The following is a 144,179-nucleotide window of genomic DNA, read 5'->3' on the forward strand; positions in this document are numbered from 1 at the left end:
AATCACAATCGTCATGGGCGGCGCTGAGTGCCAGATGCAACAACGGTGCCGCTGCAAAATAGCCTCAGGAAGGAACTTGTTTTGGTGGAACACGTGTACGCTCAAAAGTAGTTTTAGTCGTGCAACAGAAAACTCTGTTTGGACAGCTGTCTCGATTTACCCTGCAGAAATTTGACACTGTTATAATAGCTGTTATAATATAACAACTGATGTCTGTGTGTCTGTCTGTCTGTCTGTCTGTCTGTCTGTCTGTCTGTCTGTGTGTGTGTGTGTGTGTGTGTGTGTGTGTGTGTGTGTGTGTGTGTGTTTGTGTCTGTGTTCAGTTCAAGTTTATTGTCATATGTATATTAGTACGAAGTACCACAGCAATGAAATACAATGTGCCTTAGCACTCTCTCAGCACCAGTCAATAATAATTTTAAAACATAATAGCGTTTAAAAACATCTAGAATATCCAAACACAATATACATAAGTGACTAAGTTCAGACCACAGCCCTCCTTCCTGTTGTACTATCTATCGTTCAATAACCTTATCACCTGGGGGTAAAAACTATCCCGTTGGGATGCTCTGCAAACGTCTCCCTGATGGAAGGAGGGAGAAGAGATTGTATGCCGGATGACTAGAATCCTGCAGAATACCTCGTGCCTTCTTAGTGCTGCATTTCCAGTAAATGTGTTGGAGCGATTCAAGGGGAACCCCGATGATTTTAGATGCAGTCCTGACCACTTTTGTCAGAAGATTAAGGTCATGTGAAGTAGCCCTGCCAAACCACACTACAATGTTACCTGTCAGTATACTCTCAATTGTACAGTGGTAAAAGTTCTGTAGAATGTTAAGGGACATACCATACTTCTTAAGACACCTCAGAAAATAAAGCCTCTGATGTGCCTTCTTAATGGCACAGCTGATATGGAAGGACCATGTGAGGGTGTCTGAAATGTGGATGCCTAAGAATCTAAAGGTGTTAACAGTTTCAACTGGAGAGTTGTTAACAAAGACAGGTGTATGTGTGGGTTTGTTCTTTCTAAAATCTATGATGACCTCCTTATTTTCCCCACATTGAGAGACAAATTATTTCTGTTGCACCACATGATCAAATTACTCACCTCATCTCTATAGGCAATTTCATTATTGCTGTCATTGAGTCCTATCACAGCAGTGTCATCTGCAAATTTCATTATTACTATTCATACTCACTATTAGTGGGGTGTTTAGCAATACAATCATAGGTATACAGACCGTATAATAAAGGACTGAGACAGCAGCCTTGAGGGCCCGTTTTTAGCGAGAGTGTGTTTTTAGTGTCAACACCAAATGTGAGGGGGTGCTTTTAAAAAACCCCCCCCCCCCCACAAAAAAAAAAAAGAAAAAGCCCCAACCCCTAAAATAAAAAAAAAAAAAAAATAAAAAAAAAACAACAAAAAAACTCTGATAAATACTATCCTGACATTACATTGCTTCTCTAGAATATAAACAGCTCACTTTTTGATCTGTATGCAAATTGTAATGGATCAGTTAAGGCAGGTATGCTATTGTTGATATATGTCTTCACAAGCTGTTCAAAACACTTCATAATCTGTGTGTGTGTGTGTGTGTGTGTGTGTGTGTGTGTGTGTGTGTGTGTGTGTGTGTGTGTGTGTGTGTGTGTGTGTGTGTGTGTGTGTGTGTGTGTGTGTTATAATATCCCGTAATAGAACAACTTTATACTCGAAATATTTGGACTTTTTTTTCCAGTAGAAACTTTATTCCCATAACATTTATGACAAATGCTATGACTTTATTCTCAAAATCTGTTTTTTCCCTTACAGAGGCCTCAAATACTTAATGCATGCATTTCAGTCAGTTAAATTGTGATTTTAATGTTCACATTTGAGAAGCTGGAACTAGCAAATGTTTGCCATGTTTTTCTTGCCATGACTTGAACCAATAATTGCTTTCCTTAGCTCATTACTAGGATTAATGGACTAATGTTTCATCTCTGATCACATTAGAGGGAATGACATGTATCCCAATCACATTTATAATAGGTTTTATTAGGGTTTATTTTGCTATTTCAAAGTTGAACGAATAAAACAGTTTTTAGAACATGTGCAATTTGAGTCTCGTCACTCTAATAAAAAAACAAGAGAATCCCTCTGGACCACTAGAGGCAGTGCAACAGTCTGACTGGTCCAGCACTTGCTGCCACTGTTCAAAGACAGCCTCCCTGTTGTCGTCTGTGTCTCTCTTTAACGGAGTGTGAGCTGGTGTTGACAGGGCCGGGCCCTGTGTTGGTAACAGATCTCCAGACAGTGGCCCCAAGGTCTCCTGTCTCTGCTTCCTCCTTTCCTGAGGCGCTCTTTGCGAATGCAGCCACACCACGGCCCGCCTTGACATTTGTGGCCAACAAATTGAAATGCAAGTTGTAATAGTCATAAGAATGATTGATGTCTTTCTGCTGGTCTCACACAAGCTGGAAGGGGGGCGGGAGATATACTGTAGGGTGCACATGCAAAACATTTATGCACGCAAACACACAGTGGGAAGCCTGTGGTGGTGAGGGCATAGTGTCAGAGCATGTAGAGAGAAGAAGGGAAAGGGGGTGCTGTATATTTAGGCCATGTTGCGGTGTAGGTCGAGGCATGCAATGTTTTTCAGGGAGTCGGAGGGGTGAGTGACAGAGCTATGATGTGGGATGGATGCGTGGGACACTCCACGCTGAAATTACAAGGCAGCAAAGTAGACGAGGAGTGAGATGACCTTGTTTGCGTTATGCCCCATTGCATGCAGCAGAAACAATGCAGAAATAAAAGGGTCCACAACAACGTGTGTTTAGCTTGAACAACTTTCCCAAGGGAAGCCCTGTTCCGTGTCAAAATGGCAACAATTCATACTCTCAATATAGCCAAACCTCCACTACACTGGCACGCCTTCCTGTAAGCTATATACCTTCCACCTCTGACGACAAACGGCGCAAAATGCTGCAAGGTGTGAGTTTTTTCAATACAGGCTACTGTAAGCTCTTAAATCAATTTCCCATAACCAAATATGAGGTTTGTTCGAGACTTAAGCTTCCTTTAAAAAAAAAAAAAAAAAGGCTCAGTAAAACTTTCTTACATGGGCAATTACCATAAAATTCTTTTTACATGGCATCAGCTACACAGAGGCAGTCATTCTGCCCGTTGCTCGTCCTATTAGCTTCAAATTCTTTCCACTCTTCTCGCTGCCTTTTTTTTTCCTCGTTGTTTTTAGCTAAAAATACACTGGTGGCTTTTTCCTCATGACAGCTGATTGCTGTGAAAGGGGGAAGATTATCTGGTGGAGAAGTGTTTTTGTTTGCTTGCGCCCAGGCAGTTGCTTGCTGGGCTAAAATCCTCATGGATTAAAGGAGGGATAGGCAGTCGGGGGCTTTGTGGTCTTTCTGGAACAAACAGGTGTTACTAATTGAAATAGTTGCATGGGAGATTATTTAAAAATACGCTCGCCCAAACCGTCTGGTTTTCCAATTCAGCTTGAGAATGCTATCTTCAGATCTGTCAGCGGTTGAAAGAGTAATCCTCCTGTCTCTGTGGATTTGTAGGGTTTTTATATATCATTATTTCTAAGATAAATCTCAGGAGCGTGCTGACACAGTCGACCAGATTAGGACGAGATTCTAATGTTACTTCGAAAGGGACATTAGTGTTGCATTAGACACTAATCCCTGCACAAAAATGGTGTTTTCTTACTTAACAATCTTCTCATCTCTTCTCTCTTTCAACCTCTCAGGTTCATTGAGTATGGCGAGTACAAAGGGAATTACTACGGAACGAGTCTAGACTCGATACGCTCCGTCCTCTCCAAGAACAAAGTGTGCTTATTGGATGTCCAGCCTCATGTAAGTGACACAAACCCTTCCTCTCTATCTCATTTGAATCTTACCATCCCACACTTCCCTGTATTTTTAACCTTTTTGCACCATTGCCCCTACCTACCTCAGAAACAGATCTATCTCATCCCTGGCTTTCCTGAGGCCTTGGCTGCCTACTAGGTTAGCAAAGTGGGTTTTAAAGGGGGCATTTTCAGGGAGCAATAACCGCTAATTTCCTCTATTTGAAGATTTCCTCTTCGGCTTATGTCTTGGGTGGTGGCGATCAGACCCTACATAAATGTCCGGCTTGTCGCTGAGCCCCAAGAAACCTCTGAGCATGATTCCCATTAGTCCAGGGTCGGGCCCGTATCATCCAGCTGCTGCCCCATCAGCTCCTTTGTTTGTTTTTGCTCAGTGGATAATGACAGGCACAAATACTTCATTATATAGATTAGCCTGGCAGGTTCTCAAACCACCCCGGTCTGAGCAGCAATGAGAGTCAGCCCCAGAGCCCTCGGCTAAAGTGTGTGAGAAAGAGTCTGCGGAAGCTCATGTGGGTGTATGTACATTTGCGTCTGTGCTTTTTTGCTTTATGAATACATTTGTGGTGTTGTGTAAGCTGACCCCCCCACCCCTTCCTCCACTATGGCAAGGCAAGGCAGCTTTATTTGTATAGCACATTTCAGCAACAAGGCAATTCAAAGTGCTTTACATGAAACATTAAAAAACAGAAAACAATTAAAAACAATTTCAAAACATTAAAAGACAAAAAATAAAATGTAAAGAGCAATTAGAAAACAATTAAAAACAATTTAAAATCATTAAAAGACAAGAATAAAATGTACAGTGCAGTATAAGAATTTTAAAGAAAGAGCAGTTAAAAATAGGTTATTTAAAGAAAGGCAACATTAAAAAGATAGGTCTTCAGCCTGGATTTAAAAGAAGTGAGAGTTGCAGCGGACCTGCAGTTTTCTGGGAGTTTGTTCCAGATATGTGGAGCATAAAAACTGAACGCTGTTTCCCCCTGTTTAGTTCTGACTCTGGGGACAACAAGTAGACCTGTCCCAGACGACTGGGTGAGTCATAGTGTAGTAGCAGATCAGAAATGTATTTTGGCCCTAAACCATTTAGTGATTTATAAACCAGCAAAAGTATTTTGAAATCAATTCTTTGAGGCACTGGAAGCCAGTGTAAAGACTTCAGTACTGGAGTGATGTGATCCACTTTCTTGGTTTTAGTGAGGACTCGGGCAGCAGCGTTCTGAATCAGCTGCAGCTGTCTGATTGATTTTTTAGGGAGACCTGTAAAGACACCGTTACAGTACAGTTTTTCCAAATCCTGCTGAGACATAAGTCCTTTAACCCTTGATATATTTTTTAGGTGATAATAGACTGATTTTGTAATTGTCTTAATGTGGCTTTTAAAATTCATGTCCATGACTACACCAAGATTTCTGGCTTTGTCTGTTGTTTTTAACATTGTCGTTTGAAGCTGAGTGCTGACCTTTAATCGTTCCTCTTTTGCTCCAAAAACATCCACCTCAGTTTTTTCTTAATTTAATTTAAGAAAGTTATGGCACATTCAGTCGTTAATTTGTTCAATGCACATATTCAGTTGTTGTATTGGGCTATAATTCCCTGGTGATAAGGTTATGTAAATGTGTGTGTCATCCGCATAACTATGGTAACTTATTTTGTTGTTTTCCATAATCTGAGCCAGTGGAAGCATGTAGATGTTGAACAGAAGAGGCCCCAGAACTGAGCCTTGGGGAACTCCGCATGTCATATTTGTATGCTGTATAATTACCTATAGACACAAAGTAGTCCCTATTCTTTAAATAGGATTCAAACCACTTTAGTACTGAGCCAGAAAGACCAACCCAGTTTTCCAATCGGTCAAGTAATATGTCGTGGTCGACTGTATCAAATGCAGCACTGAGACCAAGTAATACTAAGACTGAAATTTTGCCACTATCTGTGTTTAAGTGGATGTCATTAAAGACTTTAACGAGAGCCGTCTCAGTGCTGTGGTGTGGTCGAAAACCTGACTGGAAGGCATCAAAACTGTTGTTTAGTGATAAGAAAAGGTTGAGTTGTTGAAAAACCGCTTTTTCTATGATTTTGCTTAAAAATGGAAGATTTGATATCGGCCTATAGTTGCTCATTAGTGACGTGTCTAGATTGTTCTTTTTTAGGAGTGGCTTGATTACTGCAGTTTTTAGGGCCTGTGGAAAGATACCTGAGAGCAGAGATGTGTTTACAATCTGTAGAAGATCAGAAGCCAAACAATTCGAAACATTTTTGAAAACACCTGTTGGTAGAATATCAAGGCAACAGGAGGAGGTTTTCAGGTGTTGTATAATGTCTTCCAGGTTGTTATGGTTGATCGTATGAAATTGTGTCATATTTGATTTTGTTTTGTGTGATGAGCCCTATGAGCCCATGAGCCCTCTGACTCATGGATCAGATCAGTGGCAGTGTCAAAGCATGTTATTGCTCCCATGCTGACTTGGTGACGGCTGAGGAGAGCCGAGATAAATGCTTCCCAGTGATTCTTCTCCTGCCCCTCTTTTGGTTTTTTGACCCATCTTTCTATCCGTTGTGGGTTTGGACCCACTGCCTATTAGCACAGTTGCAAGCCCTGATCACGATGTCAGAACCGGGGGAGAGCCTGAAGCCTGACGCCACCACTAACCAGCTCTGAACTCTCTTATACCCCTTGAGAACAAGATGGGTGGTGTTGTTTAATGCAATCGTAAACCAGAAAGAGGAGACCAGAAGGCAGGGCAGATGCGGACAGAAATGTATCCTCTGCTATCTTCTAAAAGAACCACATGCGCTACACAACCAGAGGCCTAACCCATGCACTCAACCACTGTTTGTCAACTTTTTGGGGCTTTTAACCCTTTAAAATGCAACAACCCATTGTTGACTGGTTTGAACAATAGTTCCTTTAATCATCCCATTACCCCTGACATGTGCCACACCTTGGGGGGGTCCCAGCCTATAGTTGGGAAGCACCTGCATTAAACACACTACTGATGTGTCCCCTCTTTATCCACTTCATGATTATTAGGTTGATAAATGTTTATTAAATTACTTTAACATTCCAATTGTATTGCTGTCCTCCTCTGTTGTTGCTCAATTAACATCTCCTTTGCTTTTAAATTCATATATATATATATATATATATATACATATTTATTTTTATTGTTTTCTCTTTTAAGACCCTAAAGCACCTGCGGACGGCAGAGTTTAAACCCTTTATAGTGTTGGTAAAGCCTCCTACGATCGAGAGGTTGAGGGAGACCAGACAGAACGGCAAAATCCTATCTGGCAAGGACGACAAGGGTTCTGCCAAGCCATTCACGGTAAGAGAACATGGGGAGAACATTTATTTCTCCCACTGAATCAGACATTCATCAACATAATATGTTGTTTAGAGTTTTTTAAGTTGCTTGAAGTACCAGATGGGTCAGGTTTTCCTTGATTTAGACAATGACAGGAAATCAATTTGATATACATTTCAGTGGGTAGCCTGGCTGGTGCTCCCAAATTTCATGATATTTGTAAATGCTTTTCAGATGAGATTAAGGTAAATGAAAGTTTAATGACCCCTCTGAGGAAATCACTACAGCAGAAAATAACAGGATACTGCTAATAGGATATACATTAAGTAAGGATAAAGGGAAATATTGAGCATACAGCCAGGGAGCAAATCAAGTTTTATCGTCAAAAATTGCCAACGTGCAATGACTATAAGATGCTGAAATGTATATGTTGCAAGATCAGACACGTGAAGAGTGTAGCTGGGGCGTGGCCGGGTTGGATCAGTGGTAGAGCAGGCGGAAATATACTGAGAGGTTTATGCCACGAAGCAGAGGTCCAGGGTTCGAATCCGACCTGTGACACTTTCCTGCATGTCTTCCCCCCCCTTCTCTCTCTCTCTCCTTTCTCACCTAGCTGTCCCGTCAAGAATTTAAAGACAGAAAAAGCCCAGAAAAATAATCTTAAAAAAAAAAAAAAATTGTAGCTGGGGAACACACTAAACACAAAGTAATGTGTTACAGTGTAGAAACCCACACAACAGATTAGCAGCAAGAAGAAATAACAGAAACACTATCTGCACTGTGTGTGTGTGTGTGTGTGTGTGTGTGTGTGTGTGTGTGTGTGTGTGTGTGTGTGTGTGTGTGTGAGAGTGAGTGAATGATGAGGTCATCCCTTACACACCTTTATCCCCAGCCTGACGCAGATGAAATCAATTAGCTGGCGTTCGGTGCTGCTGTGAAGTTGCCGAGTTGGGGGAGCATGGATGCGGGGGCTGGTGGTTAGGGTGGATGATGGTTTTCCCAGCCCCATCAAGCCCCGGTGCTCGCTCCCCTGCACGCGTGTCTCGCTCGCCACATGCAGCGTTGAGGCCAAGATTTCGGTCAGCAACACACCACAGATGGCCTGATGGGACCCCATAGGGAGAGAGGGAGAGAGACAGAGAGAAGCTGAATAAGAGTCGGTGCTGTCAAATGAGACAGAGACAAACTAGCACTTTGAGGATGAGTGAAGAAGAGGAACAGCGGAGAGGGTGATGGGGAGTGAGCCGGGGTCTGCAGGTGAAATTCAAAGTGGTGGGCAAAGAGTGGCGCCTTTTACCAGCTGGGGCTTCATTTATGCTATATATATGTATTTATTGAAAACATGCAAATAACATGCACATTAACCAGCTCTGACTGGGGGATCCCTAATTCCATAATCATTTAAGTTTTACTTTTCATTGTCATGTCAGGGTGGTAAGTATTTTAAAGACCTTATGAAATTGGGACTTGAATTTTCCCCAAAAAACACCTGAAAAACATTTTCATGTTCATCTTCAGTGGTGACTTCATGTGTTACTAAGTCACCACACATTTTTGAGCATTCCTGCCTTTCTTCTCATTCAATAAACTTGAGCCGCCTTTCATTGTATAAACACACTGTCACTAAGTTCCCATTCGTTTTCACACAAAACAGAATAAGTACATAAAGTGTACAGATATAATGTTTACAATTCAACACAAAAAAAACAGATAAATACAAGGAGGGTACAAACAAAAAGTTAACATTTCTACATAAAACCTTTTCAGACCAAAATAAATGATGGTTTAGGAAAAAAAATGTAAATAAACAGCTTAGGCAAATAAAGTAGTAAGGGCGGACAAACTGGAGAGAGAGCAAGACAGACAGACATATACTGAACTTTTATACACTAGGCAAAATGATGCTCTGCAACATCTACTCTATGAGCCCGCTACTGTGCGTAAGTTGAATGTTTTCTTCTACCTGAGTTGGTACTTTATCAGAGAGTATTTTTCTTAGATCATTGTAGAATGGACAGTACAGTACAAAGTGACTTTTATTCTCTACTTCAGCATTCTCTACTTGTGTAAATAAATATTGATTGCATCATATTTTCTCCTGAAATAACACTCCACCTAACATGCAGCTCCACTGATTATTGTGAGCTGAGGAAGCAACAACAGCGTAAGCAACAGAGCGAACTGTATGGGGCTAACAGCACAGTTCTTTGGGCTGCCCCAGAGTCGTCCTCCTCCCTGAGCGTGCTGGCTCTGCTCAGTCAAACACACTCAGGTGCTATCATACATGCAGTACAGTGTGCAGCTATACAGTAGGTCACAGTTGAACAGAAACATCCCTTAGATATTTCACTTCACTGTCAAACTTTTAAAACCTATATCCAAACACTATCTCAGCTTGCATTAGCCAGTCAGTGAAATATCATTTCTTAGCAAGGGTTCTGAGAACAATGAGCTTTAGTTGTCTGAAACAGGATGATTGCTAACAAACCATGCTGTTGCTGTTATTACTCACTGTCCCTTTATTAGCTTCTGCTATTCTCTCAAGTAACACAAATACACCTCTATAAAACTGTGTGACAAGGAGGCATATTTCAGCCAGGTTACAAACCAGGTTCTGTGTAAATGTTCATGCACACTGACAGGACATAAGCTACCTCCGATTTGCTATTAAAGGCTCTGAAAGAGAAGCTGCTGGGTGAGTCATCTCAGACATATTCTATTCACCGCCAGCTGTATTTCTCTCTCAGAGAGACTGATGTCTGCTTTAATGATAAAGGCTGAGGAACAGTCGTCTCATTGTTTCAGCAGTCTGAAGAGTCGGACTTTAGCCCCATTGTTTGAGCTTGAGATGATTCAGAGTAACTTTTCAAAGAGAAGCTGAAGCGGGTTTTAAAAGCAACCAAAAACAAGCTGATGCAATGCATAATTCAGGCTATAATGTGCTTAGTGCCGAAAATAACATATTATCTGAAGTTACCACAATCATTTAAAGTGCTCATATTATGCTCATCTTCAGGTTCATAATTGTATTTAGAGGTTGTACCAGAATAGGTTATCCATATTGTTGTTGTACTGCACATTGCAGCAGCTCCTCTTTTCACCCTGTGTGTTGAGCTCTCTGTTTTAGCTACAGAGTGTTCCATCTTGTTGGGAGTCGCACATGAACAGTAGCTAGGTAAGGACTACTAGACAGTCAGAAGCAGAGTATGAGGGCGTGCCCTGACAGTACCGAGGTAAGGACTACTAGCCAGTCAGAAGCAGAGTATGAGGGCGTGCCCTGACAGTACCTAGGTAAGGACTACTAGCCAGTCAGAAGCAGAGTATGAGGGCGTGCCCTGACAGTACCTAGGTAAGGACTACTAGACAGTCAGAAGCAGAGTATGAGGGCAGGCGCCCTGACAGTACCTAGGTAAGGACTACTAACCAGTCAGAAGCGGAGTATGAGGGCGTGCCCTGACAGTACCTAGGTAAGGACTACTAGACAGTCAGAAGCAGAGTATGAGGGAGTGCCCTGACAGTACCTAGGTAAGGACTACTAGCCAGTCAGAAGCGGAGTATGAGGGCGTGCCCTGACAGTACCTAGGTAAGGACTACTAGCCAGTCAGAAGCAAAGTATGAGGGAGTGCCACGCTAGCAGCTAGGCGAGCATTATAACGTGTGTTACAAAGTGACCACGTTTGTCTCTGAAGTAAAGGCTGGACTACAATAGAGCTGTTTGGAGCAGTTTGTTAACAGTGGTTTCTGTTGGAGATGGTAAGTCCCTTTGGGGGGGGGACTTTGGGCTTTTTCACTTTGTAAACCTATAACGTGCACAACAAAGATATATATATAACACAATAAAGGAAAGGGAAAAAGCCAAAAAGCATAATATGAGCACTTTAAAACTGATTTGGAAAGATCTGCTTGGTTTTTGACACAGGTGTGTTTGATTGGGATTAATAAAGCAGGTTTCCCGCTGAGGACATGGTGTGCGTGGTGGTTTTAAAAGATGATACCTGAGGCTGACACATGCTGCTTTGGGCTGAAAGGGTATATATTCCCATAAGGTGAATTTTCCTCTCTAAACAGAATTTACAGTAAAACGAACACAGTAGGCTCACAAATATGATAAATGCAAAAAAGAAAACCATAACAACACAACCATAAAAACATGGCATTGATTCAAGTCTGCAGTATGTGCAGCGTGGACAAACAGTGGTAAAACCAAACTGAGAGTCAATAGCCTCATACGTAATGTGCAATGTAAACTGCAATTTATCTCTGCTGGAACAAAGTACTTAAGCAGGCACACGACGCTACATCATTTCATGTGGAAATTAAGCAATCTAATGGCGGTGGGGATAAATGAGTCCCCGGTGTTTTTCTTCACAAGTTTGGCCCTCCAGAAGTGGCATCAGCTCAAACTGCCCTCTGAGGAGAGCGATCCAGTGCGGATCAGTGGACGCCAAAGAATATCCACTCACTCCTACTTGCCCAGTTTTCCATTAGGCTCTTTTACCTTCATTATATCCATCCCTCTGCCCCTTTTATTTCATCCTACATCTATCTTATTATTTTCTTCCTCTGTTTTTTGATTCTTTTTTCCATCTGTCTACCCAGCTCGCTGTCCCTTAGGGGGCGTCCTGCCGTGATTAATGTTCTTTTACCTGGAATGGTCTAACTAGAGAGAGACGCAGAGACTCGCTGGTGGACATGGAAACATCACACTCACAAAACAGTGTACAGTCTCTCCCAGGTTCCTTTAGTTGCCAGGAAAGGTCAGACGTGTTGTCTTCCTGGCTTTGTGCACAGTGGTCATCTGTAAGTCCTGGTCCAATAGTGAAAGACCTGCAGGGGCTTCGGTCCAGATGACAGAGAATATAGTCCCACTGGAGGACACTTTTCTCCGCAGGTCAACAAACAACTTCTGTCCTCCCTGAGCCCGTCCTTTTTTTTTTTTTTGTCATCCTCCAAGACACAGGCTAAAAAAACAATCGCACGTTCCTCGCAAAAGACAATAGAGTGTGAGATGGTGTGGGTCGGTTTTTGTAAGGTAGCTACATGAGAGCCAGCCGGCCACGAGAAACACAGACAGGGCTTTTGCTGAGTGACACAGCGAGCGAGTGTGTATATTTAGCTGCGCAGCTAATCCATTATGAAGCGGAAAACCACCAGAAACATTCTGAAGTAACTCCTGGCTAGAAGGAGCGTCTCCAAAAGCGCAACCGTTTAGGAGCTTTAAACTTTAACGAGGCTGTGTTTATGTGCGTACACACTGTACGCACACACAGCTTGATCCGGCCTGTTTGTGGGTATGGGTATGTATGTGTGTATGTTTGAGCTCTTGTGCATCTGCGTGTATTTATAATTGTGTGTTTGGCAATGGGGGTTCACTATAAAACCATATCTATCCAGAAATCTAAAGTTGAGTGTTCCCAGTAAAAACATGAGGCTAAATCAGTGCAGCCACTTTAGCCCTGCTGTTGCACCGAGGGCAGGGTCAGCCAGGGCCCACACAGCTGAAACCAGAAAGCCTCAGAGGGACCACCATGGAGAGATACCTGGGTTGTTTCAGAATGCTCTATCTATGAATGCAGGAGCCCCAGATAGCCAATATTTACTCCTACCCTGATAAAAATATGTTATTTGGCTATTCCTCACTGTTAGCACGTGGTTTTATTCTTTACACTGGACAGCTGATTTGCATATTGACTTGGAAAACTCTTCATCCCTTTGGAGCACGCCTGTTTAAATGGTAACCACCGTTTTTTTCAACCTGGACCCTATTTTCCTATGTTTTTGTGTCTTAAGTGATTGATGGGAACAACAATCTTTGACATTGGTCTAGTATTAAGCGAGATCGGTGCAGTCGGCAGCGGCGAAACAAGCTACAATGTTAGTTAATAGGGCAGTTGTCCAGCTTGTATTTACCTTCACAAAAGTGCTTGTTTTGCCGCTGACAGGCTCAGATTAATATTCGAAGTGTCTGAATAGTTAACTTAAAATCTGATTTGCTCTGCTCAGAGGTGGGATAAAGTAATTGTTTTGCAACTCACAAGCAAGTCTTGGCTATAAAGTGCCAAGCAATTATACTATTAGTAAATCTCCTGAGATAAAGATTACTTCACTTTATTGTGTTAACTGTTTAACAACATTTAAAAGCAAACTGATCAGGTGTGCATTTGTGTGTTATCCCTGCAACAAAATTGCAATAATTTGTCATTTCTGAGCTGAATGTTTGAAGTCTATTTTTTGTTGACCGCAGCAAAGTCTTCATGACTCTACATCTAAATGAGATAACCCAAGGTATGATTGTGCCCTGTGATCTGCTGCTGGGTTCATTCAGAGTAAATCCATTGTTAGATAAAATTAAGATTTGATTGGCTGCGCTGTAAACCTCTACACCTAACCCCTGACATCATTTTTCATCTTTGATCATGAGAACATCAGATTTTTCCAAGTCAAAAACACAGAATTTCAAATAAAGCCATGAGTTGAATTGCTTTTTGATATTATTATTATTATTATGTCCATTTTTGACACCTTGTCAACTCCACTAAATGCAACAGGCTGTGCAGCAGGTTCACACGGTCTGATCTCTCAGTCCTGACAATAGAACAGCGTCGCCGCACGCTGTCATTTCCCTATCGCACATATCAAATCCAGACTGGCAATATTGTATGTATTTCTTTTGGGAAATGATGGTTATGTTTTGTCCTCAACATTTTGAGGATATTTTGAGAATATTTTCTTTGAGAATTGGATAACCGTGTGAGGAAATGATGAAAATTCCTTGAGGTCAGGTCGTTGCATGGGGAGGTTTTAGTGCGTGGTCTGTGCCAGGGTTCATGTGTGGGTACCATGTCTCTGGGAGGTTAGAACGGGCTCCGTACCGGCCATTTGATGTTTATTTGTGTGTTCAAGGCCATGTAATTTGTGTTTGCAGTACGTGAATTTATCTTCCCCTCTTGTTTACTGTGGCCAGTGTTTTCTTTTTGCAGCAGATAGGCACCCTCAAATGAACCGTTTTGCCTTTGGTTTGTGCATCTCTGTCATCTTTGCTCTGTTCTCACGTACACACTGCAGGAGGAGGACTTTGAGGAGATGGTGACCACTGCCCAGATGCTGGAGACTCAACATGGCCACCTGTTTGAGAAGGTCATAGTCAATGATGACCTCTCGGCAGCCTTCAGCGAGCTGCGGTTGGCACTAAAGAAAGTGGAGACGGAGACTCACTGGGTTCCAGTCAGCTGGACTCACTCCTGAGATCCACACAGAGTGTACAGGGAGAAAAGGGAAGGGCTTTGACAAATATATGCAGGTATTTTATCTTTTTTATGTCTGCTGTGGCTCGTGTTGGGGGTTGGGTTGGGTTGGTGGGGGGGCAGGATAAAACAAGAAAGCGCCAGACTGCTGTGTCGCCATACCTGAGCTGCACAGAGCTAAGAATAAGCTTTTGCTTGGGATCAGGGTTGGATTTAGACCTCAGCTGTGGTCTGGATGTGAATCTACAGGGCTGAGGCTGAGGGTTTGTCCAGATTATGGGCCTTGGACATTGATCTGGGTCTCAGTCTGGGCCACACAACTACGAGCCACGAGTTTGAGCTCCTTGGTCCAAAACCAGAATGTGGAACGAGCCTGGACCATCACAGCACCAGCAGTCCTGCCAGCACATCATCAGTCGCCAGGCCAACCAGGACTCCGTCTTTAGTGTGTTTATAACATTAGGCCATTAGAAACCAAAGGGTTGACATATTTCTTCTTGGTGGACAACTTACATGCATATGTCTGTAAAAGAACACAACCTCTGCGCGGGCAAAAAGGGAGGGAAAAGAAAACCTATTTGCCTTCTGTCTTAACTATATTTCTGTGCTTCTATAATGCTTCCATGACTGTTACTCCAAACAAAACATTGTCAGGTACACTCAAAAAAGGGCGGTAAGTGTAATTTTATTTAAGAGAAATTAATATATTTTCTAATATCCTCCGGGGTTGTTTTTTTTTTTTTTCATACCTTTTTATATATACATATCTTGACTTTTAAAGCAACCTGATCGCAACTGTAGCCACCTCTCTGACAGCGTTTTACATCAGAGGCGTCTCTTTTTTTTTTTTTTTTTTTAAGTCAAGTGTTTTGATTTTATCACCCTAGTCTAGTTTTCCCCCTACAAAGCACATAGAGAGACATTTTATTTAGGTGTTATATAATCCATTTAGGAGCATTTTGGAAAGCCACCCTTCATATGAAGGTGCCCAGAATAACAGCGTTGCCATTTAAAGTCCCAGAACTGGACCCTTTTGGCTGTCTCCTAGAAGAAAATGTTCACAATTGTGTTTTATTAGGGTGGAGTCTTTATTTTTATTCACATAAAAATGGCTTCAGCAATGCAGCTAATAGAGAGTCCACAGCACACTTCCCTGGTTTTACTCAGTATTTTTCATTTTTTAACTCCCAACTGGTTGTCAAAGCAGCTAGTCATTAATCCTGGCTGTATTATTATCATTAATAATGTTACAGCCCTGGTAGCTCCTTGGTTCTTTGCTTCTAATGTGAACACCTGATGATTTTACACTTTAAAGGAATAGTTTTCCCTCTTATTTGCTTTCCTGCCAACAGTAAGTTGAGAAGATTGATCCCACTGTCATGTCTATGTATTATTTGTGGATGTAGAGCCAAGAGGCGATTAGCAGCACTTCTAAAGTTGTGGTTTTATGATCTTGTTTCGGTTTGTGAACAAGATATTTGTTTATTTATAAGCGTTAAAGGTCCCATGACATGGTGCTCTTTGGATGCTTTTATATAGACCCTAGTAGTCCCCTAATACTGTATCTGAAGTCTCTTTTATATAGGCCTTAGTGGTCCAATAATACAGAAATTCAGCCTTGGTGCAGAATTACAGCCACTAGAGCCAGTCCCACAATGAGCTTTCCTTAGGATGTGCCATTTCTGTGTCTGTAGCTATTGAGGAGGAGAGAGGGGGGGGGGGGCAGGGTGGAGGGTGGAGGGTGGGGGTGTGGCCTTGACCAACTGCCACTTTTCTCTTTTGAAAGCCATGATGTCTCTCTCTCATGGGTGTGCCAAATTCTCTGGGCGGGCAAAGCAGAGAAAGGGGAGGTAACCTTGCTCCTTATGACATCATAAGGAGAAGATTCCTGATTGGCCCATCTGAGCTTTCATTTTCTCAAAGGCAGAGCAAGATACCCAGGGCTCGGTTTACACCTATCACCATTTCTAGCCACTGGGGGACCATAGGCAGGCTGGGGGAACGCATATTAATGTTAAAAAAACTCATAAAGTGACATTTTCATGACATGGGACCTTTAAGGGTGCTGGTACACGCATTTTTTCTTCTGGGGAGAGCCAGAGTAGTTGTTTCCCCATGCTTTGTCTGTTTGCTAAGCTAAAAGCTTATGTCTCAGGCTCCATACTTAATGTGCAGACATGAGAGCAGTATCCATCTTGTCATTTAACTCTTGGGGGGGGGGGATTTGTGTCCATTTAAAAAAAAAAAAGGTGTAATATGAGTGTTATTGCATTTCAGTAATATCACACATTTTAAAGAAACTTTAACACCCGTCACCCCTTTACTTTGCCCCTAGTCTTTTATTCACTTTAGTTTCGCATTTAGCAACCTTTTATATATTATTTTCTTGTTCACCTCTTCATATCTTGTTCTGCCCCTCTGCCATCTATTTTATTGATCAGTATCAGATTTGTACAGTCTCCAGAAAATATTTTTAATTTCTTGCTGTAAAATGAAATGCTGTTGTATGAATTTACATTATTCTTGATAACTGCTACATTTTATATTAAAGAAAATCCAACTAAAACTTGTATTTCCATTGTAAAATGAATTGTTAATGTCTTCAACTGGGCAACGATTGAGAGCTATACAGAAGAGGATTAGGGCCACATGTGAAAAACTTATTTGAGTTCTGAGTTTAAAGTCAGAATTCTGACTTTTTTTAAGTCTTAAAAAGTTATCATTCTGACAATAAAGTTTAGAATTCTGAGAAATGAAGTCAGAATTCTGATTAATAAAGTCAGAATTCTGAGAAAGTCTGAATTCTGACTTTAAACTCTAATTTTAACTAATTTTTTTCACATGTGGCCCTACTCCTCTTCCGTAGAGAGGTGACATTTTTTTCCAGTGGTTCAGGCGAACCAGCATCCTGACGTTCGTTTACAATGATGGTGTAACCCTTATTACAATGTAGTAAGAATGTACCTTTATGAAATAGCTCGTAGTAGTGATATGTAGTTGATATCAGAATGAATTTGGACCAGAATCAGAAGAAAACTAGATTGTTAAGAGCCAGAGAATTGAACGTCAAAATAGAAACTAAGAGACCAGGATAAAGTTGAGAAGTGTATTAATACACAGACATTTAGCATACATACAGATAAAACACAGGTGTGAAAAATAACAAACTAAAAAATAATAACTTGCGCACATAAAAGAAACCCTTTCCAGTTCTATGAGCTCAATTGTTCTTTGATGTGAGTTCAGAGATGTTCAACGTTGGGGCCCTTATGAGTTTTGGTTCGGTTTGTCCTACCACCATGAAGAAGGAATCCAGAGCAATCCGTCTAAGTTCAGAGTCTCAAATCCTGTAGCTCGCCACCCAGCCGACTGGACTGGGAATCTTGAAACTCTGGAAATCTCTGGGATCTCAGGAGTCGATGTGATTCAATATTCTTCTGTGGACTGGACCTCCCCTGCGTAGCATTTCTCAAATCTCCACCAAAAACCTGACCATTTTAACGGCATTCACTGTCTTTAACTCCGTGACGACAGTGGATTCAGACACAGCTCTTTCGCTCGAGTGAATAACGGCAGCCTCCTACGTCCCAATGCAGGCGCCAAAAGGGACTTGAGGAGACGTAAATCTAGTGCTCTAACGCAGCCTAGTTGATAGCTGATTGGTCAGCTCACGGACCATAGCTGATTGGTCAGTTCACGGACCCAAGTTCATCTGTTGGCTTATTCACAAGGCCCATCAAAGCCAACAAAAGAATATGTGAAAGTTAAATAATTTTCCACTATTTTCTCCCATAGCTTTTACCAACTACTTTTGACCACATTTAAATAACTTGGAAAATAAAAGGAATACCTTAAAATAAAATATAGGGGTGTCATTATCAAGCCTGGGCTACAGTGGCTTCTCAGATGGTTCTGTGCAGGGGCGTCGGACTGGGGGGGAAAAGGGGACTAAGTACCCAGGGCCCTCATGTGAGGAGAGTCCAAAAAGATGCTAGAATGAATAGCTGTGGATGTGGGGAGGGGCCCATAGAAAAGGCCTTTCTACAGGGCCCAGAATTTTGTGCTAAACCAATCTGGCCTGTCAGGTAAGGGATTTGTACCCTTAAGTGTCATTCACATCTATCTTTGTTCGGTTTTGATAAGAATATTCCAGCCACATCTTTCAGCTCCCGTCACAGAACTTCACTTCAGAGTGCACAGTTGTGCAAACAGAGTTGACACCTTTCATCTTGTTGTAAATGACAGCGTTAAAGATTAATTGTCAATAACCGGCTGTGGCCATTACAGCTGAATTGGATTTTGACAATATCTGAGTGTTTTTCCCACACTGCAAACGCCTTTAATTAATGAATTTTAAACTGTTATTGGCTTCCTGGTGGCTCGTTGGCCTCTGTCTCTCCAATCTGACCTGTTATATATAAAGATAAAAATTCAGAAAAATAAGTTTAAACTGTATTCTTCACTTCAACTATTAATCTGTCACTGTAGATCTTCACACAACTTGCATATACTGTACCTGTAATTGTATTCCGAAACTATACTAAAGTGCACTTGTCTTAAGCCAAGTTTCTATATAACGTTACATTTGTCCTACATTTTAAACAAATTTACTAAAAATCAGCAAAAGAAAGTTTCCATCCGCTACGGTTATGTGAATATTTGCATTTGGGTACATGCAGATAAACAGCTGGTGGCGCAAATTCTGACAAGAGATGACAATTAAAAGAGCACGAGTCAAACCTAAAATAAATTGAAACGATGCAGAAAATGTGATGGAAATATGACATTTATGTGTGTTTTTTATGTATTAATTTGAGGTATATTAGTCCACTCAGATCATATGTTTTCCTCTGCCGTTGTTTCTCATCTCTTCAGTGGAACAGAAACCTAGTGGATGTTTAAAGGAGCTGTGCTCTAAATACTGAAAAAAAACAGCGGGATGGGATTGCCTCCACACGGCTCTCACAGTGCGTTCCCCAATACGTGAACTACCTACACTTTTCACGGCTACATGCGCTAACATCCGCAGCCGGACCGGCTAGACCAGAGAAGCTCAGATTACAACAAACAGAGGGAGTGTCACTTCATTCTCTGCTCAGAATGTCATTACGCTACTACACACGTGTCAAAGTCAAGGCCCGCGGGCCAAATCCGGCCCCTTGCAGCTTTAGATCCGGCCTGTATATCAATTTGGGTTCACAATAAATTTTGGCCCACCTAGTTGTGCGCCAAAAGAAAAACACAGGAAAGTGTTTTTTAAACTGCAATTACCTGACATTCAAGGCAAAATATGGCAGATTTGCTGACTCAAAGTTCCCCCAGAAGCAGAGAGTTTTCATATTTAGGTTGTTTTTATCATTGTTTTGCTTGATTTGCTAAATTCTACGATGGCTAAGGAACTCTTTTGATAACTGTTGTAGGGCTTCATGTCAACAAAAATGTGACAAAAATGTCAGAAAAAGCAACACATTTATAAAAAGGTGACAAATGTCTGAGAAAGCCACAAAAAAGTCGGAATAAAAATGAGGAAAAAAGCTACCAAAGTTTTAAAAAAAAAGTGACATGCAGTAACAAAAGCACGTCAATAAACTCTACTGTACATGTCTGGCCCTTGGTGTGATTCTCTTTTTCCAGCGTGGCCCTTAGTGAAAATGAGTTTGACACCCCTGTGCTACTATATCTTAGCAAATATTTGTTTGCTGCATTTTAGTGCCTTAATTAGCTTATTATTCTAATTACTCAAATTTAACAACCAAGCTTAATTTGATCCACTAGGCCTATAGATGACATTTCAATCATAAAGGTTCTTAGGAAACAACATTTCTGGGTTTCATATGGGCTGTATAGGGGTTTCCAGTAGACTAAAGGGCCTGACTACTGCTGAAACCGCCAGAGCAGTGCAGCCCAATTGAACCCCAGTGTCCTGCTACAGCTGTGTGCCAAATTACTAACTCAGATGTCCCTGGACCTTTGAAAACAGTGGCTCTGTGAATGGGGGAGTCGGCGGGGGTGGTAAAAGGGGGCTCTTGAGAAATCCAGCATCCAACCACTGGAGGATTCAACGGACCTTCGCTTGATGAAGTTCCAAAAAAATCCCCCACCAATCCAAATCAGGATGCCGAACCTTCACATTTCCTCTTTTACACAGTGTTCACTTTGATGGCTGTGTGGAGCAAGGGAGAATTCCAAGCCAAGGCGGATAAGGTCGCGGTGAGTTGCAGGAGGAGGAGCTGGCAGGGAAGGTCACTCACTCAGGCCGAAGGGAGGAGCGAGTTATTCCACGGGTTGCTCTCGCTTCATGTCTTTCTCTCTCGCTGTCTTTCTTCTTAATTAGGATAACAGAGTGACTGGGGGAGACTCAAAGGCTACCAGCTGTTCATACGGGAAGATGGTGCTGTCCCATCATGCCCTCTGAGCTAAGGCAGGTCGAGTGAGTGAGTAGGTGAGTGAGAAAGGTTTTCTCCTTCAAGCTTAATGATCCACCATGTTTAACACAAGACAAACACCAGCCTGCGTTGTCCTGGGTAGTTGGGCGGTTGAGGGAATGCTTGGACAGGGGCATTCTGGCATAGACATTCTGAAGGTTCTAAGTGAGTGGTAATCGATCCCATTTCCTCTCACGTCGCAATGCCAAAGGTGGACCATTGCTTTTGACCTTTTTACCAAGGATCTCATGAGTTAAGGTGTCCCAGTATCAGACTTGAAGGAGTCAATGTTGTTGTGCTGCTCTTTCCTCTACAGTATTTTAGGTTTGAGTATTTTTCACTCCACGGTTCAACCCATTATACTAAAGTTTGTCTTCACCTACTATCTCAGCCGCTGTAGGGGTTTCTATCTGTTTATTTGACTGATTTAGGGCGTCAAGCTATGTTTTGATAGCTCTCCAATTGCCCTAGAAGGGAGTGATGCGCCACGGACTCCCAAGACCTGTTTCTATAACAAACGATGAGCGCCTGATTCAGTGTCATCAAAGGTAGTGACGGACATGCTGTTTTGATTCTTGGTTCCTTGACGGGTCATCAGCCTGCGCCTTAAGGAGCCCACGCCATTGTCAGAGGGATGGGAGCCCGGATGCTGTGCTTTATTCCGTTTCAACTGGGGACAACAGAAACACATGTTCGCAGATTAGGTTTCCCCTGACTGGATAACGAGAGGAATCGGCCACATATGCCAAGGTACTTTAGCTGAGTTATGATGTAAAACTGAAAAAATACTAGGTGTGTATACAGTACATTAGGGTCTGTGTATTTGATGAATAAAATGGAACTTTAAAAGGCATTGCCCTATGGTAAGTAGTAGCAAAAAAAAAAAAAAGAGACACTCTCTTAAATCTTTATAATTTTATAAAAGTCTGCCTGCAGCCCCGGACTGATTTAAGATAACAAATCCCTCGTCCTCTCTATTCATCTTTCTCTGTCATCTCTTGAAGAGTGAGCTGCCATGTGAGTAGAGGCCAAGCGATGGCTTCCCCAGCTCAGACATGAACACTGGCGCTCACCAAATCAAAGACCTGCTCTCCGTCTTCATGCCGACGCCAATAATAGTTTAACAGTTAGGAATCTGAGGATTTATAGAACGCAAAGTTCAGCTTTTATCTCGGATTCCAGGGATTAATGTTGCAGTAAGGTCTCATAAATTGCTCTCTTTCTTGCATTTTGATGTATTTATTTTCATGTCCATAAATCCATGCATTAACTGAATCCTTTGTTAAGAAGATGAGGGCCAGGGCCAGACAAGCAGGGCAGAGGCAGGAAAAGTGGGCCGGGCAGACGAACAAATGGGGATTAAGTTGTGGAGAAGTCAGAAAGCCAGTCCTCTTCTGAGCCCAGTGACATGTCATAGGGGTTCATACTATGTCCCCCTGACACATTTCGGAAACCATTTAAGCGAAATGTCTATGTCTGGCATTACGATATACGCTGCAAATATTTTTGATTTACTGAGTTAAAATTACAGCATCAGGGCATCCTGAACGCTGCTCAATGTGATAAGTCCTGCCTGTGTAACAAGACAGAAGAGGGTAGGCAGGGTAAGGAGCTTTTGCTGAAATTTCTCATTTTTTTTCATAAGCGCTCGTCCTGAAGGAGCCTTTCTTTTTGAGTATCTGGCTTCTCTTTCTCCGGCGTTCTGCTATCCTGCATTTGCCCAGCCTTTCATGTGGTGACTCAGTCCATCACCATGGCTTTACAGAAGGAGCCAGCCAGCGATGCCACTCTGTTTTCCTCATCCCCGGGTAAATGCCCTTGACCATAGGGAAACTGTTCTATAGACTAATGGGGCTTCAGGCCAGGAGCTTCCGCCCACCCTGGCTCCGCAGCCTAATTAGCCTCACCATTACCTCATGTCTGTAGGCAAAGGTCTTCAGAGCATGTTACCTTGAGCTGTATTTCTTAATTACAAGACTTTAGGAACCAAAGGGTGGGGAGTGGGGATTGAACAGGAGATGCCCTTCATTCCTCCCTGGCCTAAGAACACCTTTTCACCCTGATGAGAATGTGTAGAAATCATAACAACATGCTCAGTCTAATAGCCATAGTGCAGTTGATCATTAATGCAGGGTGGCGTATGTATACACTGCCCGCTGGGGCTGCGCAGGTTAACTCGTCTATGTGTGTGTGTGTGTGTGCGCGTTTGAAAATGAAACCAAAGGGTAAAAGTTCACAGTGGAGGGTCCACGGTGCTGAAAATTCCTCTGACACATGTGGAGCTAAAGCAGGGTACACGGGCCGAGGTTGCATAAAGGCATTGACTATGTTAGAGGACTTCAGAGCTGTCCACCTGTATTTTCTTAAACTTTCAGTGTGGCCTTCCCCCGAGTCTTGTTGGCCTCTATCGAAGCAGTTTTAATTACAGACTCTGAACTGTCATCTTGAAAGTTGGAGCACTCTGGAGGTCAGGACCTTCCTTGGTGTGCTACAAATTAGTCTCAACACTGCCACGATTTCCCCTAGTTAGGGTGAGTGAGAAAGGCAAAAAATATCACCTGCTTTCCAAATGTGTGTATTTTCATTGCGATGAAGCATTCTTTAATAGTCTGCATTTTCCTCATACTGTAGGTTTCCAGCAGCGCTGTCATTTGAATGACTTTGTGCAACTTTGTAAAACCCAATACATGCAAATGTAAGTAGCAAAACAGTGTTTCTACATCTTCCAACCATACACTATTAAAATGGAATGTAGCAGTGCGTCCAGCTGGGGTATGAGAGCCCAGCAGCAGTAGCCATGCTGACCCTGCGTAATGACTGTAAGTGGATTACAAGGAGGCCCTGGTCACTGGTCATTAATATTGAGTCCGCTAGAGTTACCTCCATGTGGCAGCAGCTACACCACAGGGACTGAGACCAGGACCTCCGAGATACCTGAGAAGCTCATTTCTCTGTGCAGGGCCTCAGATGAGCTGACAACCCTCTGAAACTGAAAAGGACCACAGAAAGATTAAGAGAGATTATTGGGGAGAATTTTTGTTTTTGGATGAAGGGTTGATTATTGAGTGTAGTATAGCCTTACCTGTGATGCCCTTACAACTATCAAATGTAGCATTTTGTTCCATAAACATTGCCCCATTTATCCTCTCATTTTACTTGGATCGTTGTGATCAGTGGATTTGCTTGCAGGGTCTTGCAGGTAAATCCAAGTCCAGTTGAACTTTGGTGAACTTTGACAAACAAATTTGCAGCGTGGGTCAATGGCAAACTCGCATGACAGCGGCAACTTTTGAGGTAACAAAGCGCCAGTAGAGAGACCGAAAACGTAAAAACTCCATAAAAGACGCATGGTTTTTAGAAAGTTATGAGACAGGAGTACAAATACAGCTGTGTGAACTTACTGTACCGTTAGCCATAAACAACAGTGCTTGCTAGCTCTCAGAGCTATTGCGACCATGCTTGTGACTGGCTAAAGCTAGCAGGTTCCCAGCTGACTAGCAGGTTAGTCGTTAGCTCACTAGCTACGGAAGTTCACCAATCAGCCTAGGCATGAGCAGAGTAACAATTGGTGAACTTATTTATTGTGGTATATCGAGGCTTTTACTCCTGTACAGTAAGTTACGTTAGTTATGATATCATATCTAGGGTGACCAGAGGTCACGGTTTGACCGGGACAGTCCCGATTTTAAGTTGCTTGTCCTGAGTCCCAACAAAAGCCTGTCGGGACGCAAAAATGTCCCGGTTTACACCAACCACTATGAAATTGTCCCGGTTAAACGGTTAAAATGCTGACAGCTAAACGGTGTAAAAGTGTGACTGTATTGTAGAGGATTCCAACAGCGGGACGTACAGCAGTCTGCCGCTAAAGCTACGAGCTAAAAGACACAAACTAGCTAGCACTTGGTCACAGCTGTTGTCGGAAAAACAACACAGACCTGAATAAAGGTTGCGTTTACTTAAAACTGGTAAAACTTGTGGTGCATTCACAGTCATTGTAAAATACCCTTTTCTCATCTGTTTTTGTCGTTTAACAGCAATTTACTGGTGAAAGAAGTTATTGTTAAAAGTGATTATTAAATTTTTAATAAATCATTTAAATTCCCCCCTTTTTTTGTGCTGATCCGAAAATTGATCCGATTTGTGACTCATAACTGTGATCTGATCCAACTGTGAGTTTTGTGATCTGTTGCACCCCTATAAAAAAAAATAATGTAAGGCAAAACAGGTTATTGAACTCATGTCAATTCCTGTTGATTCATAAGATATAAAGGAATGAAGTAATGCACAAATCATGAATTAATTCATGCATTAATTCATAATTTATGTACCCTTCCCGTAAAGTGTTACCATAACTTTAGTTCAAGCCTGTGGCAGCAGTTCCAAATAATTCATTTAGTGCCATGCAATGAAAAATACCTTTTCACAAGTTCAGTGGATGCATTTTCCAAAAGAATGCTTTAATTCTGAAAAATAAAGTTGGTCCCCCATGAAACTCACGCAATGTCTTTTAATATTATTTCTTAGATATGTAGGCTACATACCAAGAACATTTATGAATATTAAACTGAGATACCCCATTATGTTGTGAGCAGTAGGCCTACATGTGCTGTTGGCAAAATTGTGTCTAATCTGTCTGTGTCTATGTCTGACCTGGGCTGGCACATGTTCACGTTAAAAAGCGTGTGCGTGCACGAGCACTACGGTCACGCGCAAAGTGTCCTGGTTTTAGTTCCGGGAAATCTGGTCACCCTAATCATATCACCTCTACTTTATCCTACGCAAATGGCTGCCCTTGAGTGATATCAAATTGTATTTTTTTAGTGATTTATTCTATATATAGTACCTGGTAATTTGTGAAGGTATGCAACATTTTTGGCCTTTGCACAATAGTGCTGATTGCCAAATATAACATGAAATACATGTGTGGTCTTAATGACATGAATGTGTGAGCTAATAGGAGGACCATGTTGGATTGCCCATAGAAATGTGAAGACATAAGTTTGATTTCACATACTGTATTTCCACAAGGCTACATATCATCACATTATGAATCTCTGGATTAAAGAAAACAGAGCCCTGTTCGTGAATGCAACAAGCACTTCCATGAAACCCTAGAGGTTGATAGAACGTATATATTTTCCCTGATGTGGGTTCATGCTGCTCACAAAGACCTTGTAACAGACATGTAGACATCACGTTGTTATTGACATGTTCTGGAAAACATGGCGACATGTTAGGAGCTCTTGGCATCTCTGTATCAACACTGTACGGGGCTGACAGGGGCTTAACCCGGTCATGTATCACTCAGCTTGTTCCTAGAGCCTAAATGTTAAGGCCTGGTCCCTGAACCTACACACTCCACACACCACACACCATGTTTTGACACATTGTCATCCTTTTTTTGGATGGCTAGGTATGAAGAAGAGCACAGGGTGGCTGCATAGACACTCACTGTGTGCTGTTTCTAATCAAGTACTAGCCCAGACTTGATGGCCTGCCTGCCCACCTGGGAGGTATAATAAGAACTCACATGATCCAAGGGAAGGATAAAAAACAAACAAAATCAGGGCTGAGAGGATTAAATGGGACCAAATGAAAGTAGGGAGAGAGACTTTCTTCTTTGCAAAGGAAGAATAACAATAAGCAGCGTGATTTTGTAATGGGCCATGTCCCTTTATGAGGTGTCGTAATTTCCAATAAAGAGCCAAAGGTCCTGTGAAGAACTGGGCCTATGGATTTGCCAATATATTATGTGTTGAGCAGACAGGAGACTGGGACTACCAGGCCCCGTCTAGGCCAGACCTGGTGGATTGAGGATCTGTTTCACACAACACATTAAACTGCCATAGTGATTGTGACTCACATAAAAGAAACCATGTGACAGGACCCTAAGACAAACAACCCATAAAACGGATCACCTTTGCCAAATAACAACCGTTAGTTTTACACTTTAAGTATGATGACTTTCGGAACTCTGAGGCGTTATTGAGAAAACGCAGCATGAGGTCAGAAATAGAAATGGCAGCCGAAAGGGGCATCTGACAAGCAAGGTGTCAGAAAAAGAAAGAGATGCTTTGGGCCTAGTTAGTCAAAATCCAGAGGCGGGAGAGCAGAAGGGAGTTCTCCCCAGCAGTCAGTTGGAGCCTGTGTGTCATGTGTTAGCAGGTGTTGATGGCGGGGAGTGGTGTTGCAGCAGTCTAGGGAGCAGTTGGGGTTTTGGCTGCAGACAATAGGCCCTAATGAGTGATACTCCGCAGGGGCCTGTGCACAGCCAGCCAGAGGTTGAGAGAACGAAGCACCCCCTTTAACTGAAGCCATCTGAAAGGAGGAAATGCTCACAGTCCAAAGTCTGGCTGCCTGGTACTCTGACCGCTCTGCAGCCTTTCAGAGAGGCTCCTGCCGCGAGGCAGAACCCAGCCCCCCCTCAACCTGTGCAACGGAGCAGCAGCGGAGCTCACACGCAGGCCGCAGACAGACTGATTAGTCCTCCAAGCTTTGTAATTAGACTACATTGTTAACATTGGAAAAGCACAGACTTTGACTTGTCTTTTCGTGGCTTGTTGAAAACCTGTACAGAAACATATTGTATTTCCAAACTATTTAAGCTTCAAAGTGGCGAGTTGGATATTCCCTAAGTGTAGCTGCCCTTTTCTTTGAGCGCTGGAGAGGCTACTGTTCGGGAACAAAATGCAAGTGATAGTCATTACCTGATGCTCAAGCTATGCCTGTTGGATTACATACATTCCTGCTCCTGCAATGACTCCCCCAGACTGTTGCTTAAGGCCTGAAAGAGGATGTGTCAGCCAAAATGTCGAGTTATACAAGGCATTTAATGGTCCTGAAAATATGGTGTCATGTAAATAGTGCTCAAATTGGACTTTGTCTCCAGATACTGGCAACAACCATAAGTGAAAAATACAAATGAGTGAATTAACTAAATATTATGATCTTGAGATCTGCAACTAATTACACTAGAGCATCTAGGCTATTTTAATATTGTTGAGTGTGTTTTACTGTTGCCCAGTACACTTTTTTGTTTCCCTGTAAAAAAACTCTTCTTGTGCAGTAACACAGTCAGCTACACAAAAATAAAACAAACGTCATATTTTATATCTACTGTCAACATCTATGTCATCTCTCCATAAATGACTCGGGCCAACCAAGCCGTCAGTCATGTACAATGACAGTGCAGGCCACCCTGGCAGCCAGTTGATGCTCAATCTATCAATCCATCCATCCATCCATCCATCCATCCATCCATCCATCCATCCATCCATCCATCCATCCATCCATCCATCCATCCATCCATCCATCCATCCATCCATCCATCCATCCATCCATCCATCCATCCATCCATCCATCCATCCATCCATCTCTTCATTCGGGACCCTAGTGGCCTGAGGGTAGATGCTCCTCCTAAGCCTCTCAGTGCTGGCCTGGTGTTTGCAGTACCTTCTTCCCGACCTTAACAGTAAAGAAAAGGTTGTTATCCAGGTGGTTTAGATCTTTAATGATTCTCCTAGCCTTTTTATCCTGCAGTTCTTGGTGTAAATATACTTTAGGCAGGGTAAGGCACTGCCTATTGTATGTTCAGACAAGCCACCCACTCTTTGCAGGGCCTTGCAGTCCTGTTCAAGGCTGTTTCCGTACCAGAGGAAAAGGCCAAGTGACGGTAAGACATGTTATGGAATTCAGCATGATAAAACTCAACTCAACTTTAGACAGGTTTCATAGTTGTTTTCCCATCTTAAACATTCACACTTGACAATTACAATATGCCATCAAAATTATGTTTGCTTACACTTTGTAAAACTGATAGTTTTGATGTGCTGCCTTAGAAGTGCTATAGGATGGCAAAGGTAGATTTTCTTTTCACTATTTTGCTTCCTTTGTTACTTTCTCCAGACAACTGAAAAGCTCTAGATAGACAGTCTCAAACCTCCCCTCATGTGTTACAATATGATTATTTGAGTCAGAAACAAAGACAAAAAAATCTGCCACACAAAATGAAATGAATACTTCAACATTTGGGAAAATAAGCTAATTTACTCTATTGCTGAGAATGAGATGAGAAGATTGATACCACTCTCATGTGCGTTAAATACATAGACTGTTAATATTTACAGTCTATGGTTAAAAACTACACAGCTAGAGCTGTGGAGCAGCTAGCTTAGCTTAGCATGAAGACAGCAGGTCTGGATTTCTCCAAATGTAACAAGTCCCATTAAAACTACAAAGTGTCATTTTTACATTTCAGTTTATGTACAGATTAAATGGACTGCATTTTTTTTTAAACAAAACAAGCAAGATACAACATGTTAATTATAGTGAGCTTTGGAGGTTTTAGTAGGCAAAGCTAGGCTTAACGTTACCTATTATCACAATTAATAGACATAAAACCTGGGACAGGTCACAAGTAAATATTACTTTTCTATAAGGGGTCACAAGATTTAGATTTGCTAAATGAAATGAAACTTTATTACAGATCAAAAATGATGCAACTGCAGTGTGAATACCACCATCATTACTCTGCCACTACTACTGCAGTACAAATAATAATACAAAGAAAGTAATGAGTTACATTTTAAACTTACTTTAATTGGATTGCTTGAAAATAACAAAAGAATAACCAAGACCATACAAAGCAGTTACAGAGGTGTACAGTGCTGTGCTAAAAAGAAATGATGTGATGAACAACAGAGTTGTCTCCAGGCCAAGTCCTCTCTCAATTGCATTTGTCTGTTCACAGGGAACGCTCTTTTTCTTTTCATGCCTTGCACAAGGATGTCTCATTATTTCCAAGGAGCAATATTCCTCTTTCTTTCTTTTTCTGATTGGCCAGACGACGCCAGCGCTGGAGCTGCACCAACATAAAGGTCTCAAGCAGCACCTCCTCTCTATTGATGGGAGGACAGGGGACCTCTCACTACACTTAACAAGCAGTCCTCTTCGTCTGTTCCCACTCTCTCTTCCCATACCCAGCTTTTCCATTTCCATCCTCCACTCAACATCTATCTTCACCTCATTTCACTCTTTTTACCCATCTGTTCTTCTTCACTCCTTTTCCAAAAACAGGCCTACCACTCACTCCTCTTCTTGCTCTTTATTACCTCTTGCATTGCCCACTCTCTCCTCTTCAGCTGCTACCTCAGCTCTCCCTTCATCCTGAGACAGGGGAGAAAAGGATCAATGGGCCCCTGATGTCTTCCTGGAGAGGTTATACAGCAAAAGTCAAATTGTATTAGAGCTCTCCAAGCATTAGCGAGAGAGGCAGTGCCAAACGTGGACAGCCTCTCAGACCGCACTTTCAAAATAATAATTACACTGTAAGAGATGAAGCGAGGGAGACAGAGGAGCAAGGATGTAAAGACAGGAGGAAAGAAAAAGAGGGAAGATCTGTGTTTTTGTTTAAGCGTGCTGAACGTCTTAAAAGAGTAAAACCAGCTGCTAACTCTGGGCGAGGAGAAGGGGGAGCGGAGGCAACACAATCAGTCTAGATAAAGAACGGATTTTGCCAGCTCAAGGCTATTAAGAGGGCTTGTAAACAGGTCAAGGAGGGGCCACCATATCCTTGCAAAGATGAATCTTAAAGTAATTGTTTGGGCATTATTGACATTGTTTTGATAGTGGACAGTAAAGAGGTGTCAGGAAATAAAGGAAGAAAGAGGAATGACAGGCAGCAAAGGCTTTTACGTCCGTTTTGGTGAACCCAGAGGGAAAATATGGCATTTTAAAAGTAGCCTACATTTACGGTAGCTAGCTAACGGTAGACTACAGAGAAAGGGGGATATTTTTACGTCCATTTCGGAGCGACAGAGGGAAAATATTTCAGTCGACACATTAAGTGGAACCGAAATGAGTGCGTTCTAATCCGCTCTGATTCCTACCGGTTGCGTAGGAACCGGTTCCATAGTGGAACCGGGTTTCGGTACCCAAACCTAGTCCTGAGGTCCCAGACCTGAACATGCCAATTGATTTTGGTGATTTAATTTCAATTTCTTCTTATTATTATTATTTTTGCAACATGCAATATCAACTAAAGTGGCTCCTAAATTTTTGGCCCTGTCTTGCAAAAAGGCCTTCAAAATCTATGATGTTTATAAGTAGGCATTCACATCAGGGAGCTTGGTCCAGATCCAAGTACACTTGACCCCAAAAGTCTAGTTCTTTCAATTTGTGTGAACACTTTGTACTGTGCCCAGGCAGGGATTGACAAACCATGCCAAGGTTCAGTTGAAAAGGTGGTTCATGTGTACTTGGGTACGGTTTCCATCAGGTGTGAAAACTAACTGTACCAAAACACAGAAGTGGAAATTTAGAATGTCTAAAAAAGTAATTTGACTGGCAATCTCATCCTTGAACTACACCACCACGGGTGATAAAGTGGGAAGGCAGGCTAGAGGGTTCTTCTTGACATTGTACATGCCATTGGACAGAGATAGTTTTGACTTTGACTTCTGCAGTTTGGACACATCCATCTGAACCTGGAGGAGCCCCGCCGAGCCCCGCGGATCTCAGTCAGGGCAGCGGCATTTGGTTGTCCACTAACCCAGAAACAGTGACCGCAGAGCCCCGCGGGCTGCCGATATCTCTGTGCCCGAGTAGCAGTGCTTCGGCTGTAGCCTACTTCCACCCAATATAGTCCCAAGTCAATATCTGCCTAGGAAATCGTCTTAATCTGCATTGCTATTTTTACTCGTTGTGAATACGCAGGCCACAAGAAGTAATTAGGTTTTGTTTTTGTTGTTGTTGGGTCACTTTTACTCACGACATGCTAACGGCAACAAAGGATTCCATTCATTACGCTAAGCTAAGCTAGCGGCGGCACCGCCGGACTAAGACAATGCATGCACTGAGACAAAAATGCATTTGCCCACCTATATAAATATAGAGGAGACGGTGAATAACACTATTTCAACAAACGGTGGCGTATTCCTTTAAGGTTGCAGGTTTGGTAGATGATGCTGTATGTAACTTGCCCAGAACTTATTTGTCAAAGTGTGACAATGGAACCATCTTTCCTCCTTCCAATCAGGTCAGTGTTGGCGTATATTGCTTGTGGGAGGGAAGCGTCCCGCTGTCCCATTAACAGCATATTTGGGGTGACAGGATCAGAGTCAGCCACGTTGGAAGATATGTATCCCAACCATTTGGAGTTCTACATTCCCTCGACCTCCACCAGTACAGTGTGGAATACTGGTTCAGGGACAGACTAGTCTATATCCACGACAATCCACTTGTCCACAATTCCGCCCCCACCGTATGTCCTTCTTTTCGGCTGGATTTCCATTACCTTCTGCAACCACACGGGGAGCCACTTTCTTTTTTTCTGTATATTTCCAGTAGTAGTTGCAGTGTAGTTGCTGCTGAAGGTCAGGAGCCATGTTCGAGAAGCCTTGTTATAATTCTGCGCTCCCACCTTTAAGGTTAGTACCCTGGTCACAAAGGATCTCATACCAGAATCTGATAATAATAATAATAATAATAATAATGATGCCTGAGATGGCTGAAGGCTGATGTAAGGTGCAGGAAACGACAATGAATGAAGAGAGGAAAGAAGTGGGCGTTGCAGTTCGAGGTAAGGCACCTGTGACTCCGGCAGCAATGGAGGTGGTTTTCTCACTCTCAGTTGATGAGACTTCAACTCTGTCAGGTCACACTGCAGTCTCAGATGAGGCAAGAGGAAGATGATCCTGCGATAATTTAGCGATTCCTCCTACAACCCCAACCAAGGGAGATGACAAGGGGAAAGAATGCGAAGGTGCTACACCATACGCTGTGTTTTGAGGGAAAGTAGAGGTGCAGGAGTTGTTAGTCCATAAGAGGCTGAAATCCAACGTGGCTTACTCCAGCTCACTCTCTGCCTCTGGGCCCTAGAGCTCTTGAGGAGAAGGTAATCAAAACAACATTTAAGAAAATCAACTCAAAGGATGCCCACATGGTTGAGGTGGAAAAGAATGAACAAAGGGAGGAAGGCTGTCTATATAACCTCTGATTGGGGTGATAAATTGCACCAAAAGGGGGCTGTTCCTTCCCCATGCAGGAGTGTTCGATTTAACCTCCCTACTTTAGGTGTGGTCAGGTGGCCTATGTTTGGGGACTTTTATCAGGTGCTTAAATGTGAACGTCAACTCCATTGTATGAGCTTGGGATGACTGCCTGCCTTTATGCAAAACGTGGTTTTGGTGTACAATTAGGTGATTGAAGCAATATGGTACATAACAGGCTAGGCAACTAACAAAATAATTTTTCACATTAAAGTTATAATCTCAAAGATTTTCATTTAAATAAGTGTCTTTTAATCATTATCTATCGCCAAATGAGCTAGCATAATGGAGATTGAGCCTTTGCATTCACAGTATTACGAACCGGGTGTCTGTGGCGACATTCCTGGGGGAAAATCACAAGCGGGACACAGTTAATGATGTGTTTTACATCACCCAGCAGTGGGTGTTGGTGTATGTGCACTGTTTGTTGGAGCGTGACGACCTACATTTCGTTGCATATGTGCCTGCACATTGTGTCAGTGACAATAAAGTTGAATTGAATTGAATTAAATTGGTCTGCCAAAGAGGATAGGTGGAGCAAACGCAACAGACTCGCTCTTCAACTCCCTTGTGTGTGAAGCAGCATACTGCTTCTTCCTGGTCTCTACTAGCGTTGCCAGTAAACGGTTACTATGGCCGTACAAACAAAGGATAGAGTGATGATTACAGACAAAACTTCAAAAACAAGTGAAAGTGAAATCCAAGTGAAATCCAAAAACACGCCTGCAATCACCTCATATTGCCATACATGCTGCCAAAGATAACAAAACAGAGATCTTCGAGATTGTAACTTTAATTCATGATGTAAAAATCCTGTACTTAAAAAAGTAAAATCCATGCATGTTATCTGTTCCATATTGAAGCATCACATGTGCTCATGACATCCATGTTGTTAACATGGCTTGATATTTTATATTTATGTTTTTACATGTAATGACAACCTGCAGTTTCAACGAAAACACTGTATCAGCCAGTCAGAGGTGCTGCGAATATTTGAGTTTATGACGTGATTTTTTCTAAGATATGTTTTGTGGTCACATGTGCTCATTCAGCTTTTCTGGAAATACATAAAAGCTCTTGTAAAGTGCCTCGATGATTTCCCAAGAGGAGCCAACTGTCGCCTTGCAGAATTGCAACCAAAATAAACATAATGTGTTTTAAGGCATGTAGATGTAGACTTTGTCATTGGTTTTCCCCAGATGCCATATGGCCATAAATCTTGAGTTACTTCTATATTTGACAAGCTTCCGTCCACTCCAAAGAAAGCACTGGCACTAAGCGATCGCCACTTGAAATACATAGTGTACACAATATTTGAAAACCACAATTGCAGGTTTATGTCCATAAGAAGCTCAAGCAATGATATTGTTGCAAAAAAATATTCTCAATAGTATCAGGTTTTGTTTGCTGAGACTCATTTAGAACATCTTTTGATTAATTTTCATGTAGTGAAACTTTTGCATCCAACATTTAGGACAATTTGACACATTTGTATAAGCCATAGATATTTTCTTTTTTTGGTTATAACCAAATGTGAGATTGCTCAATTTTGATGCGTAACATGACACAATAATGGGTTGATGTGGAGATATTCTCCAGGCTGTGTGTGTATCAGGAATAATTAGGTTGAGTTTTCTTTGGCACTGCTGTCTTTGATTCCGTTTTCGCTCTTTACAGTTTGAGTTTCCATTGGCCTCTTTTGCTAGTGCCTATTTAAACAGTCAATAAACCAGGCAATTACTTATAATGGCAGAGTGATCTCATCGTTGTCTATCAGACTGATAAAAAGGAAAAACAAAGATAAGTGACCCAGAGTACACTAAAGAGTACGAAAACGTGTGCCATAAACTGTTTATTGGAAGTAAATTATACGACAGGTCTGCAGCTTCTTGTCCATCACAACTCACCCATGCTGAATAACATTTAAAAGCACTTGCACCTTTTTTTCCATGCCTAAAAACACAGAGGATTATGGGAAATGACATGAGGGATTCTGGAGGCTTTTACAACCAGGGGATGTGGTCATGGCCTCTTGTTAGAGTTTTACTGTTTTCTATTTTAGAACCACACATGGATTAGTGCGACACATCTCACAGGTGCTCATTACAATGACCAGTGTCACCCCCCACCCCCATTTCGTTTTCTGCTTTAACCGCACAACAATGAGCCATGCTCAACTGGATTTGACGTGAAGCTGTAAAAACATCATTTCTTTGGAGGATGTGAATCCAGGCCTGAATACAGGGGGATACGTACAGGAGATACGCTCTCCAGCTCCCTTCAAATCAGGAACAGGAACAGTAGTCTGCACACCTCCTCATCATCACTCTTGTTACTCATGCACAGCTTTTGTGTATGTTAAATCTGAGTGTTAATGGAGTGTTGTGGAGATTGGACACACTGTGAACGGATGCAATCATGATGTCCATGTGTAAAGAGGCCAGGCAGCAGTACCTTTCTGAGCATGTCATCGGCATGTTTCCATGCAGTTCAATCAGCGACTGAACTCAAGCATTGGAGAAAAGGCTTAGAGAGCAGTTGTGTTTATTATGCTGTATTAAGTTTTAGTCAAAGAACATCTAAGAGCGAGCAGGTGCTTCTGAGCTCGGAGCCTATTTGTTTTACTTTGTAAAAGACCCAAACTGGGGGAGAGGTTTCATTTAATCCCTTTTAACGAACAGCAGTTAGGCTCGCTAATGAGACCCTGGGTTAGATATATAAAATGAATTTGTTTATCCTACTTTCCTTTCCTTCCCGTTTTTTCTTTTATTCTCCCATCCCTCTGCACTCTGTTTTTTACTGCTTCACAGTCAATTTTGCCCTTCACATCCACCTCCTCTAAAAAAACAAATGCACATGACAGAAAGTAGTTAAAATCTTAAGAGAGTAAAAGATCAATATGATTTATCCATCTCTACCGTATGTAGGTTAAAAATAGTTTTTTCTTTAACCAGAATATATCATTATATTGTATTATATTTAAGAACTATAAGATATACAGTATAAGTGTCCTATGTGACTGACCTTTCTTAACCCTCCTGTTGTCCTCGGGTCAAATCTGACCCATTTTCAAAAAGTTTCTGTATCAGAAATTTGGGTTTCTTTCAACCCAAATTTTCACAAAAAAAATAACATGGATGGTTCCATACAACGCTCTTCGCATAAATGATAAATAAATGATCAGTTCACTATTTTCATTGAATTTGGGTGTTTTATTCAATTTTATAGTGTGTAAAGAAAAATTTATAATAGAACGTTGAAAAACGTAGGAAAATCTTTTCAAAAAAGCACGTAAAAAAGTGACAAAAAACTTGGAAAAAAGTGACAGAAACGTCTGGAAAAGTGACAAAAACATGGGAAAAGCTTTAAAAAACGTCAAAAAAGTGAAAGAAAAGAAAAATATTTTTGGGGGGAGGGGGGCTTTTCCACCTTTAATGGACATGACAGCTAGGTGAGAAAGGGGAGAGAGAGGAGGAAGACATGCAGGAAATCGTCACAGGTCGGACTCGAACCCTGGACCTCTGGACCAAGGACTTGGTCCTCACCAGAACATGTCCTTTCATCTATTTATATTTTATATAATTTAGTTCAATTAAATTATAATCAACTGAATTCCATGTAAAGCATTTATATTCAAATGTGATAATGTGATTCAAAGCAATTCAAAAAATCTGTTAAATTCAAATCATTTCAATTCAAATCAATTCAAATCAATTCAAATCAATTCAAATCAATTCAAATTTTTTAATTCAAAGCAATTCATATCAAATGCAATTCCATTCAATTCAAATAAAGTCCAAGCATTTAAATTCCAAGCAATTAATAAATTAAATTTAAATAAATACATAGCAATTCAAATTAATCAAATCAAAATTCAAAAGATTCATAGCAATTCAATTTAAAGAAATTCAAAGAAATTCAATTCATAGTTATTCAAATAAATTCAACACAGTTTAGCACAATTAAATCAGAAAAATTGAATTAAAAATCAAGTTAAAGACAAAAGCGCTTACCTGCAGACTTACCTGCAGGTTGAGCGGCTCTCTTGCGCCCCCCTGCTCTGGTTTCTCCTGTTCATTAAAAGCTTAATGTTCTTCACCCACTTCTGCTCAGGGCCCCTCCATAATGGCTGAGGCGCACTGGGTGCATCTGGTCTTCTAGAGGGGCCTGCTTTCAAAGGTGAAGTGGGTACCTGAGGTTGGTCAGAGTAGGTCACCCTCTTCAGCGATATTTGAGTGATCTTGGTAGGATCATCTGACAGCCTACAGGTCCAGTATCCCTCCTTTAACCAAGTCCAGTCAGTGTCAGAGCTACATGGGGAGCCACTTGAAGAGCCAGAGTCAGAGCTACAAGGGGAGCCACTTGAAGACCCAAGGTCAGAGCCAGGTGGGGAGCCACTTGGAGAGCCAGGGGCAGACTTACCTGCAGGTTCAGCGGTTCTCTTGCTGCCAAATGGATTTACCCTCTTTATCAAAAGTGTCATGTTCTTCACCCACTTCAGCTCTGGGTTGCTCCATAACAGTGGAAGCTCACTGGAGCCAATAGGAGAGCCAGGGTCAGAGTCATGTGGGGAGCCACATGGAGAGCCAGGGTCATAGCCACGTGAGGAGCCACATGGAGAGCCAGAATCAGAGCCATGTTGGGAACCACTTGGATAGCCACTTGGAGAGCCAGGGTCAGAGCCATGTGGGGAGCCATTTGGAGAGCCAGGGTTAGAGCTAGAAGGAGAGCCAGGGTTAGAGAAATAGGCCTTGCAATGCACGACTAATGTCGGGTTCTATTTACCTCGGAACTCGGTTTTTACTAGGTCAAAGTCGGAAACACGCCCCCTGACCTCGGATTTACGGATTTACCCCGAGTTCAAAATCCAACATGGCTGCCCCCTGTATCAACAGTTGTGAAAGCTGCAGTAACATAAAGTTATAAGCACTTCTGTCTTATTCACACAGGCATGTCCAATTTCTATCTGTGGACATGTTGTTACGCTGTTTGCATGCACAAAAAACGGCGTAATGCGTTGTTATCAACTGGTTGCTAACAATAGCTAACCCGGGCTAGAGCTAATGAAAACAATGAAAATCCGACTTTTAAATAGAACGCAATCAACTCGGGTAGGACGTCATTCCCAGTTCCGGCTCCCGAGTTCCAAGGTGAATAGAACGCGGCATAACACACCATTGTGGTGACAAACAAGGGGGAAAACTTAGATAAAATCTGGTCATTCCTAGGTCACAGGTCAGGGGGTGAGAAGATCTATTCGGCCATACACTAACAACCAAACCTGTCCTTTGTTCAAGTATGAATTTATGTATGTCACTACAGCTTGAGAGAGTCTAGGCTGATAAGGGGATGTTGTCTTCCGGGACCGTCTCTTTTCAAAGGTCAGCGGAAACAGGGTAAAGAGGCATCGTATACACCTCAGCCTATTACCAAGTGATATATATTAGGGCTGCACGATATGAGGAAAATATGCGATATGTGATAACGTTGTTGAATATTGCAATAACGATATTACATGCGATAAATAAACAAATATTAAAGTAACTCAGTTCTGCATTTCAACTGCTTTTAGTATTTGGCTAAAATATAACAAATTGCTTGTTGAATTTTAAACAGATAAAAGAAAATCATTTTCAACAGTCTTTTAGTGAACAAATTGAACATTGAATTAAACATAATGTTATGAAAAGGTATGCTCTCTCTCTGTGCCAAATGTATGCATTTCTTTCACAGTGTTATTATTGCAGTAGGCCTTATGCCTTATATGTGTATGTCAACATACAGTAGAAAAGTTTTCCTTTTTTCCACTGGGAGCCAGAGTCAGACTTACCTCCAGACTCAGCAGCTTTCCAGCTGAGCAGCCAGGGTCAATGCCAGGTGGGAAGCCACTCTGGGAGGCTGGCGCTGGGATCCTATGTTGGATGAGCCGTGGGCTGCTGGGCCGGTTGGGGTTTGGAGCAAAGGCTCTTGTCCACTTGTAGCGTTGGTCCATCTGGAGGTCAAAACAAATCCAACCCTCAGACCACTGCTCCACATCCTGTTAACACACCATGGACTGTTTTTCATAATGACTCTCTGGAAAAGTCATGTCATCACATATTGAATTAAAAGGATCAGTATCACAATGCAATAATACTTTATTAAAAGTAAATGTCATGTATTAAATTATATTAGAAAAAGTATAGAGGAGAATCTATCTATCTATCTATCTATCTATCTATCTATCTATCTATCTATCTATCTATCTATCTATCTATCTATCTATCTATCTATCTATCCATCTACTCTATCTATCTATCTATCTATCTATCTATCTATCTATCTATCTATCTATCTATTATCTATCTATCTATCTATCTATCTATCCATCTACTCTATCTATCTATCTATCTATCTATCTATCTATCTATCTATCTATCTATCTATCTATCTATCTATCTATCCATCTACTCTATCTATCTATCTATCTATCTATCTATCTATCTATCTATCTATCTATTTATCTATCTATCTATCTCTCTTTTTTAAATTCAAAAGGGCTTTATTGGCATGAAAATTCCAATAACAATGTTGCCAGTCTAAATATTCAGACAGAATACTATAAAAAGTAATATGAAAATTAACAAAACAAAACATTAACATTGATCTATCTATCTCTCTATCTATCTATCTATATCTATCTCACACGTATCATAACATCCAGCACATGGGCACATAGTCACCAACACTGATAAAGTTGAATTGTACAGTTTAGGCTAATATTTCTGACTGCATGTTAATGCCATCATTAAATTGTAATCACAATCTACTTACGAAACCTAATTAAAATTACACCTGACCTCGGCTGATATTAAGAATATATTTTTTTTATTCATAATAAATGAGTGAAGGATTAGGCTGTATGAAGATAATAATCTGCCATGTCGTCAGATCCTATTGTCAGACCGATGGATTCAAAGCCATGTCACTGTAATGTAACAACTGTAATGTTGGGAGAACCACTGTAAATTCAATTATTCAAAAATTTCGTCAGGAGAACAGGTGTGTATAAATGGACAGTAATTCAGCACTAAACAATCTGCACTGCACTACTGTCATTGTGTCATACATGAAGCTTGCAGTGGGACAATAACTTGTCACTGTACATTATACATTTAGACGTACAGCTTTACTGCATCACACATTTAGTGTATTGTAGTGTACAGTAGTGTTACAGTAAAGATTTGCCATATTTACTGTAATTTTGCTCTGCACCACACAGGATTGCAAGACAACCTTGCAGAGGTGGAAGAGGGCGTATTTTTATTCCACAACAAGAGGAAGTCATTTGTGCAATGGTGATTGCAAACAATGCCATAAGGTTGAGAGTGATACAAAGTGCTGTTATAGAGGATGACAACGTCTTTGGGAATATTGAATCTTTTTCAGTCGCTACAATTGACAGTGTGGTCAGGAGGAATGAAATGCGCATGAAACAATTGTACAATGTGCCATTTGAAGGGAACAGCGACAGTGAAGGAGATCCGTCACCAGTATGTACAGGTAAAACATGTAAAACATTCTATGCATATTGTAATGTTCAGTGCTGTAAACTGGTTACTTTGTGTAGTGTCATGCACTACACTTACATGACAGTTCTGTGTATGTGTATTCACAGTGCATACTGTACAATATGTTGTCCAAAATGCATTATGTTACACAGGAAAAGTTGTCATAGTTTTTCTCACTCCCTCTTCTGTAATAAAGCATGTACTGGAGCTAGAGGCCAGGGAACCGCTGCACACATTCATATACCTTGATGAGGCGGGTTTCAATCTGGCAAAAGGTAGAAGACGTGGAAGGAATCGCATTGGACAGAGAGCAACCATTGATGTCCCAGACCAACGAGGAGGGAATATTACTAGGTGTGCCGCCATCTCAGAAAACGGCGTCCTCACCCATATCCCCCGTCTTGGTCCATACAACACACAACATCTGCTGACTTTTTTAGACACTCTTTACAGGGACATAATCCCTGAGAATGAGAGGGGTCTAACTGGAGACCATCTGAACAACCATGTTGTTGTTTTGGATAATGTGCGTTTTCACCACTCAGATGTTATCAGACAGTGGTTTGCAGCACATAATATGATGCTGGTGGAATATCTCCCTCCCTACTCACCATTCCTAAATCCAATAGAGGAGTTTTTCTCTTCCTGGAGGTGGAAGGTATATGACCGGCATCCACATACCCAAATGGCCCTGCTAGCGGCCATGGATGCAGCATGTGATGACATCACAGCAGAGTCCTGCAGAGGGTGGATTCGCCACTCGAGGAGATACTTTCCTCGCTGCATTGCAAGAAATGATATTCGCTGCGATGTAGATGAAAATATGTGGCCAGACAGAGAGGAACGTCTGGATGTTCATGAATGATTACAGTACTATGTATGTTGTATGTTCAGTTCAAATATGTACTGCAATATTGTTTACCGTTGTACATAGCTGTACCCAAAGGGAGTTTATGTTTGTTATAAATAAGGGTGTATTTTTTCTTTTGCACAATGCTGTGAACAAATTAGAATTGCAAAGAGCATATGCAGTAAAAATGTGAAACATAGATATTCAGTGTCTTGTACTCATTTACCTCACTAAATACAGTGATGTGTAACTTTACTGTATTTTTCAAATGGCTGTGCAAATAGTATATAGTGCTGTCTTGAGCATTTTCAGGTAGTGTCACCAAGATCTGACTTTTTTGCATTGGAAAACATTTACAGAGTAAACTGTCATAATGAAAACATGACAAAGCCATTTGACTATCTTGTTCATAAACAATGGTGTCAGGACTTTTCATCTTGATGACACTGACACTTTCATTGACATGAATACTTGCTTTTGAGGAATGAGCTATCCATTTTGAGCAAGTGACACGCTTTTGCAGGTTATCAACTAGGTTTTTACAGTTTGTACTAATTGTTTTGAGAACTGCATTAACTGTCAATAGTGATGTGAGAAATGCACTAAAGCGACTGAGAAAAACTGTAAGTCAGATCAACTAGTCCTCCATTGCAGGAACAATGTCATTTGTTAGTTTGTGGCAATTTCATTAAATACAGCTTGGTGGCAATATCCAACATGTGAGCAAGACATAGCCTAAATTAATTAAGCTCTTAAAACTACATTTTGACTCACCTTGTGACCTGTTTATAAAATTAGCTAATAATGTTTGACAAACATGTTCCTGCCGCCACCACAAAAACATGCTGCACTTACTGCAAACACTGTCTTAGAAGTGTGCATGTATGAATTTTGAGGATGGATATAGTAGGCCTACAGTATAATTAAGGTCAGTTAAAGGCAAACTTAGACACACACAGATGCACACACTTTACGTCAGCTCTGTCTGAGCTCCATTGCCTTCAGCCCCCCAGCTCCCATTGCAGATTCTCAATGCTTCTTAATTTAGACAGCTTTCCCCATGTTCCAAATAAAATACCTGGAGGGGAAGGCAAACTCATAAATCCACTCTTCTAAAAACAACAACATCCAGAGTGATCTCTCTTGATACTAGAGATGAGCTACTACTTCTCCCCCCGGGGAATCCTTGGTGATTGATTTACATGCAGGCTCGGTCAAACTAAACGCGAACGGTTTAGGAGACAAAGTAGTTCCACCTGCTGTGCCGCCGTGCACGGCAGGCTGAAAGGGATAGGTCTCTGTACCATTGGTGCTCCTGGCAGACAGTGTGCCAGACAATGCAAGTACCAGAGGAAATCAGTGGTTTCATTGGCCATGGGATACCATTTCTCTCAGTCAACCTCGGGACATCATGGATGGGCCACTGCGAAACATTAAGGACACACATTTGTTCTTTAAGAGGGAAGGAATTGAATCACATTGCATGAAAACAGGTGTGCACCACATTTATGAATCATGTTTTTGGGGCCATGCCTTAAGATATCTTTATGTTTCGGTTTCACATCACTTTTGAGTGAGTGTGTATAGTAAAGAGTGCAAAGAGGATTTTCTTGAACACTGCCTTTGTTGTATGTAATCATTCTCATTATAGTTGCTGTCCTCATCCACTTTAAATTGATATTTGAGAAAATATTGTGCTAATTTAAAAATGTAAAAGAGAGAACAGAGGTAGCCTGTTTATACATTCAAAAGTACAATGTCTGTATTTTCCATGCACTTGAAAATATTTTATTTACCTTTGCATCCCTATTTCAAGAATAAGGCGTAACATGCCTGTGTTGATTGGCTTATTAACTTTGAACTGAGTGAACTTATATGCAGTGCCTAAACAGAGAGTGCCCCCCAAATAGACTGTTTTCACTAGCCAATGTTTGTCTGCATGACACTGCCAAACCAGTAGTGAGAGAGGAAATAGGCTCTCAAATATGCGGTCATGTGGACACTCTAAAAGGAAAGCACACAGGGATTTTAGTATAATAACAACATTTGTCTTGACATTTTAGAGTCTCTGACTATGCAAATCACAACACTTGCATATCCAAGGTTAGACTTCACACAGGTAAATTGCATTTGCTGTTAGGAAACATATTTAATATAGAAAAGAAATGCACACTAAAGGTTGTAGGTGCTAATCACTGGAGGTAGACTTGAAAATAAGAAAAAAGTGTAGCACATATATTTCTTATATGTTATCTTTTTTTACTCTTACTCTAGTCTTATTTTTAATTATTAAGCTTGTTATTATTATCCTGTATTGCTCACTTGCCTTTTTAGCCTCAAGACTATATCACCCTGCATTTCACTGCGCATATTGTATGAGACAAAAAAAGATCTTTGAATCAATATGTTAATTCCAAACTGTCTAAATAATTGTTCATTTCTTATACTGCACTGTAACTTTTATTCTCATATTTGATCTGTTTTTATGTTTTGTTTTTTATTATTTTTAACTGCTCTTTAATGTTTTATGTAAATCCCTTTGAATTGCCCTGTTGCTGAAATGTGCTATACAAATAAGCTGCCTTGCCTTGCCTTGCCTTGCCTAAAGAATAAATACAGAACGATATAGTAATGGCAGAGTTTTGGTGTTGCGTAGCATTACGTTGCACTGTGGTCATGTTAAGTTATCCCCTGTGGGGTTATGGACCTTTTTCACAGCAGATATTTTGACTTGTCATAGTAGGAAAAGCACAGCTGAAATTGATAACCTTAACGATGGCTCAATTCCATCAAGTGTCTCAGTAAGCTATTTCAGTGAGTCAGCATGCACAATACATTGACTGTTAATACTAATAATATACAGTCTATGGCACAATACCAGGGCCTCTCCTAAGTGGAATGCAGCCATCATTAATGGTTTTGAATACACATGTGCTTTTCCTACTATGACATGTCAACATGTCTGCCGTGAAAAAGGTCTATTACGCCCATAGACAGTATATAGATTTATTACGCCCCTGTGGACCACAGAGCTTCTGTGGGTGCATTATATTAACGGTTAAATTTTGATATTTCAATGTTTGTGTTTTGTGTTTTTTAACCCAACTCGCGTTCCGTTGTATTTGGCTGTATCATAGCAACCAACGGGGGCGGTTTAGGGTTTAGTCATAGGGTTTAGTTTGGCTCTGCAGCGATGATATGGCTGGGAGAGGAAGCGTGTGGTTTCCATGGACACCGTTGATACCAAACTGTCGGTGAAAGTTTGGAAACAGAAAAGGAATTTCAAATATACGCATATACACATATACATATACGGTAAGTTTTCTCTTAAGTACATTTGTCGACGTAACAAATCATTGTAGAAACATGTAACATTAACGTGTGTTTTATTGACGAGGAAAAGCGGAAAATTAGCTAAAGAACGTTATATCAGCGTTGCTAACGGCACAAACGCGTAACGTTAACTTTAGCTAGCTAGTCAGTGTTCCGTTTAGTTAGCTAGCTAAACGTCCAAATTAACGTAAAGGCGAAGAACTTAGCAAGTAAGTTCACGCTATAAATATTCAGCAAGAAGTTAACGTTAACTAGAAAATGTTAAAGTTACAAAAAATACTGTTAACTGTTAACCCATAACGTTAGATATTATTGAGCACCATATAGCTAGCTAGCTAGCTAGCTATATAGCTAACCCATGCACTATTATACATATTTATGTAATATTCACTCAATGCACGGTAAAAATATATATCCACCTCTCAACAAACAGGTGTGCTAGAATTGCTTGAGAACATTAACTAGCTAGCTAGCTAGATATCCAGTACAGTTTGTAGTCTGACAAAATGTTACCTGAAAGGTAAAAAAGGCTGAGCTTATAGTTTTGTAAGAATTTGTTTGAGTGACATTATGTAAGGCCCTTGGGCTAACTATATCATTTAGATTTAGATCTTTCTAAATCTTTTAATGGCTTTTTAAACTATTTTGAAGATAAACCTCTTATGACCTCAGCAGCGTTTACTTTCTAAAACAGTGGTTCTCAAAGTGGGGTCCGGAGACCCCCAGGGGTCCTTGAAGAGGTTCAAATTAAAAAAATAAAAGTTGTGAAGCATTATATGAGCCCATATTAAGCCACACACTGTTTAAGATAGTGTTGTTTTTATTTTTAGTTTCAGAATATCCCAGCTGGTGCTATGGGGTTATCACTGACGAGGGCAGCCCAGTGGACCACGGCCATCTCTGGTACTGGCAAACTTGAGTTCACGCCAATGAATATGTTCTTGTTGAAAGAAATCCTGCACTTTGTAGAGCAGTTCAGCTCCCAACACCCACAGGAGGCAGAGCATGTGTTCGAGGAGCCCCTCCATTGGAGTACGACTTTAGTGGCATCTGATTTCAAAACAGACTATGACATCAGGTTGGTTTAATCATGAGGCAGGCGGCTGGTTGGCCATTGCTTTCAGTATTACGTGTCTGTGCAGCATATGCTGTCACCATAGTGTCCAAATGCATTTTACCTTGGCTACATTTTAAGCAGTAGGCTATAATTCATTTGTTTTTCAACTTCAGTTAGACTGAGTACATTCCATTTTTTTTCATCAGAAGTTCTGGTCTACTTTCAGTGTGTGATAAGCTTTGTATCTCTAGCTTGGAAGCGGAGAAGTACAAAAACAAAAATACAGACTCTAACCTTCCTTAAGTGTCTTGGCATTTACTGTATTATCTAATACAAAATATGTATAATAGTATAATGTGGATAACACTGAAGTATTACAAAAAATTCTCCTCAGTGATTCAGATGTACAGTCCCACGAGAAAGACTGTGAAGGGCATCCATTGTTGCAGCTCTCCCCTCCTACTGTTTATGTACGCAGCTTCAGCCAGCTCTCTAAACTAGTTCATCTGGCAGATGATAAGAAGCTGGAGGAGGTTCAAGCATGTCTAGAAGGTAAGCATGATGACCACAGGATGAGATTTGAATCTAATTTGCATCCTAAGTAGTCCAGCCACCAGCATACCTCCATAACCCACAGACTTGATTTGTTTGCCCTAGTTATTCTCTACAACCATCCAATTATGCTGCCATTGGTAATTCTATACAGGATATGTATTTACTTTAGGAGCGCTGCCAAAAAGAGACAAGTAAGGTAATATGTATTTGTCTGACAGAAGAACATATGATGAATTCATAGAGAGAGAGAGAGAATGTTGAACTAGTTTGTGAAAAGAAATGTGTGGAAAAAATATAGTGCACATGAGGCTTGCGGTATTGTAAGTTCAAAATGAATTTGTGATCAGCATCTGAATCTGAAGATTCGCTAAGGCTAACCTCTTTCATTGTTCAGAAAATAGAAAACCTGTGGTTAAGATTCTTGGTCCCAGCTTTGTCAGCACCCTGGAGAAAGAAGATGCCCATACAGATGTAATAAGTCTGGTAGACAAAGTGAAAGCGAAAGATCAAGGCAAGGACCCGGAGGTTAAGGTCAAGCTGTTCCTCTTGCTTCAAAATATGGATAACCAGCTCCTTAGCAAGTGCCTCAAAGAGATAGCCGGGTAGGTGCTTCTTCTATCTCCAGCACTCTCAGCATTCATTCAGATTATCTCTCCATCTTTCACGGCTATGCTTATTCACTCAGACCTAACCAGTTTCACTGTGATATGTGGTTGTTTTTGATTGGAATAGGCACTGGGGTTTAGAAAAGAACCCATGAATTGAATGAGATAAATTGGATGTTTGTTTTGTTTTTCTACATTTTCATTACAGACAAGACAGTCTGGACCCCACCGCAGTGAAGAATGAAGTGGAGTTGTTGAAAAAGTTCTGCAGTGAAGGGGAAAGGAGGGTGTTGAAGTTGGTTCGATACACATCAGGTTTGAATTATCTCCACATTTCACTGGGTTGCAAGGAAAGCAATTGCTATTAACACTAATGCTGGATGTTCCAAAGAATAAAAAGGCTGTTCTCTGCCCCTACAAAAGACATGGAAGTCATTATATCTGTTTCAGTTTTCTGTGATTCCAGTTAACCAAGGTGTTAGTCATTTAGTCAGTTTTATGCTTCTATGTAGGGTATTGATCAGAAAAAAAAGCATGTGCACACTGAGTGGTAAAACCAGTCCACATTTCTCATGTTGAATTTTCAGTCTATGGAAATACTCTCCCATCCAACAGCTCACTAAATAGCCTTACTAAATGGCTCTGCTTTTAGTAGATGATTTATATGGAAGTGAAACTATATCTCTACCCTAGGCTCATGTCTTAGACCTGTACTCCTAGGAGTACTAAGTCATCCTCTTTAGCAGGCCAGGCATTTGTGATGATTTCTCTTCTGCTCCACTGTTTTCCTTCCTACTTTGGAGACGTTGTTGTTGCTCGCAGGCTGCAATACTATTAAATATTATAATATAACTGCCAACCCCTTTTTTTTCTTCTCTTTTTTCTTTTTAGATTATATATTTTCAAATGGCTGCCGCTCCCCTCTGTGGAGACAGGTGCATGGTGAGATTTGTTACCTTGTGATTGAGCCTTGTGACACTGAGACCCTCTACATCACCTGCAGCACTGCTGGAGTTTTTCTCAATGGGGTAAGGCTAGAAAGATAAGGCACTGTGGACTGCATCAGCTGCAACATTCAACATTATATTGGTTCCTTTTTCTGTTAGAGGAAATGTTCAGGGAGGTTACCTTCTGGAAAATATTTTCTGATAGGCCAATTCATCATTGTACAGTCAGTTAAGTGGCGGCAAATTCACCTCTGTATGTTTGGTATGTAGTGCTACTGTGATTTTGAAAATATTTTTTCCAAGTTCCTTTAATACTGTTCTTGAATCATAAATCTTAAGTGTAAGATATATATACCTTACAAAATTTGGCTGTTACTGTGTGTATCCTCCTCCCCAACCACTTTTACAATACCAACCTTATAGCAACAGCACAGCACACAGTTGTCAGTTCAGTTAAATGATCTCAATTATTTATGAACAATCTATAATATCAACTTCTGTACCTCATATACTGTTTATCCCAGCATGCATTCCAGGGAAAGCAGGAAAACAATGGATACATGTCACCACTATAGCTGTCGCTCAGGCCATTATATCAGCTAGATACATAACTGATTAAACCACACAGCTGTAAAGTTAGACAACCAGCATAAAATTAAGTATCGAACAGTAAAATGCCCCTATAGTATAGCAATCTCATGTTAATCTCTGTAATTATGAGAAGTTTGAAAACACATGATCTGTGATCCTAATGTAAACAATATCCAATATCCACCAAAATTAAAAGCATGTTTTGAAGCAGCTGTTATTCTCTATTTGATTGACGTAAACATTTTTTTTCATTTTTCCTTTGAGGTTTGTTGAGATTAAAATCTCTTTTTCAAGAGAGACCTAGCCAAGAGGTCATGAAAACATGGTTACAGCAATAAATCAAACAACAACTGTCACATGCTACAAAGGAGTATAGACAATATGCAGTTACAGATACATAAACAATGATAATGAGTTTCCAAAACTAGTAACATAAAATTAAAAACAATACATTTAGTAGCAAAGGCATTGACAAAGAGTGTTATTTTCAAGATCCTTTAAAGCTCACTCGAGTTCACCAAGAGTAATCTCTTCTGACATTTGTAAGTCCCCCTGTACATTATTCCAGCTGGAAGGGGTGTACAGTGGTCTACAAGATAGCTACACCCAGTAATAAAACCTAGAGCATAGTGGTATGCTTCATCCAACATCTTTAGACTCTGGCATGTGCAGTCATTAACGGCAGATCACCAATAAAGTTACAGTTGCAGATACAAGTTTGCAATACATTGACTATCACTAGACAACAACAAAATCTAATGTTTTATGTTGCTGTTAAAAGATTCTTATCATAAGTCATGTTTATATCATGAATAAAACAGGCCTATGTTTTTACTTATGAACAGTTCACAAACTCAAACAACAACTCAAATTTTTAAATTAGATTATATCTCATCAATATATCTCACATTTGTCTGGTCTGGTCAAAACAAAATCACATGTCTGACTTTTAAGTGTCCACTGAAAAGTCTTTAAGGCTACATTTACATAGCTACGTTTTGGTTTAAAAATGAATATCTTTTGCTACGTTCACACCTTGCATTCACATTGCTCTGGCGTTTCCGAGCCCCTAAACTGGAGACATTTGAAAACACTTCTAACCCTCTCTTGGTTTGGAATCTCCGCAAACGCAGAACTTTGGCAACACCAACACGGACACCAACGTTTTGCCGTCCAATTGGGTCATGACGTCTCGGTCTCTGAGACTAAGCAGCTAACGTTACCATGGCAACTACCGGCAACGGGCGGAGTATACATGCTGCCTCCTGTTTACTAACCCGGCACACACATGCCCAGTATACGAAAATGTTCATGAGATATGCGATTTGGGCATGTTAGTTTAAACAGAGATTAGTTCTTCTACTGGAGCTAAAAGTTGTGCTAAAATTTACACGGAGATCGCTTTTGGATCAAAACCTTCGCTTAAAAACCAAAACGTAGCAATGTAAATGTGGCCTAAGTCTACTGTTGCATAGAAAGCTTCCAAATACTTACCAAATTCCAGGAATCTTTCTGAATGTGTTTGCAATCATTTCTAAGAGAGGATTTTGCATGCTGCAGCACCTTTCACTCTTTCAATGACATTGCTGACAAGCCATAGGTTTCCTGCCACTGTTTCTTCACCTGGAAATGGTTCGAGCAAGGTGAAAAACTACAACCTTAAACTGAATGGGTGACATTGATGCAAATAAAACCTCAAAAAGCAGTAGTGTCTTAAACCTAATTTAGCGGTTTACATGGTTTTACACTTCCTCTTTGAGGCTGCCTGGAGATACTCTGAGCCTTCTAACCTCAGCTATTCCAGCTGACATGTGGGTCACATAATTGTGGTTTTTAGAATTAATGAAGCTGTTTTTCAATTTGTTTTCACAGGGCATAAAACAGGAGGAGGAGGAGAGTGGCTATGAGCAAAGAAGTGATATGTACAAAGACCTGGTAACACTTTTGAAGAGCAGATCTCCACATTTTGCTGAGAACATAAACAAGCAGGTACAGTGGATTACAGGCAGATGCAATTATCATCAACACATTAAGACCTCCTTTTTCTAGCCCTGACTTTTGAAGGATGTGTGGGTGTTGAAATACCTCTTTGTCCCATGAACAAGGTCCTTCTCCCTAAACCTCTGATTTGATCCCTGATGCTGTGTGACTCATATGCGTAAACAGAGTTAGAATTGTGTAATCAGTGTCTGTGCTGGTCCACGCTAGTGAGCTAGTGTCTGGTTGTCACTGTGTTGAAAAATTCCTGAAACCGACCTCCTCCGTGTTCCAACATCAAAACAGCACAGCTACATCCCACCCACCACCCACCCTCTCAACACACACAGCCATGACAGACAGACAGATGGACAGACAGACACACACAGGCTCATTTCCAGACATTGAAATATGCGTGATCTATTCAGTAGTGCTATTTCCTGCTTTAGTAATTTGACGACATAACCGATCGCTTCATTAATAGATTCCAGCTGCACCCAACAATCTGTTCATCATTTAAAAATATTATCTTTTTTTTTCCTCACACTGTTTTTTGGAAAATTGGGCATCATCAAAACATTTAAAGACAACTTACTCCTCACTGCCTGCTTTGTATCGATCTTGTATCTATAAAAGAATTATTATTTAGATTTGTTTTGTTTTTTTAGCTATAATCTCAATCTCAGTAAAATAAAATGCAAATCTCGCTATCAAAGAATCAAAAGTACAACTGTCTGAGTAATAGCATTTACAAAGATGCATTTTCCCCAATGTATTTTCAAAACGATTTCTCAGAACTATATTGCATGTGAAGTGCCTGCTTATTGAATTGTCCCATGGGATTTTCCATGCTAGCATTGTTTAGTACAGTCACTGCTGTACATTAGTGTAAGTTGTCCTTAACAGCCATTAAGGTGCAGACTTTTTTATTAGCCACGCTAACAGCATGGCTCTATCTATGAATATCTGGACCGCAATGTCGGACAGCTGGTCCACCACCTTGGTCCAGACGGAAATATCTCAAGAACGATTGGATGGATTACCTGTTTTTTTTTTTTTTTGCATACATTCATGGTCCCCAGAGGATAAAGCCTAATGACTTTGTAATTTCCCGACTTTTTCTCTAACGCCACCAGCAAGTTTTCACTTATCCAGTGACACTTTATGGTGGATTGGACAAAATCTGGTACAAACATTCACGTTCCCCTTAGGAGAAATTGTAATAACTTTGTTGACCTGACTTTTTATTTAGCCCCATTATCATGGTATCATATTTTGAAATGTAAACATTCTGACGAAACTATGCTTTGCGTAGCCTATTATTCACTCCAAACCAGTTAATCGAAGCGTGCCTAATACAGATTTCTTTTTTGCGACATTTCAGAAGTTTGCTTAGAATTTGCTTGGCAATGGAATGAAAACATGACTTGTATAGTGTCCATAATAAAATAGTGCTTCCATTATATATGTGAAGTTATTATTGGTTCATAGAGTAGGCTGGAATGGGGTTTGTGAGGACTTTAATAAACCAATGAATGGTGCCAGCTTGAAGCGTGTCAAAAAAGACATTAAGGCTTTTATGTTTTACGAGTCCTGTGTGAAGATTGATGCTTTGAGTCTGAACAATCTAAAAGTGATGGACAGCCGCAGTAAAAATTGCTGTGAAGCAGTTTGTGGAGGCACAAATCATTGTCAAGGTATTTTTCTTCTGGATTCTGTAACTCCTTTGATATGTGCCTTGCCGTGTCCTGAAACTTTTGTTTCACTCTCACTGCTGACTACTCTCTGCCTCTATTTGGGCTATTCATATGATGGGGTCAACTTCAAAATGCATTGCTTTGAAATGTATTTGATTGATTGCTGACAACAGCAATCAAGTGGTGCATTATGCATCCTATGTCTGAGATATTAAGTTATTGCAGTCATTCTTGTGGATATGATCCATTCCAGTTTTAATTTGAGAGAGCAATAACAGCAGTGTCCGTCAGAAACACAATCTCGCATAGCTCCGGCTCAGTTCCTTGATTGCAATGCAGAGAGCTCAAACTTGGAAGGCGATAGCCAAAGATAACAACACCTAATCTCCAAACATATCTGCTTGTTTCCAAAGTGAGGAAGCAGGTCTTTTTTAACAGTTCTATTAGATTAGACAGCCTCAATCAAATGAGCAGAGGCAGCCAAAGGAGACCAGGGCTGCAACACAGGGAGGAAGCAGACTCGCCTTCTCTGTTCAGTATTGTGGATTCGTTTTGACATCACAGCATGATTGGAAATTGGACATGTGGTGTATTTGCATGCACAAGACACTCACTGAAGAGCAAAAACTCCCTAGGTTGTAGATTTGTTTTTGTTATTCACATCCTGAAATTAATATAGACTGCCTCACTGTCATAATCAGTCAGTGGAGACGGTTTGAATCTTGCCACTGACAGATGTTTGATGGCCAATGGCTTCAGATTTGCTGCCCTGCTGATTTTCCATCAGTATGAATCAAGTAATTAGATACAAGTCTACCCCAAACACATGTAAATAGTTGGAGTTTAGGTTTTAGCAGTCAGATCAAGAAATAAGTAAAGTTCTAATGATTTATTTATTTAGAACTACAGGCGTCTGTCCTGCTTAACACAGCATTTGTCTCCAGGCCTGTAGTCTTTTCAGATGCAGAAAGGCACCTGTAATATTTTTTTTTTTTACTGTGGCATGTCATGAATGTCAAGTGTTCCCTTCCGTGTATGCGGTGCATGTACTTTGTCCATTTCACATGTAATAGAATTAAAGAAGGTTGGTTAGCCTAATAAAGTCAGACTGTGGGTCTGTGGTTGGGTGAATTGACTTGTATGTTTCCAAAAGCAGGTCACTTTGTGTTTTATGAAAAACAAGTCTTTGGAAAAGTAATTGAGCATGCTTGGCTCCAGCTTGTGTGCGAACACAAGCCATAGGAATAGATCTTAATTCTTTTTCCCTGCCCTTTAAAAATGTTGAGCCCCTAACAACCAATGACAGTCTGAACTATTTCTGCACAGCAGGTGTCTGTGATTAAAAATTCTCCTGCCTGAAAGCCATTCATATGTGTCTTATTGGCATTCGTATATAGGTTGTAAAGTTTGGTATAAAGACCTTCAAAACTTGAATAACTGTGACACAAAGGCGTTACTTTGTCAGTGCCAAGCTGCAAGGTTTCAGGTGGAGAAATGTACAGAAACAATAAACTTTTTGATATTGTTCAGCCAATTAACAGAGGGGAACCTCTGCTGTGTAAAGCATTGGGAAAGTGTTATTTTATTCCAATGGCTTTATAAAGACAGAATTGTTAAGCAGGTCTGCTTATTGTTGAGAAAGGGCTTTTATATGAAATTTTATGTTTTTCATGTGTCACAGATACTGCTCTGTAGTTTTTATATGCCTCTTCTCGGAGTGCAGTAGCCAACACTGTCAGACATTAACATGTAATGTGTCTCAAATAATGAAGAAAGAGCCATCATATCAGATGATAGGTGGAAAATATGGTTTAGCTTCACAAGAAGCAAAGATGAACATCAGAATCACTATTTCGTTTCAATAAGCATTATAAAAAAAAACAGTACACACAGTTTTCCAAACAAAATTTGTTGTATATGTCACAATTGTGGTGCGAATTGAAAGAGGTCTTTCTCCTCACTCTCCAGTCTATCTTTTTCCACTTACCAACAGGATTTTGCAGTTCAAGAACTTCCATCAACACAAAAGATCCAGCATGTGGAATTGGTTGATGTGGAGGAACAAGGCCAACCCCAGAGGTCTTACGAGCAACAGGAAAAGAATGTGCATGAGAAGGCGAGGCAACAGCATACGCCGAACAAGGCAGGCGGCGAGAAGAAATATGAACCATGTCCGAGATGGAAGAATCTTGGTCTCATGTCTCCATGTGGGTATGTGGTGATTCCTTACGTAAGATGTGTCCTGAAATATCTTCAAGCTACCACGTACTATGCATAGTGGGAATCCCTCTTGTTGGGGGGGATGAGCTTTACATGACAGTGATGCCAAGCCTTCATCCTCAGTGAGTCTGCCAGCTGTCACACATAAAGATATGGTTATATGGGTTATACATTTTAGGGCAAGTGAAAATATTCCTTAATACACAATGATCCGAGTTAATGGATACGTTCACAGTGTGGAAACCCTTTCTGCCCAATTACAGACAGAAATGTTAGGGAAAAAATTCCCCAAAAGCTTTGTCACATATGGTCTTTGATTGATAAATAGATCTAGCAAGGGCTGAGCTGTTGCAGCTGTACCTTGTGATAACTATACCCATTTGAAGAAAGAGAGAAACTGGCTCAAGATAAAAGTATCTGAATTGCTAAAAAAAAAAAAAAAATGCCAGCTGAACCCTTGTCTTGAATTGTTAAATAATGATTTTGTAAGTAAAATAATCATTTTCAAAATAGAAGCAGGCATAATGACTCTTATTCCACATCATTATAGTAAAGCTGAGGAAAACAAACCCAGTAAGAGCTCTGGAGAGGAGAAGTCTGGTGAAATACAGGAAAACCTGGGACCAGGAGCCAAGAGCAAAATGAAAGCAGAATTCTCTGTGTCCTCTTTCCCTGGACGCCTTTCCTCCCAGAAAATGTAAGTGTCCCAAATCAGTTCTCCTTTGTCAGAATCTATCTATCTAGGACTATTTCTTTTTCTGAAAAGGAATTGAGTCTATACAAGATTTAGGAACCGATAGGAGCTAAATGCAGTGTGAAATTTGTAGTGAAAAGTATAACCTGCAAATATATTAGCCACTGTACTGAAGTTTTTTCTTCTCCGGCTGTAGCAGACAAAATATTCTCCAGCTGCTATCAGTTAGGTCGGCCTGTGGCTTTCTAAACCTAAAACAATTTTCATATTCTCGCAGATGTAAATATTGCGTCTGATACACAATATGTTACTAGTTAAGTGACATTCCAATATTGAGTGTTTGTAAACATTTTCATAATTTACATTTTACAATATTCATAATTTCTATCTTTTTTTCACATCTTTCTGAACAGTCACAATGACATAATTCACCAAACTGCTTTTAAAAAGTGTCCCCATTAGTGCAACCTTTCCCCAATGCTTCAGAATTGTCTTTCTATTACTATTTATGTAAAAGTACTGTAGATTACCAAGCTGAGCGGGGACCTTGACACACATGGTATTGTGTTCAGCCCTCATTAAGGCTGCTCCCCCTCTGCTGGGCAGTAACAGTCCGTCCGGCTGTCTCACACATGCACTGTACGTCCGGCTGTCTTGCTAATGAGGTGACCTGCATGCGCTAAAGACGTCACGTGCAGCACACTGACGTACAGAAGTAAACATGGAGGCCACTGTGCACTATCCTTCGGTGAAATGTTCAGGGTGACAAAGACGTAAAGTAAGTTAAAGGAACATGGTGCATGATAGGTTGATATGTTAGTCTTTGGCGATTAGACTCTATCGCAGTGTTAAATTATAAGAGATATAGAGCCTGTGGATATATAGGAATATCCCCCTGACGGAGTTGAGACACTGGTGGAGGTAAAGAAGGGATAAAGGAAGTCTGAAGATCTGAATGGATGTGACGTGAAGCTGGGCTTCTGATGGAGGAACCCTGGGCACTGGGAATGATGGGAACTGTAGGTTAATGGGAGGAGGGTCACATCAATTTTGCCATGACAACTGACAGCAGCAAAGAGTAGACCGATTTAAAGTTTGAATGCAACAACACGATAGCTCACGAAGATTGTGGAAAAATCTGGTTGGTTTTACTGAAACAGTAACAACCCACATTCAGCTGATGACAATGCAGCTGATTAGCTTGGGATAGAGAGAAATGTGTATTATAGTAGGCTTTCTGAATGAACTCGAGCAGGACCACGACAGCAGCCGCAGCCACGGACCAGGTGCCACCATAATCCAAGGAAATCTGCAAGGCAAGAAAACAAGGACTCCAGGGAGAGAGGAGCTCAGTGTGACGTAGGAAGTTGCCCGGTAGTCTAAGCCTATAGCAGCAAAACTAAGGGCTGGCCCAAGGCAAATCTAAGTATAACCTTTATCAAAGAGGAGAGTTTTAAGCTTACTCCTAAATGTGGAGACGGTGTCTGCCTACCTAACCAAAACTGGGAGCTGGTTCCACAGGAGATGAGCTTGGTAGCTGAAGGCTCTGGCTTCCATTCTACTTTTGGAGACTCTAATAATTGGGTATCATCTACAAAACGTTTATGGAGTGTTTCTCTGTTAATATTGCCCAATATTGCCTTTTCCCCCAGCTTTCCCCTGCTACCACAAATAACTTACTTCCAGTGTACGAGCCAGTATCTGCTCATGTTGGGACACCCTTGTCTCGAATCATTAAATCATGATTATGTTAGGAAAATAACCTTTTTTTTTTTTAAATAAAAGCAGGCATAATGACTCTTATTTCACATCATTATAGTAAAGCTGAGGAAAAGAAACCCAGTAAGAGCTCTGGAGAGGAGAAGTCTGGTGAAATACAGAAGAGAAAGCTGGGATCAGGAGCCAAGAGCAAGATGAAAGCAGAATTCTCTGTGTCCTCTTTACCTGGACGCCTTTCTTCCCAGAAAATGTAAGTGTCCATAATTAGTTCTCTTTTGTCAGAATCTATTAGGACTATTTATTTTTCTGCAGTACGAGTAATCTATACAAGATTTAGGAACTGATAAGGAAGAGCTAAATGCTTTTTTACCAGTGGTGTAATTTGTACTGGAAAGTGTAACCTGCAAATATATATTAGCAATCGACTGAACAAGGCCCTATGTAAAAGTTATTTCTTCCTCCAGCTGTTGGCAGCTACAGCTCCTCAGCTGTCCCCATATTTACATCTGCCAATGTATACAGACTTCTATCATCTTAAATTGACACTAGCCATTGTTCACTGATGGCATTCTTTGGTGCTCATCAGTTAGTGTGTAGGCCTGGCAGCTTTGTGAAGATTCGGTGTTTATCATGTTGCGTTCTGGAAAATACTCCCTCATATAGACTGGCTCCTGTTGATAATACGCTCCCCTGGAAATGCTATTTGTATGTACATGGGAACTGTCCCTCAGGAGCCCCATTTGAATATGTACCATATTTCATTGCTCCACAATGCCCAATTTTCATGATACAGTTATTGAGAAACTTTAAAAAGCCATCTGCATTTCTGTTTGCATCAATAGCGTGTATGATGATGACGACTCCCATGACATTATTCCAATCTTTATTTTCCTGCTGCTTAGATTCTGAGGAAGTTCAAACTTGACACTTGAATTTCAAAATCCTTAATGGGTCTCCTTGTGTGGGATGACCATGCTGTTTTTCCATTTAAAACACTGGAAAAAGAGATTTCATGATATTCTATTCCATCCCTTTGTCTGGCTCTGGATTGTCTAGTTGTTACACTATCCCACACCTTTGTAGATTGTTATCTGGGGTCAGAAGCACACTGTTATATCTGCTCTTTTTTGGTTCAGTAAGACCCCAGCAGGATCCATGCCCGTGGAAGCTTTCAGTGAGAGTTCATCTGAGAGTGAGGAGGAGGAGGAGCAGCCAGAGCGCCGTCCAGAGAGTAACACAGACCTGCCTTCTGAATACTGGCAGATCCAGAAACTGGTCAAGTACCTCAAGGTATGGGAATGTTACCTTGCACACCACTGTTTCCTTCCTCTCATGAATTTCAACCCAAAATAGCGATTTGTACAGAGAGCTGTACTACCGCAGGCTAAAGCAGGCCACAACTGACAGGAAACAATAAAGTCCATGCTCTTTTCCTGTCATCTGTTCAAGAATTTTGATGCTCTCCTGAGTCAGTATTCAAATTTCTAAAACTTCTTCAGAATTGCAATGCATGGAAAATAATATTAAGTCATGGAGGTACAGGAGAATTTAGGATAGCCAGTGTCATGAAAGGTCATTTTCCAATCAAATAATCCCACTGTCTGTTTTGCCTCAGTCATACTGTATCCAGAGGATGTGTATAAATAAAGTATATATATTTTAAGCGGCGCTTCGTAGGAAGATGCTTATTGAAGTTGTTGGCTCCACTCGTGGATTCCTGCTTCCTGACACAGGCCTGTTTGGTTGCACGTGTGAGCCAAGGCACAGGGTAAAGAGCTGGCACTGTTTGCCCACACCACAGAAGCATAAAAATGAAGCGCGCCCGTGATAGGTCTGACAGGGCATATGGTGAATATTAATGTGTCAAAACATGGAAGGAAAAGAAAAGGGGATACAAACGCCAATGACCCAGACTGGCTGGGAATACCTCCGACCACTTGACTTCAGAAATTACCCTACCTCCCTCAGCAGTCCCTATTATCTATTTATCTGGACAGTATCATTCAGACAGATTATATTAAAACAGACTGCGTTTTCTCTATTTTGACAGTAAAAATACCTTAAATGCTGCTTCAAAGTTATTTCAATGTGTAATGATAGTCTAGTCTACATTACATATTTTCATAGAGTATGGGATTTCTTGATATTACAAACAGATTTGTGTTCTGTGGCTTTAATGTGAAACACTGGCTAAAACAAAACCCAACCTGTGACTACTGATCTCTGATTATGCACTTGTACCCTCATGCACATGGACATGTACACACAGATAGAAGAATAGATTCACATAGATAAACGTACATACATTTCGGGCATCGCTGAATAGTATCTCCTACGTAGGAGAAACTATCTTGTACTTACGACTTAAACTTTTACTTCTTTATAACAGTTTTGAAGGCGAGGCAGCCTTGCTGAAGCCCTTAGGGCACGATACAAATGGTATTGAAAGTTCGGCCAAATGCAGCATGAACAAAAGGTTTTACCTTCTTAGTTAACAACAAATGTCTACTGTAAAACATAATGGAACTGTATATAGCGCCGACTTTAAAAAAGTGTGTATATATAGCACACGGCTATATTATATTCACTTGCATGTAGGCTGATGCCGTTACGCGCATGAATATTAAGTAGCCAACTGCTGGTAGTGAGAAAAAAGATGCTGGTTGCTTGAGCAAGCTGCTGAGTTTACATGAATTTGCTTTGTAACAGTTAAACAGATAAACAGTAGCCTACTGACTACCGGCACCTCTGATTTTTGTCCACGAGTTCCACACTGCGTACCGCCACCTCCTGCCGAGTAGGTACTCACCCCTAAATGCCTGCGCAACTGCATCTCTCACATAGCAGCTTAACGCTGAGAAAACAGCGCTGACAGTATCCTAGTTAACATAAATATTTGTAGTGGATAAACTACAAAACATCTAAAAATATTGTAACCCTGATCGCTGGGTCACTGTGCCACCGCCCGACACAGGAGGACATGATCTGTCCGCCCCAGCAGTCACCGAATCCCACGCACCAGACCAGCAAGCCGTGGCGGGTTCAACCAAGGCAAGGGTTGCGTTTGTGGCAGAACAAAACATTTTGACAAGAGGACTGTAATGAAGTCGATGTTGCGTGCAGCAGCACAACCGACTTTTGCTGTGTACGCTCTGCTTCTTGTCACTGGGGCGCAAGAAAATACTCTTTTAATGTCTGTGTCCTAATCAATTGCATGTTTTCTTACAAAAGGAGCTTTACACGTAACGTTATCTGGTATATATGGTAACCCTTCATTTTACAGTCCCCTAATTACCAAGTATTTACATAGTAATAATATTACATTATAAGATAACTACCACCGGTAAGAGGAAATAGAGAAACTACAGCTGAAGTATGAGGTAAAACCTCAAGTATTACTAAATAACTACCATATAGTTCTGACCGGTTTAGGATGGTAATAACTCAGATAAAATTGTGTACTTCCTAAAAAAATAGGCATCTAATCTTTAGAAATAGCCCCTCAATTACCCAGCAATAAAAGGTACCAATTTAGTTATCCAGGGTTTATTTTGTAACCGCTCAGATTTTATTTTATGTACTTTTCAATTAATTATTTAGTTTTATAAAGTTATTGTTCATGGCTATATAAGCTTTATTTGATTTACCCTAGAAAATATGAAAAATGACATCAGTACTGAACTGGTAATACCCACTGGGTGGACAGTTTATCTCTTGGGTAGTCATGATAGAACATCTTCACTGGTATGTTCTTGTAGATGGGTTCACAATTTACTCAGTACAAAAGCTGAAACTGGACTGTAAAAGGAAGTCTTGTTTGTTTCCAGATTATTACCAGGATATTACCATATAACTTGCAATAGATTACTCCCTTTGTTTGTGCAGTCAAGGTTCCACAAAATAACTGTGAAAAACATAAATATATTTAAACTGTAAGACTGTAAAAGGAAGTCTATTTTGTTTCCAGTTTATTACCAAGATATTACCATTTAACTTGTAATATATTCCTCAGTAGCACTTTACATTACTTTTCTGGAAGTTTCTGTGTAATAAACATATTCTGTGCTGCTAATGCAAAATGTATTTCATTTCATAGAAATTTTAGATTAAACAAGTCCGTGTGTGCTAACTACTCCTAACGTATGCTAGCTACTGTAGATATCCAATGAAAGCCGCAGACAATATTGCATTAAGTTGCTGTGAGCTGTAAACTCACCACTTCAAAATATCAAACAGTTATAATAATAATAATACCTTCTCTTCTATTTAATTACATTCAATTAAAAATACAACTTACACACAGTAACAGTTATCGTATCGTAACACCGTAAGAGCTGATTGAGAAACAAACAAAAAAACTGTCATAATGCTGCTCATTCCATAACCCTTTATTATACACTGCTTCTCATGCAGTGTGTCGAAACTCTTAGTTAAACCGCTGCCAATGAAGACAAATTCACTATCGCACTTCCTCAATAACATGCTGGTTAAAACTGTAATAAATATATACAGCCTCTGTTCTTAAGTAAACATCACATTGGTCAACATATGCATTGCTTTCTTGCACAGTAGTTAACTGTTACCATGACTACTAACATTGCTGTTAGCTTGAATACAGTTATAAGTAAACATGTTTTTTTAAATAACTTATTAAACATACTTTTTATCAAAAGCCTTACTGGTATATTATCTTTAACATGTTCACTGTCAAAAAGATGAATTTACGGCATTGCCTCTAAGATGCTTCCCAGTGGATGCAAGTGGAATAATGTCAGAGCATGGGTTTTTCTGCAATAACAGGAAGTGGCGGAGCCGGAAGTACTAAACAGGAAGTGACATCATTGTATGAACAGTATTGTTAACTAATAATGTTTTTCATATTATGTGAGACCTCTGGTTCACTTGATACACATTGAAATACGGTGTACACTAAACACCATGTCACTTGTACACCATCTGGCTCATTCCTTTCATCTACACACATACAGTTTAAACAAAAATGTAGTTAGTAAAAAAGTTTAAGTTTAATTACTAATGTTAACTAGCATTTTAGTTAGCAATAATTAGCCTGTGCCTATGTTATCTCCTTACATATACCTACGCTCTCCGTCTCTGCAAGATTGGGAATGATTAAGATTTCTCTTGGCACAGCTACCAGAAGACTTCCAACTTTCAGACAGGTTGTTCACGTCACATCTACGTCGTCAAGCTCAGTTGGAGGCTGTGCAGTAACGTTCAGCCATCACCGGAAAAGTGCATCTAATAGCCTTCACTGGTCTCCGTCCAGAGCAACGGGATCTGTTGGTCCATTTATTTAACGGTCTATGAATACTTCACACAAGACTCTACTGGAAAGTTTGGTGTACATAGGTGCTACATAGGCTGAGATGTTTATACTGGAGAATGACATACAACTCATTTTGAGAAAACTGCATTTAAAGATTTAAATAGGAGAATTTAATACATTTCTATTGGAAAAAATTGCTGAAAAACAGAATAAATGCTCAGGCCCTTAGTAATAATATAGAATATTTCAAGTTCATGAAAATTGATTATTTAATAACATGGCAGGAATATAAGGCCTACAACTGCAGTAACTCAATTAATTAACATTGGCGTATCATGCACAAAGTTGCAGAAAAAACCCACACTAGACAGTTGTATGGACACAGAACAAGACCAACAGTAGATGTCACAGCTTTCTAAAGTCTAATTGTCCATTCCAGCGCCATATGTATTTTAGCTGTGCTTAGACTCTTGCGCCTATGTTTTACACTGTCAGTTGTGACGGTCTCAGCTTTCGAGATCCTGAGCATATTAGTTTCTCTCATTGAATTGACCATCACAACTGTACTCTGAAGCCACAACTTTTCCATAACAGCAAGCATGGCAGAGGCACCTTCATAGAAGGTGGAGATGGCCATACTTGCTGCTGCCTCAAGCTTACTTTTCCCCACAAAAAGTCCCCTCAGTCAGCTGATGGTGAAGCTAACTAACCAGGCTCCCATCAGCACTGGTTCATAACAACACAACAGAACAAAACTAATTATGAATCATTCAAAAGACCAATATTTAGAACATTGGAAAGCAAACAAAGTAGACTAAATTATTTGCCAGAGTATCTGCACACTGTCAGAAATACGAAGAAGAGACGGATCCTGACTAAATACAGGCTCAGTGACGACCAACTGGGTCAGACAGAGAAACACTTCCTCCTACACTGGGAAAAACTATCTTCACTAAGAGATTTACACCTTGGAAAAATAGCCAAAAAAATAAAACTTCCCAAAGTTAACACCAGAAAAGAAGCTGGAAGTTCTAGGAGAGGGGACAACTGCTCCACTGACAGCTAAATATGGATCTGCCTGCCACAGCCTGACTCACAACCACTTTAGGTTAGGAAAAACTTTTGTTGTGCAATGTAATTGTTTTGTAATATTGTTGTATCGCGATCAGTATAGTGTATATATGTGAAACATATATTTAATATATGACGTAGGCTATGAATTTCTGTAAACTGCTTTAAGTGTGTGTGTGTGTGTGTGTGTGTGTGTGTGTGTGTGTGTGTGTGTGTGTGTGTGTGTGTGTGTGTGTGTGTGTGTGTGTGTGTGTGTGTGTGTGTGTGTGTGTGTGTGTGTGTGTGTGTGTGTGTGTGTGTGTGTGTGAGAGATTTTTCTGAGAGCTGTATATCCCAAGCCTAATGCGTGAATTATACTGGCCGTTCCCAACCTGGTGCGCGGCATGGTGACGTCAAAATGACGTAGATCTTGCCGGCGCGCCCGGATTTATAGCGCGCGAGCCAAGGTCGCGCACCACTCTTTTTTTTCTTTTCTTTTTTCATTTCAGCGGTGCGCGACAAAGCGGAAACAGGAAGCATGAACAAGCTCCTGGGCAACCAGATGCCAGGACTCTCAGAGTGACTGCAAGTCTCTTTTTGTAAACTTACTGGGTTAAGATGAGTTCTTTTATGGTGAATGAAAGGCGTGATCTGACCAAGTAGGTCATTGATGTCAATGCTGCTGCCAGTTTTGCCGTTGTTTATCTTTTAAAATATAAATAAATAATAATTCCTTCAGTTTCAATAGGGCTTTCGCTGCTGTCGGCATTCGGGCCCTAATTAATTGTAAAATCATTGGTTAAACTCCGCAGTTTGCTTAGGCAATCAGCATCTTTTTTTCTTTGGTGGCTACTTAATATTCATGTGAATGACGTCATCGGACTACATGCGAGTGAATATTGAGTAGCCATGTGCTATGTATCTACACTTTTTAACCAAAGTCCTTTTGTGCTTCAGCACGGCTGTCTCACCCTGAAAACAGCTTAATAAAGAAGTAAAAGTTGTAAGATGTAAAGATGTACGTACAAGATAGTTTCTCCTACGTAGGAGATACTGTTCGTGGCCAAAACCTAAGTTTAACTTGTACGTACAGGTAGGGTTGGGCATCGAGTACCGATTCCTAATCGGAATTGTTTCAAAAATTACGATACCATCGGAATCGTTTCTTTATTGGAATCGTTTTGGAATCGTTTGGAGGATTTGGTTTCATATCCGATTTGGGTTTCCGTAGCGGCCAGGTGCTTGTTGTGTTGCAGCCATGGAGCACAGTAAGTGGTGCTCTAGTGTGGCTTTATTTTACGTTGAAAAAGCTGTAAAACCGCAAACCACCTTTGAATCAAAATAAAACTTTCCTCTTATTTGTGAAAATAGGCATGTGACCCGTTTCAACTCCACCCCTCAAAGAATCGGAATCGAGAACCGATAAGAACCGGAATCGAAAAGAACAATCGGAATTGGAATCAGAATCGTTAAAAAAACGATGCCCAACCCTACGTACAGGTTAAACAAAGGTTTTGGCCGACATTTTTTTTTTCACCTTGCCTTCCAGGGCTCACGTAGATAGTTCAGTGCAACTGAGTAATCTTTCATACAAAACAGTGCTGTAAATTCAACTCTCGGTAGATATTTTTAGCTTAGCAAAACAGAACATAATGGAAGGAAATTCCCACTATGAAAGCAGGCTTCTACTAGTTCCAGAAAGGGGGGAAAAGAAGATGTAAATGATATAAAAAGGGCAAATTCAGATAAAAAAAAAAAAAACTCATTGGTTTGTATATTTTGTACTTTTCAGTGGGATTGTGGCATGAGCTTTAGGTTTGTGTGAGCGTTCCTGCTTCAACAAGATGCAGCATTGCACTAACCAACATGCCCCAGCTTTTTATCTGTCTGGAAACCACACAGCACAGTTATTTATGGGGTTTGTCCAGTAGTCATTTTATAATATCATTACCATCAGACGCTGAAACTTACCATGAGCCAAGTTAAATATCTGTTTTATTTTAGGAGGAGACCTTTTTTTCCCCCCCTTTCCCTTGCACTATAGACAGCCGTTTGTACTCTAGGAAGTTTAATACTTTCATAAAGCGATACATTGGATGTTCTGTTTTGTGTTTTAATGCTATTTATGTAGAAATATTTGCCTAGGGTTCTGATGTGTTTGTTTTTATACTTGTATGACTGGAGGTCTGTACCTGAAAAATGTACATGATTACATGTTCTCTCACAAAATCCAGCATGCAGATTTCAGTCTGTCTAGCAAGCATTTGTGTTTTTGTGTGGTGTATGTATGTCTGCAAAACAGTGACATGGAAAATGAGTATTAACATAATTCACCATCCTTCTCCCAGTCTGCAATGCATCAGTGCCACATTATAAGCAAACATGTTTATTATACTCTATATTTAAGCGTATTTTCTATAGGCTGTATTCTGTAAATAATAGGCCTTCCATAAACCAGACTGGAAACAAGACAAGCTAAGTAACAACTTTGCTAATAGGACTGAATAACTTCACATGGTAAGTTAAGCAACTAAGCCACAAAAGGTCATGTGAGTATTTTGTCTTAGGTTAAATTATTTAAATATTCTCCAGCTGCCATCAGTTAGGTTGGCTTGTGGCTTTCTAAACATAAACAATTTTCATATTCTCACAAATGTAAATATTTTGTCTGATATGCAATATGTTACTAGTTAACTAATAAACATTCCAATATTGCATGTTCACAATTTACTTTTTAGAATATTCATAATTTCTTTTTTTTTTTACTGAGCAGATGATTTTTCTCATCTTTTCTGAACAGTCACAATTAAATAATTCACCTGACTGCTTTTAAAATGTGCCTCTATTGCTGCAACGTTTCCTAATTGTTAGAATAGAATAGAGTCAGAATTGTGTTTCTATTGCTATAAGTTTACTTTAAATGTAAAAGTACTGTAGATTAACAAGCTGAGCAGGGACCTTGACACACATGGTATTGTGTTCAGCCCTCATTAAGGTTGCCCCCCCTCTGCTGGACAGTAACAGTACTACTGCCCTGCTCTGCTCTCATGAGAACCATTTTACTAATTGCTACACTAAAACGTATCCTGTCTCCATTGTACAAGAGCCAGTGTCAGCTCATTTTCTCAACAGAAGTGAATTTGTAGCTAATTATATTCTAAGTAGTTAAGCCTTTTTGATGCTTGTTTTAATAACTGCAACACTCAAAACATTTAATTTTAGAGCCTGTAATGCATTTGCAACATGTCTAATCTGGGGAATTTACTTACAAGAATAATAGCATAATTTTATTCTCATGAGTTAAGCAACTTTTCAATTCAAAGACCCGACTAGACATTTGCTCAGCGTGCACTGCACTCATTTTATGACATAAAGGCCTATTAAGTGATCAAGTTTTATGTTATAGGAGATACTATGTCAAATATGAAGCAAGAAACAACCAGTAATCATTAATTATATCCCTGCAGTACCTTTCCCATAATAGAGCAGAAGATTGGGTTTGTTCTTGTCATTAGTAGCCTTCCCTCTAAGTCTGCTGTAGACTGCAGTGAAGTATAAAACCTCATGCATCTTCTATGAGTCGACCTCTGCCAAGACCCGCTACTTCTCTCTTACTACACTAAGCTCTATGAAGCGCTGTCATTGGCTTGAGTCTGCCTGTCACCAGTCCAGCATTGCAGACATACACTCTCATGTATCTGAGTACTTATACTCAATATGTATGTTTACCTCTGCTGGCATACAGTCCAAGCCACACACTCCTCCACAAAATATCTACAACAAAACGTTGAGAAAAGGGCCTGATATCAACAGGGTATCATTGACAGCCCTATTCACCCCATTTCTGCTCCCACATACTTAGTGCTGTGATTTATAGTGGCTCATGCAGGCCAGTCTGTGTCTGCAGAATCCAGTCTGCTGCTCCAAAGGAACCACACAAGAAAAAGACCTCCATTCAGTAGTGTGAAGGCATCTGCTATTTAGTAGCTCAGACTGAGACACCTGCAGTAAAGGAAGAGACAAAATGCGTAAAGCATCTTTAAGTGGCTCATACTGCGTAAAGCATCTTTAAGTAGCTCATACTGCTTAATCTCTTCTAAATCAATTTCTAATTATGTAAGTCTGTCAGACAAGGCGATAAGCATTTAAAGTAGTATTGTTATTGACTATAGTTGCATAATTATTACTATTTAGGGATCATTTTGACATATACCCTGTCATTACTGTAGATATGGATTTTCTGTCACTTATTATTTTGCATTATGAGTTATATGTATTATTTTTTTTTATCCACACGTGCTGTGTGGCTCTATTTAAAACAACGTCAATTTGTGGGTGTGTCCAACTTTTGTCCAGACTTACATGTCTTACTTTAAGTTCATGCACATTTAAAAATACATAAGCAAAGCAAAGCTAGTGAATAATATACTGTGCAGGGACAGGCAGAAAACCTGTTATTTGAAGCTTCCACCTAAATGTTTCACAATTAAAGTTAAAATTTCACAATGTTCTAGAGAAATATCTCAATCTAAATTAATATTGGATTGATTGCCATTCAATTTTGTGCAGACATGCGTATACTTTGGTGATCCCCTAACTATAAAATTAACTGGAATAAATCTAATCTTCTTTTGTTGAACAACAGGCATGTGACATAAGCCATTAATGTTACAGTACCAACCCAAAGCAAAAGTACATGGGCATCACCATACACGCGTCGCTACAGCGTCCAGGACAACTATGAAACTATATTAAGTAGTCTGCTGGCATCACTACGGTCCAGGATTGCTGTTGTTTTAAATAAACATAGTTCCTCGTGTGAATTTCTTAAGTACAATGATCCCCCTACCCCCACCAATACATTTCTGGAAGAAACTTGATACCTTAATTTGGCAGTATATTTGGAATAATAAACAACCTAGGCTAAAATACTCTACCCTGCAACATACCACAAATACGGGAGGCTTGGCCCTCGCTAACCCTAAAGAGTATCACAGAACCTTTCAGCTACGGCCCCTTGGGGTGTGGATGGACCCATCATCTACAGTTGTGTGGATGGACCCATCATCTACAGTTGTGTGGATGGACCCATCATCTACAGTTCCATGGAGAGAAATAGAGCAAAACCTCACTGGAAGTCTAAGACTGCAAGACCTTGACTTTGCAGTAGGCCTGCACAATAAATCATTATAAAATCGCGATCTTGATTTACCCTGTTTTGTGTCAGTTTAAAAAATAAATAAATAAATAAGTCACGTGTTTCACTCGTCAGTTCAGGGCTTCACCCTCACCCAATGACAAAGCACCTTTTAGTCACATGTTTCACTTATCGAGCGTGCGCGGTAGTTCGGAAATAAACCAAATGGATATTGATGAAAACCCAGGTACTAGTGACAAGAATCAGCCAACCACTCAGTCTCAAATGGAACTCGTTTTGGTGGTGTGGAAGTATTTTGGATTCAAGCAAGACGACGATAGCCTGGGTAAACTCTGACGAACTTCCGGCAAATTTGAGATTTGCTCTGCAAGTCAGTCTGGCGAAGAGCCCATTCAAACCCATTTCCAATGTCACCAAAATCAAGTCACCAATCACAACCGCTGAGGCGGGCTTTACACCAATCACAACCGTTGAGGCGGGCTTTACGCGACGACGATAGCGCAGCGACAGCAACCGAAGCCGTGCTTCACGTGCTTGGCCATGACCGGTGACCGGCAGGTCAGTCTGACATATGACGATTTCATGCCGGTCAATGGTACAATTAACTGACAACATAAATTATACGAGTTACAGTTCTCAAGGACGCACGCACATACGGATGCGACAGCACAGTCTCTTTTTCCTTTCTCTCAACTTTTCCGCGTGTCCGCGCTATTCTCGCACATGTAGGGAACCTCGTGAATTTACCTGCAACATGTCAGCTGTTTGGAAATTCTTCAGCGTGTGTGCAGAAGATAACAAGTTTGCAATATGCAACACCTGCAAGGAAAAAGTAGGGCATGGGGGGACGACACCAAAAACCAAAATCAAATTTTTTTTTGTTGGATATTGGATGTGAAAAGCGTCACCAAGATCGTTGGTCTGATTGACTATCCAATTGTGCCCAGAGGTATTTGTGCGGCGTCCGTTGGTGACGCCCCTTTGGAAATGAACTGTCAATGAACCTTTCCCAGACCCACTCTCAGTTACAACTGAGAAGGGTCTGGTGTCAACCAGGCTAAGACGACGAGGGTCAGTCTGATGTGATTTGCAAGGCATGTTTTGCCCTTGTTGCAGCACCGCAAAATAACACCACAAATCGTGGCAGAGAATTGTGATATCAGTTCTAAGCTAAAAAATCGTGATTCATATTTTTCCCTGAATCGTGCAGGCCTACTTTGCAGGTGTGTGTCCAAAAAAGTGTATGCTGGCCCATGGCCCTATTATCACTAACACACTGACCAACTTTAAACCGGTGGAGGAGCAACTACGCTACACCAATAAGTGGCATTTGAATACCCCAATATGGCACAATGCACACTTACTGTCTGGTAACAAACCCTTTGCTTGTAAGCAGTGGAGTGACAGAGGTATTTATACTTTATCTGTGCTTAAGATCAGCCCTAAAATGTTATGCAGTGCCATGGGGAAACCACCCAGTCATTAAATGGTTTTTTGATTTTCCTGTGAGAGGATTAGTGTCTAAGATTTATGCTCAACTGATGCAAATATCCATAGGAGAACTCCCAATAGTAAAGAAATGGGAACGAGAGCTGAGCCCTGAGGGGAACACAATTAATTGGGAGACAGTTTGGGACAACATTTTCCGCTGTTCCAAGAACCCAAATCACCAGTATATCCACTTCAACATATGCCATAGGACATATTGGACTCCTCAGTAGAGATCCGTCTCGAAAGCCATTCCCACTCCCTATTGTACATTCTGTCAACCTGAACAAACTGGAACTTTCCTACATATGGTCTGGGAGTGTGAACAGGTACATGAGTTCTGGCATAAAACAACATCAATAATATCTGATGTGATAGGATATCTAATTCCTACTGACCTGATTGTTTTGTTACTTAATGATGACTCTAAGGCCCTGTTTACACGATGATGCTCTCGGGAGAAAAAGAAAAAATATTTTATCGGATGTGCCTTTCGTTTATACGGCGACGGCGATTTTGGGGCTTAAAAACGCAAAAAAGTGAAACCACCCTCCAGAGTGGAAATCTTAAAAATGCTCCACCGTCGCGTTACCGTCTAAAGCCGGGCTATTCAATTGGCGGCCCCCGGGCCGGGTCCGGCCCCTGTGGGATTTTGTACCGGCCCTTGGAGTGAAGTGTAGTTATTACATATGGGTAGTCTCATACATCGCATGACTATGGTTAATTGTACATTCTTTCGTGCAGTAGGAGGCGGTATGCACCCCTTTCAGCCATGGTGGCAAAACAGGTAGATTAGAATATCTACCTGTTTCGGCCGGACATATATTTTGGGGGACCACACATGACCAATCAAAGTCGCCCATTCGCGCGCTCTAGTGCCGCGTTCTGACTTTCTTTCAAGCCAAACACAAAGTTTGGCTAACAAGAAAAAATGTCTCTCTCCACCTTAAAAAAAAGAAAAGTTGACTCAGAGAACAGGCAGTTCAAAAATGAATGGACAGAGAAATACGCGTTTATTGCCGTTGATGTGAATCCTGTGTGCTTAATCTGCAACGAGTGCCTCGCCGTGTGCAAAGAGTATAATTTGAGAAGGCATTTCAAGACAACGCATGCTAACTTTGATGCTACTTTCCCTCCGGGCTCCGCTGCTCGGAAGCAGAAGATAACGGGGCTTACATCTTGTTATGAGCAAAGACGACGCATTTTGTTTCGGGCCTGTACAGATCAAGAGAGAGCAACTGCGGCATCGTTACGAGTGGCATGGATATTGGGCAAAAAGAAAAAGCCGTTTACAGACTCAGAGACAGTCAAGGAGTGTATGCTAGCATCCATTGAGGAGGTGGTAACAGATGAGAAAACCCGAAAAAACATTATCGATTCGATCAAGCAAATTCCAATTTCTGACACGTCAAATATGAGGAGAGTCGAGTCCCTTGCATCGGACGTTTTTGAGACGCTTTTGGACAAGCTGAGGAATGCCGAGGTGATGTCTTTGGCCGTGGATGAGTCGACTGATAACAGTGATGTTGCACAGCTGTGCCTCTGTGCGATTTTTGATGGGGAATGTTTTCGTGAGGATCTGCTTGGACTAATTCCAATGGAGGGGCATACTACCGGTGAGATTCTCTTCACAAAAATTGCTTCATTCTTTGAGGAGAACAACTTGGATTTGGCACGCGTCAACATGTTGGTGACGGATGGTCGCCTCGATGGCGGGCAGGGATCAGGGGCTCGCCGGAAGGATGGCAGCGCGGTTCCGCAGGTGAGATCTCTGCGTGCCTCATCCACCAAAGCCTCCTGTGTGCCAAGCTGAGTGGTGAGTTAAAAGAGACCATGGACTCTGTTATGGCAATTATAAACTTCATCCGTTGTACCTCCAGTTTACAGCACCGCCTTTTCCGCAAGCTGCTGACTGACATGTCTGCTGAATATAAAGATTTGCTCATTCACAATGACATTAGATGGCTTAGCAAAGGGAACGCTTTGAAACGTTTTTGTGAACTAAAAGAGGAGATTCTGGTGTTTCTCCGGTCTTCAAACTTGAAAAAAGCTGGCAAGTTTCTGTCTCTGATGGAAAATGATGAGTTTAATGCCGCTGTTTGCTTTTTGAGTGACGTTTTCCATCATTTGAACCAACTCAACATGGAGTTGCAGGGCAGAGATAAAACAGTCGCAGAACTTGTGGAGAAACTTCATGCTTTTCAAAGAAAGCTCTCAGTCTTTTCTGCTGATCTTTGTCCTGCCAAGATGCTCCACTTCCCCACATTGAGAAAATCTGGCCTGCAAATTACCGAGGTGATGTCAGGGTTTATTGACTCATTGAAAAACAACTTTGCCACTAGGTTTGAGGATTTCAGCATCTCCAGTGAAGTGATGAGATTTGTAAAGGACCCTTACTGTGTGAATGTTGAGGCAGACTTTGCATTGAAAGGGAAGGAGCTGGTATCGTCATTGGATGAGGGGTCTTTACAACTGGAACTCATTGACATTCAGTCGTCAGATGACTTGCGACAGTCATTGCAGCAGGCAGGTTTTGAAAAGTTCTGGACCCATGAAGTCAGCCGAGAGAAATTTCCACATTCAAGGGGTCTTGCACTTTTTCTTCTGACAATGTTTGGCTCAACATACACTTGTGAGTCGTCATTCTCACACATGAATGCCATTAAAACTCACAATCGCATATCTCTCACTGACCAGCATCTGCAACACTGCTTGCGCATTGCCCTGACAACATATACACCTGACTTTACTGCTCTTGCAAAGTCAAAAAAATGCCATTTCTCTCATTAGATGGCAAATGTTGGCAAACTGCATCCAAGGTAACAGGCATAACTAGTCAAGCAAGAAATGAGGATTGATTTTTGAACGGTATGATGCAATTAACATGTTTTTCACTCCACATTATGCACTTAATGTTTTTCTTGATGTGGTCTTATTGTTGAATGCAGTTTGAAATGTTTTGCCTTGATAAAGTGCCATGCACTGTTATGTTGTTTTAATTTTATTCTGTACCACACTATGCACTTTGGTTTTATTTTTGTTGGTGGAGATACATTGATGTTGCCTGTCATTCAAATGAGTGCAATCTTAAATATCTGTGATATGACTGACCTAGACTGATTGTTAAGGTGTCTGATTTATTTTCAAACTGGACAAAAGTAAGTACAGTATTATTTTGTTAGAAGGGAAAAAAAGTGTGTGTTGTAATCAGCACCATTTAGCTCCATTTCTGTTTTTAGCCTGTTGAGAAGGGAGACTTATTTTTCTGAGAATGATTTCCCTCTTTACTAACACTGAAATGTATCTCCACATTGTCAATTGAGGATAACGAGCTGTAAAGTTGGTACAGTTATGTGCAATTAAGTGGATGTTTTCTGTTAGTGAATTGCATTTCTCTAATTGTCTGTGTCTCTGATTTTTCAACATTGTATTGCCATTTGAATGGAACAATGCCTTGGGCCTATGTGTCTTAGTGCATCACAATGTGCATATGTTGTTCTGCATTTACAAAATAGAATATATTGACTCCTTCAGTATGTTGTTGTAATTTCTTTATTTGTTACTATAATTACTCATATTCTCCGGCCCCTTATTTTGCCTCAGTTTCATGACCTGGCCCCAATTCCAAATTAATTGAATAGCCCTGGTCTAAAGGGTAAAAACGCAAAAGTCTGAAGACAGAGGTGTGGAGAGAGACGAGAAAAAGGCGTCTGTTGTTACGGAGTAGGCTACAGAAATTATAGGCTCCTGTTAGAATTTCAATGTAATGGCTCAATATTTAAATGATTTCGACAATGTGGATAAGGTTGTTATAGTTCGATGACGATATGTAGGCTATTCATTTGAGCCAGAGTAGGCGACAACGTTGCAGATGAAGAGAGAGAGAGAGAGCGAGCGAGTGGCAGCGGCCAGCGGGCAGAGGAGGGTCTGCTTCAGCCTCCTCTGCCCCCTGCCTCTCGCTCTCAAGCAGCGGCTGAAGGGCCGCGAGGCTCAGGGTATTGGTAGTGCTCCCGTGGGTGCTGTGCTGTGGCTTATCACGGTCAACTGTGCCGGTCATCATCAGACAAACATGCAACTCCACCTCCTCGTCTTTCCAGACAAGCTTTTGTTGTTCGCTTCGACATGTTTTGGTTTTGCGCTACTAAGGAGAGAAGTAGAAGGAAGGTTCTACGCAGGCGGGTGCCTTGGTGATGTTGTGTGGCAGTGCCACCTAGTCACCTGGAGTGCATACTACATCGAATTTCACACACTTTTGCGTCACCATATGCACGCAGATTCCCCCCCCATAACGCTCGTCTAAACGCAGAATAAAAAGTGATAACGCAACGCCACTTTTGCGTTTTCTCTCCAGATCGTTTCCATGTAAACATAGCCTAAATTACACCTGCTTGAGAGACCGAGGAAGATTTGGCTAGCTGGCTCAACTGCAACCAAGAAAATGAGAGCTCAACGCTGGCTCCCCCTCCACTCGCTTTGTATAAAACAGTGGTTAGCGTATCTCCATTACATTATGCTTGAGCTCTCTACAGCAAGGATTAACAAAGCCAAACCATCAACTGTCAGCCTATGGGAAAGCGCAGCAGCACAAATATCAGACCTAATGACCTCAACGCCACAAGAACTAGAGGAGAGCAACTAGGCAAGGTGTGATTTCTGTTTGTTTTAGTTTTTTTTCCTCGAGACCACAGAGGGTCGGGGAGGGTTTTTGTTCTTGTTCAATTTGTGTTCATCTGTTCTATGCACCACTTGACATTACCTGGCACGTATTGTGGAATTTGTTTTGCATAAAGTTTTGCATAATAAAAAATAGATTTTCCAAAAAAAAAAAAGCCTTGAAAAAAACTCCAAAAGACAACAAAACTCCTAAATAATAAAGTCGAGGACTCGGAGGGCAGAAGACGACGTAATAACGTACTTATACTGGGAAATATATAAACCCGAGAAAGAGGAAGGCTCCGACCCCTGCTCTTACATGCAGGGGCAATCTGTTGCAGCACACACAACTAGAAACATTAGCATCATACAGCCATAGATGGAAGAGAAAAACGTGACTTTCCAAAATTGTGATTGCTTCCACTTTAGTTTCCTTCTGCCTTTAATAATTTGATTGTGTTTTACCAGCTCTCTTTTTAATGCTAACTGTCAATGTTTTGCTGTAAACAATCTGTTTTCTTTGCTCCGCTTGCTGTCTTACAAGCACATGTCCTCTCACGCAATCATAAAGGTGCGTCATGATCTGTCAATCAAATACAGCTAGAGGCGGGACTTGACCAATGTATCGCTCTGAGTAGTCACAGCGCTGCGGAGGAGGGACTGGCTAGTCCACACAACATTCCCAGATGGTAAAAAATGTGCTCTGGTTCATTGGCATTTCTTTAAACCAATCACAATCGTCTTGGGTGGCATCAAGTGCCGGACGGAGCAACTGTGCCTCTGCAAAATAGCCTTGGGAAGGAACTTGTTTTGGTTGAACGTGCTCTTTCAAAAGTTTGTTTTAGTTGTGCAACAGAAAACTCCGATTGGACAGATATTCTAGCTAGCTGTCTGGATTTACCCTGCAGAGATCTGAGGAGCAGTTAACCATAGTCCTCATAAATCGACCGCCTTTTAGAAACACAACGAAAGCGGAAGGTGACGGAAATGAGGAACATCTGGCAAAATTTCCGGAGGCACCTGAACAATCCTGAAAATGAAACGTCGTCGATATAGACTACTCTGTAAGTGGCTGATGCCTCTCCATCCGTTCAGATAAACAAAGCAACACCCATAAATACATAGGCTATTTTAACCATTTTCTGGCATTCAGTTGCACCACATTGATTTAAAATATTAGACTACAATGTATTACAACCATGAGAAATACATGATCCTTGCAAAAAGTAATGTCGGTGAGTGACAAGCTCACTTTACAGGTGAAGTAGAAATGGTTTCAAGTATTATCTATAATTTGAGTAAATAGGGCTTATATTACATTAGTGAAATGTCCACCATTCAGTTGTTCTTTACCAAAAAGTGGGAGTACTCAATTTCTGACCAGTTAAATCCGTGTCTATCTCTCAATGTTAATGAGAGCAAAAAATAGTTTGTGTATCCGCCCTTGATTCAGATCTGCTCCAAAATTGTATGGGTTCTTTCTTAGCCCATGCTACACCTTTCACCAACTAAATTGGGCCACTAGTTTTTCTGTAACCATAGGAAAACATTTATGAATTTTGAAAAAGGGCGTAGTTCCCCTTTAACTAGTAGTGGTATTGCATTTTGATTATGGAAATGCCAAGCCAGTCCAATAGCGGTTGAATTGTTTTCACTTTCATCTGTCCCTATCATGCGCAGAGAGTCAAAGATCTTTCACCATAAAAGATTGTCAGATGTTGTCAATGTTTTAAAGAATGTCGACAATACTTCAAGACCAAAGCTAACAAAAATGAAAGCACATGATCTGTTACTGTTCTCCCAGCTATTACTCCTAAACATAGCTTTTTTTGTTGTTTTTACAAGGTATGAACCTTGCCTGCCGAATCCTTTGAAGAGTGAGAATGAAGGAGACAAAGGAAGCTCTAGATCCACTGCTGTTAATGTGGCAAATGGTTCAAATTTAGGCTAGCATCATGATATGGAGAACACATGTGGCTGTTATCCTGCTGTGTCAGAGCACTGGTTTGTGAGGGAGATATGATCAAACACCACTTGAGACTCTGCTAAGGCCTACACTGATGAGCCGGCCCCTCCAACAGCTGCATGAAACAGATTATTGCCCGGTCTTCTATGAAGTGATGGGTTATTTTCTACTCATATGGGTAGCTGATAGCAGGACATGCTACATTTTTATGTTTGGTTGAAATAATCTGTTTAGGATGGTCCTGCCATCTTAAAATTGCTTATGAAGCTTGGAACAGTGGAGACGTCCTTGAATTCACTTGATGAGAATTATATCTGTGGCACATTCAAACTAATGCAAAAAAGAAATAATATTTGATTGTTCACTTGCCAAAAGATTTTGGACTGGATGTTTCAGTGTCACATATCAAAGCCATGTAGCAGGTCTAGTATTACAGCAGCTAACTGTTCTAACTGTTGCATTTCCAGGCCATGAGCTTCAGTTTTATCTGACTACCGATTTTTTTCCCCCTTCTCATGATCAAAACTATTGCATGTCAACAAGGTTTGTTATGCAATTGCATATGATATAGACTAAATATGGAAATATAAAAACACCATTGCTGCATGCCATCTTAAAGCACCAACCCTAAGACTGGTATTTTAAGTGCTATAATGCTGTCAACATCCATCCACAGCTAGGACATTATGTGGATTTATGCATTGTGATGGGAATCTGAACAAAGATAGTAAGTAAGAAAGTATTTGGACACTAAATTTAGGAGAAAAAAGTAAAATAGAGTCATGGCAGAAACACACCGCGAAAAGCTGTGAAGCAGAGCTATTTTCTTTTTGGCGCCCATGTTATCCAATCTGTCTGGCTGCGATCAGGTGAACAGGTACGGTGGCCCTGAGAGGCCACAGCACACACAAATAAGACAACACATGCAACTAAACCACAGCACACACTAATAAGACAACACATGCAACTAAACCACAGCACGCACTAATAAGACAACACATGCAACTAAACCACAACACGCACTAATAAGACAACACATGCAACTAAACCACATGCGTGCTGTGGTTTAGTCGCATGTGTTGTCTTATTAGTGCGTGCTGTGGTTTATTTGCATGTGTTGTCTTATTGTTGCGTGCTGTAGCCTCTCAGGGCCACCGTAAACAAGTCTTAAATTACATTTCCATAATTTAAACGTCTTATTTTTTAATTAGGGTAGGTCTTAAATTTTGAGGTGATACCTAGTTAAATTACAAATAGCTCCCCACAGGATTTGCTTATTTAAATATGGTTTGATCTTTGGTCCAGTCTATCTCTTTCTTTTTTTGTAATATTTCGATTGGTTCTCCACAGGCCACCTGCTTTCACAAATAGGATTAAAGAAGTATACAAAACATACAGGTGACAGTTGGCCAAGGGTTTTAGAAAAGACACAAAGCCTTAATTTTTCTGATTGTTGATATAATCTGGATAATTAGGTTTTTAGTACAGACAACGCTACAAAACAATAAACTATTATACGTGAAGTAGAGGAGCGGACTTTTAATTTAGTGGCTGCATAGCTGGAGTTAATAATTTACTTGACTGTTGAAGTTGTTGAATGGTAGATATACTGTAACGTGTAGCCCCCATGTCTTAATGTGAAGAATTAACTATAGCCTACTCTGTGAGTGTGAGAACAACCAGAACAGCCTTAACAATTCCAAGAAAATTGTAATTAAAATGTAAAATTAAAACTTTTTAAACAGTTTTATCTGTTGTATGGAGTTCTAAAAATATCCAGAAAATATCCTTATTAATGTTGTCAAGTTGATATCAAACACAAAGCTCAACCCTAATGTGCATTTGTTTTGCTGTGGAAATGTATGACATTTTCTCTGTCGAGGTCCATAAAAGGTCTTTAAAAAGCAAAACATTTGATTTTAAAAAGTGTGCAGCAAGGTTTGACCAGACATGCCCACTTTTAAATATGTGTATTCTTTATGTTTATAGTAAACACTTAGAGTGGTAACAAAACTTAATCAGTTTTCTGCCCCATGTGTGTTGAGGGGCTTGAATTTAAATCAAAGAACATATTTTTCCCTCTCAAAGCACTTGCTGACTTAGTAGTGTTGTAGCTACTAAGTTGCTAATCACTGCATGGGTCCGTTTCTGAAAGCAGAGGCCCGTTCCAGAAAACAGGTTTAGTGAAAACTCTGAGTTGGTTAACCCTGAGATGAGGGAAACTCTGGGTTTTCCGTTCCAGAAAGAGAGGTAACTTAACCTCAGAGTCAGTTACTATGGTAACTGAGTCTGTGAACCTAACCTGGTCGGGAGCAGGTTTTCTTCAAGAAACCTTGAGTTTCTCTCAGTCTCCTCCCGCTGAGAGGGAGGAGACTGAGAGAAACGGGGAAAAAAACTCGAGTTTCTCTCATTCTCCTCCCTCTCAGAGGGAGGGGAAACTCATTTCCTCATTCATTCAGTCTGTATCAGGCGCATTTTAATGCAGTTTGTTATCTGCATGAATAAAAAAAATTATTGGTTTATGTTAGGCAGACTATAAAATGTTTTTTTCTCAAACATATCATGTCCTTTTGTCGACGATCCCGTTGATGAAAAAGCTGTATTAATTCAGAGTTTACGTCGGGAGATGATATTGAATCCCGACTAGATTTTTTTTCATTTCCGCATAACCGATTTGAGTGGTATTTTTTATCACAGTCTATTAGATATGTAGATACCTTATCCTTCCACTAGTTCAACACCGTGGACAGGCTTTAACATCCCAGCAGATTCTTTGTGTTTTTTGCAAACGGCAGTTTTCTTTATAACAGCAGCGGATCATACTGTAATAGTAAAGCCACTGTATGTAGAGCCGTCAGAAAAGTGTGATCGCTCTGAAACGTTTTTTAAACGTGTTCCCTGGACAAAAACCACTGAGAGCCATTAAAAAGAAATAAATGATTATACTTATAGTTCTGTTAATGATCATGGTGCTGCAGCCTCAGAATGGGAATAGTATAGTTAACTTTTTCGCCCGCAGGATTGCACCTGAATAAAATTATAGGTGTAGCCTACAATTCCAGTTTTCACCAGTAGCCTAATATTATAAGTTAACTGTGATTAAATATGAAATTAATACACTGTTAATCGCGTACGACACTTAAGCAGCAATTTTCTCCCACACAAATTCTCTCTCTTTTGCAGCAGCAGCCGCTGTCTTGCTTTTTTTAACGAAATGCATGTTCAAACTCGCTGTTTGTGCGCATGAGTATTTCCGCCGACCCGTTTGTTTGTGGTTGTTACCATGGTGAATCGTAGAATCATGGCTCCATTCATACTGCCTTATGTGCACGCGCGTAACCCTGAGCGAAACTCTGAGTTTCCCATCTCAGGGTAAATCAACTCAGAGATCAGGGTTAGACTCAGAGTTTGTTAAACCTCCTACCTGGAACGGACCTCTGGTTTAGTGAAAACTCTGAGTTTGTTAACTCTGAGATGAGGGAAACTCTGGGTTTTCTGTTTCAGAAAGAGAGGTAACTTAACCTCAGAGTCAGTTACTATGGTAACTGAGCCTGTGAACCTAACCTGATCGGGAGCAGGTTTTCTTCTCTCAGTCTCCTCCCTCTAACACAGGACTCTTTCATTTCCTCATTCATTTATTCAGTCTGTATCAGGCACATTTTAGCGCAGTTTGTTATCTGCATGAATAAAAAAACAGGGTTGGTTTATTAACCATGTTAGGCAGACTATAAAACGTTTTTGTTCCGAACATGGCATTTCCTTTTGTCAACGATTCCGTTGATGAAGAAGCTGTATTACTTAGTTAGCTAAACACACATCGGGAGATGATATTGAGGCCCAGACTATAGATGTATTTTCATTTCCAGATTACTATCTATTTGAGCGGTATCGTTTTTCTTCCCAGTCTATCAGATATGTAGATACCTTATCCGTCCTCATATCACTAATGTCACCCATTTTGGACATGCTCTTACATCCCAGCAGATTCTTTGTGTATCACATTACGTTTTTTTTTTTTTTGCAAAAGGCAGTTTTCTTTACAACATTGTTATTAGTAAAGCCACTGTAGCAAAGCGCCGTCAGGAGAGTGTGACTCGCTCTGAAACATTTTTTAAACGTTTTTGTAGTTTTCCCTGGACACAAACCAGTAAGAGACATTAAAAAGAAATAAATGATTGTAAATCATAATTCTGTTAATGATGGTGCTGCAACCTCCGAATGGGTAGTAGTAGCTTACTTTTTCGCTCGCAGGATTGCACCTAAATGAAATTATAGGTGTAGCCTACTACCATTCCAGTTTTCACCAGTAATATTATAGGTTACCTGTGATTAAATATGAAATTAATACACTTTATTAGAGCTTACGCATTGACTCGAGCAGCAATTTTCTCCCACACCAATTCTCGCTATTTTGCAGCAGCAGCCGTGTTGCTTTTTTTTTTAACAAAATATATATTCAAACTTGCTGTATGTGCGACCAGTTTGTTTGTGGTTGTTGCCATGGTGAATCGTAATATCATGGCTCCATTCATGCTGCCTTTTTATAGTGGTGGTGCACGCCCTTAACTCTGAGTGAACCTACTCTGAGTTGATTGAACCAACTCGAATAAGCTGTTCTGGAACCAAAAACCCAAAGTTTCCCATCTCAGGGTAAATCAACTCAGAGATCAGGATTAGACTCAGAGTTTGTTAAAACTTCCTGAAACAGCCCAGGTCTAAAATGATATGTGTGTATATAGCAACTGTCAAAACATATTCTCATTTGAAATGCAAACTCATCATTAGTTTCAGGTTTTCAGCACTAATCGTGTTATTTTTTTTATCTTATGCGCCATTTCTAATGCTTTCTGGGCTTGGTGCTGTTGTCAGAGCTCAGTGCTCTGTTAGCAGATAATTTCTTTCCATCATTGTTTACCAACACAAAGCCAAACACTTACCAGGCTGTGGTTTAAACAAAAAAAAAAACAGCATGAGTGGTATTATGGGGGAAACAACCGAGGGAGTAGCAGTGTGGGTGAATGGAGGGAGGTTTGTATTCTCCTCCCTTTTCCAAATCATGTCTGCTTAATGTTGCTTAATGTAATTTTCTCCCCACTCTTCCTTTTTGTCTCCCTTTTTTATTCATACATGTTTGGCATTATTATTTCAGGGAGGCGACCAGACGGCCACTGTGCTCACTCTGTGCGCCATGATGGACTTTAATTTGATGCAGGAGACGTGCCAACTGGCCATCCGGGACGTAGGTGGCCTTGAAGTCCTCATTAACTTGCTGGATACAGATGAAGTCAAATGCAAAGTGAGTAGCTGTGCCAAAGCTGGACCTGGATGGCCTGTAGGCATAAACATTGCTGGCCGTGTGTGCCAGCCTGTGTTTCAGTTAGAGAAGTACCAGTGCTGGGTAGAGAGCATGCCTTTAAAGACACGGGGTAGCAATTATTCTCCAGTGTGCTCTAATGACTCAGTTCTTTTTAGCCTGATTTTATTACAGCTTTTTGTCCTGTCTATTTTTAGTAGAAATGTGGGTAAATGTTTGGCTACTAGATATTGCTGTATGTACTCTTAGTACAGATGGACACCTCATGTTGGAATAGGCACAACCGTTTATTTTCCATAAAACCTATCATTTTAAAATATGTTTTTAAGTATGAACGTTTTTCTTGTGTGTTTTTAGATTGGATCTCTGAAAATCCTGAGAAAGATAAGTCACAATGTGCAAATTCGTCGAGCCATTGTTGACATGGGAGGCCTGCAGAGCATTGTGAAGATACTGGACTCACCAGTCAAGGACCTCAAGGCCTTAGCTGCTGAGACCGTCGCTAATGTGGCCAGGTTCCGCAGAGCAAGGACAACCGTCAGGCAGTATGGCGGTATCAAAAAACTGGTGAGCATAAGCACAGAAAAATGTAACTTCAGGTTAGTGCAACATGAACAGTCACTTAAAAAGTCTCTGTAATGCTCATCTGAAGAGTATCAGGTGAGAAAACTGCAGACCAGAATCTGATCTTTCTGTATTAATGTCAATGGAAAATGTTATGTCCTATGGGGGCAGATTTTCTATTAATTTAAACACGTGTCTATGTCTGTGCCAGTTTGTGATTTAGTTCAACCTTTTTTGTACTAAACCGCAGACACCTTGGAACCTTTGGAAAAACAGAATGGTGACTTATTGCGATGTTATCCACATACAGTACTACCATTACTATTTTATTTAAAGTGTAAAACACATATCCAGAGTTTACTGAACTACGTTTTTCTGCACAGCAAATCAATTACCCATTCATGCCCGTTTCACACTGTATGTAATTGCCAGATAGTGGCCCATCCATCCTTTTTCACCCAGTCTTTGAAACCAGCAGAGTGGGGGCTATGGTAAAACAGATAGAATGTCCCCTACATCCTCTGACCTGCATTCATGTTTGTTGACAAAGGGACCTGTGATTAAAGCCTCCATTCCTTGTATATTTTACTCAGCCCCAAATCGGATGTTCTCATGTGCAAGTCACTTACGGAGGCAGATTAATTTCACGCTATGCTATGAGACCACCTTTGAACTGTGCTGTGTGTAATAGCTTTGCGTGCTCTGTCTCACTGGCCAGGAACTATGGATTAGAACACTGAATGATGTCCATAAACTGTCACACTGGGCTTTTCAGGCCTAACATCAACATCTATCCTGACAGTTTTCCACTCCTAGCATCGCTGGCTTTTTCGTCCTTGCAGACCCAGTGGTAATAGAATTTTAATTACACCCTTAATCACAGCCAACAACTTTCTTTTCCCATCTGGAACCATCCATTATCACTCCAGTCCTGCAAGCAAACTTTTCAGAGTCCTTGAATTTATGACAGGTTCACTGAGTTTGTGTAAATGTGTGCATGGAAGTTTTCTGCTTAAACATGTGGGGTCTGGCTGCTTATTTGCACACAGTTTCATGTTTGTTTTTATCCACATGCAAGTCTGGGTCCCTCGTCTCTCTGCTCAGGTAAAGCTGCTGGACTGTGTCCCTAATTTAGCTGATCTGACTGCAAACCAGGAGAAGGATGTAGAAGTGGCTCGCTGTGGTGCTCTGGCACTGTGGAGCTGCAGCAAGAGTACTAAGAACAAGGAGGCCATCCGTAAGGCTGGGGGTATCCCTCTGCTGGGACGCCTGCTAATGTCTCCGCATGAGAACATGCTTATTCCTGTGGTGGGCACCCTGCAGGAGTGTGCCTCAGAGGTGAGAGAGGCACAATACTGTATATTGTCTTTAAAGGTGACATATTATGCTTTTCCGTGTTTTATGTCATATTTACAATGTTATAATGTTGGACTACATGTTTTTTCGAATAAATTTTTTTTTCGAATAATGAAGTAAACGTATTTTAAACAAATCCCTGTGAGCTAAAACTTTCAGATTTCCAACTGTTGTGAATGCTCCGGTTTGAACAGTTTTTTCTACTCTCGGCTAAGTGTTACGCAACTCTAAGCCGGCCTTCTATGATTGGTCATCTGCTCCAGATAGTCAGGACTGGAGAGTGTTTGTTTTTTTAAGCCACTGCGGTGTTAACCTTGTGGTTCAATTCTTCCCAATTCCGGGTCACATTACTCCTGAAACATTTTCTGTGTAGTATTTGGTTTAAATGCCTTTATTTCCATTTTTGACGGTAGAAAGTGCTGTTTCGTTCCACTACTATCTAACGTTAGCGTACTGCTAACTATTAAATAGCTACATGCTAACTCGACATAGCTGTAATGTTGGCCAATGCTGGTCATTTCTCCCCAAATTCCGGTCCCTTTACTGCTGGGACTGCATGACCGGTTGTGTAATATTTGGTTTAGAAGCCTTTATTGGTGATTAATCACAGTACAAAGTCCTGCTATATACTCCATTGCAGTCGCTCCAGCTTCAACTAGTGAAACACGGAGCGGAGGCTCTGGAGATTCCAGAAAACACGCCGGGCAATCAGAGCAGACTGGGCTTTGTCGGGAGGGGGGCTTAAAGAGACAGGTGCTCCTACAAAGTGCTCATACAGAGGGTGTATACAGGTGCAGCAGCCATGGGCAGTTTTTTTAACATTAAAGCATGTAAACATGTTCTAGTACAAACACAAAATGCAAGTATAATCCTGAAAATGCTATATAATAGTTGCCCTTTAATGTGGTATAAGTTGTCAATAATGTGTAGTAAAACCTACAAGTCTGATTCTATAAGACATTAAAAATACAATGCATTGATAAATAAATAGTGTATAAATACTGTTGATATTCAAACAATTGTATTGTCTACTCATTTAATGAAAGACCCAAAGCAACAATGAATTGATCCTATCAACCCTATCATTTTAACTATCATAATGAGATTGCAGCAGGGTCTACAGATTATCAAAAATGGTGCATACTGAATAAAAGAGATGTAAACATATGATTAACATAAAAATATACAAAATTCTGAAATATTTAAGGGTGGAAAATAATGATAAAAGTATACTTGCTATATGAAAGAAAAATACTGGAAACATAAAATATATAGTAGCAATATATGTGACATAATTGTTGGTGCATGTCAGTCAGTTCATGTGGTCTTTTTAATTGTTGTGTCACTACAGGAAAGCTACAGGATTGCCATTCAGAAGTTGGACATGATCAAGGATTTGGTCAAAAACCTAAGCAGTGACAATGATGAGTTACAAATGCACTGTGCCAGTGCAATCTTCAAGGTACCTTTCCACACTTCTGCGCTTGTCGTATGCATAGTCTATGAAAAACTCAACACCAGAGGTGTCACGTGACCTAATGGCGGACTAGTTGGGCGAAGGGCGAGCTCCGTTTAGTGCACTGCTGTTTATCCTTTTAAAGATACTGACCAGAGATATTTGTGCTCAGCCATGACGAGAAACATTCTGGATGCCGAAAATGTGGAAATCCAAAAGTTAGCGGCCGGTGGAGATATTAAGCAGCACATGCTCCGTGGTGGAGACGTGGCAGAAAGCGTGGCGCTGCTGCTGTGACCGTGGTAGAAAAGCAACAGGCTAACGACATGAAATACAAGGGCAAGAACTAATTCTGGCAGGCTAACATATATGCACCTAATGTAGATGATCAGGCATTTTTTATAGATTTGGAAAAGAAATTACAAACTGTAGGGAACCACAATATTGTTCTAGGGGGCTATTTTAATTTGATACTGGATCCAGTTTTGGACTACAGTGGGGTTGCAGCACGCAGGGCCACCAGAGTCTCTCTCACATTACAGAAGATGTCTAAGATTTTAGGTTTGGTTGATATTTGGACAATTATGAACCCAGCTGGGAGAGACTATACATTCCTCTGCTATAGGATGTGTGATAGGAAATATCGTAATCTCTAACCATGCGTGGGTGTGCCTAGACCTGCTGCCTCAAAGTGAGAGAAGGTGCTCTTTATAGGTGGTGCCTTAACTGCTCCCTTTAACAGGATCCAAAAAATATAGAATGGCTTAGGTCTGAGCTAAAAGATTACTTGGCGATCAATTGGCCCTCGGTGTCGTCTTCAGGGTTGGCATGGAAGGCCTTAACGGCTGTGATCCGGGGGCGGATTATACAACATGCTTCATTTTGTAAGAGAAATAGTGCTAAAGCACTATTAGAACTAGAAAGTAAAATCAAACACACGTTATCTGCCTCTACTGATGAAGACATGTGTTCCTTCATAGAGCCACTAGGGCTTCCCAAACTGACCGAAGAGCAAAGAGAACTCTAAAGGCGGATTTGACTAGATTTGAGAAAATTTAAGAGGTAATGGGGGCCCTGCCTGTGGTTAAGGCCCCAGGGTCCGATGGCTTTACAGCAGACTTTTTAAAGAGTTTTGCAACTAAACTGGCTCCACTTCTGTTAGAGGAATATAGAGAGGCACTGGAGAAGGGCACACTGCCACCAACATTTAGGCTGTGATAACTTTGGTTCCTAAGAAAAGTAAAGACCCAGGAGACTGTAAGAATTACCGCCCAATTTCCCTAATGCAGTTAGACGTCAAGATTATTTAAAAAAAATTGTCAAATAGATTAAATAAGGTTATTAATTGTCTAGTTCATCCTGATCAGGTGGGGTTTATTCGCAGGTGGAGCTCGTCAGATAATATCAGGTGTCTCAATAATATTTTATGGTCTGTAGCTGATAATCCCCAATAGCTGCTGTTTTCCTTGATGTCGAAAAGGCATTTGACATGGTTAAATGGGGCTATATGTTCATTTTTATAAAGTGAATTAAGGTGCTGCATAATCATCCAGAGGCTATGGTGCAAACTAACGGGTTAATTTCTGAATATTTTGCTCTTGGAAGGGGAACAAGACAGGGCTCACCTCTTTCTCCTTTGGTTTAGCCATAGAGCCGATAGAAGAGGTTTGGGTCAAGGAAATGTGTTGTATTATTACTTTGCTTTTAACTTAAGGCATCTGGCCCACTGGTCACTTCCTCCTGAGAGAGCCCCACCCTGGTATTGTATGGAGAAATCTGTTCTTGCCCCATTATCGCCCTTACAGTATGTTGAGGTAAAAACACATCCAATAATCTCTCCCCTAAATGTCGTTTGGACCAAAAGTAGCCCAGTTGTTTAAACTGGATCAATATCTAAGTGTTTGGCGGAATCCAAATTTATGTATTGGTAGATCTCCCCTTTTTGAGAGTGATTGGTTGGAAAAGGGAATTGTTACACTGGGGGATCTGTATCTCGGTGGCATATTGAAATCCTTTGAGGATGTGGTACAGCAATTTGGAATTTTTTTTTTTTGGTATTTGCAACTTTGCCATCTGTTAGTTGAGATTTTTGGATCCAGTTCTTCAGCCCTGAAGGCACCAGAATGTTTAGAAAAGGTGTCGAAATATGGAAAAGGTCATGAGGCTTATGGGTATTATTCTATGCTCATGGACCTGGCAGATGGAGCCTGGACAGCCCTCAAAAAGACATGAGAAAGGGATCGGAGTATTACGCTGGATGATGAGGAGTGGTACAGAATCTGTAGGAATATTAAAACTATGTCATGCAATGTGAGGGTGCGCCTCATTCAGTTTAAGATGATGCATCGCTTCTATTGGACTCCCTCCAGATTGTTTAGACTTGGTCTGAAAGTCACATGAAATTGTTGGAAATGTAAGACAGAGGACGCCAATTACTTCATGTCCTATGGTCTTGTGATAAGGTCCAGGGTTTTTTGGACCGGGATACATGATAACCTATGTCGGATTGCAGGGACCCAGGTTCCTTTCAGCCCAAGATTATTTGTTCTGGGAGATGGGTCAATCCTAAGCGGGATGGATAAGCACATAAGAAGCTGGGTCCAAACTAGTTTAATGATAGCCAGACAGATTGTTTTAAGAGGATGTAAGAATGACGGAGTGCCATCAATACAGGAGTGGGCTGGTGAGACGGCTAGGGTGGTGGCATTTGAAAAAAATGTCATATAAACGGTTTGCCAGATTGGATGTAAACTAGAAAATGGGGAAGGTACCTGAGCTTTCTAGAGGGCTCCTAGGAAGCTTTGTGCTGGGGAGAGACGTGTATGACGGGCTTATGGTGTTATCATTTAATATTGAATATTGTAGTTACTGTGTCATCTTTTCTTGATTTTGGTCTGGGTGGGTGGTGATGATGAGATGGGCGTGGGGGGTTGGGGGGGTGTATGTTGCAAATGTTATGTTTTGTATTTTGTTAAAAAATAAATATTGTTAATCACAAGAACAAATCCACAAAATTGGAGAAAAGGACACAGAGATAAATAGTTTTTCTTAGACCATGTCTCTAGAGGACATTATGTAGATCTTGACCCTCTCTTTTGCTTTGCAGTGTGCAGAGGACAAACAAACTCGTGACCTGGTGCGTAAGTACAGCGGTCTGCAGCCGCTGGTTTTACTGTTGAGCAAGTCGGACAACAAGCTACTCCTGGCTGCTGCCACTGGAGCCATCTGGAAGTGTTCCATCAGTATGGAGAATGTGGCTAAGTATGCCGGGACTCAGGGTCTCAACTTATTACCTCTCATTAACACACATATCCTCTCACACACACACTTAACATACCAGGGTTACAGAAACGCATTGCAGCCATATCTTTTGGGATGTATGACTATGTGTTTGTAATTAGTAGTAACAGATTAGTTTGACTTTGATAACTCAATCATTGTTCATAGGAACAACAATCTAATAAGCCTCAGTGTAAAAGGGTGTTAATAACAAAAATGCATTTCACCCACATGTGCCCATAACTTTTGGAAAAGATGTTTCCTAAGATAATGTGGTTAACAGCAGTGTTGAAGCATGTGAAAACAGAACACCAATAAGGGGTTTAACCGACTTGCGTGCATTATGGCCGTCATGCCATCATCACATATCTTACTTTTATGGATGGCTCTTATTCATTCAAGACTAGCTTTGTCACTTTTTCCACTCATATGCTGTTGTCATATCTCCCTTTCCTTTACCATTGTTTCTGGTTGAAGTAATTCGTTGTATAAAATGTAACGTTTTTTTAAGGATTCTATTAGCTCTGATCTTTTATGTGAGTGTTTGCTGCTAGAATTCAGTCTTTTCCACCGTTAACAAAGGCACAAGTCAATGTGCTGATTTTATAGACTTCAGTGATGTGTTAGTCAAGGCCTGTTATTGACCCAAACGTAGGCATACGGAAAGAATCAGCCTTGAAATGCTGATTTTCTAATATCCAAAGACGCAGGCTGACAGAGTCCTTAATCATTTGTCATGTAAGGCAGTGGTTTATTTAAGTGTCATTTAGCCTGATTCCTTCAGCAGTGACATTTCTGGAATGGTTTTTGACTTGTACTTTAGTGTCAGATGAATGAGTAATTTTCCCTCTAAAATAAATAATGCCCAGAGACCGTGCCCTGGCAGCCCCATACATTTCCACTAGCGCTCCTTGAAAGAACGATTTAGATGTATTTATTTTCTTATACAGTGTGAGGCCGGGCACATAATATATAACCCACATGCAGTAATTAAATAGCTTGGTAACATATTAATCAATTCAAAACCCTTTTTTCTCCAGTGTAGCCAATAAACTAATAAGACATTGTCTTTTAATATTTTAGTGAGTATTTTTGAAGTTTAAGGCTGTTCGCTGAGGTGAATATACCTTACTTCTGACTCAGAAATGCTGTATAGTTCAAATTGCAGTGACATTCTAAAAATAAGAAAAAGGAGCAGTAGCACTCACACTGATCTTTCTTCACTTCATATATCATAACTGACAGAATGATATCCTACATTTAAAGTCTAAGTTAAGTCCTTCCAACTGGAACTCAGTGTCTCCTGCCGCATCGAGTTAAGAGAGGATTCCTTCACAGGAGCAGAAGCATGACAATAACATTCCTGTAAAGCAAGATGGATCAGATCAGATCACTGTCTATTTAACTGACGTCATGAAAGAAAATCATTTGGGGAAATATTATTTATTTAAATGATTATTATCATTAAATGCTTAAAGATACTGGCATGGCTATTACTATTTAGACAGACAGTTCTGTTTTCAAGGTACAAAAAAACAAAACAAAAAACAACAACAAAATTGGCACGGATTGGAACCCGATTGACTGCAGCATGGCGTAATGATAAAATAAGTTAACTACACTGGCCATGCTTAATGTGGCAGCTTAATACGCCAGTTCAGGCTCTCTGCCATATGTAATGACTTGTCACACTGTTGCTATGTAAAATACTTATATTAATTCTGATGATAACAATAATAGAAATAATTACAATGATGCCATTAATCACATGTAAACCACATTTAGTGACACTTCATTTACAAACACTAAAAAACACTTTAGTTTCCTTCACTCTAAATTTAACATGTCATAGAGGTATGTTAGTAAGAGTGCAATAATATGAATAGAGTTCTCATTTTGTGGTTTCTTTCCTGTGTGTGTTGTGTTTTATTATGTTTTTGGACGATGTGGGCAGTTGGGTGTGAGTGAAGGTTGCACTTTGCCCACCCCCTTAAGAAGAAACCAGCATGATGCACAGCAACTGTTTTTAATGCACACTTCAATGTGTAAGTGGATCTGTTTATTCACACTCTCTCAGGCTTATTTTAATCACTTAAAATGTCTAGGTCTGGCAAAAGCCTGGAATATAGTGACCAAGTCATTACTGTCAAAAAGGAAAGGCTGCTAATGGTAACAGGGTTTTAGGGGCATGCGCTTATTTCAGAATGAATCATAGGTGAGTGGTGTACTGAAATGAAAATCATTTTAGAATATTATTTTGCTACAGCAATAATAAGAGGCAGTGTTTTTCTCTTTTCTTTCACTAAGTAAATGATCCAATGAAACAGACCTTGTGGCCTATTGCAAACATGATATTTTCTTTTATGTGAGTGATGATTTGTGTGGTCTGGACAGTATAGAGGTCGGGGGGACCTCCACTTAAGACAAGTAGTAGCATGTGTTAGCCATTTTCCTGATTAATGATGCATCAAAATGAGAGATGATTGATGCCCCAAAATATAATTACATTTATAACTTAAGTGTGTTTGTTTAAAGACCACATAAGTGTATGTTTTTCGTAGGACTATTACAGAGAGGGCTATACCTGGGCCAAGCTTATATGTACTATGAATTCTGAGTATTATGATGCCTTTGTTAAAGTCCTGATGGAAACACTGAAACATTATTTTGTGCAGATTTATAGACAAATCGATATGTGGTCCCTTGAGCCTGTATACTGAGGTGCTATGGACACACAACACTGCTGTAAAAAGCCTTAACAAAAGACTGAGGGAATAACTTTGCAATGGAAAGTCACAACTGCCAAGTCTAAGACTATATTTGCCAGCGCAGTAATGTTTGGGGTCAAGATTGGGTGGTTCGCTTCCAATTACTGACTACCCCACCATCTTACCTCTGTTCCAGCCCTATGATGAGCACACCATAATTGCCCCTCCAAATGTTACTTCTCTTTCCCTCACAAAGGTTCTGTACTCACCAAAGTTAGTCACTGCTCTGTTGTTTCTTTCAAATGAAATAGATCTGTCTGTTCAATTTTAGGTTGAACAAGCAACTATCTCTCTCTTTTCATGGTCATTGCTAAGCATCTCCCAGTCCCTAACATGTCTTACTTGTACTTGGGCCTTCCTTAAAACACTAGTAAAAGGCAGCATTTAAGCTTTTCCGCACTTCGTTGAGTGTTACTAGTGTAGAACAATGAGAAAATGAAATGGCACAGAATCAATCATAAAAATCTGCTGCACAGAAGCCCCACTGTGGTTCCTGTGTCTTCTGACAGGCTCTAATAAGCTTCCTCTTGTGTGGAACCCAGTGTTTGCAGTAGAAGCCGCTTCAGGCAGCCATGCGTAATGCTACTCTTGCCATCACGGAATTACTTTGGCTGGGATTGGTTTCACAAAAATAGGCATGACTTACTGTTCATTTATCAAAAGTTATGTCTGTGATTACAAGATAATTCTACTGTAGTCAACTGCAGATGACACTTCAGTGATGGCATAGGAAAACCATTGTTTTTCTTGATGGTGAATTTTACTAAAGCTAACTTTGGCAGATCCTCTGTTCATTAGCAGTGTTTTGACTTGCAAGAATAGGCTGTGTGTCGGTGGACCCTGACCAAAACCAAATGACCTTGGCCATCTACAATAGCTTACGGACCATGATGCCAGCAACCGTAACTGTGAATAAAAACGTTGTAGAACTTAACTGTACATCAGAGGTTTGTTGAGGTTTTTAGCAACCACATTATATCCCTTTTAAACCTTTACTGTAGTTTACCACTCTATAGCATTGGCAAACAAGGCAAAATCACAGGAAAAGAGGGGGTGAGAGTTTCCAAGCCACAGCAAAGCTTTAGTTATGCAAAATACGTACAAGGGACAACTGTGAGCAGCCGTGGGAAAACTGCCTGTACTGCTGGGTTACAGTAAGAGATCTGTGCCTATTTAGCTGAGGGCACTGTAGCTGCTAGTTGTCACTTAAGGCCCTTTCACACATGCCATCTATCCCTGAAATGTTCAGGAACATTTCCTGCATTGGGGCATGTGAGAATGAAGGCAGGGCAGCAGCAATTTACCATCTCAAGCCCTTGTCACGTTTTTCAGGAAGTTGCAGGTTTGGACCCAAATGCACAAGAGGAGACAAGGAGGTAGCAGGACGAGTTCCAATGATTTAATGACTAAAATAAACGTATAGTCAATGTAAGAAGGCAATAAATAAAAATTAAAAAAACAGGGAAAAAAAACAGCAACACTAGGAAACAGCACTAGAAAACAGGCAGAACGTCTTGACACCAATAATACATACTACGATGAACTGACACCAGACAAAGGGAGTACACTAGGAGCTAAACACAAGACCACAAGACAAGGCCCAGATGGAGTGGGCAGGGAAGTGGAATAAGGAGGTAAACACTGATTGGGTAACATGACAACGAGGACTGGCAACACAAGGGCAGGCTAAAGAGGTTAGACACAAAACAGGTGTACAAGGGAAGACATGCTGGGCAGGGCTACATAAGGTACACACAGCGCAAGAAATACTGTCACAAGTTCTTTAAGGGCGTTTTCACACATGAAAGTCCGAACCAAGGTCCGTACCAAGGTTCATGTTTTTGTTACATTGTATACATTTGATCCGGTAAGTTTTGGTTTCACACTGCAGTTTTGCAAGCGCACTAAAGATCTATACGTGACAAAACTACGTCCTGCCGTCATCACATACGTGAGCTGCGTCTCCAGATACTTAGAACTGATTGGTTTGTTGACGGGCTTCCCGCCTCCTCGTATCCTCTCTCTGGGTCCGAGTTTAGGCTATTCAACTGACCGCTGCTCTCCCCTACTGCCGCGGCTCTTTTTGTTTTGTTGTGAGAAGCAAGACACGGGAACTTTCTTTCTGGAGCATTTATTCAGAGACAAACTGAAACCTACACTGTACATTTACTACCACTTAACAAATAAACTGCTGATGTATTCTCTGCTCTGATAGCCGACAGCTGTCTGCTCTGAGCGCATTTACCGTCTCTCTCTCTCTCTCTCTCGCTCTCTCTCTCTCTGTCTCTCTCTCTGTCTGTCTCTCTCTGTCTGTCTCTCTCTGTCTGTCTCTCTCTCTGTCTGTCTCTCTCTCTCTGTCTGTCTCTCTCTCTCTCTCTCTCTCTCTCTCTCTCTCTCTCTCTCTCTCTCTCTCTCACTAAGCACCGAGCTGTTCCTTAAAGGAGCTTCCCCGGTCTTGTAACACAAGGAGAGCCTGCCAGAGCTTCCTGTATTTGGTCCGAAAGTCCGAACCATCCAAAAAATGCTTTCACACTATCAACGAACCGGACCATGGTTCAGTTTGGTCCGGACCGAGACCACCTCTTTTTGTCGGACCAAAATTTGGTCTTTTGATCCGGACCGTGGTCCGGGGGAGGTTTCACACCTGTAATTTTGGTTCGGATAAAACTAAAAAGTCCGAAAGTCCGGACCAAACGAGGTATGTGTGAAAACGCCCTAAGAGACCATTTCAGGGAAAATGCCGGTACGACTGTGTTCAATTCAATTTTATTTATAGTATCAAATCATAACAAGAGTTATCTCAAGACACTTTACAGATAGAGTAGGTCTAGACCACACACTATAATTTACAAAGACCCAACAATTCCAGTAATTCCCCCAAGAGCAAGCATTTAGTGCAACAGTGGCGAGGAAAAACTCCTTTTAGGAAGAAACCTCAGAAAGACCCAGGCTCTTGGTAGGCGGTGTCTGACCGTGCCGGTTGGGGGTGTGATGAACAGTGGCAATAATAGTCACAATAAAGATAATGGAACAGTGACTAGAAATAGTTGTCGTAGTAGTTCATGGCATAGCAGGGCACTGCAGGGTGTTACAGGATGTAGCATGGCACAGCAGAGCATAGCAGGACGTAGCAGCATACAGCAGGACACAGCAGGACACTGCAGGGCACTGCAGTGCGTAGCAGGGAGTGCAGCAGGACCACGGCGACAGCTGCAACAATGATTTTGGTGCCAACCTAATCCAAGGAAACATGCTGGGCAAAAAAAACAAACATAAGGACTCTGGGGGTTAGTAACAAGCATGTACTGGCCTGCCTCCCTCTATTTTTATTATATTATTGATTATATGGTAAATTAATCTGACGACTATGAAGAGAGCAGGTGGGCCGGGTTAGGCGGACGCTGCAACCCCTCCCTAACTATAAGCTTTATTGAAGAGGAGAGTTAATCTTAAATGTGGTGATGGTGTCTGCCCCCCGAACCCAGACTGGAAGCTGGTTCCACAGGAGAGGAGCCTGATAGCTGAAGGCTCTGGCTCCCATTCTACTTTTAGAGATTCTAGGAACCACAAGTAACTGCATTCTGGGAGCACAGTGCTCTAGTGGGACAATAAGGTACTAGGAGCTCTTCAAGATATATTGGTGCTTGACCATTTAGAGCTTTGTAGGTCAGGAGAAGGATTTTAAATTCAATCCTGGATTTTACAGGAAGCCAATGCAGAGACGCTAATACAGGAGAAATATGATCTCTTTTCTTTGTTCTTGTCAGAACACGAGCTGCGGCATTCTGGATCAGCTGGAGAGAGCCTTATTTGGGCAACCTAATAGTAAGGAATTACAGTAGTCCAGCCTGGAAGTAACGAATGCATGGACTAGTTTTTCAGCATCGTTTTGAGACAGGATGTGCCTAACTTTGGCAATGTTACGAAGATGAAAAAAGGCTGTTATTGAGGTTTGTTTTAAGTGGCCGTTAAAGGATATATCCTGATCAAAAATGGACCTTTTTCACAGCAGACATTTTGACTTGTCATAGTAGGACAAGCACAGCTGAAATTGATAACCTTAACGATGGCTCAATTCCATCAAGTGTCCCAGTAAGCTATTTCAGTGAGTCAGCATGCACAACACCAGGGCCTCTCCTAAGTGGAATGCAGCCATCATTAATGGTTTTGAATACACCTCTGCTTTTCCTACTATGACATGTCAACGTGCCTGCCATAAAAAAGGTCTATAACTCCTAGATTTCTGACAGTAGTGCTGGAGGCCAGGGCAATACCATCCAGAGTAATTATATCTTTAGATAATGAGGTTCGGAGGTGTTTAGGGCCCAGCACAATAACTTCAGTTTTGTTTGAGTTTAACATCAGAAAATTGTAGGTCATCCATGATTTTATATCTTTAATGCATACTTGAAGTTCAGCTAACTGACTGGTTTTGTCTGGTTTGATTGATAAGTATAATTGGGTGTCATCCAGTGAAAGTTAATTGAGTGTTTCCGAATTACATTGCCTAGAGGAAGCATATATAAGGAGAATAGAATTGGTCCAAGCACTGAGCCTTGTGAATGAAAGCAGTGACATCGCAGGGACAAGCACAAAAAGGGTTACGCCCATCTGACGAAAGATGCTTTCATGTGGAGCAAGTGGACGAATCACAAGGCTGATGACATATTTCAATCCGCGACTTGTTTTAGATTACTTGTCTCGCAAACTTGTTGAATAATAAATACATTACAAGACCATACGCACCTGACAAAAACAGCTCTTCGCCCGCCAATTTCCTGAAAATACCAAGATACGTCCCCCACTGCGTAAATCTTCTTCTGTTGAGTTTTATGGCGGTTGGCATCCATAAGTGTTGCATTATTGCCATGCGCTGGACTGTCCCGGCTTACCCAATCTATTCTGACATTGCCATGGCATGTGTGAAAATACACAAGACGGAAATGTTCACGAATGTAATACATGTGTGGTTAAAAATCACTAGATACTGTAGGTAGATAGATAGATAGATAGATACTTTATTGATCCCCAAGGGGAAATTCAAGTGGTGACTCAAAGGTTATCCCAGTAATTTGCCGGAAACCATGTCTGAAAGAGGCTTTAGACAAATAGCATTTTTAGCCACACAAATGTTGTGGCTCTAGGGATGGCAATATTGTCTGTTTGTAAGTTAATCACAGTAAATTTAAAATGGCCAACTTCCTATTGGGTTTAGGGTATGGCTCCAAGAGGCCTTTTTTAAAGCCTTGACATGATAAATTTGCCTACCAAAATGTCATTGATCTATGTGAAATTTAAAGGTGGGTACACCTGCACGTTAGCACGGTCATTGTGAGCATGCTGACGTTAGCCATTACCTCAAAATACTGTAGGCTGTCCCTATGCACGGCGTCAGAGCTAAAAGCACGGCTATAGACCTTTTGTCTTTTTTCTTGTTCATTGATGTAAAACGGTTAGTTAATATGATGCCTGCCCCTCTTCTCCACCCTTGAAAGGTTTCAGGAGTACAAAGCCCTGGAGACCCTGGTTCGCCTGCTGACTGATCAGCCTGAAGAAGTTCTGATAAATGTAGTGGGAGCTCTGGGAGAATTTGCCCTGATACCAGCTAACAAGGCCAACATCCGCAAGTGTGGAGGCATCAAGTCGCTAGTTAACCTGCTCACTGGAACAAACCAGGCAAGTTCATTTTTCTTTTGCTGCATACAAGATTTTTTAAACCATGCTCCTACAGTATATTGATTCACGCATGTACTTTTTATTTGTGTTATTTTACCAGGCGCTGCTTGTGAATGTAACCAAGGCAGTTGGAGCCTGTGCTACAGATATGGATAACATGGCGTAAGTCTCTATCTCTTCCAGGGCATCCAACCAGCTAACATGGTCTTTGTACAGTTTACACAAGGCAAACAGCTCCTTGTGAGGTGTCTCTAAAAATGTCATTAGTGGCTTGCTCACTATCATTACTAAATTACTTCCAAAAACATATTCTTGGTCTTGTATTTATGTCATATGTTTTGACAAGGGAATGACACCAATTCCAGTATCCAAACAGTATCATTAACCTGTCATGGGCTGATGCTTAAATACATTTTTCTTTTAATTTGTAATCATGCAGGTACTTTTCTCTTTAATCCCTAGCTTAATGACAGATTTAAAAAGCTTTGTTTATTGTACCTGCTGTGTTAAATATGGTTGTGGTGTAATTCCCAGTGCTTTACTATAGCTTTGTGGTCACTGTCAGGACTTGAGCTGGTCAGGCGAACATACCTAAAGCCCTACCCTGTGCAAGACTGGCTGGGAAAGCGCAGTGAACCACAGTCCAGAGCAGTCTTTGTTCTGTGTTCATTTAACCTCACCCTCAATACTGCAGAACATTGTGGAGCTTCCATCTGTGTCTCATTGCTTTTACAAGGCTGTTATGGACTACAAGACCCTTCTTAATTAGCACTGGACATAAATACAACTCAATGTCTGAGTTTACATTGTTAGTTAGCTGTTAAGGCTACCATATGAGCCTATTACATTTGTTTGGAGGAAAAAAACAAGGGCTTCAATAAAAACTGGAGCATGTAAAAAAAAAAAAGCCACTAACTGTGGTAAACTTCACACAAGAGGAGAAGTGTTTTACGTTGGTTCATCATGTTCTCAATGTTTTCTCACGTTATGTATATTTTGGCCAGACCTTGTAATTTTTCAGCCTTCACACTTAGCTGTAAACAGAAAGTTCTTATTTCAATGGCCGCATGTATGTTGTGTATGTTTTGTGGTGATGGCTTATTTTGAGACATGTATGTGTACAGTAGTTTGCTGAGCAATGATCATAACTCACATTTGATTGTTTCCTGCTCCAACCCAACACGGTTTTTCAGATTCCCAGTAATTAGATGGTATTTGGCTAGCTGACAAATATGATGATGATGTATGCATGATACCACACATTTAGCTACAACATTCTTGTCAGTTAACATTACTTCATTTTACCAACAGAAACATTTTCTCTAATACCACCTTCTGTTGATCAGTGCAATCATTCTCTCATCATGATTCTGACGCAGGTCATCCATAACTACTGAAAGCCCAAAACAAACACCGATCACTTTCAAGTTTTCCATGAAATACTCATATGTTTGTTTTCATTCTCAACCAGTAGGCAGTGTGTGGTTAATGACATAGCACTTCCTCCAATGAATCCTGTGTAGCTACAAGAGTGAACACACGTTGTTTAATGCCTCGAGGGTTTGTGGTCTCCTCCTCTAATCCATCACTGTCAGCTGCAACTTCTTTGCTAATCTGTTTCATACCTGTTTCATGGAAAGACGGAGCTGTTTTGGCGGATGATATGACGCTTCACTTTTGTTTTTGGTCTGGATTTAAGAGGCCCTGCAGACTGGAATCTGATGTTATGATCCCTGTAGACTGATTTATGTGCAAACGGAAGACAGATGGCGCAGGGGACGTCCCTGATGAGTGTTCGCTCGTTGCCAGTCACGGAGATACTGTGATTAGAGAGTGTTTAAGTAATTATGACAGCATTCAATGTCGGCCTTGTTGGTGGAAGCACACATGGGGAACACGTTACATGTTATTTATACTAGACAACGGGTGCACTGTGGCGTAATTCTTTGGGTTCCCAGACCCTGACTGCAGTTTTGACTACAGTCATGTATACGACATGAAATACAGTTCATGCCTAAGTAAACTTCATTCAGATCCTATGAAATATAGAGCGACCTGTCTCTGGCTCTGTTTGATTTGGAAAGAGGTCCTCTTTTTGGCTTTGGTTGAAAAACATACCACCAACACAAAGTGTAAGTTTGTCTCAGTTTCTATTTATAAATCAATGTATGAAGTACTATACACAGATGTATGTGCGCCAACCTCTGGCCCTAGAAAACGCTGAGCTTTTCCACAGAGAGTGATTTGAGTGAGCAGACAGTGGGTGGGTTTTAGGCCTGGAGAGGAACTGAGAAGAAGAAGTTGTGATTAAAAGCCAATGCCAAAGCCAAAATCGATCAGCGCTTTGTTCATACTTAGCTGTAGTTGTGTTGAGCCTGCTGCTGGCCTCGCTGATACAGCCAGAGCTCTGAGAAACAAATGAACAAATGAAATCACAATGTAAAACTTGTTTTGGTCTTGCTCATTCTGTCCTTGTCTATTCCTTTCTCTTTTTTCTCCCCTCTCACACTACTTTCTGTCTCTCTCTACGTACAGAATCATTGACCAGCTTGATGGAGTCCGCCTGGTATGGTCCTTATTAAAAAACCCCAGTGCAGATGTTCAGTCCAGTGCTGCATGGGCTCTTTGTCCATGCATTAAGAATGCAAAGGTACAGTACAGTGAGATACACTTGTCTGTTGCATTAAGAATGCAAAGGTACAGTAGTGAAGTACACTTGTCTTCTGCCTCTGTCCTGTTTCTATGTGAGTGAAGCACACAAAAGGCACATAGATTGCCTCTAAATCGAAGAGGTCTGCAGAGTTCGTGTCATTTCAGAATTAATGGTTATCCCACTCACAAAACAGAAGCCTGCTTATATCACCATGCTTGTCTCTTAAGCTCTCCCTCTAACCTGCTGCTGCTGGGAGGTTAGCAGGGGCAGATCTGTGTCAGAGAGGGCTTACATGAACCTAGGGCTAATATGAAGCAGAGAAGCCTCCTTGGCACACTGGCATTGGTGAAATGGGAAGCCAGCAGGGAGAAAGAGTGAATAATATCCTGTGACATGGCTTCTGATGTCCCAGCTGAATATCTTCCCTCAACATGCTACTAGTTAGAGAGACACACAATCCACACATACAATAGAGTATATAGGGTACCAGGCAGTTTCAGTGAACCCACTTTCCTAATGAAAACACTGCCCAATGCCTTGCAAAGAAACCCACAACATGGCCATGAATACTACCTATAGAATGTTAGATATAACTATGCATAGAATAAAATAAAAAGTTCGAGGTCCACATGGCACATTTTCTTTAAAGAAAACTCCACCAATTTTACACATCAAAGTCTGTAGGTATTGGGGAGTACTATTGCATATGTAAAATAATAAAATGTATATACGTATTTTGTGTCTCCAGAAGTAGCTGTGCGAAGTCTGATAAATGTCAGTGTTGGTTGGGGCTTAAGGCTACAAGTTTGAAAATGAAAAAGATCTTGAAATGTGGATTCAGAAAGAAGTGAGCTTATGTAGCCCACTCCTCATCTCTGCTTGAGGCAAGAGACTCCAAGGTACATTAGCCACTGCTAAAGGTGACCAGATTTCTGAAATGAAAATCTTGGACATTTCCAGTACAGCGCTCAATATACTATTAAAATATTATCTATGAAAGAAAAAATGGGGACAACTGCGGGTTCTTGTATTTTGACCATGGTAACTGTTGTATTGTCCTGTAATAAACTGGGGTGCAGACAGGCTAATAAAATGTGTTACTAATTAACTTACATGAACTCACAAAGTGATATAACCTTTTCAGAATTTGGGCTTTAAATATTTGAATATTAAAAACACTAACGAATGAAATTCTAAAGGTATTATAAGGGAAGACTGACAGCTCTAAGGAGTACAATGCTAAATCAGTGGAATACTGTTTTAAAACATGAACTCCTTTATGCCATTGTCACAGGCCTAGTCCTACTCGGCAGTGTTATCAGTCAACTCTAATTTCAGTTATGCATTAACAGGTCTTTGATCCCCTGTGCACTTATATCATTTCCAACTACAAACGTAATGTTGTTCTATTAGATTATCGCTGTGATTAAGGTAAACACCTTGTCATGGGACAATTTGGTTAAGTTTAAACAGATATTTTGGGCCCAGACAGGTGTCTTAGGGGTGAAGCCCTTTTTTCTGGTTGGAATTTCTCTGGCCCAGAAGTGTAGCGGAAATTATGCATGGCAACCATATGGAGGGAGAGGGGGATGGGGCACCCACTATTGAGCACTAACAAAGTTTGACAATGTTTGTCTGGACGTCAGTGTGCCAATTTCGAGGGAAATTCGTGAACATGCTTTTTAGGTGATTTTTCAGGGATAGGGGCAATGACAAGAGCTAAATAGTGCTCTCAGCCCATCGAGTTGAGGAACCTGATACAGCAGCTTTGGTGCAGTCGTTATTTAGATAAAAACCCCATGTGGTTTCTGTTAGCAGTTCCATAGTGGATTTATGAGCGAGCCATGGTATAAATGCATCTGCTGGATGCTCCATACAGTACTGCTGCCCCTCCACAGACAGACAGAAGCTGTGCTCTATGCCCGCAGGTCCACAGCTTCACAAACTCACACACCATACAATTGCTGTAAAGACTTAGTAGTGAATCATTCAATTAGCTTTTTTTGTCCAATCAAGGAAGTAGAAACCTCCTAGTCACACGTAATGGGGTGTATCATTAATTTGCCTGGACGCAGAGGCACATTTAGATGCTTGATTTATTTTTCCTTTACATTATAGCCATGTATGTTATAGAAGCCTGATTGCTTCAGAGAAGGGTTCAGGGCACGCTTCTGCCATTCTGAGCTTGGCTTGCTCCCCTCAGCTTGAGATCACGCACAGCAGATAATGTGTTTTCTATTTCATTTCATCCTGGGTAAGAGGAGGAGAGAGAGAGGACAGCGAGAAAGGCCTTTCCGTATGCAGCCTCATAATGTTGCGGTTTTCAGATCTGGGGGCCTGGCCAGGCCATGAAAGAGATTCTGGCTAGTCTATAGCAGCTGGTGGCTTGAGAGAGCTTCCTCTGTCGCAGGGACTCCTGTCCAGCCGCCATTAGTATTCCTGAGGAAGGGCTTCCTGTGTGTCGGGGGGTCAGCTCCTGGCCCCGGCACCCCCCTCCCTACCCTGCACTGCACACATGGCTCATCCTCTGGCACAGCATCACAGGGCCCATACACCGCACCCTGGCCTGATCTCAGATGTGAGCTCTCTGTTAGAGAAAACACGACCGTGCATCCAGCTCTCCCAAAGTAGCGGTACACTAAAACATCCACTGCTTTTCGTCAGTTCTGAATTTAATGAAATCCTTTAATTTATAAAATGAAGAACAACCATACAGTGCAGTGCACATAATAAATTATGTGATTACTGTACTTTACAGTGTTGTGCTGAGCCATACATCAACTCTGGACATGTAGCTTGACAGTGAAATGGACTCAAATTAAGCATGCTCTGTGATTTGCATCCATAATTGTATGCTTTTGATTTCTGTTCTATTTTCAAAGCACTCAACATTACAGACTCGGCCACCTTAATGTATTCTTCCATGGCTGGCGATACGGTGAGTTATGATTTTAAACAGCAGCCTGATGTGCCAAGCCATACTGAAGCCAGTGTCTCTGCCAGCTATTCCGCTGTGGTTCTCTCAGCACTCTCTACCAGCCTGTTGGTTTGGTAGACATTGCCCCATAAGTGGCTAAGAGTCCTGTGGTACTAGCTGGTGCCATGAACTCAAATCATGAAGCATTGAGTCTACACCGTGTGTGTCAGTCTGTGGCAAAAGTTTTGTGTCATCTTCATTATGACATGTTAGGGTGACAGTAGGAGAGGTTGACAAAGATGTCAAATTGTTTGCTTGTTCACCCAGATCCACAACACAGTTCCACTGTAGGAGAGGGTGTTGTTATTTTTTGAAAGCATCTGTTTTACACAGATAAATATAGTTCTATTGGTTGGTTTGCACTGATGGGACTTTGATTGTTGCCTGATGAAAATACTTTTTGTACTTTTCATAACTGCAAACTAGTCGCTTTTTGGTGAAAATCACCGTTTTGAATGGGAAAATGTCATCCACGTGAATCGTGTAGATCTGAAGAATTTTATCGGGTACAATTTCCCATTAACAGGAGTTTCAAAAACGTACTGTGGTCTTCTTCATAATAAAACATCTTTGATAACGCGAGTCATTTGGCCAATCACAATCACTGACATTAGTTTTGAGGTAGAGTGCTGTTATCTGCCAACAATCTAATCTAATTTAATGTTTAACATTAACGTTATAATAGAAAGCAAGCTTGTCGGCTAGTTGGCTTGTCAGCGAATTGTGTTGTTAGCCTCTAATGTTAGTTCAATATTAGTAATGTTATCTGGTTTTTAATGTATATATTGTCATAAGATATGAGCAAAATGAAAACGAACACATAATGAAACAAGACCCATTGGTGTCTGGTTTAACGTTAATGAGTAGGGTTGGGTACCGAGACCCAGTGCTAATACACTTGGCAGCAGGTAACGTTAGCCTACCGTTAGCTTGCAGCTGGATTAAACACGCGTTTAACAGGAATTTAATGGTTTAATAAGTTATTGTTATAAGTTATTATTTCATTTTTAATAAAACATTTAGTTTTGATCCTGTGGCCTTAGCAATAAACAAGCCATTCTTTAACTGTCGTTTTAAAAAAAAAAAAAAATATATATATATATATATATATATATATATATATATATATATATATATATATATATACACACACATACACAGTACAGGCCAAAAGTTTGGACACACCTTCTCATTCAATGCGTTTCCTTTATTTTCATGACTATTTACATTGTAGATTCTCACTGAAGGCATCAAAACTATGAATGAACACATGTGGAATTATGTACTTAACAAAAAAGTATGAAATAACTGAAAACATGTCTTATATTCTAGTTTCTTCAAAGTAGCCACCCTTTGCTCTGATTACTGCTTTGCATACTCTTGGGATTCTCTTGATGAGCTTCAAGAGGTAGTCACCTGAAATGGTTTTCCAACAGTCCTGAAGGAGTTCCCAGAGATGCTTAGCACTTGTTGGCCCTTTTGCCTTCACTCTGCGGTCCAGCTCACTCCAAACCATCTTGATTGGGTTCAGGTCCGGTGACTGTGGAGGTCAGGTCATCTGACGCAGCATCCTGATAAAGTTCCCTTGGCCTTTGGAATTAAAATAGCCCCCCCACATCATCACATATGCCCTTCACCACACCTAGAAGATTGGCATGGGGTACTTTCCATAAAATCATCTCTCAAATCAAACCAGCTATTAGGCTAACCGTCATAAAACCATGCCAATCTCTAGGTATGGTGAAGGGTATGTGATGATGTGGGGGGGCTATTTTAATTCCAAAGGCCAAGGGAACTTTATCAGGATGCATAGTATCCTGGATCCATGAAATAACTGGCCTTTAAAAATAAACATCTTCCTGTCTCTATGGGAATTTAACATAGGGGTGTACTCACTTTTGTTGCCAGCGGTTTAGACATTAATGGCTGTGTTGAGTTATTTTGAGGGGACAGCACATTTACACTGTTATACAAGCTGTACACTTCATACTTTACATTGTAGCAAAGTGTAATTTCTTCAGTGTTGTCCCATTAAAAGATATAATGAAATATTTACTAAAATGTGAGGGTTATACTCACTTTTGTGAGATACTGTAAAATGTGTCACCTTTTTCAGCCCTTCTGAGTTTGCAGGTATGTTATTTAGTGTCCTTTGTTTTATCTGCCTTGCTCAAATGCCCCTGTCGGCCTCTCCTCTTTCTGCACTCATTACAATTTCTCCCTCTTCATTATCCTCCGTGTTCATTTTGACAGAGCACCAGCTAATAACAGACTCTTTGACTATAGGATGCAGGGGAAATGGTGCGCTCCCTCGTCGGTGGATTGGAACTGATTGTTAATTTGCTGAAGTCAACAAACAACGAGGTGCTGGCAAGCATTTGCGCCGCCATCGCCAAAATAGCCAAAGACAAGGAGAATCTGGCAGTCCTTACTGATCACGGGGTAGTCCCATTGCTGGCCAAGTTGACTAACACGGTAAGAACACCTCACTGCTGAAGACAAACAACAAGGTTTTACTATTCAACAACACTGCAGTTATTGTCAATATTCATAACTGTCTTTACAATGGATTTTAGTTGACCTTTTCCTACTCTATGGAGCATAAAACCCAGCTAATGAAAAGAACATAGTTAGATTTTTGCCAAGAGTCTCTTGCAGAGCTGTAGTAGAGCTTGTTATTCTCTACATTGTAAAGACTGGTCTCTGAGGACCAAAAGCATCCTGTTCTCCTCTCCACAGACTGATGACAGGCTCCGTCGCCACCTGGCTGAGGCCGTTGGCCACTGCTGCATGTGGGGCAGCAACAGGGCATCTTTCGGTGATTCCGGGGCCGTGGCCCCCCTGGTGCGTTACCTCAAGTCAAAAGACGAGGCAGTCCACCAGAGCACAGCTATGGCCCTGTACCAGCTGTCCAAGAACCCCAACAATTGCATCGCCATGCACGAGAAAGGGGTGGTCAAGGTCAGTGGTAGTGCTGCTGAAGCTGGATTTATGACTCCTTACTTCAATTTTTGTTGTAGCTAATTTTCAAAGTAGTCATTTCTTTAGTTTATTTGGTGCTTTTGAGACTAAATCTGGCATAATTACATTGAGGAAAATGTGCTTGGCCTCCCATCACTCTTGTTTAAGCGATGTGTGAAAAACACTGAGTAATAAACTTTGAAAAGCTGTGACTATTTTCAGAGCCTTTGACCAATGGAGCAGAAACAAAGTGTGTTTTATTCGGTGGCGGAAATATGACTCCACTTTCTAGCCGTCATGGGAATTCAGAAAAGCAAACAGCTCAGTGTGTGCGCATTGCCATTTCTCCGGTAGACCCTAGATGCCATTACAGCTCAAGTCAAAGGGCTGTAGCTGGGGGTAACTGTTGCTAAGGGTTGTTCCTGGACATCAGGGTAGAATGCAGCAGTGTTATGGCTCAGGCCAAAAAGTGGGGTCAGAGCTGTTCAAAGCAAAAAGAGAACAAGGTTGTTTTTTTGACTCTGTAAAGCTACATCCGCCTGCTTTCTTCATTATTGAGTTGTGTAATGCTCTTCCAAAAAGAAACACGCATTGTTTTGTCTAACATTTGAGCCTGTCGGGCTGTTTCCATGCTGAGCTCCAGAGACTGTTTATGTTGGTCTCTGACAGTGATGTAGAGATTTTATGTTAAGATTACGCTGTAATTGATGTCTTGTCACAGATGATCATGTACCCATATTTTAGCATTTTGGGAAAACATTGCTATCTTATTCTCTAATTCAATCATGTTTCACATAGGAGGACTTTCACATGAGAAATCTTTTTGTGGCCACAGTGAGTTAAAGCTATCACCCCCTCCCTAAATAACAACTGCAATAGAAATTATGAAGTGGTTATGCCATTGCAGCCAGATATTTTTTTTCCCATGTTCATTAAATGGCTTGATCTGCTGTTACAGTGTATGTGGTTCAACACCAGCCATAATTGGTAGCTGGACGGAACATTGGGTGCTCCAAAAAAGTGATGTCCAATTTGCAAAGCTGAATGCTTTTTGTAGTTTGAGCCACGACGAAAACTGGACATGCCCACTTTTTAGCTCTGTGTGTGTGTATGTGTGTGTGTGTGTGTGTGTGTGTGTGTGTGTGTGTGTGTGTGTGTGTGTGTGTGTGTGTGTGTGTGTGTGTGTGTGTGTGTCTATATTTAAAATTCTAGTGTGAGTTTTTGTGTATGGGCGTGTGTGCAAATGCAAGACATACCACCCTTTTTAATCTGTCTCTGTGTTTGCCCTTATTAATGTACCAGTTAAGAGTTGCAACACTACTCCATAATGTATTTTGGGACTTTTAAAGAGCTTAATAACCAAAGGCCACGTGACTTCACCAGAATTGCATTTGTTCCTAATCTCCGACATGGAAACACAACACAGGCAGCCTCATTGTTCAGTCTGACCTCTGTCTCAGCCAGTCTGGGAGGGAGGCTGATACTTACCTGCCTGACCCCGGAGGAAACATTACAGTGGGAGAGCTTGTCAATCTCCTCGATTCAGTGTGCACTGTAATGTTCTGCTTCATGATATACAGGTAGGGAGAATGTGTTAAAACAACATCCCCAATAGTTGTGAATAGGTTGGAGAGGGTTTGTCGAGGATTGATACAGCGCCCTGTATCTAATTTATATCCCTGTGTAAAATTCTGGACTGCCCATTTTATTATTACAACCATATTTCAAAGAGCTTTTTCTTTGCCACTGAGAAGCTCTCAAAACAAGTTCACGCATGTGTAGTATACGAGCACAGGTCTCTCTTACTCCAAAGTTGGTTTAGAAAGTTTGATTTTCTCTCTAGCCCACTTAATGGTGAATGGCCCGGCCCTTTAGATTCACAGGGGAAATAAAGCATTGAAAAGAAAGTATTTCACACTGGAAAACACATTAGTGGCTTGTCTTTGTCTTTGACCCCTTCCAAAGCCTTCACATTTGGTCCAGACTCCAGAATCAATTAAAATATTTAATGTACATTTAATTATACCTCTTTAAATAAAACACTTTGATTTGTTTTGGACACAACCTACTGTCATTCACATTGTCTTTAGTTGCCTAAATTTTCTGTCAGCATATTTTCCTGCTGGCCTCTCAGGTCAGACCTTGTTTAAGAAAAGGGATTCAAGTGCTTGCTCTCACAGGAAATACATACCAGGTAAAAGAGAATTCTAGCCTGAGAGATGAATCACCCTCACCGTTTGATTTGACATCCACTCTTGGTATCTCACAGTTTTATACAGATGTGCTTCATTTTGTGTCATGTACAAAATCAACATGCCTTCCCCCTGTGCTTTACATCGCTTCCAAAAGGACTGGGGATTGTTTGTTGAAACCATAAATCCTTGTAGACAGCTTTAGCCAGCTATTTGTATTAAAGAGGCTCTTTCATAAGAAAAGCTTTGTGAAGTAAATTGTTGAAAATTACAAAATGCGAATGGTAATTATTGGTAATTTTCAACTGAAGGTATTCCAGAGCGTAGCTTTTGCCAGGTCCTGGTATGTATTTTAAGAGAAAAACTTTTGCACTTTTGTTGCCATGAGCACACTTCTGGCCCGGCACAGTTAGTGTTTGTTATAATTAGTTTTCTCGGTCAGACTTGATTGAAAGTGCACAGTGAGGCTGTGTGTGTGTGTGTGTGTGTGTGTGTGGGGAGGGGGGGAATTTGAGGATAGGAATAAAAAGCAAGGAGAGCATCACAGGTTTACTTCTACAGTTTCCTGTTGGTTTGTGTGTAACATAACTTCAGGTTGTGGGTGTGGTGAGCAGATGATACAGGCAATGTGCACTGCCTGATCTGTTATGACTACCATGTATTTGAGATCCATGAAGTGTAATGTTTTAGAGCAACTTCAGCCTCTCTCCCCCACGCCTGGACCAGAAATGCCAAGCCATGTTCTTTAGCTTGCACAGGCTCAGACTGAAACTTTCCCCTTAAAGTCATTGATTTGAAAGCAGGCCTCCCTCCTTTTCCTCTTCCTCTTTAGAGAGACAGAAAAAGCAGCGTAACAGTCTCTGGCTCACTGGAGGCTGGAGGGAATGTTGTTTACCTTGACTTCCCTCACCAACTTCCCCTTAGCCCAGCTAAACACTGCTGTCTGTTTGTGCTGTTTGCCTCCACAGGGGAGGCTAAAACATGGGAATGCTGTGATGGGGTGTGGATGCCCCTAATGGCTCTCAGACCTGGCACAGGAGAATTTAAACCTGAACTCCTGCAGACAGAAGTGGTCCAACAGAGCACACTTAACACCATGACACCTCCATGCACGATAAGGTGTGTGTGTGTACACATGCAACAATATGTGCAGCCCTCCCAGACTGCACGCCTGCTCCTCCCCCTCCCCCATCAGCCTTGGAGGTCAGGACTCACTGGAGCTCTCTGAAGTGCAAAAACCTCAAAAACTCACGATTCAGTTTTCAAACGTGGGGCAAGTGTTCATGTTACCAAAGTCAGGCAATATCTAACAAGTGGCATATTATATTCCTAGAGAACCCAGCTGGGAGGAAAGGAGCAAGCTAGAGAAAAAGGCAGCAAAGAGAGAGACGCTTATCTTAGCCTAGTTGTGCGCTTCGAGAGACCTTATTTGGCGACGTCTGAATAACATGCTATGAGGTTGGCAAAATAACGCTGCCTCTGGTGCACTTCTCAGGCATCCTCTCTTTTCACAAAAGAGATTTGTTTAGTGAGCAGCATGTTTTCTGGAGCCTGTGGATGTAAGTTTGCTTTTAGAGGTGTTTTGGATGCAAATCATATAAAACCAGAGGGCAAATGTTTCACATATACAGTATTTCTCGATCATCATGGACTGCTGTATGGCTTTTTTTCCCCCACAAAATGATGTGATTATAATCAGGAGGAAGGATATTATTTTTCTCAGTTTTTAACTGGACTCATACTGTAGGTTCACAGCCCTTTCGTGCTCATGCACACAAGCTGGCTCACCTCATCTTTCATCTGTTTTCCTTTCACTGTTTATCTTTGCGCTGAAAAGCCTGGGAATGTCTTTCCTCTGCTTCTTTGGCTTCTTTGGTTTGCTAACCACACAAATGTGCGGTGCTGCTTTTTTAAGTTTGTATGTAACATGGAGAGGGGTCAGCCTCAGCTCTGCTCTGAGAGGCATTATGAACACACTGTTTACAGAGAGGAAAACAGTCTCAAGTTTGCACCAAGATTAGGCTAATTCTACACACAAAATATTATTGGAAATGATACGAGTTGAGAGTGACATTTAATTTGAGTGAAACCATTGAAGGAATCCCATCACTTCCTATGTCGATATGTGGAGTCAGTGCTGAACAGGATGCGAGAGTTTTGAATAAGAGGGAGACATGGGGAGAAACATTGAGAAAATTGAGATTAGCCAGACGCTTTTAGAATCATTCTGCTGCCTAGAACTAAATCTGAATCAGTGGCTGGAGGTAGGTTTTAAAGGGGCTTTAGTTCTTGGATCATTTCCTTTGACAGCGACAGTCTAGATATTGTCCTCTGTATTCCTCAGGATCAACAGGGATGTGACATTACTGGACTGAAACCAGGGAAACCGTCCCAATGGTGTTCAAACACCACTTGTAAGCCTGCTGCAGCATTATCTTAAAAAAAAAAAAAAATCTTTTTCAAAATCCTTTTTCATTCAGTGGAGAACAAGGCTTTGATATATGGGGCTTAAAAGTGCCTCCGACATCTCAGCAGTTACTGTATTTATCGAACCTTCATTATGTTTAGGAGCAGGGAGTCCTTAAGTGCTTAGTTGAGGGATGTCATGTTGCCGTTGGTTCATTATGGATATAAACAAGACAATCCGAAATAATTGCAAGTGTGGCTTAGGAAACCTCAGCGGCACACCATTGTGATTTTACCAAGGAGCACACATTGAACAAATTTAGATTCATCCATTGCACCAGAGTATTTATGCTCACATTTACTTTTATTTTGATGCAACCCCCACAGCTGCACACAAACATAATGTAGTGATTAGGCTGTAGATAAAATAGGGGGAAAAAGCTCACCCTTTCAAAACACATGCCACTCAGTGGTATTCCATATATCTAGTAGTTATTTCTGCACAATACACAACTCTTTGAACAAACGGAAATCTTTTAAATGTTCAGTTTTATATAACCAAAAAATAAAACTTCCAAAGCTATATATTTCTGTAGAGCGCACTGCAATAAGATCTAAAAAGATCTATTACACAAGCCACTAATAGTCGGATATAATCTGACCTTTGGAGCGGCGGAAAGGCTTACAAGTGGTGTGGTTCATGCTCAGGTTTTTAATGTCGAGCCTGCCCTGCACGACTTTCATCTGAACAAACTTACAGAAGCATGTGCGCTCGCAGCTGTAACCCCTTTGCTGAGGCACGGTTTGGAAGGGTAAAGCGGGGACACACACACACACACACACTGTATACACACACGCACGCGCACACACACACACAGAGGGACAAATGCAGCTTGATACTGTCGTCACACAGCCACTGTGTGTCTTTGCAGGCCATGCTGGTGGTAGTGTGCAGTGACACGGCAACATGTGCAGCAAGCTACCTATTTGCCCACTAGATGTGGGATGTAAGGTGTTTTAGTACACTCTTGTAAAATAATGATTCTTTGGCAATCTTCTTCCTGCTGCCAACTGTAACCTCTGTCCTTTGTACTCCCGCAGCCCCTCATCCACTTCATGGGCTCTGATGATGAGACACTCCAGGAAGCTGCTGCTGGCTGCGTGCGCAACATCCGACTCCTGGCCCTGGCTAATAGGAATGCCCTATTATTTCGTTGACGCTTTTATTGAGTTAGTTTCAAATGTATTTGAAAATAGCTTCAAATAAAGTGTTACAGATATACCACAAGTGTTTCAAAATACGTTGAATCAAATCATCTGAGAAAGGTTTCAAATAAAATGTTTTATCTTGATTGATGAGTTGTGTTTATTTGCGCTCTGGCTTCCGTTCTAGCGGCCAACTTTTATCCCGAGCTCCATGTTTACATCAACTACCTCATCAGGAGTTCATACAAACATTTTAGGAAGCCCTCTACTCGCTCTCTGACTGTGATGATAAAAATAAACTCTTCTTCTTTATGTTTGATCGTACGCCAAATACGTTGTTCAGCGTGAAGCACTCGCCGTTCTCTGTAGTTAAAATTCCTTAAGTAATCCACACAAGACCACAATATCTAAACAAGATCCACATCTACTTGAGTTGCTCAACTTCCTGTTATACAGTCTGTACACTTCCGTACTTGCAATGAGACATTTAGACAAACAGAATAACTTGCTGTTGGTTATGTAGCACTATCGTGGATGTTCTGTATGAATACCAATAATATGAACACAGAACAAAAAATATCTACAATTAGGTATAGTAGTCTGTCCACAGATATTATGTAGAAGAATTAATTTAAATCAGGTTTTTCCACATTACTCACAACTTATTTACTGTAATTTTTACATTTTGTAGGGGTATTTATTATAGATAATGAAATATATTTTACAAACAAGCTCATTATTTTTGTCAGTAAAAGCAAGATGTTGTAGATATTTTGCCAGTTGAAATTATCTCTGTACCAAAGCACTTAGTCAGCAGCAACTATAAAACAATCTAATGAAGGATTTTTGGGAAAATGCAGCACATTGCTCAGCTTTTACATAAGTAGTTATTTTTTGTTGTTTTTGTTGCTGAATATCTTTTTTAAAGGCTTATATCTTTTTCTATACTGTGCATATTTAGACAGCTTCCACAGTAATGGTGCGTGTGCACCTCACTGCAGTCGATCCGGTCTCGTCTGATTCTTTTGTCTTCTGTTCCTGTATTATAAACAGGCCATGTCAGGCCTGACAGCCTATTGCACAGCAGGTTTTAGTAAAAGACTGTTGGCCTCCACGTTTGTCAGTCTCTGTCTCTCTGATCCCAACTGTCCTGGTCCCAGTTAGCTTAGATGCTCAGCACTCAACCACAGAAGCTGCCACAAAATCTCATGGGACTTTCATCATTAATACCAGCCACGTGCTAAAATAGAAAATTAGCAAAACATTGAAAATATGTGGTTGAAAATCGTCATCACTCTTTGAAGTTTAAACACTACCAGCTGTTAGCGGGGGTCAGTGGAAAAGCGGATGGAGGAGAGTAGATGAGTCAACTTATTACTCTGAAGAAGCAACTTCCTTAAAAAAAAAACTAAACTAGGAGCTGAAGGAAGCCACTGTCTCCAAACCACTCAGAGCAAATTAACTCAATGATTAATGGCTCTTTAATTCCATGCAGAAAGCTTTATCATCTCTGCAACATGCCCAGTGTCAAATCTGATACTGTTTCATGGAAAAAAAACAGTTAGTCACCTCAACAAACAATGAGGGAAACAATGTTTTCTTCTCTTTTTTTGCGGAGCTGGAGCGAATATAGTGTGCCAGCTTACAGTGGCATGAAGACTGGAACCAGGGGGGAACAGCTAACCTTGCTCTCCCCAAAGTAAAAATACTTGTCTAGCAACATCTCTAAAGCTAACAAAAAAAACAAAAGGGTGTTGTTTTGGGTGTGTGACTAGTGCTGTGCCCGTTCTAATTCACCCATTTACATACACCGATGGTGGCAGAGCTGGCATGCAAGGCGCTGGCCCATCTTTGTTGCGGCTGCCACAGTCACCTCTCTTTGTCACTTCTGACTGAGAAGCAGTCTCAGGCTCGCTGCTGCTCCTCAGTCAGAAGTGACCATGTGCTCGACGGATAATACTGCCGTCTCTCTCCTACAGAAAGTCGCTGGATTTGTCGCTAGTTGCTTTTTTAGAAAAAAAGTTGCCAAGGGGCTCTAAAAAGTCGCTAAATTTAGCTACAAAGTCGCTAAGTTGGCAACACTGCACCCACCCCCGCTGCTGTACAGGGGCTTGTACAATAGTGTGGTGCACGTACAGTAGTCTCGCATTGCCAGACCTTCCTCTACAGCACTGCAGAGGAGGGTCTGGCTAGTCCACATAGCATTCCGGGATGGGAGAAAAACGTGCTCTGGTTTATTGGCAATTCTTTAAACCAATCACAATTGTCTTGGGCGGTGCTAAGCGCCGGACGGAGCCACGGTGCCTCTGCAAAATAGCCTCTGGAAGGAACTTGTTTTGGTGGAACATGTGTACGTTCAAAGGTTGTTTTAGTCGTGCAACAGAAAACTCAGATTGGACAGATAGTCTAGCTAGCTGTCTGGATTCACCCTGCAGAGATCTGAGGAGCAGTTAACCATAGTCCTCATAAACCCACCGGAGTTTAAAATTACAACACAAAGAAAGCGTAAGGTAACGAAAAAAGTGACATCCGGCTTTTGCACATGAGGTATTGTTTGAAAGACACACACACAAAAATACACACGCACACAGAGGTTCCTCGAATTATTGTTAGATTTCTAAAAAAACAACTGTTTATTGTTACCAGTACTTCTCTGCTCCTGACTGTTGTTTGCCAAGAATTCATTTTAGAACGCAACTTGCCCTAAAATCACAACTTGTATTGATTAAAAAACAATGCTAATTAAACAACATGCTAATTAAACAGCTTCAGAGGCTGGAAGGCATTTGTACACAGCCAGGCTAGCTGTTTTCCCCTACTTATGCTAAGCTAGGCTAACCACATCGCTGCTCCAGCTCCATACGTAATACTCCATACTTATAGCAACATTGTGTAACTATATTACCTTAAAATAACAGCTTTTAAATTAATTAAAAGTTGATGCTACACTAATTTGTAGGTGAGAGTGGTGCTTCTGTCATTCCCACTCTGCGCCCGAACACCTGTTCTCTACGGCACTTCCACTGATTTTGGTGAAACTGGATCATATTTTAGGACCAAAATGTTTTCTGGTTTCCCTCTGATGTCCTCTGGCTGCTCTGCTTCGACTCTTGGTGATTTACGGAGTTTCTTGATGGACAGAAAGCTGTACTTACTCTTGCAAAACTCTACAGTGGTTAGTGCTCAGGCTAACCACTAAACTGGTGCTAACTGTAGCTGCCGTTAGCTAGTTAGCTTAGTTAGTCATGCTGCCACTATGGTGCTGGCAGGACTGGGAGCGCTGAGCACCAGGGGGGTGTTGATGTCTACACCGCTAGCACAGGAGCTTTGGGCTGCAGGGAGGAGGAGGTTTTCATTCTCCAGGTTGGGGAAAATTTTGGCAGGGAGCAATGGTGTCATGCCTCATGGGAAAGGCGAAGAGACCGAAGAGGACACGGTAGAAGCTAAGAAGAGAAAAGCGGAGAGAGTAACCAAGCAAAGGTAAAACTCGTACTGACTTTTAGTCCTTGGCGAGAGCTACACCGAATAAAAGGCTGAAAGACAGACGCCGAGCTGGCCATCTTGCTGTTGGACTACTTAGTAATATTAGCTGGCTTGCTATGTCTTGTGTTGTTCCACTTGCTTGATGTTAGCTGTGTAAGCCAAGTTGTGGACTCATTAGTTCTTGATCATAAGTAATGCAACCATAACAAATGCAGTGTATAATTAAATTGCACTCTGAAACTGTAGGTGCACCAAATCGCAAAATAAATCTAATTACGCAATGTTGCTTTAACGCACAAACGTGATTGATACAGATTTTATCATCTCTTGCTCTCTCTCTTGGAAAAGAAGATGTGCAGTTCCATTGTGTTTTAGTCATTCAGGGTTACTTTTGGCTTTCTGCAGCAGTAACCTGATTTGGCAAACGTAATGTAAACAAGAAACCTGTAGAACTCTGCACATTGGCTTCCTATCATGTATTCTGAACTTGATGAGCCTTGATTTGCAATATTTACAACACTTGTAAGGGAAATGCTGTAATACCCTCTCCGAACCTCTTAGTAAACCTTGCAGAGCTAAGGGAAGTTGGTTTCAGGAGCCTGGCCCTCAGGCCCATTGGTCATAAAGCCACAATTGCGTGTATTAGCTGAGCCACAAACCCTCCGAGAACAGAAACTGCCACTTTCTTTGGCTGGCCGTCCGACACAGGGACATTATTCACGAGAAATAAGAGGTTATGCCTCCACGCCTCTGCATAGGCAGCAATTACATCCGGCTCTGGCCTTTCTGGTCACCATTCAAGATGCTTCTCATCACTTCACTGAAGGATGGAAATAGTGGAGGGAAATCCCTGATGTTGTTGCTCCTGTTTTGAAGTAAAGTGTGGGCTTCTGCCACACCCCTGTATCTCAATTGGTATGTCCCACCGGTGGCCTGACCTTCACCCTGTCTGTCCAGACGCCAGCAGAGGTTTCCCATAGGTCAGGGTGATGGATGCAACCACACTTGATAACTTTATTACACATTACACAAGACTTATGTGTGGACCTTTCAACAGTCATGAAAATTGTCTGTGCACATTTTGGGTGGACAGAGTAATAAATATATATATCGCTTATTTTTTACAGTCATGCAGTCCTTTAGAGAGTGTGCGGTGTATAGTGATACTAGCTCAATTGTTTTTAAATGGAACAGCTCTTTTGAAGTTTTTTAAAGATCCCACATCTCCTCAAGCGTTCTGCAGCAATATTTCATAAAAGAAACTAATAAACAGTAAAAGTTCTTTCCAAATATTAGAAGTGGCTTTCTGTCCCCTTCAGTGTCTAAGGACCGTTTTTAATATAAAATCCCAAACTGTTGCACAGCAGCGGCAGCCGAGTGGTTTGCTTGCAATGTTGCCATTAAAAACATTCGTATACACAGCGGCCTCTCAGAGCTCCATCCAAACAGAGAGCAGCGCTTTCTGGTAGCTGAGGACGAGGGGGTGAACACAGCTTCTGTTGTCAATCTGTAAATTAGCTTTTATATCATTACAGCATGCTTACACCACCAGGTCTGTTGGAGTAAGCCTTGCATGTCAGGCTCACACGCTGTTTGCTGCCTCTCTGCATCTGCTTCCTTCTTTCAGTCGCTCACAAGATCTCCCAATTTTGTACTCCTCAGAAGGTTAAAGGGCTGTCATGTGATCCCTGTGCATTTGTCAGTTTAAAAAAAAATGGGCTTTCACTGCACTAATGAATCCTGACATTCCCTTCCATAAAGTGTAAGTAACAAACTGGTATGACAATAAATAAACATGGACATGTGTTGGCAAATACCACAGCGGCTCAAGGCTGCAAGAGTAATGTCTCTACAGAGGTCTCACAAATAATAATACTATCATTGCACATTTTATGTGTGTGAATATTTTGCTCCTGGAAGGGGACCAAGACAGGACTCGCCCCTTTCTCCTTTGTTGTTTGGTTTAGCCATAGAGCCTTTGGCAGCAGCCATAAGGGGGAGACTAATTTCCCAGGTGTTATTGTAGAAGGGGCGGTGCATCTACTTATGCTTTATGCGGATGATATTGTACTTTTTGTGTCCGGACCTAGCAGATCAATACCCTGTCTACTCTTCAGTGACAATTTTTTCAAAATTGTCAGGTATAGGGTAAATTAGCTTACTGCCCCGTGCCCCCCCAATCAGGTGGAGGGGATGGTCACCTACTTTGAGAAGGCGGAGGTAGGCCTGGTCATTAAATCTGACCCACTCGTTTTATATACAAGAGGAGAAAAAGAGAGAAGATTGTCTTTTCTTACACTTCGGAGATCTGTAGACCAGGGACACTTATTTATGTTTGATTAAAACATGGATTTTGCTGATGACACAGCTGTGGTGGGCCTGATCACCGACAACAATGAAAAGGCCTACCTGAAAGGAGTAAAGGACCTTTCCCGTTGGTGTCAGGACAACAACCTACTAATGAATGTCAGCAACACTAAAGAGATGATAGTGGACTTTGGGAAGAAGCAAGGAAGGAACTATGCTCGCCTTATTATCGACAGGTCCTCAGCAGACCCTACCCTGCCGCACATTCTGCTTTATGATGAATCATGCACAAGTTGAAGTAGCATTACATATCACTGGAATTGTACCACTTATGATTCCATGTGACCAATACAATTTATTGAATGATTGACAAGCATTTAAAATGGCTAAATTCCACAGCTAAATCAGTTCATTCCAATTGAAAATTATCAGTTATTTGCTTGCATGGACAAAGTAAAGTGCTGACCTCTGAGGAAACAGAGAAGCCGAAGAGACTAAAATGGAAGACGATATAATAACTTAACAGCCATTTTGCTCATACCGGTTTTACGCCTACACTGTATAAATTCAACTCAATAGAGGCATAATTTTTAGACAGTAGCCTAATGAGACAGGAGTCAATGGTACAAACATGTCTTTTGGATGAAGAACTTGTTTCCCTCCTTCAGTAACTCTTTATCGAATAAAATGGTGTAGTTTACAACGACAGAGCAAAAAGCTTGGAGACTTATTGTGACTCATTTGCACTATTATCGTATTAGCAGTTAGCTTACCAAGTACAGTAGTTTACCAGCCCTATGAGAAGTCACTACATCACCTTCTAGCTTCTAGAACCACATATTTTGTAAAGACGCAGGGATAAACTTCGCAGTGCCATATTATGGTTTGACAAGGCCTTAAGGACTGTGAGCCTTCAATAACCAGCCCAACTTTCATTCTTATCAAAACCCTGACATTTTTCTGCCATTAATACTCCAGGCAGAGCAGATTTGAGGAGTCTCCGTGAAGAATTGCTGTTAGATTAGTCATCCTGGCTCATCCTGAACTGTTACGGCCCTCAACTTCTAAGCATTTCTAATGAAACAGTCTTTACTCACCGGATCTGATGTGTGTTTGTTGAAGTCAGTGTAACTCAAAAGGATGGGGGTGGGGGGGTAGGATATGCCTGTCAACCACATTAACAGATCATAGCTTTTTTTTCTGTACCTGACCTTGAAATTGAGGAAATTGTGAAATCTTAGACATCACTGCTGATTTGATGAAACTTGGAAGGTATGACTCTAGCTTTAATACAATCACACTGATTGGACTCAAAAGGTAACTGCATCTTTTTAAAGCAACAACATGCTTGCAGTTATTTTTTTGTATGCTGATTTGCTGTCTTTCTTACTTCTTGCAGCTTTCTTTGTAATGTGACATGTGATGTTCAGAGTACTTTTCAGCTTTGTGTTCACAAAGGTTTTTGCATGACCTACAGCCTTTCTGGACCTTTCCTTCTTGCAGTTACATCAAACTGGAAGTGAGAGGGTACTGATAGCCAACAGGCAGTTATATTAATCTGCAGACAAAGGATAATGTCTAGATAAGATGCTCAAAAATGCCAAGTTCCTCACACAGCAGACAGTGATGAGTTGGCACACGCTCCCAGCTGCACAGCTGTGAACCATACGCCCGGCCAGGTTTCCCTTGCTGGATCATGAACCAACCTGAGAGCTCTGTATGGCACCCCACCAAAAATTATATTATCCCAGAGTTTTCATCACAATCTTTTCATCAAGCTATCACAAGTCTGGACCTAAGGGGAAGACATGCAACTGATGGGGAATAGCACCAAATCAACAAATCATCAGCAAGGCATAGAACATCCTATAATCTGTAACTGATTGCACACTTTGAGGCATGAGCACAAAGTATAAAACTGTGGTAGACGCTGCCGGCTTAAGTTTCTTGACAGAATTAAGAGTATTATTTGTAAAAGTGGTCAATTAGGCAAATGTTCAAAATGCATTTTTCTGCTTCGGTGCGGTGGTGTTGTATCCTTTTTATGTGGCATTCTCTTCCATTTGACCCCTCAACTCCAATGTTTTTTACGTCCTGCTTTAACTCTGACATTAATAAATGTCCTTTCCCTCCGCGCGATGCATAAATAACACTGTGTTCCAGTCTAGCTCACTGCTTTCTGTCAGTTTGCCCAAGCACTTCCAAATAGTTCAGAGCTTTGCAACTGTCTGCTGTCAAAGAAAAATACCTGGACACTCAACAACCAAAGATAGCACGACCAGAATTATAGAGGCGATGACACTCGAATAACTAAAACATCTGAAGTTTTTACACTGGCATTATAAATGAGAAAGGCAAATATGCCTCTTTGTTATTTTAACATGAATGAGTAGTTCTGGCAAGGCTTAGGCGCAGAAAAAGCACGCTTTGTCTGAGTTAATTCAACTTTGATCGCCACTGCAACAAAATCAGAGGGTCCGGTTCACAATGAAAGCATGTTCTCTGACAGATGTATCCATCACTTCCATGTACACTGAATACTGAACTGGCATCTCCACCCTAAAGTAGTATGTGCCTATCTAGTAGCCATTTGTGTATTCTTGGAAAGCCATATTTAGAGAGACAACAGAGGATGGGATGGTTAGAAGAGCATTGGGTGTTCCAAGTTGCAATTATTCCCCACTGTAATTTCAAGGAGCATTTCCAGTGACTTCTAATGGCACTTGGTTTTGACTCTTGATTACTTTCAGTAGACATGGACAGACAGTACACGTTTCAACAGGCTGATTAGTGTCCCAAATGTTTAAAACCTCTCTGAAAACAGTAATTGGGTCATTTTAAACAACTTGCAAATTTTCTCCTCAGTCACATTTTCCACCAAAGCTGGCAAACTATTGAACAAATATGTCTGTGGCTTTACAAGTAGTCCGTGCGCTACAGTATGTAATTCCAACTTGGTTTACACGGCGAAATTATGTCCAAGTCTGGAGTGAAAACATCATCTTAAATGAGGGGCAGATTATGGTGCAGAGACTGGGGTTTTAAAAAACAATTTGGATTGTAATGGCGTAAGGTGTTGACATTGAGCTAACACTGATTTTAAGTAATGGCCACCTTTCATAGCCAGATCCTTTAATACACATTGAATGATGAAGTACCCCAAGGCACAAACAGGGTGTTGCCTGCTGGATCCTTGATATATAACGAATGCTTTTCAATTTTGCATTCACTGCCTCAAAAAAGACACAAGTCTTCCATTTCAGGCTGTCCAATGTTGATCTTCTGCTGCCTATTTACTACAATATTTTGTTTAATAAAAAGCAAAAACATGTTAGTTGCTCCGTAAGTGGTGTGTTTTCTGTAAAAGTCAGATCAGAGTTAAATTGTAGAAAACAAATGTTATGTGTGTGTAATGAAATAAAACTTTTACTAATCCCCCCTCTGGCAGGCCAGACCAAACCCACATACAAATAAACTCCAGTAGTTGTGATATAAAACAATATAGTGTGATTAGCATATGCTTATAAAAGTAGATGCAGTAGATGTAAGAACAAAGCTAAATGTTCCAAAAATTACACTGACGTATAGCATTTATATTAAATCGATTTGGATGAAGAAGGTAGGGTGACGTTAGACTGAGGTTTCCTTCACGGCATTGTATGAAAACAAAGCTCCAGATGCTGGGATAAAGAGCGTAAGATATCTGCAAATGCTGATATGATGATGTAAATCAATATATGGATTGGAAATTAGGCCTTTGTTAAGGGGTACTCCACTAATAACCCTAATACAATGATTGTGGAAAAAAGCAAATGACAGATTAAAAAACAATGGTGAAAATCGGCAAAGGCCAAAATATCCTGACTTTATGGCCCGGTCACATCAGCATTTCAAATGGTGACATTTAATTTCGCAGATCAGTTCACTGCAATTGTATCACAGCAATCAACAGACTCATTTACAAGGGCAAGGTAAATACACACAAATGTTGTGTGTTGTGTTTAACTTTGACACAAAAAGTTGCGCCGTTTACCATAGCAACCCATCTTGACAGTGCATGACCTTTAAGGGAACAGAGAGGCGGAGAGTCCCGAATGGACAAAGCCATCGTTGCTTAGCTGTGTTTCACCATCCATTTTTAGGTAACACTCTTCGGCCAGAGTAGGTGCTGCAAAGAGAGGAAAGTTTTTTTAGGTAATGAGACAGGAGTCAATGGGACAAATATGTCTCTTCAAGATACTGTGTAAAAATCAATTGCTGACATTAGGAGAAACTCATAAGAGGTAAAAACAGGAGGGTATACATCAAAAGGGCAACACATCGGTTGTAGAAAGGTTTACACAGAATCTTGAAGAGACATACATGTCCTGTAAGGGATTGGGCTAACAAGCTTGCTGACTGATAGTTAGCAAGAAAGCTAGCCTAGTGAGCTAGTTTCTCCTTCTTAGGTAACTTTTTATTGAATTGATTGATTGATTTTCAATCATAGGAACAAAATGCCAGGGGAGTAAATGGCCCAGCACAGAGAAAATAAAAAAGAAGCATAGAAAGATGTTGTGATTGACTAGTGCTAGCAAGTTCCAGGTTTATGGTGTGTTAGCTGTTAGCTTGCCAGTTACAGTGGTTTACCACCTAGCCCTGCAAGTAATCCCTTATCACCAAGCTTTTAGGACCACATATTTGATAATATCATATAATAACGCATAAATGCTGCTGTGACCAGCCCTTTAAAATCCCTTGTAGGAGTCACACTCTAAAAACACTGCATTCTTGAAACAAGTCCATAAATCATCCCCAAGCTGTAGTTTAAAATAGTCCATCGCTCCCACCTCTAAATCTAAACTGGCAAGAATATATCCTAACATTGACCCCACTTATATTTTGGGCTTGCCCCAGCCTTCGCACTTTCTGGGAGGCAATATTTGGATCTCTAAGTTAAGCTTACGGCATCCCATTACTGCCTTGTTAATGCAAATTGGTCATCCAATATGCATCACAACACTTCTAGACCTCCTTGCCACACCAGATGGCTGAGAGATGCAGGGAAGTAAGTCCAAGTTTTATATAAAGTATGAGGACCTTGTTTGAGTTATTTTGATAACTTGAAGGATATAAAAGACTGGTGTTTTGCCTTCAGGTTAAGTGAATTAACCCCCTACCGGCCCTTTGAATTTCTTTTAGTTTGATATGCACTTTGACCCAGAACAGGAAGTCTGTCATTTTAGTTTTTAGTATGCAGCCATATTTTCGCTGAATGGACTCACATCTCATCTGCTAGCCTGGGAAAACTCTGACAACCTTCCGGCAAATTTGAGATTTGCTCTGCAAGTCAGTCTGGCCAAGACTAGGGTTGGGTACCGAAACCCGGTTCCACTATGGTACCGGTTCCTACGCAAACGGTAGTATTCAGACCGGATTAGAACGCGAATTTCGGTTCCTCATTTCGGTTCCGACTGAAATATTTTCCCTCTGTCGCTCCGGACAGCGGCAGCCTCTTTTTTTTTTCTACCTTTTCTGCCGAGTGGCGCACGTGCCCGCTCGCGGTGTGAAGCGCGTGTCCGCGCTATTCCCCCGACATGATCTCTACAATCACAGCTGATAGACGGCTTTTTGTACACGCTCTGAAACGGACGTAAAAACATCACCCTCTCTCTGTAGTCTACCGTTAGCTAGCTACCGTAAATGTAGGCTACTTTTAAAATGGCATATTTTCCCTCTGGGCTCACCAAAATGGACGTAAAAGCATATTAACCATTCACTGCACGGGATCGCTAGTAAACATATTAAACTTACTCTGTTAGTCTATCGTTCAGGACAAGACCCTGTAGCCTGGTGGTGGGGGAGGCGAGACAGCCTCCCCAAATTGTCTGCCCTTTCAAACTCATACCTGTGTGTACAGACCTCTTGGACACCGTCTGAGAGAGTTTTCTCCTATGCAGTAGGCCTACATGCCATAAGTCATTTTTCTGCAAAAGAACTGCTAAAGTTTGAAGCTGGTTGGCATACCAGCTCAACATTTATTTTGTTGTTACTTGTTAATAGTGTAACTGTTATTTGTTAAATTATTGTAGTTGTGTGTTAGGTGACTTAGGTTTACTTATTTTATATTGAAGTACTTTTAAACGTTAATATATTGTTAAATTTAAATAATTTTCAATAAAAAAAAAAAACCTCCATAAAAAGCCTTTCTTTTATGTCATTTTTCAGTTTTTCAAGAATCGGTTTAGGAATCGTTTAGGAATCGGAATCGTTTTAAAAGTACCGGTTCGGCATCGGAATCGTAAAAATCCAAACGGTACCCAACCCTAGCCAAGAGCCCATTCAAGCCCATTTCCATTTTTTCCAAATCGAGGCACCAATCACAACCGTTGAGGTGGGCTTTACACGATGACGATAGCGCAGCGACAGCAAGCAGCTTTTTGTTTACATTCAACATGACGTCACCTGAAGCGCAGCAACCCGTTGATGCCGCTGTCGCTGCTACGTCACCCAGATCTTTGGTCTGATTGGTTGAAGGACTGTCCACTTGCGCCCAGAGGCATTTGAGCGGCGTCCGTTGGTGACGCCCCTTTGGAAATGGGCTGCAAATGAACCTTGCCCAGACCCACTCTCAGTTACAACTGAGAAGGGACTGGTGTCAACCAGGCTACTCATCTGCTGCAATCCTTCTTTTGTTTATGCCTTCGAAAGCATTGTCTGTAAGTACTAGTTTAGCACAGACCATAGAACAAATATATGGACACATTTGGGATGAATGTTTTACTAAGCCTAATTTCTGTTAGTAAATCGTAAGCTAAACCACATGTATGTTAGCAAGTTATCAGCTTAACTGCATGCCATGTATACTGTATGCTTAAATCACTATACAACTGATGCATAGTACCTATGTGGAGTTTATACTACAGTGTATACTTTGATTGTTCATCTTACTTATTGTATATTGTATACTTATTGTGTATCTCTCCTATTCATACTGTATATGACGGTGACGCCAAATACATCACCAGGAGCTTGGATGCTGTATCCTGACTCCCGTATTCATTTGAATGGAGTTTGGCTTACTGCTGAATTGTGTACACGCACACACACAAGTAGAGCAGCATAGTGAAAAGACGGATATGCAGCTGGCTAAACAACGCTACAGCAGTAGATCGCAGTGAGTAAACAAAACATAACTATTGTGGATGACAAGTATTTCCAGGACCCTAAGGAATCTCGGGGCTCACAAGATGGAGCACCAGTTCATAGTTCCCAGCATTCTTGTTCATCACGATCATCACAATCATCAGTGGGTGTTTCAGCTGCACGAGCAAGAGCAAAGGCAGAGGCTGCACGAGCACGTGTTGAATTTGCAGAGAGGGAGATTGCAATTAAAGTTGACAAAGCTAGACTAGATGCTAATTTGGAAGCTCTGCATCTTGAAAAGGAGGCTGCAGCTGCTATTGCCAAGGCAGAAATATTGGAGGCAGCAGCAGAACATAAGGGTAAGGATTTTCACAGCGGAAAAAGCTACCTAGCGTCAGGACAAGGCACACAGGAACGCGTGTCTGATCATGTAAAGGACCAAGCTACGCGTCTGAGCCAGCAATCTGAGTCAGCCTTAAACTGCCAACATGAGCAACAAGCAATGCACCCAATTGGGCTTACCTCTCCATGTTCTCTGAATGCTTTGGAGGAAGATGGTAACCAGTATGTTGAAGGTGATGCCTGCCCCTTACCACTTAACCAGCAACGATGGTCAGAGAAACCCCAGACCTCACAAATACCTCACAACCCTCAGTCATCTGTCCAGCTACAAGAAAGAAATCCCCCTCAGGTTAAAAAAGAGACCTTACATTTTGCATCAAAAGCCCAGGTTTAAAGGTCCCATGACATGGTGCTCTTTGGATGCTTTTATAGACCTTAGTGGTCCCCTAATACTGTATCTGAAGTCTCTTTTATATAGGCCTTAGTGGTCCCCTAATACTGTATCTGAAGTCTCTTTTATATAGACCTTAGTGGTCCCCTAATACTGTATCTGAAGTCTCTTTTATATAGACCTTAGTGGTCCCCTAATACTGTATCTGAAGTCTCTTTTATATAGACCTTAGTGGTCCCCTAATACTGTATCTGAAGTCTCTTTTATATAGACCTTAGTGGTCCCCTAATACTGTATCTGAAGTCTCTTTTATATAGACCTTAGTGGTCCCCTAATACTGTATCTGAAGTCTCTTTTATATAGACCTTAGTGGTCCCCTAATACTGTATCTGAAGTCTCTTTTATATAGGCCTTAGTGGTCCCCTAATACTGTATTTGAAGTCTCTTTTATATAGACCTTAGTGGTCCCCTAATACTGTATCTGAAGTCTCTTTTATATAGACCTTAGTGGTCCCCTAATACTGTATCTGAAGTCTCTTTTATATAGACCTTAGTGGTCCCCTAATACTGTATCTGAAGTCTCTTTTATATAGACCTTAGTGGTCCCCTAATACTGTATCTGAAGTCTCTTTTATATAGACCTTAGTGGTCCCCTAATACTGTATCTGAAGTCTCTTTTATATAGGCCTTAGTGGTCCCCTAATACTGTATCTGAAGTCTCTTTTATATAGACCTTAGTGGTCCCCTAATACTGTATCTGAAGTCTCTTTTATATAGACCTTAGTGGTCCCCTAATACTGTATCTGAAGTCTCTTTTATATAGACCTTAGTGGTCCCCTAATACTGTATCTGAAGTCTCTTTTATATAGGCCTTAGTGGTCCCCTAATACTGTATCTGAAGTCTCTTTTATATAGACCTTAGTGGTCCCCTAATACTGTATCTGAAGTCTCTTTTATATAGACCTTAGTGGTCCCCTAATACTGTATCTGAAGTCTCTTTTATATAGGCCTTAGTGGTCCCCTAATACTGTATCTGAAGTCTCTTTTATATAGACCTTAGTGGTCCCCTAATACTGTATCTGAAGTCTCTTTTATATAGGCCTTAGTGGTCCCCTAATACTGTACTGAAGTTCAGAAATTCAGCCTTGGTGCAGAATTACAGCCACTAGAGCCAGTCCCACAATGAGCTTTCCTTAGGATGTGCCATTTCTGTGTCTGTAGCTATTGGAAAGGTGGGGGGGAGGGTGGGGGGTGTGGCCTTGACCATCTGCCACTTTGCTCGTTTGAAAGCCATGATGTCTCTCTCTCATGGGTGTGCCAAATTCTCTGGGCGGGCAAAGCAGAAAAAGGGGAGGTAACCTTGCTCCTTATGACCTCATAAGGAGAAGATTCCAGATCGGCCCATCTGAGCTTTCATTTTCTCAATGGCAAAACCTCATGAAGTGACATTTTCATGCCTATCTCTGTAGGTCACTGCTCTTTTTATATTAGATGTACTATATAATGTTTGTCTATTTGTTTAATGGTTTTCAAATATTTTTTCCTTTTTTTTGTAACCACAAGAGGATGTTGGGGAGGGTTGGTTGGTTGGGTGAGGATCTGTTTTGTTTTGTTGTGTACTTGTTGTCTATTAAATACCAATAAAAAAGAACTTAAAAAAAAAACACCACTGCATTCTTCACTTACCATGATGCATTTTGATAGCGTCTTTCATTAGACCCTCCCTCCTTCATTAAAACCACATCTTTCAAACTCCACACCCCCAGTTTGTAACCTGGCTTTTGATTTCTGTTCAGTGCCTTAAACCTGCATTCTCATCTATCTCATTTCCAGCAGGGGGCGACTCCACTGGTTGCAAAAAGATGTCTGATTACGTAGAAGTCTCTGAGAAAATGACCGTACTCCTCACTTGACTCACTATCTCAGTAAACATTTTCCAAAAAAATGTAGGGTCTCACTCTCTAGTTTAAAATATTCTTCAATACAGCAGTTCATTTAGAAAATGATGGCCCTATTAATTTTAAATCAGAGAATAAAGCAGGGTATGCTTTAGGGCCCTGTGTTCATAAAGTAGCACTGAACTTGTTTTGTTTTATTTTTTACAGTCTATGCTTGAAGCCCGAGATAAGATAACCCTGATGACATCAGTATGACGTCATCAGGGTTGACTTGACAAAGCTCCTCCAGAGCCGCAGACAACATTATACTGTATAACTGTTTTCACATGCTGAATTGTAGCTATTCTTTATGACGAGTCAACAGACTTTGATGTTTAAAATTTGTGGGGAGCCCCCTTAATGTAATTAATGTATTCTTTATTAATCACACAAGGGGAAATTACAATGTAACCAGAAATCAGATTGACAATTACTTGTGTATTGATATAACGGAGGCTCAGCATTTATTCATTTATATATTTATGGATTTATCTTCACGTTTAAAAGCGGTGACGAATCCTAGAGTTCCCGATACCATTTAACAGGTATAAGAGAGAGTCAGGTGTCACATGAAAGTCTATTTTTGAACCATTACAAGAATGAATTTCTGAGCTCCTGTATCATTTGAGCACAAACAATTGCCAATATCTGCACAACGTCTCGGCTGTCTGCAACTTCAGACTAAAAACATGGGTAAATTGGTAATGGTGCCAGGCTTTAAAAACCATTATTGGTCAAACCCAATTGACCAGAAGAGTGACAAAGATTAGAGGACAAAGAAAGCAGATGCCAGTGTAATTCATGAACTCCAGTCTGAAAGGAAACAGAGCTGTGTACAGGGAATGCCTGCAGAGTACCGGCCACCAACCCCTACCGAGCAGGACATCACGATTAATGCCGTGCTCGTACCTGTTGAATCGTTTTGTACAGCGTTTTGTAGGCTTTGGGGGAGGTGGATTAAGATTAAGGAGGAGTGACAAATCCATATTTTCCCATAGAGACGGTTGTTCTGACCCACAGGTTAAGGTCACAGGAGGTAACAGAAGTTCACTTCAGGCGAGAAGGAAAACCTACATATTGTGTATAACCTGCGCAAATAAACCCCAGCCTTAATTAAAGTGAGTGCATGACTGGGTCATTCATAGCATGTTTGCAGAAGCTGTAAGTAAAAGTGAACTTCCCCCGTTAAATGAAAATAAGCACAAATAAACAATAATTACACAGATCCCTAACCCTTCATATGGCTCTTGCTGCTTAGTCACATCCTTCGAATCACTACCTTGGATAAACCCTAAGGGAACACACAGCTGAGGACCTCAGAAGCTATGACTCATGAGCCCATAATGTGACAGCTTTTTTAATGGAAGTCAATGAGAGGGTGCATCAGGAGTAATCAGCAGTGGCATGGCTATATGTAGTAAGATCTGTCTTCTTTTCTGAATGTTACTAAAAGCAGCTTAAATTGTGTTTGGTGTGAATCTGATGAAATAATTATCATAGCAGCAGATGCACTGATATTGACTTCAGTTTCAGAATGCTTGAAGAATATGTTTGATAAAAATAAAAAATGGGCAGCTTTATTCAGATATAGAACACAAAAATAGTTACTCGTAATGTGTTCTAAAACTTCCGTGGTAAGAATAATACTAAAACATTTGACACAGGACCATTTAGGCTCTTGCAGTGAAGGAACATGATACAGTCTTTACAAGCATCAAAAACAGGTTTACTGCGCTGTAAAGTACGCCAGCAGACAGTTGGTAATAGGTTTAACTCAGTCTCCCGGCACAGTGCAGTGGCTGCAAAAAATGTCACATCCACCAAGTGACTTTGTTTCAGTATTTACATACTTTTCTCTGTATGCAAAGTCACACATTCTGCAAATGTGGTGAGAAGATTCTAATTGATTCCAATATTGTTTCACTTTTGTCACATTTTTTTGACAAATGATTGAACACTTGGGCACCACAGCTGAATTACCAATGGTCAAGGGCTTGGAGCCCCAGACCCCGAACAACCCCAAAAGTTAAGTTTACTGTATGTGAATAGGTTTTTGATTAATTACAAATTTGTTTGGGAATTTGCACAACTAAAGCACTATTACAACTAAAGCAGATTCTGCATTATTACAAACTAACACAAGTTGAAGCTGCAGTAGGTAAGACTTATAAAACTAACTTTCTGTCATATTTGCTGAAACTGACCCTATGTTCCAGTAGAACTACATGAAGCAGGTCATTTAAAAATAAATCCGGCTCCTCTGGCACCACCTACAGCCTGTAGTGTGATTTGCAAAAATCCACAGCTCCCTGTTCAGATGCACCAATCAGGGCCGGGGGGGTCTAACTGATTCTAATAACATTGGAGATAAGCCAAGCTAGCGGTTGCCCCTTGTTTCGTCTGCGTGCTAAGCTAAGCTAGCTGGCTGCTGGCAGTAACGTCATATTCAGTGTTTAGATAAAAGAGTGTTATCAATCTTCTCATCTGATCCTCTGCCAGAAATTTAGTTATTTTTCCAAAATGTTGAACTGTTTCTTTAATGTGATCTATAAAAAAAAAGAGTTTTATTTACCAATAAGTTCCTAAAAACTTCAAATGATTAAACTGAGGGTGTCCTGTTAGAAAGTGGTTCCAAAACTTGTAACACTAAAAAAAAAACATGATAAGTTACTATTAAGAACATTTAACTTATTTTAAGAAAATACTTGAAGCCAGCTGGCACGGTGAGGAGGAGATATGTTCCCATGTAAGCTGGATACGTCTGTTTCAAGAAAAGTACCGTTTTCAGACTCCACCGTGGATTCAGTGCTTTTAAACGGGCCACTTTTTGCAGCGTGATGCCTCCCTCCCTCTCTTTCCCTCTGCTGGCCTCGGCCCCAGAACCGGCGTAAACCATCAACAGTATGTTCGCAGGCTCGGGCTGTGTACTAGGAAACATGAGCAGGGTGAGATATTCAGAGTCCCGGGCGGCGCGGCGCAGGCCGCTGGATAAAGCGGAGGAGGAGACGGCGCTCCGTGTGGATTGAGCTCAGGATCTCAGGACGGGAACATGTGAGCAGGGAATGGGCGACTGGAAACAGGATTATTGTTCTACACAGCAGAGACACGCAGGAGGGGCCCGGGACAGGTAGGCTAACTGACCGAGACACACTGACACACTGGTATCTGTTTTAGGTAGCCCAAATGGGCCGATAGGTTCAGCTTTGAAATGGTACTCAGGTTATTGAACCAGGGATGTAACGTTAGTGAAGGATAAACGCACCTAAAGCCAGTTTACCCAACTTTGAATGGACAGTACTGCTCTTTATTCTGACATTATTCTCACGACTTTAGGTCTTATAAACGACTACATATAATATAGATATGGATTCTAAATCCACTTCCTGTGTGATGTTTTTTTTTTGTTTATTTCATCACTGCATGGTCCTGGAGGCTACACATTTGGCAGCAGGGTGCTGATGGCATCACATCACGGTGCGTCTCCCCCCCCCCCCCCCGTGACACATTCAATATTCAACCTGCACAGAAATAAAATCCAAATTGAAAGTGATGAGAAAAACTAAATGTCACATTTCTGGAGCATGGGGGCTATTAACTGATTCGGTTATTAAAAAGTGAGAGCACCAACCTAAATAGACCATTCAGGGATTATAGCGACATGGGACAACCGTGCAGAAATATTGAAGATGCTTAAACTAAAATTCTAAAACACTATTTTTTTTAAACTAAAATCACGTTGTTGTTGTTTTTTACAACCTAGACCACCGAGTCCGTTCTGTAGTAAATTACATGTTATCCTCAGTTGTTTGTTAAAAAAAAATGTGGAAATTGTATTAAAAAGAATTGAGTGGAATTTTCTCACTTGTAAAACTTCAAAAATCAGGGTTGAAGCTGAGTAGGAGAAAAGCCATTCTTGTTAAAAGTAGTTTATTGCTGTGCGGCATTATTAAAATAAAACGATCCATAGTAGTTAGGCTATAATGGACCTGCAGTCTGCACTGATAATCATTATAAGCACTTTCCACTTGTTTTCTTTGCTCGTTTCCAGAAATAGCCTATCTGTAGCATGAAGTGCACACCTGACTGAGTGCAGTTATTTGGATTATTTAGGCTTCACAGAAATCACTTGCTACGAATTGGAATTGCAGCATGCACATGTTTACAAAGAGCGACCTTAAAAATGACGCATCACAACAGCGCATTTACGCACGGTCCGCCTCAGCTCAAGACCGTCTACATGGTTCATTCAGTGTATATGAGCAGGCAATAGTGGAAGGTTAGCTAATCACCCACACCACACTGAAGATGTCAAATTGTAATTTATCCGAGAAATGCGTGTTTCCAGGGCAAATATTAAGTGCTTATTTGGAGATACGTGTTGCTGATTTTGAAGGATTTCTTTCCCCGACCAAAGGTCATTATTTAGTTCACGACCACATCACAGTTTGTTAAGTATAGTAAAGACTCTTTCTGTAAAATATCCAAATTTGTTCCACAGGAGAGACACGGGCACACTGTGACAAATCCGAGGATTTTTTTTTTTTTTTTTAATTTTTGCGCATCAGAGAAATCGGGGGGATATCTGGCCAAAGATGAACACCATCGTGTTTAACAAGCTGAGCAGCCAGGTCCTGTTTGAGGAGAAGGCGAAAGAGGTGGAAATGAGCAGCAGAAATTATCTAGAAGTCATCGACGGGCAACATGCAGACCTCCTCTCCAGCAACCAGACCATCAGAGACAACCAGGCCATCAGACACCGGCGGAGCGGGTATGTTAACGCTGCTGGTCAGCATGTGTGGCTTTTTTTAACATGTGGATTAACTGGAGTCCGGGATTACTGATGAGGAATACGTCTATTTCACGGTCATTTCACTCAGCATAAATTAGCACACCGAGAGAGTGAACAACAATGGTTTTGTTATCAGAGCTCTGTGGTTATCTCTCCAACTTGTGCGCATAATTAAGGCAGGATATGAAATATCAAGCTCAGATCGGGCGTCAAATTCCTATATAATTAAATTGGTAATCTATGTATATGCATGAGCCACCTTGAGTTATAAAAGATAACTATTAATGCAATTTCGGATTGATAAAGTCGTTTCTGCAGATGTGCTTGAATTGCGCATTTATACGTACAAAAATCTGAAATTTACGCGCGGATTAAATAGCCACAAGGAAGGTCAAAAACTGTAACTACTTAGGCTTTACATATCAAGACAAACACAAACGTGATCATCCAGTCTGACTTTTTTTTTCATGTGGCCTTAATGCAACAGGATCTGATGGATCAGGTAATTCATATTTACCGTTTCCCAATGTGGTCCTCATTTAGGTGCTGGTGTTCACAGCTAATCTTAAAATGAATAATTTAGGTCAGCCGTTTGGTAGCTTTCTTGTAGAGGTCTCCATCTGTTTCCAATTATTAAATTCACCATTCAACTCTCTGTGTGGTCTAGTCAATCACATAGAGGCCGAGTTTTTGTTTTTTTCCGAACATATATATTTTGTTAATGTTATCTATCTGGGAGCAGGTGTAAGAAAACATCATGTAATTCTATTATTATTGTTATGTATTATTTGTATGCCTAGAGAGAGAGAGAGAGAGAGAGAGAGAGAGAGAGAGAGAGAGAGAGAGAGAGCGAGAGAGCAGAGGGATAGCAGGGACCTTCAGATTAACTTCAGAGTAACTTTCAATAATAAAAAATAATAGGAGTCAATGAACTTGTGGGACTGTACGGTGTCACCTCAAGGATAGCATCGGTTCTAGGGAAGAACATTACATTATTAAACAGAGGTGTGTGCTTGTGTTCGAGTGTTTAAACCATAGTTCAGAACACAGAGGAAAATGTCCTTTTGGATGTTCATACTGATCTAGATTACAAGGAAAATATTTGTAGAACATCAACCTCAGGCAGACTTGAGGTTGGACTAAAATATGTTACATCTGCAGTCATGGAGCTTTTTGGTGAGATAAAGAGGGAAGCGGCGCACAGCACCATACTGACATCTACAGGTTCATAAAACCTGGAACGAAGGTGAGGCTGAATCCTTCACAGACCAGAAAACCAACAGCCGGCTGTTGACGGAGCACAATGTTTTTGTTTGTTTCATTGCAACGTGGTTTGTGGGACACGCAATGAAAATAAACTGCAAGTGGCCGTGTATTTCTCTCTCTCTCTCTCTGCATCTGTCTGCTTCAGTCTCTCTCTCTGTCTCTCTCTATCGCTCTCTTGCTTTGTGTCTCTCTCTTTTAATCCAACCTCTCTTATCTTAATTGCAGTGCTTTGGGTGAGAAAATTGCATACTGTATAGAGTGTTCACTTTATGTGCCATGACAAACCAATTCAGACTACATGCCGGTCCACCCAGGACTCCACTTGCAGCTGCACAACATCGTTTGGTTCACTTCAATAAACACCATAATTGTGTTTCTCTTTTAGGGCTTTAAACCAGATTTTAACTTTAATTTGTGAAATGAAAAATTGAAATCTAGACTGTTGAACGACCTTTTATCCTGATATAATGAACACATGATGTTAATGATGAATGCAGTGTCAAATCATCTTACACCTATGAAGAAAGGCTTAATCCTGCATGTGTATTTGTTGGTAGATTATAATTTAAAAAAGTCATTTGTGAAAAGAACACGTGCAAATGTACAAACAGTCCAGGTTAAGATAAAAAAATAAATAAATCCCCATATAGTGGTATAATTCACATGGGCTAGGGCTGAACGACTAGTCGTTTTCAAATTGAGTCGTGTTTTGAAAGAATGCGATTAGCTAATCGTGACGACTGCGATAAATCGAATGTGAATATTTAGTTGAATGGTTGGTGTAACTATTTTCAGTGGATTTTCCATTTGTTTTTTATTACTTTATTTAACATAATCCTAGAAGGTGCAATATGTAGATGCTGCTATTGAAATGAGGCATATCAGACATTTCAGTTTACAGGAAAGTAGATATTCTTTATTGGAATTGTTTTTTACTGTTTTTTCACTATAACTATAGCTTTTGTGATAAATGTTCTGTGTTTGACTTTTCAATTTTCAATGCTTATTAAATGAAAACACATATTGCTGGCAATTCATATCTATGTTCTCATCCTTGCATAAGAAAATAGAGCCGTTTTAGTGTCTCATGGTATAATGCTCCATGACTGATGATGTTGTATCTGTTACACAGTGAATATTGAACTTTAGCTAAACTTTTATTTTTAAATCACATATCGAAGCGTAATCGCAAAATCTGGCAGAACAATTGCAATTCGAATTTTGAAATCTATGTACAGTGTGCGATCTGGCTAACTTTATTCTACCTGCTTCTCCTGTTATGCCCTGCTGCACCCTGCTACACCCTGCTACACTCTGCAGTGCCCTGCTACGCCATGAACTACTATTTCTAGTCATAGTTCCATTATCTTTATTGTGACTATTATTGCCACTGTTCATCACACCCCCAACCGGCACCGTCAGACACCGCCTACCAAGAGCCTGGGTCTGTCTGAGGTTTCTCCCTAAAAGGAAGTTTTCCTCACCAACCAAGGTTTCATCCTGAGAGGGAGTTTTTCCTCGCCACTGTTGCACTAAATGCTTGAATTACTGGAATTGTTGGGTCTTTGTAAATTATAGAGTGTGGTCTAGACCTACTCTATCTGTAAAGTGTCTTGAGATAACTCTTGTTATGATTTTATACTATAAATAAAATTGAATTGAATTGAATTCTCCGCAGGGGTCGGCCCAGTGGCGGTAAAGTGCGGCACAAGCGCCAGGCCCTGCAGGACATGGCGCGACCGCTCAAGCAGTGGCTCTACAAGCACCGAGACAACCCCTACCCCACCAAGACGGAGAAGATCCTGCTGGCCCTCGGCTCGCAAATGACCCTGGTCCAGGTGAGTGCTCTCTGGTCTTCATCACTTGCTGGTCAGGCGATAAAGAAAGAGAAAAGTAGGTATTTATAAAAAAGGTTTTTCTGAATATTCATGTGGCCATGAGTGTGATCAGTGAGGAAAAAAGTAAAAATTAGATTTTTGTGGTTGAGTTTCTGTCCAATCAGGTCTTAAAGCTGTTTTTTGACTTGAATTTGTAATAAGAAAGTGAATAGACAGTGTTTTTGCATCTTGAGCTGATTATTTTACAGCTCTCGTGCAGTTGTGGTACTTTGGCAATTCTGTTCATTGGTTATTGGTTATTGGTTATTGGTTAACATTTTTTGGAGTTTGACATATGACCCCTCTATTTGATCGCTCTCGTCATATGGCCAACAAGTGATTTTAGTTTATTATACTGCACTATACTACTTATACTATTTTTTAGAGGTACGAACAAGTAAAACAATTCAGAATTTGGGATGAAAATTAAAAAAAATCTTAAAAACAATAAACCTCATTTTATGCAGCAGAAACATATTTTCTTCTTTCTTCTCCTTTGGTTTGTCTCTTAAACCCTCATATTTATCTTAAGTCCCTTCGATGGCCCCAACCCGCAGGTTGGGTATCACTAATCTACTATAGGTGTATATAAATGCAGTAAAAGTAGTTATAAATACAGGTTTCTTATACTTCATACTATTGCACCCTCTACTGATAATACAAGACTACAGTGGACAACTTGACTGTAGCGGCTGACAAACTGACCGCCGAGAGGAAAACCCAGTGGTGAATAGGAGTGTGTTTTGTGTCTGGCACTTGCGGCTGTGTGTGTACAGTATCATCTGGCTGACAAGGTCACTGATACGGCCTCAGAAAGTCTGCGGCGGCTTTTTCGGGCCGCCGGCCACGATGCTTAATCTGGTTCTCATTTTGGGAGCCTGATGGAGCTGTTTGTTTTGGTGAGGGCGAGCAGAGTGCAGAGGAATGCTTTTTATTGGACACCGGGATGCTGTGCTGCGAACACACACACACTCAAAACCCTCACACACGCACACAGGTTTAAGCTGACACCCAAATACCAGCAGCAGCAGCAGCAGCGCAAACGTCAGTGGATGAGCATGATGACAGGCAGGTACATTTTTTTTCATCAAATTTTCCAACATGAAGGAGATTCTTCTTCTTCTGCCAGTACATGTGTGAGTTTAAAAAAACAACTTTTAAAGTTATTTTTATTGTCCTTTTATTCTCTATTGATACAGTTTGTTTTGCTGAGACGAAAAGTCGACTAATTGAATTTCATTCAGTTGATCAATCAAACTTTATTTATAGAGCACAACCAAAGTTGACCAAAGTGCTGTACAGAAGAATAAATAAAAGACAAAGTACATAACTCACACAGATTAAAAGACATAAAACATGAGAAGACCGCCATACAATAAAACAATAAAATCAATAAAAATCAATATGTCAACGTCAGGAGTCAAAGGCCAAGGAGAAGAGGTGGGTTTTAAGAAGAGACAGTGAAGAGGCCTGTCGTATCGTTCCACAGTTTAGGACTTGACCGACAGAAAATTGATTGATCACTTCAGTCATTTTACCCAGTAAAATGTCTAACATTCTGTTTCTAGTCTCTCAAATGTAGTGGAGTATTAGAATAAGCAAATGTAATGGAATATCTTTTGGTTATGGACTAATGATCAGACATTTCAAGACATTACCTTGAGTTCTGGCAACGTGCTGGATGTTTTTCACAACTTTGTGACATTTTATAGACTAAACAATAATAGATTATTCGACAAAATAATCAACACATGATTAAATATGAAAAAAACTGTCAGTTGCAGCCCAAGGTGGCATTCTTTCTTTGCCTATCCATTCATGGAGCCCAAGAACGACCCAGTTCTTCCACTGTTTATTCCAAACAAACCAGCGCTGCCAGTAATGTAGAACGCATCACTTCCTGTGCTTTTTCCCCTGGAAACACACACCTGGCACCAGGTGTTTAAAGCAACTAAATCTGTCATGTTTTAGCAAAACAGCTCCTTTTTTTCCCCCATCTAGACGTTGTAAATTATTTTTTTTAAAGTTTGTGCTAATACGTCGGTGCCATCTCTCCATCACCGTTGAAATCCCTCGGCGTGCCTGCATGCCGTCTCCTCTACAGTACATAAAGTACAGACAGGCCACGGGTGAAAGAGAGAAAGTTTGGCTGCCGTGTCCCCCCCCCCCCTTTTTTATCTCTCTGGGTGTCATCTGAGCAGGCGTGCCATCCTTTCTCTCTTCTCTCACCCCATTGGCAGCCATCTTGCCTCCAGTCCTCATTAGCGAGCCGTCCCACGCCTTGCCTCGTCTCACCTCGCTTCCCCTCCGGCCAAGCCACAAGTACTAGATGCCGCCTGGAGTGCCACAGCGCTGGGCTCGAGACAAAGGGATGTGGGATGGTCTTAGTTAACAAGAAACACGATACTGGAAGAGGGGATCAAAAAAATAAGTACTCTAGCATAAGGCCCCTGTCCCAGCCCCTTCATAAGCCGCTTGAAGTCTATTGAGCATGAAAAGTTATTCTAGTATAACATCTAATGGTCTCTCCTCCCAGTGAAAGGAAGAGCGCCGGCTCAAGTGTCTTTTTTATTGCATCTTGAGGACAGTGTTGGAAAAAATGTATTATTGGAGGGAGGCTGTGCGAGTCCAGAATAAGCACGGGGGACGTACATCTCGGTCGGAACATTAGTTAATGAAACGTTGCGTTCCGTGGCTGTTCGGCATTTGGAGGGTGTTAAATGTTTCTATATGGCATTGATACAGAAAAGATGCATGCTGGGGTGTCTCTCTGGAGCGTCTGGGATGTTTCTCAAAGCTGTTTCAGAGCTGCTCTGCAACCTGACTCTGGTTCTGTCTTTTGCCTTGGCCTCTCTTGGTTTTTCTCAATGAGACTGATGGCAGGCAGAGAGCAGACATTTTCATAGTCAAGTCTTTGTTTTGCCATGAATGCGGAGGTGTTTGGAATAACATATGTTTCAATTTGCTGTGTCTTCCCACTTCCTTCTATTTCTCTTTCTCTCAGGTCTCCAACTGGTTTGCCAATGCCAGGAGGCGACTGAAGAACACGGTGAGGCAGCCAGACCTGAGCTGGGCGCTCAGGATCAAGCTCTACAACAAATATGTCCAGGGCAACGCGGAGAGGCTGAGCGTCAGCAGCGAGGACAGCTGCTCAGACGGTATGGCTCGACTGAACCTTAGCAGTAACTCCTTCTCTCTTCCAAGTTCCATTCCAAATTAAAAGAGGCTGCTAAAAATTCATTATTTATTCACTATTCTTCATTATTAATACATATTATCATTATCTGTTATCTTCTTTTAGGCACAACAGCAGTGTTAGTTATCCGATTTTTCTCTGTGACCCTTGACCTCTTTAGTTGTGGTTGCCTAATGAGGGCCGAGGAAGTTTGGGGTTCTACGGTTCTCTTCTATCGAAACTTGCTCTAGATGAAAGCCGAAGCTACATTAATGTCCTTCAATTCACATCTGAATATGAATCATTTAATTAGTTTGATTAGCAGGATTTAATATAGCTATTCCTTTTATAAGCACTATATAATACTATTATAAGCTCTTTTTACAAAGTGATCATACTTGTATTGCCCATCGAAATTCAAATCTAGCATTATCACATGAAAAGAAGCCAAAGGCCAGGCCATCTCCCTCTGTGCACAACTTAAAGTAGGCTGATGCTATGCAGAGCCATGTTCTGGGTGTATATAAATGGCGAGTGTGTGACCCAGCCGAGAGACACTAAGGCCGGCGGGCGGCGACACGCTGTCATTAGGACACCCCGCTGAGCCAACCTCTGTCTCCCAGCCTGCAATCTCTGTCAGCCGTGTATTTACAGCAACTACCTTCTTCTACTCACTGTCAGCACTGAAAACATGGTCAGGAAACAAAATAAAAATATAAAACATACATACTCACGCAGTGAGAGAATGAAGAGAAAGGAAGAGCGCTGTGGTGTAAGTAATCTCTAATTACATTTTTTTGAGAAGGAGAGGCCAAACGTGCGGCTAAAAGAGGAATGCGTGCATGGTGTTTGCATTGTGTCCGCCACAGGCCACTGTACCACCGGAGGCTTTGTATATCTCCCTGACTCTTCTCCCTGTGACATTATGGTTATGAAGCTACCCGCAGCCTGCTCTCACTTCTGACCCCATGCGCTAAAAAGCCATCCATTATGTTTTTAAGCTTATGCTTTTGTTCCAGAGGCTATTTATGGGGCCAGACCTGACCCCTCTGACTCGGCATACATTCCTCTCACTGTCCTGAAATGGTCCAGCTTGTTTTGGATCTGGAGAGGACACACTGTCATGGAGGCGTTTTAACAGGAAGTTTTATTGGAAAAGGTGGCAGACCTAGAGTTTAAAGGACACTATTATGGGATTATAATGATTAGATTTAGTATCGCTTGTGTGGTTTCAGAGGAGATGCTGAGGCACTTGCTGTACTTACCTCAGACTGCATAAGGAAATGAGAGCAAGTATGCTACCTCCATGTGTTTCTGATATGTGGGAGCTATAATTTTAGACTGAATCAAAAGTCCAACCAGCCCAAATTACAAAATTACATTCTTGGCAGGGAGAGTATCTTGAGTGAACTTCTCCCTGATTTCCCTCCTGCCAGAGGATATCTGGTTTTTCAGTACGGTGTTTTATCTCTCCCCCGCTGTTTCTTTCATCAGGTAGAGACCTTTGCTTTAATTCAATCTCTATGGCCCTGCGGCCTGGAAATTATTTATTTCTGCAGGGAAATAGAGGGGGCAATGTGGTCTTGATGGAGAGGAAATAGGCTACCATCCGTTACGCTTTGGTAATGCGTCCTAAATCTCGGCTGGGCTTTCTGCTCTTGAGGCGATGCCAACAATAGGGCAGGAGCGCCAGGTTGAAATCTCCCTGCCCTGGTATTTAGATTCAAGATTAGCTCAAAATAACTAGACTGTGAGTCAGTGGGGATGAACATGCTGAAGTTGGTTAGATTTAAACTAGAGAATTTTCTTAAGATAATGCGTGTGATTGCTATGTGCTCAGATGCTGAGAAAACTGATTAACCTTAATGTATTGACAGTTTGCAATACATTAAATAATATATAAAACTATATATTGCAATACAATGGCACTGAATGGGCCTCCATTGGCTTTAAATCATTACATAACTAATAAACTGTACATATCATCATTATGAGATCATGTTAATCAGCATGCTATAATCAACATTTTAAAACTTGAATGGAATTTGTACTGTATACAGGTGCTGAGATATAACTACAATGGATGTCTATAGAGACTGCTTTTAACTATTAAGAGATTAGTTTTATTAACAGTTATCAATAGGAAAAAGCATCCACCCATCTACAAAGAATTACACATGATTTGACATATATTTACAAATCAAATGTGTCTTGTTTTCCAGGAATAGCTCATTACATCTAATACATAAAATGTTGATATACGAACACTATATGTAGATTTTTGATGTCCAGCTGAGAAAAAAAGGTACAGAAGGAAAAAAATAGGAAGAAACATGCAAGGCAATATGAGTGTGAATGAGTAAAAATGCTAGGAAAGATGTCCTTTGCTTTTGAAATGTATTTCTGCATTGCATCTTAATTATTTTCTTGTGATTTTCCCACTTGATGGCGTAGACGGGGACAACCCTCAGAGGACACAGAGCGGCCCCGAGGAGCTCAACAAGCCCATGTATCAGAGCGTGATCAAGAAGGAGGGCTCCTCCATGGTGGGCATGGGCATGGGCATGGGCATGGGCATGGGCATGGCCATGGGTATGGGAGCGGGACTGCGCTCGGCCGCCTCACTTGCCGAGGACTATGTGTCTCCACCCAAGTACAAGAGCAGCCTACTGCACCGCTACCTGAACGACTCACTGCGCCATGTCATGGTGGCCAACGCCGTCATGGACGCTCGCAAGAGGAACCACTCCGGCTCCTTCAGCTCCAACGAGTACGACGACGAGCTGCTCTCGCCGTCCTCCTCCGAGGCTGAAGCGAACTTTGTTTATCGGGCTGGTAAGGAGCCACATTTCTTGCATTCTTTCCCTTTAAGAGTCTCCCTTGCACACACGACATCCTGCACTTTTGCTCTTTTTTTGTCCCCTCCATCTGCACATTTTGTTTTAATTCTTGCAGCTGGTCCATTATTTCTGTCTGTCTGCCTCGCTCTATATTACACTGCTGCTGCCTGCTCACACTGTTTTCTTCTACCTTTCTACATTTGATATTGCGTTTGGTGTTGCCGAATGTGATTCCTATGACTACTGCCTTTAAAAAAAAAAAAAGCTGTTCTATTAGATTAGAAGTGAGGCCTGGTGTGTCCAAAACACTCACACGTTCATATATCCACAGCAGAGAAGCCCATGTACTGTCTCTTCACACTCTCACACAAGAACACTGGCTGTCTCTCGCCCACTCCAGCCGAGCAGAGAAGGAATTCCCCCCAGCCTGCTCCTCTGACCAGGCTTTAGCAGGCCAGACACAACAAGGCCATGTGGAACATGCTCACTTTCAGACTACTGTTTGGCATGCCTTTGATCCTGCCATGAGGTCCTGCTGAGAGAGCAGGGGCAAGGCAAATGGGCTGTGTGTTTTTGTGTGTCGGCAGACTCTGTGTGTGTGTGTGATCTGTAAAAGCATACTTAAACTTTTTTTTTTGTGAAAATCACCTTTAAAGAAAAGTAATAACAAAAAAAATATTAGGCCACGCAAAAGTGGAATCTCTTGATATAGGTCACTTGTCGTTTAAATTATTGCTGTCGATGTTCTTGTCTTCGGGCTGACATTGCTCTCGTCAGAAAAAGTAGTTTTCTGTCATTAATGTTTCTGCCGAATGAAAAACACATTCCAGAGTGAGATGAAGCCAGATGAAGTGTTTCTTTGGTTTTGTCAAAGTGACAGCTTTATTGTCCCTTTTTGCCTGGATGTGTGTTTTTGCACAATAGCATGTTCTGATTCTGGGTTTTGACACCTACTGTAGTTAAATAATCCTTTAAAATATGTCGCCTTACGGTCTTTATTAATAGCACTTTTATTTTGGGACTCTTTGTTGTAAAGCAGTTAATTACAAGCTGGACTCAACATTGGGAACTTCAAAATCTATGACAAAAAAAAGATGTGCAATTGCAAAATGTTGTAGGAAATGTAGAGTAGATGTGGACAGGAATACATTAAATGTAATCACTGTAAATCATATATGAATTCAGTAGAATCAACTAATTGTTCATGATTAATTTAATGCAACTATGTTTTACTATTCAACTTAGAATCTTTATTTTAAGACAATTTCAGAACTTCAGTTGAACTTGTGTTACTTTAAATTATGAATAGAATGAATGTGTTCACCCAAAAGACCCTTTTTTTAATTTGAAGAAAAGAATACATGATGGAAACTTGATATATGTCCTGTTTGTGAACACAGTTACTGGGAGCAGGATCATATTTCGTCTTTGTTTGACTTTTCAGTAACTCGTGAGCCGACATTGAGACAATTATTCAAGATGACTTCAGTTAATTCACATTTTCAAGGGAGCAGGGAAACTTGTGTCTTTAAGTCGAACCAGCTAAAAAATGTTTAACAGTGATGTAATGTCACCGATCTTCCCCCCTTACTGTGAACGTAGTGTCAGGACCTTGCAAATCACAGAGCGAGCTCTTTCACAACGCTTCAGCTCGCAACTCGTCTAAGCTGCTAACGATCAAGGTCAGATCTGTCCAAGTTCTTCTTCAGTTGAGAACACTGGGGCTTCGTTCAGGCGCACTTCACAACCAATAGTGATGTTTTCACTTTCTGTTGAGTGTGGGCAGGACCGCGAGGAGGCAGATGTGAAGGTGTAGGTGATGGAGTGACGGAGGACGGGGGTTTGTGCGGGGAAGAGCAGATTTTTATTGTGTTTCATTTAAAGCTCCTCTTATGGACAAATGTGTTTCATATTATCTGAGCGCCGAAGGGGGGTGGGGGGGGGGGGGGGTGGTATGAAACGCATCAGCGGCTGCGACGGTTGCAATCCTCCTGATCGAAGAACTTGAAACCCTGTGACCTGAACGAACATCGGGCTTTTTCACATCGAAACACCTGCTGGGACTCACAGATGGAGAAAGAAAGAAAGAGATGGATAGACCAAGTGAGACTTATAACTCCCTCTACCAGGTTTTAATAAGAGAAATCTCCCCAAAAAAGGATTAATTCACCTGGCTGGCCTGCTGTTTTTAATATAGAGTAACTATTTTATCTCTATGGTTAATATCATTTCTTGGCGCTGATGTGTCCCTCTTGGATTTCTCATGCTCTGGCACTTTTACAGAAGCGTTACTTTGTTACATGCAAGCGAAGCTTTTGAATCCACACATGGAAAGTTCTCCGAGGCGGTGTTGACTCATGGGATCGAACACCTGCAGGGGCCCTCCGATCCAATCGCCCAGTTGAACAAACGAAACGAAAGAAAAGTCGAGAAAATTACATTGTAATTCCACATCTGATCTCGCCGACACAGACCGAGCAAATGAAAGAGGGAGGCAGAGAGAAATAATTTTAAGCTCGGGTTTGCATCATTTCCTCTGTCGACTTTTTTTCTCACGTGGCTGCACATTCCAGATATTTTTTGTAGTGAACGCATTCCTCTTTTACAAATAGTTTCATTGTATTTTAATAAGAGAGAAATGTTTCCCTTAGCAGCAAAGTCCACATAAATCTGTACTTATATCAGTAAAACAGAGAAAAAAAGACAGAATAAATCAGATCAATGACCCGTCTGACAGTTTTAGTCAGTACAGAGGAAAAGGATTCGAACTGAAAAGAAAGATCACAAACGGTGTCTCTTTGCACATTCTTTTGACGAATCCATGCCTGTAAAATGATCGGGATTGGTCAAAGCAAACCATCATTCCATTGGCTAAAAGTCCAGTAATGGGTCAGTTGGCTGTTGTGGCCGCAGCCTGAGCCCACAGTGTTATCTGTGACTACAGAGGGCAGTCAGACGTGGCAGGAGATGGAGAGTGTAGATTTACCCCAGTGGAAAACTACACTTCTGCTGGCTTGAAAGGACTCTCTCACACACACACACACACACACACACACACACACACACACACACACACACACACACACACACACACACACACACACACACACACACACACACACACACACACACACACACACACAGTCACAGTCATGTGCCATTCACAGTCCTCATACAAGCACATACACACACACATCCAGTACAAACAGCCACATGCACACACACCTACAGTCTAAAGCCTGTGGGGAATTTCATTGAACACAAGGAGCAGTAGAATTCCATCACACATGCCAGGGGTTTCATGCCAAATTACCCTTTAATGGGATATTAAATGGCAGGAATCTGGCTCAATGTTTTTCTTCTTGCTCCGTACCAGATTTCGCCCCGTCCGACATCATATAGATCATTATACGCCAAATAACTTCCAACGTTTTTGCGGATGGAGGCTGAGAGATCTCCGTCAGACATTTTACACGAGGTTGACACTGGTACATTTTCTCAGGTTCTTTCCTTTATGGACTCTGGTTACAGCTGAGTACAGTAGTC

General features: G+C 41.0%; 3 protein-coding genes across 10 annotated transcripts in view; all 3 read left to right on the top strand.

The window, feature by feature from the left end:
* The window catches only part of mpp7a (membrane protein, palmitoylated 7a (MAGUK p55 subfamily member 7)), a 173,412-nt gene extending 157,416 nt beyond the window's left edge, over positions 1-15,996 (top strand). For all 5 annotated transcript variants that reach the window (XM_039789958.1, XM_039789954.1, XM_039789956.1 and 2 more), the window contains 3 exons: positions 3,750-3,858; positions 7,058-7,201; positions 14,246-15,996. In XM_039789958.1, coding sequence (XP_039645892.1) covers positions 3,750-3,858; positions 7,058-7,201; positions 14,246-14,425 — 433 coding nt within the window. In that variant the 3' untranslated portion in view covers positions 14,426-15,996. The remainder of the gene's footprint in view (positions 1-3,749; positions 3,859-7,057; positions 7,202-14,245) is intronic.
* A 28,460-nt stretch (positions 15,997-44,456) lies between these two features.
* On the top strand, positions 44,457-111,247 carry odad2 (outer dynein arm docking complex subunit 2). Of its 3 annotated transcripts, none has more exons than XM_039790868.1 (22): positions 44,457-44,611; positions 45,460-45,707; positions 46,081-46,238; positions 46,636-46,843; positions 47,055-47,161; positions 47,738-47,874; positions 50,257-50,373; positions 54,052-54,269; positions 54,829-54,975; positions 56,792-56,941; positions 57,828-57,981; positions 81,443-81,589; positions 81,965-82,174; positions 83,276-83,509; positions 84,879-84,989; positions 88,090-88,244; positions 96,526-96,706; positions 96,807-96,868; positions 99,242-99,356; positions 104,623-104,811; positions 105,076-105,297; positions 110,997-111,247. In XM_039790868.1, exons 2-22 carry the CDS (start codon positions 45,484-45,486, stop codon positions 111,111-111,113), a joined length of 3,363 nt encoding a protein of 1,120 aa, XP_039646802.1. In that variant the 5' UTR covers positions 44,457-44,611; positions 45,460-45,483; the 3' UTR covers positions 111,114-111,247. The 3 variants fall into 3 exon arrangements, with proteins under 3 accessions (XP_039646802.1, XP_039646805.1, XP_039646804.1); XM_039790870.1 differs by lacking the exon at positions 44,457-44,611 and adding an exon at positions 44,731-44,838; XM_039790871.1 differs by lacking the exon at positions 54,829-54,975.
* Positions 111,248-129,712: 18,465 nt separating this feature from the next.
* The window catches only part of mkxa (mohawk homeobox a), a 26,301-nt gene continuing 11,834 nt past the window's right edge, over positions 129,713-144,179 (top strand). Inside the window, exons 1-5 of one of the 2 annotated variants that reach the window (XM_039789540.1) lie at positions 129,713-129,813; positions 131,185-131,454; positions 134,420-134,579; positions 137,623-137,776; positions 140,248-140,628. In XM_039789540.1, the coding sequence (XP_039645474.1) occupies positions 131,279-131,454; positions 134,420-134,579; positions 137,623-137,776; positions 140,248-140,628 (871 nt within the window). In that variant the 5' untranslated portion in view covers positions 129,713-129,813; positions 131,185-131,278. The remainder of the gene's footprint in view (positions 129,814-131,184; positions 131,455-134,419; positions 134,580-137,622; positions 137,777-140,247; positions 140,629-144,179) is intronic. The other variant, XM_039789541.1, reaches the window with a different exon arrangement.

This window comes from Perca fluviatilis, chromosome 22 (assembly GCF_010015445.1).
Source record: "Perca fluviatilis chromosome 22, GENO_Pfluv_1.0, whole genome shotgun sequence".
NCBI classification, from domain to species: domain Eukaryota; kingdom Metazoa; phylum Chordata; class Actinopteri; order Perciformes; family Percidae; genus Perca; species Perca fluviatilis.

Coding starts and splice junctions, on each gene's coding strand:
- odad2 (XM_039790868.1), top strand. CDS start 45,484: ATGGGGTTATCACTGACGAGGGCAGCCCAGTGGACCACGGCCATCTCT. Junction 46,844..47,054: donor TGCCTCAAAGAGATAGCCGG/GTAGGTGCTTCT, acceptor TTTTCATTACAG/ACAAGACAGTCTGGACCCCA. Junction 104,812..105,075: donor TGGCCAAGTTGACTAACACG/GTAAGAACACCT, acceptor TCCTCTCCACAG/ACTGATGACAGGCTCCGTCG.